The following is a 144,179-nucleotide window of genomic DNA, read 5'->3' on the forward strand; positions in this document are numbered from 1 at the left end:
GACTCACCAGTGACGTCTCTAGGTGAAGTCCTTCATCTTTCATCCAGCACAGACCGCCATCATTAAATCCAGCCAGGACTTCTCTCTGCAGGAAATAACACAGTTATCTCGAGCTCCGCTTGTAGAATACATTACTTAATTTTTCCCACCTTCTACATTACACCACATGAAGAAAAAGAGGCGACATAGTGTCACTCTACACAGTAACAGGACCGCCCCCCCATTTAAAACCGTGTCCTCAAAAAATAAAATAAATACATCACTGCAGTAATAATATCCCTAAATTAGCCCCTATGGTAATAATATTCCCCATCCTGGCCACCGTGTGTCTCATTCCTGGCGTCAGCCACATGTTCTCCCATCCTGCCCTCATGAGTATCCATTCTGCCCCATATGATCTCCCCATCCTGCCCCATATGATCGCCCCATGTGATCTCTCCATCCTGCCCCATCTTTCTCCATCATATCCATCCTGCCCCATGATCCTGCACAATCTGTCTCCAATCATGCCCCATGTCTCCATTCTGCCCCCTATGTCTCCAACCATGCCCCCATGTCTGAAATCCAGCCACTTGTCTCCAATCATGCCCCCTGTGTCTCTATTCTGCCCCATCTGTCTCCAATCCTCCCCCATCTGTCTCCAGTCATGCCCCCATGTCTTTCATCCTGCCCCGTGTCTCCAATCATGCCCTGTATCTCCATTCTGCCCCGTGTCTCGCATTCTGCCCCAATTTCCAGCATTCTGCCCCAATGTCCAGCATTCTGCCAGCGGGTCTCACAGTCTGCCCCTGTGTCCAGCATTCTGCCCCTGTCACTGTGTCCAGCATTCTGCCCCTGTCACTGTGTCCAGCATTCTGCCCCAGTGTGTCCAGCATTCTGCTCCACTGTGTCCATAGCATTTCTGCCCCACTGTGTCCAGCATTTCTGCCCCACTGTGTCCAGCATTTCTGCCCCACTGTGTCCAGCATTTATGCCCCACTGTGTCCAGCATTTATGCCCCACTGTGTCCATAGCATTTTTGCCCCACTGTGTCCAGCATTTCTGCCCCACTGAGTCCATAGCATTCTGCCCCAGTGTCTATAGCATTCTGCCCCACTGTGTCCATAGCATTCTGCCCCACTGTGTCCATAGCATTCTGCCCCACTGTGTCCAGCATTTCTGCCCCACTGTGTCCAGCATTTCTGCCCCACTGAGTCCATAGCATTCTGCCCCAGTGTCTATAGCATTCTGCCCCACTGTGTCCATAGCATTCTGCCCCACTGTGTCCAGCATTTATGCCCCACTGTGTCCAGCATTTATGCCCCACTGTGTCCAGCATTTATGCCCCACTGTGTCCAGCATTTATGCCCCACTGTGTCCAGCATTTCTGCCCCACTGTGTCCAGCATTTATGCCCCACTGAGTCCAGCATTTCTGCCCCACTGTGTCCAGCATTTCTGCCCCACTGTGTCCAGCATTTCTGCCCCACTGTGTCCAGCATTCTGTCCCACTGTGTCCAGCATTCTGCCCCACTGTGTGTCCAGCATTTCTGCCCCACTGTGTCCAGCATTTCTGCCCCACTGTGTCCAGCATTTCTGCCCCACTGTGTCCACTGTCCAGCATTTCTGCCCCACTGAGTCCAGCATTTCTGCCCCACTGAGTCCAGCATTTCTGCCCCACTGTGTCCAGCATTTCTGCCGCACTGTGTGTCCAGCATTTTTGCCCCCCCTCTCCCCCCCCGGGCCCCCCTGGATCGCAGCTCGCAAAGAAAAAAAAAAAACAAGAGTTCTTACCTGGCCAAGCTCCTGCGCCGGGTGAAGCTCCCTCCAGGCTCCACACAGACGCACTCGCCGGGCCCGGCAGCTGACAATGACGTCAGACGCCGGCGAGTGCGCACTGCGTCCCTATTCAGCCGCCAGCCTCAGACTGGCTGGCGGCTGTTAACTATTGACGTGCGGGCCCGGGCCCGCACGTCAATAGTGTGCCGCAGCGCCTGCAGGGGGGGCCCGGTGAGCAGATGAGCCCCCTCCGCTCACCGGGCCCCATACGCCAGTCACGGCTGTAATGCCCTGATGGCGGTCCTGCACCCAGTAGTTAGGCTTCAATAATTCGTAAGTGCCTACTTAATATTTAGGAGTCCCCCTATGTACAGTAATAATGGCCCCAGCATCGCTGATGAGAGCAGGAGGTCATGTGACTATTTTCTTCTATTGAGAGAAGTCAAACTTGTCTAGTCAACACATGCAAATAGCAAACGTGGTCGCATGACCGCATGATCACACCAGTGGTCTTGGGGGTCTCATGACGGCAGGTGCACCCCATCATGACTTGGCAGTCTGTAGAGTGACTGCAGACAATTATCCCAAGCCTTTAATAACTTAAAGGGAACCTGTCACCCCCCCAGGGCCTATTAAGGTAAAATAGCCACCATCTTCAGCACTAAGGCTGCATTCTGTGAAGGTGGCTCTTATGTTTTTTATCCCTAATAACGCTGAAATATTCACTTTTGTAAATTGTGCGCCATACCTGTATTGAGTCTAGGGGGTACGTTTTCTCCCCCTGACTCAGCCGCCTCGCAGCCGTTCATCATCCCACCGAGCACCGCCTCCACTCTGTCTTGTGCCGTCACCGGCGCTCTGCAATTGTTTCTCGGGCATGCGCAATGCGCGCTGCCCTGGAACTTATATCAAGTGATGTAAGTAGATCGCACCTGCGCATAGCACCAGATTCCCAGCCCCGCAGTGTGAATAAATCATAACACACTGCGGGGCGGGATCTCGGTCCTCCGCTACACGCAGGCGCGATATCAGTACATCAGCTGATGGGCGTTCCAGGGCAGCGCACACGGCGCATGCCCGAAAAATGAGAGCCCAGGCATCGGTGCCCGGTGGGATGATGGACGGCTGGGAGGCGGTTGTTTCCGGGGACAAAAGACGTACAACCCAGACTCAATACAGGTATGGGGCGCAATTTATAAAAGTGAATATTTCAATGTTATTAGGGAACAAAAACAGAAGAGCCGCCTTCACAGAATGCAGCCTTAGTGCTACTGAAGGGGGCTGGCTGTATTAACTTAATATGCCTGGGGGGGGTGACAGGTTCCCTTTAATAATTTAATTATAAGCAATTTATTCTTATAACATAGAATGCAGCCCGTGGTTACTGTATTGTTATACTTGTTAGGGGGCAGACAGACGGACGTATTTCTCATGTGAGGATCGCATTGCAATCCTCGGACTGACCGTCGGCTCTCCTGACCTGAGGCTGACAGTTACATAGTAATTTATCACGCTGTCAGGAGAGGTGTCAGGGCCAGTCCGAGGATTGCAATGCGCTCGTCACATGAGTTATACAGTGTCTGTCTGCGCCCTTATGTTAATACTTATCCTTGTTATAGTAATATTAACCTTCTTTGCTATGCTTGTTTTACTAACACTTATAAAAGACCCAGCTGTCAATAATAAAAAGCCCCCGACCTCCCCATCTCCAGCCCCCAAGACAGCAACTATTAGGGTATGTTTCCAAGGGGCGTATTGCTTGGGGTTTTGCTGGGGATTGGACGCTGTGTACTAGGGTTGAGCGACCTTGACCTTTTTAGAGTCGAGCCGTGTTTCGCGAAACCCGACTATCTTAAAAGTCGAGTCGAGTGGAATCGGCTGATTATCGCGAAGAGTCGGGGATCGACCGAAACACGAAACCCAATGCAAGTCAATGGGGGAGCATAGCCGGCAGTGAGTGGAGGCCAGGAAAACACCTACACTGCCCATTTTAATGGCAAAAACATCCATTCTTGTTACAGAAGCTTGTCAATCGTAATTTAGCTTATAATAATTGGAAGGCATTTCAAATTGGGGGTCATTTGGCTAAAGTTGTGGGGGGTAGGGCTGGTTCAAGTAATTAGTGGGCCCAGTAAATCTGGACCACGTCACGGCACTGGAGCAGGGAGAGGTATTTCAACTTTGCAAGTGCTGTGATCCTGAGCAAGCAGGGGGGGCCCACTCGTTGGCATTGGCACTGGCACAGGGCCCCTCAAAGTACAGCGGTGTGTTTGCACGGCGGGGGCGCCTCCCACCGGCAGCAACACTTTTGCGTACTATGAGGGGCCCTGTGCCAGTGACGTCGCCAGCAACGAGTATTCCTCCCCCCACCTGATGAAGGAACCTGCACCTTCATCTGCACTTTCCTCTTTGTCCCCGTGTAAGGTGGTATGGTATGCGGGAAGGGGGACCTGACTTTCAGCAGGGTCACAATCTTGCAGTGTAGCGTGCACGGGGAATGTTGCGTTATGGGTCAATGTACCAGCAGACTCATCTATCACTGGCTGGGCAATGGGCAGGATGAGGAGGAAACACAGATATAGGCCCAAAGAATAAAGTGGGCTAAATGCAGTTCAAAATTGGTGACAGGACTAACCAGGGGGCATTGTTTTGTTCAGTGGAGGACAACTGGAATGAGAGGCTGACACAGAGAGTAGGCCCAAATCTTTAAGTAGTCTAAATGCAGTTCAAAATTGGCAAGAGTAGTAAACAGGCGGCACAGCTTTGTTCACTGTAGGAGAACAGCAAGGAGCGGCAGACACAGATAGAAGGCCCCAACCCAACCAGTAGGCCCACTGCAGTTTTAAAATTCCGATAGGCTGAAAACCAGATAATTGTAGGTCATTTTTTGTAAAGAGGACAGCTGTATTGAGTGGCGCAGCCAGACACTACAAGTAGGCCTTAAACCACAAAGTTGGCTCGACGCTGGTTTAAAAAAGGTTACATGGGTACACGTTCTGCATTGTTGTGCTCAGTGGAGGACAATTGGAAGGAGGGACCGCAGAAAGACTTTGTAGGTGTAAAATTACTAAATAGGCTCTATGCAGCTTCAATTATGTGGCAACCTGGAGAACACCTTGGAGTGGAACACACCGTCTCTACGACCCAGACCCAACTTGTATGTTATGAACAGGTAATTCAGAACCACAATGGACCTTGAAGTTCAGAGCACACAAAGTGACCTGACAATTACCAAAAACATAGGACAAGCTCTGAGACGTGGGAACTCTGCTGACCGCAATCCCTAATCCTATCCAACCACACTAGAGGTAGCCGTGGAGCACTCCTGACCAGACCTATGCGCCTCGAGCACAGCCTGAGAAACTAGCTAGCCCTAAGAAAGAAAAATAAGCCTAGCTTGCCTCAGAGAAATACCCCAAAGGAAAAGGCAGCCCCCCACATATAATGACTGTGAGTTGAGATGAAAATACAAACGCAGAGATGAAATAGATTTAGCAAAGTGAGGCCCAACTTACTGAACAGACCGAAGATAGGAAAGATTGCTTTGCGGTCAACTCAAAACCCTACAAACAACCACGCAGAGGGGGCAAAAAGACCCTCCGCACCGACTAACGGTACGGAGGTGCTCCCTCTGCGTCCCAGAGCTTCCAGCAAGCAAGAAAAACCAATATAGCAAGCTGGACAGAAAAAATAGCAAACAAAAAATAACACAAGCAAAACTTAGCTTATGCAGGATAGACAGGCCACAGGAACGATCCAGGAGAAAGCAAGACCAATACTAGAACATTGACTGGAGGCCAGGATCAAAGCACTAGGTGGAGTTAAATAGAGCAGCACCTAACGACTTAACCTCATCACCTGAGGAAGGAAACTCAGAAGCCGCAGTACCACTCTCATCCACCAAAGGAAGCTCATAGACAGAACCAGCTGAAATACCACTCACGACCACAGGAGGGAGCTTGGCCACAGAATTCACAACACTTGTAGGCCTAATGTAGTGTTGTTTCAACAACTACTTAAGACGAGCATGAAGATTGAAGCAATGGAGAGGAAACCTGGAGAACACCTTGGAGTGGAAGACACCGTCTCTACAACCCAGACCCAACTTGTAGGCCGAATGCAGTGTTGTTTTCAACAACTACTAAACAAGAGCTTTAAGATTGAAGCAATGGAGAGGAAACCTGGAGAACACCTTGGAGCGGAAGACACCGTCTCTACACCCCATACCGAATTTGTAGGCCTAATGCAGTGTAGTATTCAACAACTACTAAACGAGAGTCGGAAGACCCAAGCAATAGAGAGGAAACCTGGGGAACACCTTGGAGTGTAACACACCGTCTCTCTACACCCCATACCCAATTTGTAGGCCTAATGCAGTATAGTTTTCAACAACTACTAAACGAGAGTAGGAAGATCGAAGCAATGTGGACGAAACCTGGGGAACACCTTGGAGTGTAACACACCGTCTCTCTTCACCCCATACCCAATTTGTAGGCCTAATCATTGTAGTTTTCAACAACTACTAAACGAGAGTAGGAAGATCGAAGCAATGTGGACGAAACCTGGGGAACACCTTGGAGTGTAACACACCGTCTCTCTACACCCCATACCCAATTTGTAGGCCTAATGCAGTGTAGTTTTCAACAACTACTAAACGAGAGTCGGAAGACCCAAGCAATGGAGAGGAAACCTGGGGAACACCTTGGAGTGTAACACACCGTCTCTCTACACCCCATACCCAATTTGTATGCCTAATGCAGTGTAGTTTTCAACAACTACTAAACGAGAGTAGGAAGATTGAAGCAATGTGGACGAAACCTGGGGAAGACCTTGTAGTGTAACACACCGTCTCTCTACACCCCATACCCAATTTGTATGCCTAATGCAGTGTAGTTTTCAACAACTACTAAACGAGAGTAGGAAGATCGAAGCAATGTGGACGAAACCTGGGGAACACCTTGGAGTGTAACACACCGTCTCTCTACACCCCATACCCAATTTGTAGGCTTAATGCAGTGTAGTTTTCAACAACTACTAAACGAGAGTAGGAAGATCGAAGCAATGTGGACGAAACCTGGGGAACACCTTGGAGTGTAACACACCGTCTCTCTACACCCCATACCCAATTTGTAGGCCTTATGCAGTGTAGTTTTCAACAACTACTAAACGAGAGTAGGAAGATCGAAGCAATGTGGACGAAACCTGGGGAACACCTTGTAGTGTAACACACCGTCTCTCTACACCCCATACCCAATTTGTATGCCTAATGCAGTGTAGTTTTCAACAACTACTAAACGAGAGTAGGAAGATCGAAGCAATGTGGACGAAACCTGGGGAACACCTTGGAGTGTAACACACCGTCTCTCTACACCCCATACCCAATTTGTAGGCCTAATGCAGTGTAGTTTTCAACAACTACTAAACGAGAGTAGGAAGATCGAAGCAATGTGGACGAAACCTGGGGAACACCTTGGAGTTTAACACACCGTCTCTCTACACCCCATACCCAATTTGTAGGCCTAATGCAGTGTAGTTTTCAACAACTATTAAACGAGAGTCGGAAGATCGAAGCAATGGAGAGGAAACCTGGGGCACACCTTGGAGCGGCAGACACCGTTAGTAGGCCCTACCAAAGTAGTAGCCCCAATGCAGTTTTAAAATTCCTAGAGGCTGAAAACAAGACTATTGACGCTCTGCTTTTTTCAAAGGAGGACAGCTGTATTGAGTGGCGCAGACAGACACAGGTAGTAGGCCTTAAACCAAAAATGTGGCTCACTGCAGTTTAAAAAAGGTTACAGGGGTACACAGGCAGCATTACTCTGGTCAGTGGAGGACAATTTCAATAGTGGACCGCAGACAGACTTTGTAAGCCTACTATTAAAAAAAGGATGCTCTATGCAATTAAAAATAGGTTCCAGGGGTCCACGGGCAGCAGTGGTGTGGTCAGTGGACGAGTATTGGAAGGCGGGACCGCAGACAGGTGTAGTAGGCCTAACATAACAAAATTAGGTTGTAGGCACTTTAAAATTGGTTCCAGGGGTACACGTGCAGCAGTGGTGTGGTCAGCGGAGGACAATTTGAATTAAGGACTGCAGACAGACTTTGTAGGCTGTCCCCTGTGGACCATGCATCCAACACATTAACCCAATGCGCCGTAATGGACACGTAACTTTTTGTGGACATGCCTACTGGTCCATGCGTCTCTTGTCAGGTGCACCTTTCTACTGTTTGATTGCCTGAGTGCTATGATAATGCAGACTTTTTTATGCCGGTGGAGGGCTGGGATGGGTTTTCTTGCAAAAGAAATGTCGACTGGGTAGCTTTAACTGTGGTACAGCGTAGTTCATCTGGGCTTTCTAAATATAAAACAAAGAAAAAAAGGAGGCTCCATGCACTTTCAGCTGGGTTCCAGGGGTACACGGCCAGCATTGGTCTGGTCAGTGGAGAACTATTGGAAGGAGGGACCGCAGACAGGCTTCGAAGGCCTAACATAATAAATTAGGGCTGTAGGCAATTTAAAATTGGTTCCAGGGGAACACGGGCAGCAGTAGACAGGTCAGTGGAGGCCTAGTGGAAGGAGGGACCGCAGACAGGCTTCAAAGGCCTAACATAATACATTTGGGCTGTAGGCACTTTAACATTGGTTCCAGGGGAACACGGGCAGCAGTAGACAGGTCAGTGGAGGCCTAGTGGAAGGAGGGACCACAGACAGGCTTCGAAGGCCTGACATAATAAATTAGTGCTGTAGGCACTTTAACATTGGTTCCAGGGGTACACGGCCAGCATTGGTCTGGTCAGTGGAGGCCTAGTGGAAGGAGGGACCGCAGACAGGCTTCGAAGGCCTAACATAATAAATTAGGGCTGTAGGCACTTTAACATTGGTTCCAGGGGTACACGGGCAGCAGTAGACTGGTCAGTGGAGGCCTAGTGGAAGGAGGAACCGCAGACAGGCTTCGAAGGCCTAACATAATAAATTAGGGCTGTAGGCACTTTAACCCCTTTCTGACATCGGACGTACTATCCCGTCCATGTGGGGTGGGCCCCTATGACCATGGACGGGATAGTACGTCCAGCGAGATCGGCGGCGCTCACGGGGGGAGCGCCGCCGATCGCGGCCGGGTGTCAGCTGCCTATCGCAGCTGACATCCGGCACTATGTGCCAGGAGCGGTCACGGACCGCCCCCGGCGCATTAACCCCTGGCACACCGCGATCAAAGATGATCGCGATGTGCCGGCGGTGCAGGGAAGCACCGCGCAGGGAGGGGGCTCCCTGCGGGCTTCCCTGAGCCCCCCGCAGCAACGCGATGTGATCGCGTTGCTGCGAGGGTCTTACCTCCCTCCCTCCCTGCTCGAGCCCCGGATCCAAGATGGCCGCGGATCCGGGTCCTGCAGGGAGGGAGGTGGCTTCACAGAGCCTGCTTAGAGCAGGCACTGTGAAGGCTGCAGCGCTGCATGTCAGATCAGTGATCTGACAGAGTGCTGTGCAAACTGTCAGATCACTGATCTGTGATGTCCCCCCCTGGGACAAAGTAAAAAAGTAAAAAAAAAAATTTTCAAATGTGTAAAAAAAAAAAAAATAAAATATTCCAAAATAATGAAAAAAAATATATATTATTCCCATAAATACATTTCTTTATCTAAATAAAAAAAAAAAAACAATAAAAGTACACATATTTAGTATTGCCGCGTCCGTAACAGCCCGACCTATAAAACTGGCCCACTAGTTAACCCCTTCAGTAAACACCGTAAGAAAAAAAAAAAAAACGAGGCAAAAAACAACGCTTTATTATCATACCGCCGAATAAAAAGTGGAATAACACGCGATCAAAAAGACAGATATAAATAACCATGGTACCGCTGAAAACGTCATCTTGTCCCGCAAAAAATGAGCCACGATACAGCATCATCAGCAAAAAAATAAAAAAGTTATAGTCCTGAGAATAAAGCGATGCAAAAATAATTATTTTTTCTATAAAATAGTTTTTATCGTATAAAAGCGCCAAAACATAAAAAAATGATATAAATGAGGTGTCGCTGTAATCGTACTGACCCGAAGAATAAAACTGCTTTATCAATTTTACCAAACGCGGAACGGTATAAACGCCTCCCCCAAAAGAAATTCATGAATAGCTGGTTTTTGGTCATTCTGCCTCACAAAAATCGGAATAAAAAGCGATCAAAAAATGTCACGTGCCCGAAAATGTTACCAATAAAAATGTCAACTCGTCCCGCAAAAAACAAGTCCTCACATGACTCTGTGGACCAAAATATAGAAAAATTATAGCTCTCAAAATGTGGTAACGCAAAAAATATTTTTTGCAATAAAAAGCGTCTTTCAGTGTGTGACGGCTGCCAATCATAAAAATCCGCTAAAAAACCCGCTATAAAAGAAAATCAAACCCCCCTTCATCACCCCCTTAGTTAGGGAAAAATTAAAAAAATGTATTTATTTCCATTTTCCCATTAGGGCTAGGGTTAGAGTTAGGGCTAGGGTTAGGGCTAGGGTTAGGGCTAGGGTTAGGGCTAGGGTTAGGGCTAGGGTTAGGGCTAGGGCTAGGGTTAGGGTTAGGGTTAGGGTTAGGGCTAGGGTTAGGGAAAGGGTTAGGGCTAGGGTTAGGGTTAGGGTTAGGGCTAGGGTTAGGGCTAGGGTTAGGGTTGGGGCTACAGTTTGGGTTGGGGCTAAAGTTACAGTTAGGGTTTAGATTACATTTACGGTTGGGAATAGGGTTGGGATTAGGGTTAGGGGTGTGTCTGGGTTAGAGGTGTGGTTAGGGTTACTGTTGGGATTAGGGTTAGGGATGTGTTTGGATTAGGGTTTCAGTTATAATTGTGGGGTTTCCACTGTTTAGGCACATCAGGGGCTCTCCAAACGCGACATGGCGTCCGATCTCAATTCCAGCCAATTCTGCGTTGAAAAAGTAAAACAGTGCTTCTTCCCTTCCGAGCTCTCCCGTGTGCCCAAACAGGGGTTTACCCCAACATATGGGGTATCAGCGTACTCAGGACAAATAGGACAACAACTTTTGGGGTCCAATTTCTCCTGTTACCCTTGGGAAAATACAAAACTCGGGGCTAAAACATATTTTATGTGCGAAAAAAAAGGATTTTTTATTTTCACGGCTCTGCGTTATAAACTGTAGTGAAACACTTGGGGGTTCAAAGTTCTCACAACACATCTAGATTAGTTCCCTGGGGGGTCTAGTTTCCAATATGGGGTCACTTGTGGGGGGTTTCTACTGTTTAGGTACATTAGGGGTTCTGCAAACGCAATGTGACGTCTGCAGACCATTCCATCTAAGTCTGCATTCCAAATGGCGCTCCTTCCCTTCTGAGCCCTCCCATGCGCTCAAACGGTGGTTTCCCCCAACATACGGGGTATCAGCGTACTCAGGACAAATTGGACAACAACTTTTGGGGTCGAATTTCTCCTCTTACCCTCGGGAAAATACAAAACTGGGGGCTAAAAAATAATTTTGGGGGGAAAGATTTTTTTTTACATTTTCACGGCTCTGCGTTACAAACTGTAGTGAAACACTTGGGGGTTCAAAGCTATCACAACACATCTAGATGAGTTCCTTAGGGGGTCTAGTTTCCAAAATGGTGTCACTTGTGGGAGGTTTCTACTGTTTAGGTACATTAGGGGCTCTGCAAATGCAATGTGACACCTGCAGACCATTCCATCTAAGTCCTCATTCCAAATGGAGCTCCTTCCCTTCCGAGCCCTCCCATGCGCCCAAACAGTGGTTCCCCCCCACATATGGGGTATCAGCGCACTCAGGACAAATTGGACAACAAATTGTGGTGTCGAATTTCTCCTGTTACCCTCGGGAAAATACAAAACTGGGGGCTAAAAAATAATTTTTGTGGGAAAAAATTTTTGTTTTATTTTTACGGCTCTCCATTATAAACTTCTGTGAAGCCCTTGGTGAGTCAAAGCGCTCAGCACACATCGAGATAAGTTCCTAAGGGGGTCTACTTTCCAAAATGGTGTCACTGGTGGGGGGTTTCTACTGTTTAGGTACATTAGGGGCTTTGCAAACGCAATGTGACACCTGCAGACCATTCCATCTAAGTCTGCATTCAAATGGCACTCCTTCCCTTCTGAGCCCTCCCATGTGCCCAAACAGTGGTTCCCCCCACATATGGTGTATCATCGCACTCAGGACAAATTGGGCAACAAATTTTGGGGTCCAATTTCTCCTGTTACCCTCAGGAAAATACAAAACTGGGGGCTAAAAAAATAATTTTTGTGGGAAAAAAATTTTGTTTTATTTTTACGGCTCTGCATTATAAACTTCTGTGAAGCACTTGGTGGGTCAAAGTGCTCACCACACCTCTAGATAAGTTCCTTAGGGGGTCTACTTTCCAAAATGGTGTCATTTGTGGGGGGTTTCAATGTTTAGGCACATCAGTGGCTCTTCAAACGCAACATGGCGTTCTATCTCAATTCCTGTCAATTTTGCTTTGAAAAGTCAATCGGCGCTCCTTCCCTTCCGAGCTCTCCCATCCGCCCAAACAGTGGTTTACCCCCACATATGGGGTATCAGCGTATTCAGGACAAATTGTACAACAACTTTTGGGGTCCAATTTCTTCTCTTACCCTTGGGAAAATAAAAAATTGGGGGCGAAAAGATAATTTTTGTGAAAAAATATGATTTTTTATTTTTACGGTTCTACATTATAAACTTCTGTGAAGCACTTGGTGGGTCAAAGTGCTCACCACACCTCTAGATAAGTTCCTTAGGGGGTCTACTTTCCAAAATGGTATCACTTGTGGGGGGTTTCAATGTTTAGGCACATCAGTGGCTCTTCAAACGCAACATGGCGTCCCATCTCAATTCCTGTCAATTTTGCATTGAAAAGTCAAACGGCGCTCCTTCCCTTCCGAGCTCTCCCATCCGCCCAAACAGTGGTTTACCCCCACATATGGGCTATCAGCGTACTCAGGACAAATTGTACAACAACTTTTGGGGTCCAATTTCTTCTCTTACCCTTGGGAAAATAAAAAATTGGGGGCGAAAAGATAATTTTTGTGAAAAAATATGATTTTTTATTTTTACGGTTCTACATTATAAACTTCTGTGAAGCACTTGGTGGGTCAAAGTGCTCACCACACCTCTAGATAAGTTCCTTAGGGGGTCTACTTTCAAAAATAGTGTCAATTGTGGGGGGTTTCAATGTTTAGCCACATCAGGGGCTCTCCAAACGAAATATGGCGTCCCATCTCAATTCCAGTCAATTTTGCATTGAAAAGTCAAATGGCACTCCTTCGCTTCCGAGCTCTGCCATGCGCCCAAACAGTGGTTTACCCCCACATGTGGGGTATTGGCATACTCAGGACAAATTGTACAACAATGTTTGGGGTCCATTTTCTCCTGTTACCCTTGGTAAAATAAAACAAATTGGAGCTGAATTAAACTTTTTGTGAAAAAAAGTTAAATGTTCATTTTTATTTAAACATTCAAAAAATTCCTGTGAAGCACCAGAAGGGTTAATAAACTTATTGAATATGGTTTTGAGCACCTTGAGGGGTGTAGTTTTTAGAATGGTGTCACACTTGAGTATTTTCTATCATATAGACCCCTCAAAATGACTTCAAATGAGATGTGGTCCCTAAAATAAAATGGTGTTGTAGAAATGAGAAATTGCTGGTCAACTTTTAACCCTTATAACTCCCTAACAAAAAAAAATTTTGGTTCCAAAATTGTGCTGATGTAAAGTAGACATGTGGGAAATGTTACTTATTAAGTATTTTGTGTGACATATCTCTGTGATTTAATTGCATAAAAATTCAAAGTTGGAAAATTGCGAAATTTTCATAATTTTCGCCAAATTTCCGTTTTTTTCACAAATAAACCCAGGTACTATCAAAGAATTTTTACCATTGTCATGAAGTACAATATGTCACGAGAAAACAATGTCAGAATCACCAGGATCCATTAAAGCGTTCCAGAGTTATAACCTCATAAAGGGACAGTGGTCAGAATTGTAAAAATTGGCCCGGTCATTAACGTGCAAACCACCCTTGGGGGTAAAGGGGTTAACATTGGTTCCAGGGGTACACGGCCAGCATTGGTCTGGTCAGTGGAGGCCTAGTGGAAGGAGGGACCGCAGACAGGCTTTGAAGGCCTAACATAAAAAATTAGGGCTGTAGGCACTTTAACATTGGTTCCAGGGGTACACGGGCAGCAGTAGACAGGTCAGTGGAGGCCTAGTGGAAGGAGGGACCGCAGACAGGCTTCGAAGGCCTAACATAATAAATTAGGGCTGTAGGCACTTTAACATTGGTTCCAGGGGTACACGGGCAGCAGTAGACTGGTCAGTGGAGGCCTAGTGGAAGGACGGACCGCAGACAGGCTTCGAAGGCCTAACATAAAAAATTAGGGCTGTAGGCACTTTAACATTGGTTCCAGGGGTACACGGGCAGCAGTAGACAGGTCAGTGGAGGCCTAGTGGAAGGAGGGACCGCAGACAGGCTTTGAAGGCCTAACATAATGAATTAGGGCTGTAGGCACTTTAACATTGGTTCCAGGGGTACACGGGCAGCAGTAGACTGGTCAGTGGAGGCCTAGTGGAAGGAGGGACCGCAGACAGGCTTCGAGGGCCTAACATAATAAATTAGGGCTGTAGGCACTTTAACATTGGTTCCAGGGGTACACGGGCAGCAGTAGACTGGTCAGTGGAGGCCTAGTGGAAGGAGGGACCGCAGACAGGCTTCGAGGGCCTAACATAAAAAATTAGGGCTGTAGGCACTTTAACATTGGTTCCAGGGGTACACGGGCAGCAGTAGACTGGTCAGTGGAGGCCTTGTGGAAGGAGGGACCGCAGACAGGCTTCGAAGGCCTAACATAATAAATTAGGGCTGTAGGCACTTTAACATTGGTTCCAGGGGTACACGGGCAGCAGTAGACAGGTCAGTGGAGGCCTAGTGGAAGGAGGGACCGCAGACAGGCTTCGAAGGCCTAAAATAATAAATTAGGGCTGTAGGCACTTTAACATTGGTTCCAGGGGTACACGGGCAGCAGTAGACTGGTCAGTGGAGGCCTAGTGGAAGGAGGGACCGCAGACAGGCTTCGAAGGCCTAACATAAAAAATTAGGGCTGTAGGGACTTTAACATTGGTTCCAGGGGTACACGGGCAGCAGTAGACAGGTCAGTGGAGGCCTAGTGGAAGGAGGGACCGCAGACAGGCTTTGAAGGCCTAACATAATGAATTAGGGCTGTAGGCACTTTAACATTGGTTCCAGGGGTACACGGGCAGCAGTAGACTGGTCAGTGGAGGCCTAGTGGAAGGAGGGACCGCAGACAGGCTTCGAGGGCCTAACATAATAAATTAGGGCTGTAGGCACTTTAACATTGGTTCCAGGGGTACACGGCCAGCATTGGTCTGGTCAGTGGAGGCCTAGTGGAAGGAGGGACCGCAGACAGGCTTCGAGGGCCTAACATTATAAATTAGGGCTGTAGGCACTTTAACATTGGTTCCAGGGGTACACGGGCAGCAGTAGACAGGTCAGTGGAGGCCTAGTGGAAGGAGGGACCACAGACAGGCCTCGAAGGCCTAAAATAATAAAATTGGGCTGTAGGCACTTTGAATTCTCTTGCAGGGGTACACAGGCAGTGGGCACCATTGGTGTTGTCAGCGGCGGCCGATTGTAATGAGTGTCTGCCAGTTAGTAGTCCCAAAAAATCAATACATTTTAATGTCTCGCATTACAACAAAAAGAAAAACCAAAAGGGTGCAATCATTAGGTACAGGGTTGGGCTCCTCTGCGTAGTTTCAGACCTAGTAATTTGGCACAAAGTATTTACTTGGGTAAATATAGGACACTGCCCCTGACTATGTTAAGTACCATCATACATGTCAACACAATGGTATTGTCAGTGGCAGTAATTTACGGATGTCAGCGCATAGACTAAACATAGGTGTAACTGTGAGAGATAATTGTGCACGTGGTAGAGCAATGTTTGAGCTGGGGGTGGGTGAACTCTCTTGTGGCCGGCGGTACATGCCCAGGGCCCCTCATGTTACAACAGTGTGTCTGACATTGGGTGCGCACCACCACCGCCAGAGACACTTTATTGTACTATGAGGGACCCAGTGGCAGTGCCGTAGACCAAAAGTGGGCACACCCACCTCTTCAGACAAACAGCACTCTCACGGGTGCTTGCGCCAAGTGGCGATATCACGGCCCCGTGTGGGGAGTTTGGCCATTTAGGGAGGTGTAAACATGTCGTATGCTGGACAATCAGCTGCTGCAAATTACGAGATTGGTAAAGTCATTCAGAGTAGTCCACAGGCAATACCTTTTCATAGGAAAGCTAGGTGTCGGCCGGGCAAGGTGGGGCAAAAGAATTCGAAATCCAGTTGTGGTTCATTTTAATGAAGGTTAGATCATCAACATTTTGGGTGGCCAGATGAGTCCTTTTTTCGGTTAATATTGAACCTGCAGCACTGAATACTCTTTCTGATAGGACACTAGCTGCCGGGCAAGCAAGATCCTGCAATGCATATTCTGCCAATTCTGGTCACGTGTCTAATTTGGATGCCCAGTAATCAAATGGGAATGATGGTTGAGGTAGAACATCGATAAGGGATGAAAAATAGTTAGTAACCATACTGGACAAATGTTGTCTCCTGTCACTTTGAATTGATGCAGCAGTACCTGTCCTGCTTGCGGTCATAGCAAAATCACTCCACAACCTGGTCAGAAAACCCCTCTGTCCAACGCCACTTCGGATTTCTGCACCTCTAACACTTCTGTTCTGCTGCCCCCTGCTGCTCGTGTGAGAACGATCACGGGCGCTGTGTGCTGGGAATGCCTGAAGCAAACGGTCAACAAGAGTTGATTGTTTGGTTGCTAATATTAGTTCCAAGTTGTCATGTGGCATAATATTTTGCAATTTGCCTTTATAGCGAGGATCAAGGAGGCAGGCCAACCAGTAATCGTCATCGTTCATCATTTTAGTAATGCGTGTGTCCCTTTTGAGGATAAGTAAGGCATAATCCGCCATGTGGGCCAAAGTTCCAGTTGTCAAATCTGCGGTTGTGCTTGATTGAGGGGCAGTTTCAGGCAAATCTATGTCACTTGTGTCCCTCAAAAAACCAGAACCTGGTCTTGCCACGCCACCAATTTCCAGTGGCCCCGGAAAAGCTTCCTCATTAAAAATATACTCGTCCCCATCATCCTCCTCGTCCTCCTCCTCTTCGCCCGCTACCTCGTCCTGTACACTGCCCTGACCAGACAATGGCTGACTGTAATCAAGGCTTTCCTCTTCCTCTGCTGCAGACGCCTGATTTTTTATGTGCGTCAAACTTTGCATCAGCAGACGCATTAGGGGGATGCTCATGCCTATTATGGCGTTGTCTGCACTAACCAGCCGTGTGCATTCCTCAAAACACTGAAGGACTTGACACATGTCTTGTATCTTTGACCACTGCACACCTGACAACTCCATGTCTGCCATCCTACTGCCTGCCCGTGTATGTGTATCCTCCCACAAAAACATAACAGCCCGCCTCTGTTCGCACAGTCTCTGAAGCATGTGCAGTGTTGAGTTCCACCTTGTTGCAACGTCTATGATTAGGCGATGCTGGGGAAGGTTCAAAGACTGCTGATAGGTCTGCATACGGCTGGAGTGTACGGGCGAACGTCGGATATGTGAGCAAAGTCCGCACACTTTGAAGAGCAGGTCGGATAACCCCGGATAAGTTTTCAGGAAGCACTGCACCACTAGGTTTAAGGTGTGAGCCAGGCAAGGAATGTGTTTCAGTTGGGAAAGGGAGATGGCAGCCATGAAATTCCTTCCGTTATCACTCACTAGCTTGCCTGCCTCAAGATCTACTGTGCCCAGCCACGACTGCGTTTCTTTCTGCAAGAACTCGGACAGAACGTCCGCGGTGTGTCTGTTGTCGCCCAAACACTTCATAGCCAATACAGCCTGCTGACGCTTGCCAGTAGCTGCCCCATAATGGGACAACTGGTGTGCAACAGTGGCAGCTGCGGATGGAGTGGTTGGGCGACTGCGATCTGTGGACGAGCTCTCGCTTCTGCAGGAGGACAAGGAGGAGGAGGAGGGGGTGCGAACGCCTACAGCCAACTGTTTACTAGACCGTGGGCTAGGCAGAACTGTCCCGAAATTGATGTCCCCTGTGGACCCTGCATCCACCACATTCACCCAGTGTGCCGTGATGGACACGTAACATCCCTGGCCATGCCTACTGGTCCATGCATCTGTTGTCAGGTGCACCTTTGTACTCACAAATTGCCTGAGTGCATGGACGATGCGCTCTTTAACATGCTGGTGGAGGGCTGGGATGGCTTTTCTCGAAAAGAAGTGTCGACTGGGTAGCTCATAGCGTGGTACAGCGTAGTCCATCAGGGCTTTGAAAGCTTCACTTTCAACTAACCGGTAGGGCATCATCTCTATCGAGATTAGTCTAGCTATGTGGGCGTTCAAACCCTGTGTACGCGGATGCGAGGATAAGTACTTCCTTTTTCTAACCAGAGTCTCATGTAGGGTGAGCTGGACTGGAGAGCTGGAGATCGTGGAACTAACGGGTGTGCCGGTGGACATGGCAGACTGAGAGACGGTTGGAGACGGTATTGTTTCCGCCTGTGCCCTAGATGCAGTGTTTCCTACTACGAAACTGGTGATTCCCTGACCCTGACTGCTTTGGCCTGGCAAAGAAACCTGCACAGATACTGCAGGTGGTGCGGAAAATGGTGGCCTTACAGTGACGGCAGGGATGTAGCGTTGGTGACTAGCTTCATTGGCCGAGGGTGCTACAACCTTAAGGGACGTTTGGTAGTTAGTCCAGGCTTGCAAATGCATGGTGGTTAAATGTCTATGCATGCAACTTGTATTGAGACTTTTCAGATTCTGACCTCTGCTTAAGGTAGTTGAACATTTTTGACAGATGACTTTGTGCGGATCAATTGGATGTTGTTTAAAAAAATGCCAGACTGCACTCTTTCGAGCCTCGGATCCCTTTTCAGGCATTGCAGACTGAGCTTTAACCGGATGGCCACGCTGTCCTCCAACAGTTTTTGGCTTTGCCACGCGTTTTGTCCTATCTACGGACCCGGCAGATGGAACCTGTTGCGATGTTGATGCCTGCTGCAGCCCCTCCTCCTCCGCTTCAGAACTACTGCCGCCTGCACCCTGTTCCCCCAATGGCTGCCAATCGGGGTCAACAACTGTGTCATCTATAACCTCCTCTTCTAGCTCGTGCGCAACTTCGTCTGTGTCACCGTGTAAGTCGGTGGTAGAGCGTTCATGACGGGGCAACATAGTCTCATCAGGGTCTGATTCTGGATCAGTACCCTGCGAGGGCAATGTTGTGGTCTGAGTCAAAGGACCAGCATAGTAGTCTGTCTGTGGCTGTGCATCTGTGCACTCCATGTCAGATTCAACTTGTAATGGGCATGGCCTGTTAACTGCTTCACTTTCTAAGCCAGGGACGGTATGTGTAAAGAGCTCCATGGAGTAACCTGTTGTGTCGCCTGCTGCATCCTTCTCTGTTGTTGTTTTTGCTGAAGAGGACAAGGAAGCGACTTGTCCCTGACCGTGAACATCCACTAACGATGCGCTGTTTTTACATTTACCAGTTTCAAAAGAGGAGGCAAAAGAGCTAGAGGCTGAGTCAGCAAGGTAAGCCAAACCTTGCTCTTGCTGCTCCGGCTTTAAAAGCGGTTTTCCTACTCCCAGAAAAGGGAGCGTTCGAGGCCTTCTGTAGCCAGACGACGAACCTGGCTCCACAGCTCCAGACTTAGGTGCAATATTTTTTTTACCACGACCACCTGATGCTCCACTACCACTACCATCAATACCAGCTGACAATGAACGCCCACGGCCACGACCTCTTCCACCAGACTTCCTCATTGTTTTAAAAACGTAACCAAAGTAACGGTATTTGTTGCTGTCAAACAACTTACACGGTGAGCTATAACTTCAGTATGATTTAGATATCCCTTTACAGGTGGGTGAGACCGCAAGGAAAATCAGGCACAATGTTACACACTCTGTTTTCGGTGGCACCAAATGAGAGAGATGCCACACACGCAGGACTGTCACTCAAGCAGAAATGTCAATATTGATCTCCCACTTTTTTTTTTTTTTTTTTTCAGGGAGACTTTAGAAACAAAATTTAAAAAAATGATTTTTTCAGGAAGAATTTAGAAACCAAATTAAAAAAAATGATTTTTTCAGGGAGAATTTAGAAACCCAATAAAAAAAAAGAAAATGGCTTTCTATGGCCCACTATTTGAGAGAGAGAGAGAGATGGCACACCCAGGAGTCAAGACTGGCACACAAGCAGAAAGGGCAATATTAATCTCCCACTGATTTTTTTTTATTTTTTCAGGGAGACATTAGAAACAAAATTTAAAAAAAATGATTTTTTTCAGGAAGAATTTAGAAACCAAATAAAAAAAAATGATTTTTTCAGGGAGAATTTAGAAACCAAATAAAAAACAAAAAATAGGCTTTCTATGGCCCACTATTTGAGAGAGAGAGATGGCACACCCTGGAGTCAAGACTGGCACACAAGCAGAAAGGGCAATATTAATCTCCCACTGATATTTTTTTATTTTTTCAGGGAGAATTTAGAAACCCAATAAAAAAAAAAAATAGGCTTTCTATGGCCCACTATTTGAGAGAGAGAGATGGCACACCCAGGAGTCAAGACTGGCACACAAGCAGAAAGGTGTTATGATTAGGTAATTCAGAACCACAATGGACCTTGAAGTTCAGAGCACACAAAGTGACCTGACAATAACCAAAAGACATAGGACGAGCTCTGAGACGTGGGAACTCTGCTGACCGCAATCCCTAATCCTATCCAACCACACTAGAGGCAGCCGTGGATTGCGCCTAACGCTCCCTATGCAACTCGGCACAGCCTGAGAAACTAGCTAGGCCTAAGATAGAAAAATAAGCCTACCTTGCCTCAGAGAAATACCCCAAAGGAAAAGGCAGCCCCCCACATATAATGACTGTGAGTAGAGATGAAAATACAAACGCAGAGATGAAATAGATTTAGCAAAGTGAGGCCCAACTTACTGAACAGAACAAAGATAGGAAAGATAACTTTGCGGTCAACACAAAACCCTACAAACAACCACGCAGAGGGGGCAAAAAGACCCTCCGCACCGACTAACGGTATGGAGGTGCTCCCTCTGCGTCCAAGAGCTTCCAGCAAGCCAGAAAAACCAATTAAGCAAGCTGGACAGAAAAAATAGCAAACAAAAATAACACAAGCAAAGCTTAGCTTATGCAGAGCAGACAGGCCACAGGAACGATCCAGGAGGAAGCAAGACCAATACTAGAACATTGACTGGAGGCCAGGAGCAAAGCACTAGGTTCAGTTAAATAGAGCAGCACCTAACGACTTCACCACATCACCTGAGGAAGGAAACTCAGAAGCCGCAGTACCACTCACCTCCACCAACGGAAGCTCATAGACAGAATCAGCCGAAGTACCACTTGTGACCACAGGAGGGAGCTCTGCCACAGAATTCACAACAGTACCCCCCCCCTTGAGGAGTTTTCACCGAACCCTCACCAGAGCCCCCAGGCCGACCAGGATGAGCCATATGAAAGGCACGAACAAGATCGGTAGCATGGACATCAGAGGCAAAGACCCAGGAATTATCTTCCTGACCATAACCCTTCCACTTAACCAGATACTGGAGTTTCCGTCTCGAAACACGAGAATCCAAAATCTTCTCCACAATATACTCCAACTCCCCCTCCACCAAAACCGGGGCAGGAGGATCAACAGATGGAACCATAGGTGCCACGTATCTCCGCAACAATGACCTATGGAATACGTTATGGATGGAAAAAGAATCTGGAAGGGTCAAACAAAAAGACACAGGATTAAGAACCTCAGAAATCCTATACGGACCAATGAAACGAGGCTTAAACTTAGGAGAGGAAACCTTCATAGGAATATGACGAGATGACAACCAAACCAAATCCCCAACACGAAGTCGGGGACCCACACAGCGTCTGCGATTAGCGAAACGTTGAGCCTTCTCCTGGGACAAGGTCAAATTGTCCACTACATGAGTCCAAATCTGCTGTAACCTGTCCACCACCGTATCCACACCAGGACAGTCCGAAGACTCAACCTGCCCTGAAGAGAAACGAGGATGGAACCCAGAGTTGCAGAAAAACGGCGAAACCAAGGTAGCCGAGCTGGCCCGATTATTAAGGGCGAACTCAGCCAAAGGCAAGAAGGACACCCAATCATCCTGATCAGCAGAAACAAAGCATCTCAGATATGTTTCCAAGGTCTGATTGGTTCGTTCGGTCTGGCCATTAGTCTGAGGATGGAAAGCCGAGGAAAAAGACAAATCAATGCCCATCCTAGCACACAAAGCTCGCCAAAACCTCGAAACAAACTGGGAACCTCTGTCAGAAACGATGTTCTCTGGAATGCCATGTAAACGAACCACATGCTGGAAGAACAATGGCACCAAATCAGAGGAGGAAGGTAATTTAGACAAGGGTACCAAATGGATCATCTTAGAGAAGCGATCACAAACCACCCAAATGACCGACATTTTTTGAGAGACGGGGAGATCCGAAATAAAATCCATAGAGATATGTGTCCAAGGCCTCTTCGGGACCGGCAAGGGCAAAAGCAACCCACTGGCACGAGAACAGCAGGGCTTAGCCCGAGCACAAATCCCACAGGACTGCACAAAAGAACGCACATCCCGCGACAGAGATGGCCACCAAAAGGATCTAGCCACTAAATCTCTGGTACCAAAGATTCCAGGATGACCAGCCAACACCGAACAATGAACCTCAGAGATAATTTTATTCGTCCACCTTTCAGGGACAAACAGTTTCTCCGCTGGGCAACGATCAGGTTTATTAGCCTGAAATTTTTGCAGCACTCGCCGCAAATCAGGGGAGATGGCAGACAAAATTACTCCCTCTTTGAGAATACCCGCCGGCTCAGACAAACCCGGGGAGTCGGGCACAAAACTCCTAGACAGGGCATCCGCCTTCACATTTTTAGAGCCCGGAAGGTACGAAACTACAAAGTCAAAACGGGAGAAAAACAGCGACCAACGAGCCTGTCTAGGATTCAACCATTTGGCAGACTCGAGATAAGTCAAGTTCTTGTGATCAGTCAAGACCACCACGCGATGCTTAGCTCCTTCAAGCCAATGATGCCACTCCTCGAATGCCCACTTCATGGCCAGCAACTCTCGATTGCCAACATCATAATTTCGCTCAGCAGGCGAAAACTTCCTGGAAAAGAAGGTGCATGGTTTCATCACCGAGCAATCAGAACTTCTCTGCGACAAAACAGCCCCCGCTCCAATTTCAGAAGCATCAACCTCGACCTGGAATGGAAGCGAAACATCTGGTTGACACAACACAGGGGCAGAAGAAAAACGACGCTTTAACTCTTGAAAAGCTTCCACAGCAGCAGAAGACCAATTGACCACATCAGCACCCTTCTTGGTCAAATCGGTCAATGGTTTAGCAATACTAGAAAAATTACAGATGAAGCGACGATAAAAATTAGCAAAGCCCAGGAACTTTTGCAGACTCTTCAGAGATGTCGGCTGAGTCCAATCATAGATGGCCTGGACCTTAACAGGGTCCATCTCAATAGTAGAAGGGGAAAAGATGAACCCCAAAAATGAAACCTTCTGGACACCAAAGAGACACTTTGATCCCTTCACAAACAAAGAACCTCACATATGTGAAGTACCCTCACATATGATGGAGTGAATACCTCATAACATTAAACAGTATAATAATAATCAGCCCCCCAGTGCCCCCTCACCTACGTCAGCCCTCATAATACCCTCAAACTCTCCCATTCACCCCCACAGAGCCCTGTCTCCCTCCCACTATACCACCACCCTCTCTCATTTACCCCCACAGTGCCCTGTCCCCCTGCACACCCACAATAACCCCCATCGTTTCACATTTACCCCATAGTGCCATGTCCTCCTCTCCCACTTCCGCCCCTACAATACCACAATCCTCTCACATTCACCCCCACAGTGACCATGATATGCCTAAACCGAATTACTCTAATAAACTCCATCCTCACTTACTGATGAGTTTTCAGGCAGACAGTGAGGAGAACCAGGAAGTGTCCAGATAGATGCACGGAGGGCACTAGGACCCAGCGTGCCTCAGCCAAACCAAGCGTGCACAGCCAGAAAGTAACTGCATCTGCTGCTGCTGCCAGGTAGAGACTCCTCGGGTGAGACCACATCGCACTCTGCACGGAGGGGGGCTCTGCAGCCGGCATTGTGCTACTCTCTCCCTGACACCTCAGACTCGGCAGTGGATCTCCTGGTGGGCCCCTTCAGGTGACTGGGCCCGGGGCAATGGCCCCCTCTGCCCCCCCAGTAGCTACGCTACTGCAGGACGCCATTTTCTATTAATCAGTGCTGCAGCACCAGTCATTGGCTGTGGAAATAGCTAAGTACAGTGCAACTGGAGCGCCCACACCAGGGCAGGGGTACTCCCGGGTCCGGTCTTAAAGGGGATGTCACGGTGGCTGCGACCCGGTCCATTGCCCAGGGTGTCCAATTAAAAGGGAAGGTTTTTAGAGGGTTAATGAATAGAGTTTGTGATACCACCTGTGGTGTTCAGTCAGTAGGGACCGACGCTGCTTAAAGGGGTCCTCTGGGGTGATGGTATGCAGCTAGATGGTATAACTTCCCACAGGTGAAGTATGTCCCCAGGGCTCTCGGTGTAGAGGTGAAGATGGTGGATGGTGTGATGAAGAACGAGGACACAGGTTTGCAGTCTTTACCTGGTTTACTGTAGCTTCAGACAACTGCAGTCCAGGGCATCAGACCACGGGGCAGCCAGAGTCCGGCCAGCTTGGAAGCAAATCCAGAGTCTCCTTCAACAGATGGAGATCAAAGCCTTTCTCCAAGTGCGGTGGTGATGTGCTCCCTTACTGTCTAAGGCTTCACATAAGGTCCTCACAGTTTCTCTCTGTCCCCCATAAAGTTTAGGACACAACCCATATGACAGGTGAACTGGGTCTTTTTACATGGTCTCTTGGATCACCCGGGCCCTATAATTATCACTGTGTTGCCTTGGTATAAATGCAGACAGATGATGTACAATCCAGCTGTCCTGCCGGTTTCAGCTATGCCACTTGAGAGTTCAGCACGGCCTCGGTCTTCTGGCTACCGGAATCTGCACTAGCCAGGGAGGTAGCCTTTTCTCAGCTCTGCTTCCTGGTATTTCTCCTCCTTCAGACTTTCCGTCCCTTCAGGTCCATCTGCTCTCTTTCACTGTCTCTCCCAGACTGCCTTCTTCAGCTGTCTGGTCGAAAAAAGGGGGTGGACAAAAAGTATTGGCACTGTTCGAAAAATCATGTGATGCTTCTCCTAACAGGTGTGGCAATAACTAAATCACGCTTGCAGCCAGTTGACATGGATTAAAACCAAATTGTGAGGAACCATGAGCAATCTCAAAGCTACAAGTCCATCTCCAAAGACCTGAATGTTCCTGTGTCTACCGTGCGCAGTGTCATCAAGAAGTTTAAAGCCCATGGCACTGTGGCTAACCTCCCTAGATGTGGACGGAAAAGAAAAATTGACAAGAGATTTCAACGCAAGATTGTGCGGATGTTGGATAAAGAACCTCGACTAACATCCAAACAAGTTCAAGCTGCCCTGCAGTCTGAGGGTACAACAGTGTCTACCCGTACTATCCGTCGGCATCTGAATGAAAAGGGACTGTATGGTAGGAGACCCAGGAAGACCTCACTTCTTACCCCAAGACATAAAAAAGCCAGGCTGGAGTTTGCCAAAACTTACCAGAAAGAGCCTAAACTGTTTTGGAAGAATGTTCTCTGGTCAGATGACACAAAAGTAGAGCTTTTTGGGCAAAGGCATCAACATAGAGTTTACAGGAGAAAGAAAGAGGCATTCAAAGAAAAGAACAAGGTCCCTACAGTCAAACATGGGGGAGGTTCCCTGATGTTTTGGGGTTGCTTAGCTGCCTCTGGCACTGGACTGCTTGACCGTATGCATGGCATTATGAAGTCTGAAGACTACCAACAAATTTTGCAGCATAATGTAGGGCCCAGTGTGAGAAAGCTGGGTCTCCCTCAGAGGTCATGGGTCTTCCAGCAGGACAATGACCCAAAACACACTTCAAAAAGCACTAGAAAATGGTTTGAGAGAAAGCACTGGAGACTTCTAAGGTGGCCAGCAATGAGTCCAGACCTGAATCCCATAGAACACCTGTGGAGAGATCTAAAAATGGCAGTTGGGAGAAGGCACCCTTCAAATATCAGGGACCTGGAGCAGTTTGCCAAAGAAGAATGGTCTAAAATTCCAGCAGAGCATTGTAAGAAACTTATTGATGGTTACCGGAAGCGGTTGGTCGCAGTTATTTGGGCTAAAGGTTGTGCAACCAAGTATTAGGCTGAGGGTGCCAATACTTTTGTCTGGCCCATTTTTGGAGTTTTGTGTGAAATGATCAATGTTTTGCTTTTTGCTTCATTCACTTTTGTGTTTTTTCATTTAAGACAAATTAAATGAAGATAATAATACCAAAGAATTTGTGATTGCAATCATTTTCAGGAAGAAACTGAGTATTATCTGACAGAATTGCAGGGGTGTCAATACTTTTGGCCACAACTGTATATTATTTATTTGTTATCTTTGTTAATCAAGTTCTATATAATAATTAGGGTATATGGATTGTTAATAGATTGTGGGTGCACTATTTCTACCTTATATTAATTCCACTTGGTATTTATTTTGCATTTTAGCACTTATATAGTGTGTGCACTTCCATTTTTATATTGTTATATTTATAATTCATTCTTCACATAATTTTGGTTTTGAGTAGTCTTTACATATATATTACACATATGAACTTGACCAGCAAAGGTTTTTTTCACGTGCCTTTATGGTTTGTCTGGCTTATTCTGTCCCTTGCCACATATTTAATTTAACCTTTTAGGTTTAATATTTTAATAAAGATTCTTTGATGTCAATTTGTCTGTAGTTAATTATTTTGTTTTAAAAAATTACTTTGTGTATAATCATGTATTATTAATCTTTTAATAAAAAAAAATAGATATTTTATTTTGCTTGTCTGTATTCATAGCCTTTTTACGGTATATATTACATATTTATGGTATTTCTTTTCTATATAGTTTTTTGCGTTCTTCAGCTCTCTGGGACGAACTGTCTGCTTCTCTGTCCTATGACAGACTGCTCTCTAACTACCCTCCAGCCAGAATATAAGGAAGTTCCCCTTAATCCGGGTTCAGAGCTCCCTCTTCTGGCCTGGAGTGTGAACGTATTGTATGTGAGATTTACCTGGTGAAAGATATCCTTCATCGCTTCCAAGCGTGACATCACTCTCACAAAGGAGAAAGTAATGCCATTGTGACGACCCTGGGGGCGCCACACAACCACCGATCAATTCTGATGGCGCACTTCAGTGTCCTGTTCTCATGATTGGTGGGGAGGCCCAGCAGATGTGGATAGATATTAACTCACAATATTGTGAATAACCCTTTAAATGGAATCTGTCAGCAGGTTTTTTTTATCATGTAATCTGAGAGCATCATGATGCAGGGGCAGAGAGCCTGATTCCAGCAATGTATGATTTACTGGACTGGTTGGTACAGATTTGATAACATTCCTATTCCATTGCTTTAGATGTAGCAGTGTTATACTGAGCTCTGTGTAACCCCATCATGTGTATACTGTGCATTGTCAGCAAGCTGCCAATCAGTGATGATTATCTGGACTGCATGACATGTTAGACCTAGTCCTGAAGTGATAATCTCCTGCTGATAAAACACAGCACACAGCCTAATAAGTGACACATGACTGGAATCAGGTTTTCTAACCCTACTATATGCTGCTATCAGACTACATAGCCAAATTTTGCTGAACGATTCATTTTAACCCCTTTACCCCCAAGGGTGGTTTGCACGTTATGGACCGGGCCAATTTTTACAATTCTGACCACTGTCCCTTTATGAGGTTATAACTCTGGAATGCTTCAACGGATCCCGGTGATTCTGACACTGTTTTCTCGTAACATATTGTACCTCACGATAGTGGTAAAATTTCTTTGATATTACCTGCATTTATTTGTAAAAAAAATGGAAATATGGCGAAAATTTTGAATATTTCGCAATTTTCCAACTTTGAATTTTTATGCAATTAAATCACAGAGATATGTCACACAAAATACTTAAAAAGTAACATTTCCCACATGTCTACTTTACATCAACACAATTTTGGAACCAAAATTTTTTTTTGTTAGGGAGTTATAAGGGTTAAAAGTTGACCAGCAATTTCTCATTTTTACAACACCATTTTATTTTAGGGACCACATCTCATTTGAAGTCATTTTGAGGGGTCTATATGATAGAAAATACCCAAGTGTGACACCATTCTAAAAACTGCACCCCTCAAGGTTCTCAAAACCACAATCAAGAAGTTTATTAACCCTTCAGGTGTTTCACAGGAATTTTTGGAATGTTTAAATAAAAATTAACATTTAACTTTTTTTCACAAAAAATTTACTTCAGCTCCAATTTGTTTTATTTTACCAAGGGTTACAGGAGAAAATGGACCCCAAACCTTGTTGTACAATTTGTCCTGAGTACGCCAATACCCCATAAGTTGAGGTAAACCACTGTTTGGGCGCATGACAGAGCTTGGAAGCGAAGGAACGCCATTTGACTTTTTAATGCAAAATTGAATGGAATTGAGATGGGACGCCATGTTGCGTTTGGAGAGCCACTGATGTGCCTAAACATTGAAACCCCCCACAAAGTGACACCATTTTGGAAAGTAGACCCCCTAAGGAACTTATCTAGAGGTGTGGTGAGCACTTTGACCCACCAAGTGTTTCACAGAAGTTTATAATGCAGAACCGTAAAAATAAAAATCATTTTTTTTTCACAAAAATTATTTTTTAGCTCCCAGTTTTGTATTTTCCCGAGGGTAACAGGAGAAATTGGACCCCAAAAGTTGTTGTGTAATTTGTCCTGAGTACGCTGATACCCCATATGTGGGGGGGGGGAACCACCGTTTGGGCGCATGGGAGGGCTCGGAAAGGAAGGAGCGCCATTTGGAATACAGACTTAGATGGAATGGTCTGTAGGCGTCACATTGCGTTTGCAGAGCCCCTAATGTACCTAAACAGTAGAAACCCCCCACAAGTAACCCCATATTGGAAACTAGACCCCCCCACAAACTTATCTAGATGTGTTGTGAGAACTTTGAACCCCAAAGTGTTTCACTACAGTCATGGCCAAAAGTTTTGAGAATGACACCAAAATTATATTTTCACATGATCTGCTGCCCTCTGGTTTTTATTAGTGTTTGTCTGATGTTTATATCACATACAGAAATATAATTGCAATCATATTATGAGTACCAATAGGTTATATTGACAGTAAGAATGAGTTAATGCAGCAAGTCAATATTTGCAGTGTTGACCCTTCTTCTTCAAGACCTCTGCAATTCTCCCTGGCATGCTCTCAACCAACTTCTGGACCAAATCCTGACTGATAGCAGTCCATTCTTGCATAATCAATGCTTGCATTTTGCCAGAATTTGTTGGTTTTTGTTTGTCCACCCGTCTCTTGATGATTGACCACAAGTTCTCAATGGGATTAAGATCTGCGGAGTTTCCAGGCCATGGACCCAAAATCTCTATGTTTTGTTCCATGAGCCATTTAGTTATCACCTTTGCTTTATGGCAAGGTGCTCCATCACGCTGGAAAAGGCATTGTTGGGCGCCAAACTGCTCTTGGATGGTTGGGAGAAGTTGCTCTTGGAGGACATTCTGGTACCATTCTTTATTCATGGCTGTGTTTTTAGGCAAGACTGTGAGTGAGCCGATTCCCTTGGCTGAGAAGCAACCCCACACATGAATGGTTTCAGGATGCTTTACAGTTGGCATGAGACAAGACTGGTGGTATCGCTCACCTCTTCTTCTCCGAATAAGCTGTTTTCCAGATGTCCCAAACAATCGAAAATGGGATTCATCAGAGAAAATGACTTTGCCCCAGTCCTCAGCAGTCCACTCCCTGTACCTTTTGCAGAATATCAGTCGGTCCCTGATGTTTTTTCTGGAGAGAAGTGGCTTCTTCATTGCCCTCCTTGAAACCAGGCCTTGCTCAAAGAGTCTTCGCCTCACAGTGCGTGCAGAAGCACACACACCAGCCTGTTGCCATTCCTGAGCAAGCTCGGCACTGCTGGTAGTCCAATCCCGCAGCTGAAACAGTTTTAAGATACGGTCCTGGCACTTGCTGGTCTTTCTTGGGCGCCCTGGAGCCTTTTTGACAACAATGGAAGCTCTCTCCTTGAAGTTCTTGATGATGCGATAGATTGTTGACTGAGGTGCAATCTTTGTAGCTGCGATACTCTTCCCTGTTAGGCCATTTTTGTGCAGTGCAATAATGGCTGCACGTGTTTCTTTAGAGATAACCATGGTTAACTGAAGAGAAACAATGATACCAAGCACCAGCCTCCTTTTAAAGTGTCCAGTGATGTCATTCTTACTTAATCATGACTGATCGCCAGCCCTGTCCTCATCAACACACACACCTGTGTTAATGGATCAATCACTAAAACGATGTTAGCTGCTCCTTTTAAGGCAGGACTGCAATGATGTTGAAATGTGTTTTGGGGGTTAAAGTTCATTTTCTGGGCAAATATTGACTTTGCAAGTACAGTAATTGCTGTTAAGCTGATCACTCTGACATTCAGGAGTATATGCAAATTGCCATTAGAAAAAATGAAGCAGTAGACTTTGGACAAATTAATATTTGTCTCATTCTCAAAATTTTTGTCCATGACTGTACAGTTTATAACGCAGAGCCGTGAAAATAAAAAATCTATTTTTTCCCCACAAAAATTATTTTTTAGCCTTCAGTTTTGTATTTTCCCAAGGGTAACAGGAGAAATTGGACCCCAAATTGTTGTCCAATTTGTCCTGAGTACGCTGATACCCCATATGTTGGGGTAAACTCCTGTTTGGGCACACGGGAGAGCTCGGAAGGGAAGGAGCACTGTTTTACTTTTTCAACGCAGAATTGGCTGGAATTGAGATCGGACGCCATGTTGCGTTTGGAGAGCCCCTGATGTGTCTAAACAGTGGAAACCCCCCAATTATAACTGAAATGCTAATCCAAACACACCCCTAACCCTAATTCCACCGGTAACCCTAACCACACCTCTAACCCAGACACACCCCTAACCCTAATCCCAACCCTATTCCCAACCGCAAATGTAATCCAAACCCTAACCCTAACTTTAGTCCCAACCCTAACTGTAGCCTTAACCCTAACTGTAGCCTTAACCCTAGCCCTAACCTTAACCATAACTCTAACCCTAACCCTAACTCTAGCCCTAACCCTAGCCCTAACCCTAGCCCTAACCCTAGCCCTAACCCTAGCCTAACCCTAGCCCTAACCCTAGCCCTAACGGGAAAATGGAAATAAATACATTTTTTTAATTTTTTGATTTTTCCCTAACTAAGGGGGTGATGAAGGGGGGTTTTATTTACTATTTATAGCTTTTTTTAGCGGATTTTTATGATTGGCAGCCGTCACACACTGAAAGACGCTTTTTGTTGCAAAAAATATTTTTTGCGTTACCACATTTTGAGAGCTATAGTTTTCCATATTTGAGGCCACAGAGTCATGTGAGGTCTTGTTTTTTGCGGGACGAGTTGTCGCTTTTATTGGTAATATTTTCGGGCACGTGACATTTTTTGATCGCTTTTTATTCCGATTTTTGTGAGGCAGAATTACCAAAAACCAGCTATTCATGAATTTCTTTTGGGGGGGCGTTTATACCGTTCCGCGTTTGGTAAAATTGATAAAGCAGTTTTATTCTTCGGGTCAGTACGATTACAGCGACACCTCATTTATATCATTTTTTTATGTTTTGGCGCTTTTATACAATAAAAACTATTTTATAGAAAAAATAATTATTTTTGCATCGCTTTATTCTGAGGACTATAACTTTTTTATTTTTTTGCTGATGTTGCTGTATGGTGGCTCTTTTTTTGCGGGACAAGATGACGCTTTCAACGGTACCATTGTTATTTATATCCGTCTTTCTGATCGCGTGTTATTCCACTTTTTGTAGGGCGGTATGATAATAAAGCGTTGTTATTTGTCTCGTTTTTTTTTTTTTTCTTACGGTGTTTACTGAAGGGGTTAACTAGTGGGACAGTTTTATAGGTCGGGTCGTTACGGACGCGGCGATACTAAATATGTGTACTTTTATTGTTTTTCTTTTTTATTTAGATTAAGAAATGTATTTATGGGAATAATATTTTTTTTTTTTTTCATTATTTAGGATTTTTTTTTTTTACACACTTGTAAAAAAATTTTTGAACTTTTTTACTTTGTCCCAGGGGGGACAATACAGATCGGTGATCTGCCAGTTTGCACAGCACTCTGACAGATCACCGATCTGTCTCAGAGCACTGCAGCGTTACCAAGTGCCTGCTCTGAGCAGGCACTTGGTAAGCCACCTCCCTCCCTGCAGGACCCGGATCCGCGGCCATCTTGGATCCGGGGCTTGCTGCAGGGGGGAAGGTAGGAGACCCCCGGAGCAACGCGATCACATCGCGTTGCTGCGGGGGGCTCAGGGAAGCCCGCAGGGAGCCCCCTCCCTGCGCGATGCTTCCCTGCACCGCCGGCACATCGCGATCATGTTTGATCGCGGTGTGCCGGGGGTTAATGTGCCGGGGGCGGTCCGTGACTGCTCCTGGCACATAGTGCTGGATGTCAGCTGCGATAAGGAGCTGACACCCGGCTGCGATCGGTCGCGCTCCCCCCGTGAGTGCGGCCGATCGCCTATGACGTACTATTCCGTCCTTGGAAAGTAAAGCACACCCCACATGGACAGAATAGTACGTCTAATGGCAGAAAGGGGTTAAGGGCATAATCAGTCCTAAGTGATGTATAATCAGTTGAAAATACAGTAGTTACAACAGGTCCACAAGCCAACAAATTTGATGTCAGCCATGACGCACGCTGTTCATGTAAATGTACTCATTGGCTTAAATACTGTCTGCTAAGCCACAAGTGATAAAACTATAGAGCTGCTGTGGAAGTGCCATAAATAACGTGTGCTTACTGAGAAGCTGCTGTTATACCAGATAGTAAGATTGTGGTGCTGAGCTTCCTGTACGTGTCCTTCAGCAGATGTGCCTGCCATATCTCTGTACGCGGCGCGGGGCACAGGAACAGGCGGTAAGTTCTGTCACGGAAGATTTTCCTAAACAATTTGCACAGAGACGTGAACGTTAATTGCTATTAATTAGTATTTCACTAATGACAAAGTGTTAAACATTGCGCCTGATGGGTGAATGTGCAGATTGATTCCACAGTATGTCACATAAAGCTTCTGTATGAGGGCATGACATGTGGATATCCCTGAATAGCTCTTTCCAAATTCACTTACGTGATAGTGATAGCAACTAATAACTGCTCATCATGTCAATCTTCAAGTGAGGTTATCGCCAAATTGCAGTCCTGTGTTCTTCATGTTGGGAGTATGTGCAGTATGTGTCCTGATCTGAACCCAAGTGGACACCTATGGGGAATTCTGAAGAGACACGTTGCTATCACTCTCCATCACGCTCCATCCAGCATCCAGGCTCTAAAAGGGCTCGTTCTTGAAGAATGGAAAAAGACAGAGGTTGCAATATGTCTCCAACTTGTTCATTTCATGCCTAGAAGACCTGGTGCCGGCCTTAATAATCATAGCGGACATACAAAATATTAGAGGTAATAGTTTTGGATGTGAGGTTTATTCATTTTCTCATCAAGTCATTTGAGTAAAACTGAAAATTTTGTAATGAACGTTATATGATTAACTTTAATGTCATGTTATGGGTTAACAATGTTCTATGAAACTCAGTCTTGTCAACATTATGGAAATTGTTCTTGAACATCCAAAATAATGAAGAAAGTATAAGGATCCTTTAGTCATCCACACCGGCTATGTATCAGCTCACTTCATGGAGTCTTTGTCAAGCTGGCTCCATAGTAGAGAGGGCTGGGCTGAAGTGTGGATGATGTTGATGAGTAAAGGATCCCTACACTTTCTTCACTATTTCTAATGTGCCGCTACATTTTTAAGATCTATATATATATATATATATATATATATATATATATATATATATTTAGTATAGTTTTAATGGCTGTCTTATATCAATTGTTTTCAGCAGTCACAAATTCTACGACCCATGAAAATGAGCATCCTCTCATCAACCAGGCGTTTAGCCTGGTCAAGGTCACTTAATGTGAACGACAGCATGGAAGTGAATAACTCGCCAGCAATAATAATGTCAATGTCAGAATTCACTTTCCAGGATGTGGATGATGCTTTTTTTGAAGGTGAGTATGGGACACTCAATTAACTTCCGATTTTTCATACACTTTTTGCTTTTCTGGCATATATGTGGAGCGCCCCCAGACGCAGGGCTGCGGGTTACTCGCTACCGGTCCTCTCTGGCTCAGTTCTGGGGATGTCACGGTGGCTGGACCTGGTCCGTGACCCTGCTAAGGGGCGTCCAATAAAAGAGATGATAAAAGTCAGCTAAGGCTTCGTGACGCCACCTGTGGTATTCGGTCAGGGTGACCGATGCTGCTTGGGGTACACTGGGGTGATGAGATGGCAGCTAGATGGTATACCTTCCCACAGGTGAAGTATGTCCCCAAGGTTTCCCAGTGTGTAGGTGGCTATGGTGTGAGGCGCAGTCAATAACGAGGACACAGGATTGCAGTCTCTTTACCTTGTACTGAAGGCTTCAGGATCCTCAATCCAGAGCACTGTCAACAGGGCTGTCTGAGACCGGCCGGTCCGAAGGCACATCCAGAGTTCCCTTTGCAGGTGGAAATCGTTGCCCACCACTAGCGCCTGTGTGTTGTAGTGCTTCCCTGCTGAGCATTCGGGATACTCCTCACAACTTCTGTTCTCGTTCTTTCTAGTTCTTTCTATTCTCCGTCCCCCAAGTTTGTTATGGCTAGGACGCACCCGTTTGACGGGAAGGCTCGAAGCTATTCTGGGACCCTAGAGACGCCCCTCTCCACGGTTGCCCCCTAGGTCTGCTTAGGTGATGTAAGGTAGACAACCAACCTATAATTAACTGTCCTGCGGCATTTGAAGTAAGGCATAGAGTCAGTTACTTCCTCGGTGTTCCGGTCACCGGCTACGCGCCTCAGTAGGATGTTGCCGTTCTCGGGGCACGACTCCTACTGGCTCTCCTTTGTGCTTGATCTCGTTTCTTACTGTCCACAATATCCTTCGCTTCGTGTCCTTTCTTTAGATGCCGCCGCAAGGTAGTGCAGGCACGGCTCTGTAACAATCTGTCCTTGTCGCTAAGTCTCTGCCAGGTTCCCACGCCTGACAGGGACTCCCCTGAAGTCTCCCCCGCAGCACCCCCTGCCACGGGATGTTGCCTGGGCAAAACCCAGTCAGCTTCTCTCTAACTTCCTATCCAACCCCTAGTTTTACCAGTGTGAGGAGTGGCCTAATAAATAAAACCTTTTGCTCCCCCTAGTGGCCGGAGTGTGAAGTATAATGTGTGCTTGTGATACCTGGTCAGATGAACTCCTTTAGTGCCATCAGACGTACCATCACTCCCCTTAGTGGCAGAGCAACACCACTGCAACGACCAGGTCTCTGGGGCGCTGCATATGAAATGTTGTAAAAATGTAGTCGATTTTGACATTTTAAGCCCGACCTCCTTCACAAATGTTTTGAAAGTGAACATGGCTTGAGCAAGATGAAAATTTGCTAATCGCACCCAACAAATTCATCGTAACTTATATGTGCCGCAACTTACGCCAGAATTTTACGCCAGCCTATATTTCTGTCCCTGGCCTAAGGCAGCTGAGAAAAGTGGCAAATTTAAGAAGTGCACGCCTGTTAATCAATTTAGTGCCCCTTACTCCAGTGCACTGTTCATTGTTAATACCGCCAGTTTTCATGAGACGGAGCCAAAGTATTGGTGTTTTTTTTACATGTTACAGATTTGCTTCCATTCTGATGCTGCACTGATTTTGAGAAGCTTCAACATTCGCATAGTTCATATGAACAATTCCTGTATAAAATTGACTATTTAAAGTGTGCTTTCAGTAAAGTTGGACAACCATGTGCTGTGTTTGGAGGCCTGCTGACGTTCCCCTGTGAGATCATGTTGGGGTATATAACGAGAAGCTTGAATTTACACTCCTAATTAGATATGAGCAATCCTCAACTGTAAAGTTTGAGGTTCGTACTGGACACGGTGCTAAATTCTGAACATGGACTTCTCAAAGAAGCCTATTTTACAGGTTGGGAGTTCGGAGGAGGAAAGGGAGAGAGAGATTTTCCAGCTCCAAAGTTCAGGTCATTGGTTTTTGTATGGTTCGGTTTCAGGTTCAAGTTCGGGTACAATTCTGGTACCCAAACCAAACTTTGGACTAAAGTTTGGTCGAACCCGAACTTCAACAGGTCCACTCAACCATATTACAGATACCTTTCTTCTCCTTTAGATGCTATCAGAGGTGTTTGGAAGTGACTTACTCCACCTTTTAGAGGTGTAATTATAGTAGGCGTAAGTACTGCAGTCGCATCCAGGCCCTGCAGCCTGAGAAACCCAAACTTTCCCTTTGATTCATATTAAAAGATCAATGCTATAACAGATCCATGATAGTTAGGGGCACTGTTAGAGATTTTCCATTGGTGCCTGCAAGCTTTGAGTTACACCTTTAGGCCGGCTTCACACTCAGCGTATGAAAATACGGTCCGTTTTTTACGGCCGTAATACGCTGAAAAGTCCCGAAAATAGTGGTTCGTAGCTCCTCCGTAGGAAGGGTGTTTCAGCGTTTTTTGCGCATGGCATCCTCCGTATGTAATCCGTATGGCATCCGTACTGCGTGTTTTTCTCGCAGGCTTGCAAAACTGACATACGGCTATACAAGGGATCCATGTGTTAAAAAAAAAAAACATATATACTGTCTATATATATATATATATATATATATGTCAGTAGACACATATATGTATATATATTAATATTTCATCCAGCGCGATATAGCAGAAAGCCGGTAATTCAATTACCGGCTTTTGCTTTCTACTTCCTAAACCCGACATGATATGAGACCTGGTTTACATATAGTAAACCATCTCATATCCCCATTTTTTTTTTTGCATATTCCACACTACTAATGTTAGTAGTGCGTCTATGCAAAATTTGGCCGTTCTAGCTAGTAAATTAAAGGGTTAAATTGCGGAAAAAATTGACGTGGGCTCCCGCACAATTTTCTCCACCAGAGTAGTAAAGCCAGTGACTGAGGGCAGATATTAATAGCCTGGAGAGGGTCCATGGTTATTGGCCCCCCCTGGCTAAAAACATCTGCCCCCAGCCACCCCAGAAAAGGCACATCTGGAAGATGCGCCTATTCTGGCACTTGGCCACTCTCTTCCCATTCCCGTGTAGTGGTGGGATATGGGGTAATGAAGGGTTTATGTCATCTTGCTATTGTAAGGTGACATTAAGCCAAATTAATAATGGAGAGGCGTCAATTCTGACACCTATCCATTATTAATCCAATACTAGTAAAGGGTTAAAAAAAAACACACACACATTATTAAAAATTAATTTAATGAAAAAATCACAAAGGTTGTTGTATTAATTTATTATACTCTCAATCCACTCACTGAAGACCCTCGATCTGTAAATTAAAAAAAAATAATAAACCAACAATATACATACCTTCCGAGGATCTGTCACGTCCAACGATGTAAATCCATCTGAAGGGGTTAAAATATTTTGCAGCCACGAGCTTTGCTAATGCAAGGTTGCTCATGTCTGCAAAACCCCGGAGAATGAAGGTAAAGTAGGTCATTGACCTATATTTACCTGCATTTGCGGTGAGGCGCCCTCTGCTGTCTGTTCCTAGATCGTGGGAACTTTCCTAGAAAGCTCCCTGGCTCGAGTTCATATGAGGACAACCAGCAGAGGGCGCCCTCTTATGATCTCGAGCCTGGGACTACACGGGAATGGGAAGAGAGTGGCCAAGTGCCAGAATAGGCACATCTTCCAGATGTGCCTTTTCTGGGGTGGCTGGGGGAAGGTGTTTTTAGCCGGAGGGGGGGGGGGGGGGCAATAACCATGGACCCTCTCCAGGCTATTAATATCTGCCCTCAGTCACTGGCTTTACTACTCTGGCGGAGAAAATTGTGCGGGAGCCCACGCCAATTTTTTCCGCCATTTAACCCTTTAATTTACTAGCTAGAACGGCCAAATTTTGCATAGACACACTACTGACATTAGTAGTGTGGAATATGCAAAAAAAAAATGGTGATATGAGATGGTTTACTGTATGTAAACCATGTCTCATATCATGTCGGGTTTAGGAAGGAGAAAGCAAAAGCCGGTAATTGAATTACTGGCTTTCTGCTATATCGCGCTGGATGAAATATTAATATATATACATATACAGTGGGGCAAAAAAGTATTTAGTCAGTCAGCAATAGTGCAAGTTCCACCACTTAAAAAGATGAGAGGCGTCTGTATTTTACATCATAGGTAGACCTCAACTATGGAAGACAAACTGAGAAAAAAAAATCCAGAAAATCACATTGTCTGTTTTTTTATCATTTTATTTGCATATTATGGTGGAAAATAAGTATTTGGTCAGAAACAAAATTTCATCTCAATACTTTGTAATATATCCTTTGTTGGCAATGACAGAGGTCAAACGTTTTCTGTAAGTCTTCACAAGGTTGCCACACACTGTTGTTGGTATGTTGGCCCATTCCTCCATGCAGATCTCCTCTAGAGCAGTGATGTTTTTGGCTTTTCGCTTGGCAACACGGACTTTCAACTCCCTCCAAAGGTTTTCTATAGGGTTGAGATCTGGAGACTGGCTAAGCCACTCCAGGACCTTGAAATGCTTCTTACGAAGCCACTCCTTCGTTGCCCTGGCGGTGTGCTTTGGATCATTGTCATGTTGAAAGACCCAGCCACGTTTCATCTTCAATGCCCTTGCTCATGGAAGGAGGTTTGCACTCAAAATCTCATGATACATGGCCCCATTCATTCTTTCATGTACCCGGATCAGTCGTCCTGGCCCCTTTGCAGAGAAACAGCCCCAAAGCATGATGTTTCCACCACCATGCTTTACAGTAGGTATGGTGTTTGATGGATGCAACTCAGTATTCTTTTTCCTCCAAACGCGATAAGTTGTGTTTCTACCAAACAGTTCCAGTTTGGTTTCATCAGACCATAGGACATTCTCCCAAAACTCCTCTGGATCATCCAAATGCTCTCTAGCAAACTTCAGACGGGCCCAGACATGTACTGGCTTAAGCAGTGGGACACGTCTGGCACTGCAGGATCTGAGTCCATGGTGGCGTAGTGTGTTACTTATGGTAGGCCTTGTTAGATTGGTCCCAGCTCTCTGCAGTTCATTCACTAGGTCCCCCCGCGTGGTTCTGGGATTTTTGCTCACCGTTCTTGTGATCATTCTGACCCCACGGGGTGGGATTTTGCATGGAGCCCCAGATCGAGGGAGATTATCAGTGGTCTTGTATGTCTTCCATTTTCTAATTATTGCTCCCACTGTTGATTTCTTCACTCCAAGCTGGTTGGCTATTGCAGATTCAGTCTTCCCAGCCTGGTGCAGGGCTACAATTTTGTTTCTGGTGTCCTTTGACAGCTCTTTGGTCTTCACCATAGTGGAGTTTGGAGTCAGACTGTTTGAGGGTGTGCACAGGTGTCTTTTTATACTGATAACAAGTTTAAACAGGTGCCATTACTACAGGTAATGAGTGAAGGAAAGAGGAGACTCTTAAAGAAGAAGTTACAGGTCTGTGAGAGCCAGAAATCTGGATTGTTTGTTTCTGACCAAATACTTATTTTCCACCATAATATGCAAAAAAAATGATAAAAAAACAGACAATGTGATTTTCTGGATTTTTTTTTCTCAGTTTGTCTCCCATAGTTGAGGTCTACCTATGATGTAAATTACAGACGCCTCTCATCTTTTTAAGTGGTGGAACTAGCACTATTGCTGACTGACTAAATACTTTTTTGCCCCACTGTATATGTATAATCATCTATGGGGCACTTCTGTCTGTTTGTCGGTCTGTCTGTTTGTCTGTCTGTCACAGAAATCTCGCACAGTCCGGCCGCAAATTCGCCCCTTCCTACTCTCTCAGTGCCCCCATTAGTCAGCGCTCACACAGGATTAATGACTGCGTTACACGGCGTTATGCCACGGTGTAACGCAGTCCGTTAACGCTGCTATTAACCCTGTGTGACCAATGTTTTACTACTGATGCTGCCTATGCAGCATCAATAGTAAAAAGATCTAATGTTAAAAGTAATAAACAAAATAAAAAATCATTATATTCTCACCTTCCGTCTCCTTTCCCGCTGCTCCTCGCGACGCTCTGGTCCATGCATTGTGGTCTCGCGAGATGATGACGTAGCGGTCTTGCGTCGTGAGGAGCATCAGTAAACGCCTGGGCTGGATCCGGGGGCAGACGGAAGGTGAATATATAACTAATTTTTATTTTAATTCTTTTTTTTTTAACAGGGATATGGTGCCCACATTGCTATATACTACGTGGGCTGTGTTATACACTACGTGTGCTGTGTTATATACTGCATGGGCTGTGTTATATACTGCGTGGCCTGTATTATATACTACGTCTCTGTGCTATATACTACATGGTTGTGGTATATATTACGTGGCTGGGCAATGTACTACATCGCTGTGCTCTATACTACATGGCCTGTGTTATATACTGCATGGGCTGTGTTATATACTACGTCTCTGTGCTATATACTACATGGCTTTGCTATATACTACGTGGCTGTGCAATATATTACGTGGCTGTGCAATATATTACATGGCTGTGCAATATATTACGTGGCTGGGCAATATACTAAGTGGGCTGTGTTATGTACTGAATGGGCTGTGTTATATAATGCGTGGGCTGTGTTATATTCTACATCTCTGTGCTATATACTACTTGGCTGTGGTATATATTACGTGGCTGGGCAATATACTACATCGCTGTGCTCTATACTACGTGGCCTTTGTTATATACTGCATGGGCTGTGTTTTATACTACGTCTCTGTGCTATATACTACGTGGCTGTGCTATATACTACGTGGCTGTGCAATATATTACGTGGCTGGGCAATATACTATGTGTCTGTGCTATATACTATGGGGGCTGTGCTATATACTACGTGGCTGGGCAATATACTACGTGGGCTGTGTTATATACTACGTGGGCTGTGTTATATACTATGTGGGCTGTATGCTACTTGGCTGTGCTATATTCCTCTGCTGTATCTGTGCATCATGAATCGTGGTATGCGTTAAAGAGGGGGGGCCCACTGAGACTCTTTCGCCCCGGACCCTCAAAAACCTGGAGCAGGCCCTGGCTTCACTGATTGTTCGCGGCCGGGCGTGACCAATCAGCGACAGGCGCAGTCCGGCCGCGAATTGGCGCGGAATTTGAACCACGCTTCGCTAATTGGTCACGCCCGGCCGGCTGAATCCTGTGTATAAATTGCATTATTCTGAAATCTTTATAAATAAACTACATACATATTCTAGAATACCCGATGCATTTGAATCGGGCCACCATCTAGTAAAGCATAATGGCTATCAGTCAAGCAGATGAAGGCAGCACTGGGCTAGGAATATAGCTGGAGTGGCAGAGGCGTCAGATTTACAAATATATCTTCAGCTTATGTGCAGAGTTATTAAAATGTTGATTTCACAGTAAAGAAGGAATGGACTGGAGCTTCATGTATGACTAAATAGTTTGTTATTGTAAATGATCGTAAAAAGTTCCAAAGACAGAGAAAAAAATTTGAAGAAAAGTATTATATAATTAATATATAATAATTGCTTTGGGGAAAACATAATGTAGACCTGCATAAGCCAAAACAAAATTCTAGACTGAGTCAAGAGAGCAAAGATACAAATCACTGAAAAGAGAACCATGTCATGTGCTTCCTCTGGATCCCAAGACTAATTCACTGGAAAATGTAATTCAGATTAATTGTATTAATACAACCTCAAAATTCTCTCAGCAAATTATTTAGAAATCTTTAGTATAATCAAAACCACATCTGGTTTGGCATCCTCTAGAAGTTGAGTGTTGGGCTACGTTCCCACAATTAGTTTTGGTGAGTTTTTTTGTCCACTGCGTATTTTCTAAAAAATGCAAGTAATCTATTTTATTGAATGGGTACAGAAATGGTGCAGAAAATCTACAACATCAAAAACCCACTAAAAACTCATTGTGGGACTATAGCCTTAGAGATTTCACCTTCTTTACTAACTAGAGTAGTCACAGCTGAAGAACAAGTAGAGTTACTAAGATAATCAATTTGGGAAGGACGGAGGAGACAAGAAAGGCAACGGCACCAAGACATGATAATGGGCAGGATGAAGCAAACAAAAAGCCTGACAATAGCAGCCAAACAGACGTATACATTACAAGTAAAGGATTGTTACCAGGAATTCAGAGTAGACAAAGTCAAAGTGAAGAACCTGGAGCTAAGATATTAATGGAAAATAGCGTTTTAGAAACTTTCTGCAATTTCGTCTTGTCTTTTACAATCATATTGGTCAATATCTTCGAATGGGAATTGCCAAGGAGAATCACAGAGGAGTTAGAACCCCATAAACATAACTATTGAAAATTGTGTCTCTCATAAATTGTTACTGTTGTCAGACATGGAATATCCACCTGTCATTGAAAAGAAAATAACATCTATTTGTATTGTCCTGCAGTTCATGTTCTGAAAACTCTTCTGAAGATATTCCATTAAATCCTAAAGGTAAATACACTCAATGTTTGTCTGTAAAACTATCACTCTGCACATTATCACTCAATCTGTATTACTTACATCTCTATCCATCTGTTTACAATATTTTCTGTATTCATTTATCATTAACCCCTTTTCGATTGGACAATTTTCTATTGTTTTCTCCTTCCCATCTTCCAAGAGCTAGGATTTTTTTTATGTTTTTTTACACTGAGTGCTTTTTATGACACCATTCAATATAGCATTAAATGTAGAGGAAAAGATTCTAAGGTCAGTAAATTAACACTATAACTTTAAGATGGGTTTGTAACCTCGGGTTAGTGGAAAAACATGGCAGAACTTCTCACGTTACAGGTTGTGCAGGGTGCTATCACAACACTTGGGGTGAGTCTGGGCATACATGCAAAATACCTGAAATAAAGTACCGTATATACTCGAGTATAAGCCGACCCGAGTATAAGCCGACCCCCCTAATTTTGCAACATAAAACTGGGAAAACTTATTGACTCGAGTATAAGCCTTGTTAGGGCTAGCGGAACGCACCAAATAATAAGATAGATTAAGGTGCGTTCGCAGCCCGGGATCCACTGTGCAGAGATGGAACCTGCTGCCAAGTAATGACGGACTATATGGCGGTACAATGTGAATACACACACGGGTTAACTTCACCCTGTGTGAAGGAAGCGAACCCTGTTAAGTCACAGGGCCACGGTACTGCACACAAGAGCGCAAGCAAGGAGTCACCAAGCTTAGTCCCAAGACTTGGGATCCGAGTCCGACTAGACTACTTGCGCTCGACACCGCTAATGGGGTGTCGGCGTAACCAAAGTAATAATATAAGATGCACGACAGTGCATGTGGTGCCACACTGGCGGACGCCACTAACCACCCAGGCTTGGGTCAGAAAAGCGCTGTGAAAGCGCACAGCGCCGCACTGGCGGTCACAGCAATTAGACGCTGTAAGGTGTGTAACGTGCTGGTAGCTAAGTCGGGCACTAGATAGCAATCACCCACCTTCCGCGAACAGTCATCCAATAGGGACGTTTACAAATGTACACTAGCGCATGGCCGTGCGGTCATGCGCAGCTTATATAGCTGCAGCACGTTCAGGACCTTCCAATAAAGGACCAATGGGAACCGCTGCAGCATCTGAGTATGTGACCCTCGATCTCCAATGGGAGATCTCACCCTGGGCATGCTCAGAAGGGAAAAAGCAGGACTTAGATCCCAAAAGCGTCTGCTCGCCGCTGCCCAGCACTGGCTTCAATGGCAGAAGCTATGCACAGAGTGAGACTGAGCAAGATGCTGGGAACGACGTCTCCGCTGAGCAGACTCCACTGCGGCTGGAGAAGAATGGAGACCGCAGCAGAGATGGTTCGAGATTCCCCCTGTGTAGAGGCGGGAACTCAACACCTAACATTACCCCCCCTCCTAGGGCCCCCCTCCTTGGTCCTCGCTACGCTCAAAGGCAGCAATGAGCTGTGGAGCTTGAATGTGTTCAGCAGGCTCCCAGGACCTGTCCTCTGGGCCATAACCCTTCCAATCCACCAAATAAAATTTTTTGCCACGTACCACCTTGCACCCCAAAATAGCGTTCACCTCGTAATCATCCGTAGACGAACCCGATGTCCCGGCAGATGACTCGGAAAACCGGGACATGTATACGGGTTTCAAGAGAGACACATGAAAGGTGTCGGTGATACCCAAGCGTGGAGGAAGGGCCAGACGGTAGACCACAGGGTTAACCTGTTCAAGGACCTTGAAGGGACCCAAGTAGCGAGGTGCAAACTTAGTGGACTCAACACGCAACCTGATGTTACGGGCGGAGAGCCACACTAAGTCGCCAGGAGCAAAGGTCGGAGCAGGGCGTCGATGAGCATCGGCGGAGGATCTCATTCTCTCCTTGGAGGCCAGAATGGCATCCTGAGTGCGGTCCCAAATGTCCCGTGCCTCCACAGCCCAGTCTGCCACCCTGGAATCGGCGGAAGACACAGGCATGGGCACAGGGACACGCGGATGCTGGCCGTAATTTAGGAGGAATGGAGTCTGACCGGTGGAGTCGGCTGCGGCGTTGTTAAGCACAAACTCTGCCCACGGTAGCAAGGATGCCCAGTCATCCTGCCTGGCAGAGACAAAATGTCGTAAATATGTGACCAAGGTCTGGTTGGCCCTCTATACCAAGCCATTCGTCTTGGGATGATATGCCGAAGAGAGATTCAACTCAATACTGAGTAGACGACAAAGCTCTCTCCAGAATCGAGACTCAAACTGGGGACCCCGGTCACTAACAATTTTGTCTGGCATACCGTGTAGGCAAAAGATGTATTTGATGAACAACACAGCCAGAGCCCATGCAGAAGGTATCCGTGGAAGAGGCACCAAGTGCACCATTTTGGAAAAATGGTCGGTGATCACCCAGATAATGGTGCAGTTACGAGACTTTGGTAAGTCCACTACAAAGTCCATCCCGACCATCTCCCAGGGCCTGTCCGCCACCGGCAGAGGGTAAAGCAAACCAGCTGGCCGTTGCCTAGGGGACTTGTTCTTGGCGCAAGAGACACACGCCCGAACATACTCTGCGACATCACGAGCCATATGCAGCCACCAGTATGTCCTCGCCAGTAACTCAGATGTCCTTTTGGAACCAAAACGTCCACCCACCCTGGACGAGTGTGCCCAAGAAAGAACTTCCAGTTGCAAACTGGATGGTACAAAAGTCTTGCCCGGAGGCACAGACTCTAGCGAAACTGGGGCCACAGTTCTCAAGCTCTCGGTGGCGACAATAAGCCGAGGCTCCTCATCCTCCTCCACAGATGACACAACGGAGCGAGAGAGAGCGTTGGCCCGAATGTTCTTCTGCTCAGAAAGAAAATGGAGGGTGAAATGAAACCGGGAGAAGAACAAGGACCATCTGGCCTGGCGAAAATTTAACCGCTGGGCTGTCTGCAGGTACACCAAGTTCTTGTGGTCAGTGAACACTTGGAAGGGAAAGCGAGCTCCCTCCAAGAGATGTCTCCACTCTGAAAAGCTAACTTCATGGCTAGCAACTCCCTGTTCCCGATGGAATAATTCCTCTCCGCTGGTGTGAAGGTCTTGGAGATTAAGAAGCAAGGATGTTTCCGACCTTGAGCATCTTTTTGGAAAAGGACTGCTCCAGCACCAACGGTAGAGGCATCCACCTCCATGACAAATGGCTTATCTACATCGGGGCAATGTAGGATGGGAGCGCTAACGAAGTGTGACTTAATCGAGAGAAAGACCTTGGAGACCTCCTCTGACCACAACTTGGGATTTGCTCCTTTCTTGGTGAGGGCAACCAAGGGAGCTACCAAAGTTGAGAAGTGTGGGATGAACTGACGATAGTAGTTAATGAACCCCATAAAGCGCTGCACCGCTTTAAGTGAACGGGGTTCCTGCCTGTCCATCACAGCCTGTAGTTTGGCAGGATCCATAGCCAATCCCTGGGCGGAGATGATATAGCCCAGGAAAGGTAAGGACTCCTGCTCGAACATACACTTCTCCAACTTGGCATAGAGGGAGTTTGCCCGTAGGAGGTCGAAGACTTTGCAAACATCTCTCCGGTGGGAGTCAATATCTGGAGAGTAGATGAGAATATCATCCAGATAGACTACAACCGAGGTGGAGAGCATATCCCGGAAGATGTCGTTCACAAAGTCTTGGAAGATGGCTGGGGCATTACAGAGTCCGAAGGGCATCACCAGATATTCATAGTGCCCATCCCTGGTGTTAAAAGCCGTCTTCCATTCGTCCCCCCATGGATGCAAATCAGGTTGTAAGCACCCCGCAGATCTAATTTAGTAAATACCCTTGCTCCCCGAAGCCTATCGAAGAGCTCAGATATCAAGGGCAAAGGACACTTATTCTTAACGGTGATGGCGTTAAGACCCCTGTAGTCTACGCATGGACGCAATTCCCCATTCTTCTTCTGCACGAAGAAGAACCCTGCCCCAGCAGGTGACACTGACTTCCTAATGAATCCTCTTGCCAGATTTTTCTGGATGTACTGTGACATTGCCTCCATCTCCGGGAGAGATAACGGATAGACTCGACCCCGGGGAGGCTCAGCACCAGGCAAGAGATCAATAGGACAGTCATAGGGGCGATGGGGCGGAAGGGTCTCTGCCACCTTTTTGGAGAACACGTCTGCATAAGACCAGTATTGCTTGGGGAGAGAGGAAAGATCTGTGGGTACCTCTGTAGTAGCAACCTGAACGCACTCCCTCTGACACCTACCCCAACAAGATTCACCCCATCCCAGAATTCTGCCTGAGGACCACTCGATATGAGGAGAGTTGTTGTGAATTCAGCTTTTGGGCTCCCTCCGGTGGTTGTAGAGGGTAATGCAGTTGGGCCTGGATTGCAGGAGTGGACATGTGTATCTACTAATTGCAGGACTGACTGGGGTATATAGCTTTGCAGGATCCTTTAGTCAGTGCCAGTTGTCCATTGTTCTTGAAGGATTCACTTCCCTGCTGGTCTCTCCAGTTTGCTGTGTTTTTCTACAAAGATAAGTCCTGGCTTTGTTTTTGCTGTCCACCTGCAGTGGACCTTATAGTTCTGTGCATTTTCATGTTTTTGTCCTGTCCAGCTTGGTCTGTGAAGGATTTTTTGCAGTCTAGCTATTTCTCTGGAGATGCAGATATACCCCCCCATGTCTTTAGTCAGATGTGGTGATCCGTATTTTCTGCGGTGGATATTTTTCTAGTGTTTTTATACTGACCGCATAGTACTCTGTTCTATTCTTTCTTTTTAGCTAGTATGGCCTCCTATGCTAAAATCTGATTTCATATCTGCGTATGATTTTTCCTCTCCTCTCACAGTCAATATTTGTGGGGGGCTATCTATCCTTTGGGGATTTTCTCTGAGGCAAGATAGGTTTCCTGTTTCTGTCTTTAGGGGTAGTTAGATCTTAGGCTGTGTTGAGGGGTCTAGGGAGTGTTAGCAATGGTTTGGGTGTGTCAGTTTGGAGTTTGCAACTTGCGGAGCAGTCAGCTCTGCAGAAACTCAGCCTGTATGAGTTAACACAGAGCCAGCAGAGCGAACTCCTGGCACCCCGCAGCATGTTACGGTGGTTCCGTCGCCCTCGGCAACCAGACTCCCGCGAACTGCTTTGTTTCCCGGCTGCGATCTGGGAGGATATCGTATGCTGTACACTGTGTGAGTGTGGATATTAAAATGTGTTTGCTGTGACCTTTTCCTGTGGTCACTGTCTGTCACACTGAATCAACCCCACTGCACAGTGTAAACTGAGTTTTTTTTTCAGGTGGTAAAATGAAAACTATGAGTTTTCTATAGGCGAATGCTACTGGAATCTCCTTCTCTGTGGAGTTTTTTGTTGCGTTTATCTCTTCCTGAAGCATTTCCTGAAGTGGTTTTAAAGAGTTTTTCAAATATTTGTGCAGTTTTTTCTGAAGCATTTTTTCAGTGTTTTGATTGAACAATTTGGAGGTTTACAGAGTGGAACCACTCCAAAAGACTCTTCAAAAAGTTAGTGTACACATAAACTAAAAAAGGCAGCTCTTAGTAATGAATGAAAACATACACTGAATATTCTCACATTTGGAATACTGTGCACAATGTTGGTCTCCGGTGTACGGGAAGGTTGAACTTGATGGACTCAAGTCTGCAGTTAACCTTAAAACTATAAAACTATGAATTGTAATAATGTCTTCATTCATTATCTGCTCAACCTTGGTTGCTGCCTACCTCGTCTGTTGCGCTCTGCATTAGAAGTTCTGGTTGGGCTCTCTCTCTGCTGGCACCAATCACTTGACATTGACGGAGGTGTGGAGGAAGGGAGCACCTCCATAGACTTCGGCACCTCGGCGGACCACTCCCCTGCCCCCACTATGCTGTTTCACTGGTACACACACATGCACTTATTAGTTGCACTCACATCACTCATATACAGTACAGATTGCAGACGCCATTACATATATTGTACATAATAGAACTCACATGTCTGCCTATAGCTATGGCACAGGATGACTTTAATAATGCAAAGTCTGCAATATCACATTGCAACCATGACATAATTGTTTCAATTTTCTGGATTTTTGGTCACAAACTTCAATGCAATTTGCTTTTGACTGTGATTCATTTGTCTCGTGAATAATTGCCATTGAGTGACTATTGGGTGTCTCAGATCCTAAACTGCAGATAACAAAAAAATTATAATTTTTTTTATTTTATCGTGCAACTTGCATGCAACTTATAGTCATTATCTGCAGTTCTGGCTTTCATATGTGGTCCCCTCCCAGTTTTCCCTGCACAATAATACTTCTAACCACTGGGCAGAGAATTGCAGCATAACCTCCATCTTCTACATGGAACTGGTTATAATTGCAGCAGCAGAGAAAACTGCAACTCCATCAATCTCAGAATTGGATTATTGTTTGCATCATATTGGTTAAATGACACATTTTACTGTTATTTATCGATTGTAGACTTACATCGTCATTATATAAAATCTCTTTGGTTGATGGAAACTGATAAAAATAACCCAAAACAGGAAATCCTTTCTACTTCTTGCAACTGAAAATATTTATAGAGATAACCACTTGTCAAAATAGTTCTGCTGAGCGCTTCTTTTTCTGGGTAGTTACCGTATTTTCTCATATACTGTACTTTAGAAAATTCTGCAAAAAAATTGATAATCTGTTTTAGAAATATACAGTGGGGCAAAAAAGTATTTAGTCAGTCAGCAATAGTGCAAGTTCCACCACTTAAAAAGATGAGAGGCGTCTGTAATTTACATCATAGGTAGACCTCAACTATGGGAGACAAACTGAGAAAAAAAAATCCAGAAAATCACATTGTCTGTTTTTTTTAACATTTTATTTGCATATTATGGTGGAAAATAAGTATTTGGTCAGAAACAAAATTTCATCTCAATACTTTGTAATATATCCTTTGTTGGCAATGACAGAGGTCAAACGTTTTCTGTAAGTCTTCACAAGGTTGCCACACACTGTTGTTGGTATGTTGGCCCATTCCTCCATGCAGATCTCCTCTAGAGCAGTGATGTTTTTGGCTTTTCGCTTGGCAACACGGACTTTCAACTCCCTCCAAAGGTTTTCTATAGGGTTGAGATCTGGAGACTGGCTAGGCCACTCCAGGACCTTGAAATGCTTCTTACGAAGCCACTCCTTTGTTGCCCTGGCGGTGTGCTTTGGATCATTGTCATGTTGAAAGACCCAGCCACGTTACATCTTCAATGCCCTTGCTGATGGAAGGAGGTTTGCACTCAAAATCTCACGATACATGGCCCCATTCATTCTTTCATGTACCCGGATCAGTCGTCCTGGCCCCTTTGCAGAGAAACAGCCCCAAAGCATGATGTTTCCACCACCATGCTTTACAGTAGGTATGGTGTTTGATGGATGCAGCTCAGTATTCTTTTTCCTCCAAACACGACAAGTTGTGTTTCTACCAAACAGTTCCAGTTTGGTTTCATCAGACCATAGGACATTCTCCCAAAACTCCTCTGGATCATCCAAATGCTCTCTAGCAAACTTCAGACGGGCCCGGACATGTACTGGCTTAAGCAGTGGGACACGTCTGGCACTGCAGGATCTGAGTCCATGGTGGCATAGTGTGTTACTTATGGTAGGCCTTGTTACATTGGTCCCAGCTCTCTGCAGTTCTTTCACTAGGTCCCCCCGCGTGGTTCTGGGATTTTTGCTCACCGTTCTTGTGATCATTCTGACCCGACGGGGTGGGATTTTGCGTGGAGCCCCAGATCGAGGGAGATTATCAGTGGTCTTGTATGTCTTCTATTTTCTAATTATTGCTCCCACTGTTGATTTCTTCACTCCAAGCTGGTTGGCTATTGCAGATTCAGTCTTCCCAGCCTGGTGCAGGGCTACAATTTTGTTTCTGGTGTCCTTTGACAGCTCTTTGGTCTTCACCATAGTGGAGTTTGGAGTCAGACTGTTTGAGGGTGTGCACAGGTGTCTTTTTATACTGATAACAAGTTTAACCAGGTGCCATTACTACAGGTAATGAGTGGAGGAAAGAGGAGACTCTTAAAGAAGAAGTTACAGGTCTGTGAGAGCCAGAAATCTTGATTGTTTGTTTCTGACCAAATACTTATTTTCCACCATAATATGCAAATAAAATGTTAAAAAAACAGACAATGTGATTTTCTGGATTTTTTTTTCTCAGTTTGTCTCCCATAGTTGAGGTTTACCTATGATGTAAAGTACAGACGCCTCTCATCTTTTTAAGTGGTGGAACTTGCACTATTGCTGACTGACTAAATACTTTTTTGCCCCACTGTATATACATTTATAACACTGATGCTGGAAAGGATAACACACCTTATATGCCGCTGTTGGAGATTGACTGTGGCATTATTAATACATATTACACTAATATTGATAACACTAGTATTAGTACATTATTACTTTGTAATGTAACATTATTTATTTCTATCTATGGATATCAATGACACATCTAATGATAGTTTATTTGAAGAGGACAACAAAATAGCAACATTATTTTAAAATCATGTGCCCCAGTAATCAATTACCGTATATACTCGAGTATAAGCCGAGATTTTCAGCCCACTTTTTTGGGCTGAAAGTTCCCCTCTCGGCTTATACTCGAGTCATATACCGGGAGGTCGGCAGGGGAGGGGGAGCAGGGGCTGTGTAATCATACTTACCTGCTGCGGCGCGGTCCCTGCAGTCCCTGGCTTCCCCGGCGCTGCAGATTCTTCCTGCACTGAGCGGTCACATGGCACCGCTCATTACAGAAATGAATAGGCGGCTCCACCTCCCATAGGGGTGGAGCCGCATATTCATTGCTGTAAATGATCGGTAACTGTTGACCGCTCAATTACAGGAAGAAGCTGCAGCGCCGGGGAAGCCAGGGACTGCAGGGACCGCGCCAGGAGCAGGTAAGTATACGGCGAGCGCAGCGCTGCGCTATATTTACTTGCTCCTCGCTCCGGTGCGGCTCCGTCTGCAGCGTCCTCTAGCAGTGACGCTCAGGTTAGAGGGCGCAGTGACATAGTCAGTGCGCGCCCTCTGCTGAGCGTCAGTGCTGGAGACGGAGCCGCACGAGGAGCAGGTAATTATTGAAAGCGCCGGCGTCCTGAGCAAGAGAGGTGAGTATGTGATTTTTTTTTTTTATGGCAGCACCAGCAGCATTCTATAAGGAGCATCTATGGGGCCATAAAGAACGGTGCAGAGCATTATATATGGCACAGCATTATATAAGGAGCGTCTATGGGGCCAAAAAGTACGGTGCAGAGCATTATATATGGCACAGCTTTATAAGGAGCATCTATGGGGCCATAATTAATGGTGCAGAGCAATATACCGTATATGGGGCACAGCTTTATAAGGAGCATCTATGGGGCCATAATCAACGGTGCAGAGCAATATATATGGGGCACAACTTTATAAGGAGCATCTATGGGGCCATAATCAACGGTGCAGAGCATTATATGTGGGGCACAGCTTTATGTGGAGCATCTATGGGGCAATAACGAACGGTATAGAGCATTCTATATAGCACAGTTGTATATGGAGCATCTATGGGGCAATAATGAACGGTATGGAGCATCTATTTTTATTTTTGAAATTTACGAGTAGCTACTGCATTTCCCACCCTAGGCTTATACTCGAGTCAATAAGTTTTCCCAGTTTTTTGTGGCAAAATTAGGGGGGTCGGCTTATACTTGGGTCGGCTTATACTCGAGTATATACGGTACATGTTATTCATTACTCATTTTGGTAAAATGATTGATCCATACAAATATAGTTATACATTAATGTACTCCCTTGTCAAAATTTCCCTTCAAGTATAATCTCATCTTACATGTTGAATCTGGTCCTGTGTGTATATCTGATGTTCGGTTAATGCCTATATGCAGAGGATGTGGCTTTTGCGCAGACTTCAAAGATCCAGATAAAAAAAGACAAACTGTAATGTAAATGAGACCTATAAAACTGGAACACTATAATAACTAGATGGGTATTTCCTGAAGGAACTACAGATAGTGCTTTGGAATGGTGCCCGGGCTGCCCCTGCAAGACTTTCACACTTGGGTGCCCTTCAGGGTCCGATTTGGTAAGTGGGGCCCCTCAGGGTCCGATTTGGTAAGTGGGGCCCCTCAGGGTCCGATTTGGTAAGTGGGGCCCCTCAGGGTCCGATTTGGTGGTCGGGGCCCCTCAGGGTCCGATTTGGAGGTCGGGGCCCCTCAGGGTCCGATTTGGTGGTCGGGGCCCCTCAGGGTCCGATTTGGTGGTCGGGGCCCCTCAGGGTCCGATTTGGTGGTCGGGGCCCCTCAGGGTCCGATTTGGAGGTCGGGGCCCCTCAGGGTCCGATTTGGAGGTCGGGACCCCTCAGGGTCCGATTTGGAGGTCGGGGCCCCTCAGGGTCCGATCTGGAGGTCGGGGCCCCTCAGGGTCCGATTTGGAGGTCGGGGCCCCTCAGGGTCCGATTTGGTGGTCGGGGCCCCTCAGGGTCCGATTTGGAGGTCGGGGCCCCTCAGGGTCCGATTTGGAGGTCGGGGCCCCTCAGGGTCCGATTTGGAGGTCGGGGCCCCTCAGGGTCCGATTTGGAGGTCGGGGCCCCTCAGGGTCCGATTTGGAGGTCGGGGCCCCTCAGGGTCCGATTTGGAGGTCGGGGCCCCTCAGGGTCCGATTTGGAGGTCGGGGCCCCTCGGCCTCCGATTTGGAGGTCGGGGCCCCTCGGCCTCCGATTTGGAGGTCGGGGCCCCTCGGCCTCCGATTTGGAGGTCGGGGCCCCTCGGCCTCCGATTTGGAGGTCGGGGCCCCTCGGCCTCCGATTTGGTGGTCGGGGCCCCTCGGCCTCCGATTTGGTGGTCGGGCCCCCTCGGCCTCCGATTTGGAGGTCGGGGCCCCTCAGCCTCCGATTTGGAGGTCGGGGCCCCTCGGCCTCCGATGTGGTGGTTGGGGCCCCTCGGCCTCCTATTTGGTGGGCTGGACACCTCAGGTAACAATTTGGTGGGTTGGTCACTTTAAGAGCTGATATTATCTGGCAAAACTGTGTCCTGGTGGGGTCATGTAGAGTTCGTAGGCGTTGTCATAGTAACTGGGTCTGACTGCACATAGCAATGAGCTAATCAGCCAGGTGGCAGTTGGCAGTTATTTCTAAATTGCCTCAGAAAACAGCCATTATAAGCTTATGGCAAAATTTCCCTATTGAAATGCATTGGAGGCAATGCTTTCCAATGAGTGGAAAACAATTTTCAAACGCTAATTGCGCCAAAACTACAAATCTGATCGACACGAAAAATACTTAGCACACCTCTCATGGACGCTGGCTTCGAAATGACACCTCACTGGAGTCTGTGCGTGTAGCGGTTCGGGCCGCATTAATTGCGGAAAAAAGCCTAATAATAATAAGAAGAACTAGATGGGTATTTCCTGAAGGAACTACAGATAGTGCTTTGTAATGGTGGCCGGGCTGCCCCTGCAAGACTTTCACACTTGGGTGCCCCTCAGGCGCTGGTTTGGTGGGCGGGGCCCCTCAGGGGATGATTTGGTGGGCGGGGCCACTCTGTGTCCGATTTGGTAGACGGGACCACTCTGGGTCCGATTTGGTGGGAGGGGCCACTCTGGGTCAGATTTGGTGGGCGGGGCCACTCTGGGTCAGATTTGGTGGGCAGAGCACCTCTGGGTCAGATTTGGTGGGCAGGGCACCTCGGTCAGATTTGGTGGGTGGGGCACCTCTGGGTCAGATTTGGTGGGCGGGGCACCTCTGGGTCAGATTTGGTGGGCGGGGCACCTCTGGGTCACATTTGTTGGGCGGGGTCACTCTGGGTCACATTTGGTGGGCGGGGTCACTTTGGGTCACATTTGGTGGGCGGGGTCACTCTGGGTCACATTTGGTTGGCGGAGTCACTCTGGGTCCGATTTGGTGGGCGGGGTCACTCTGGGTCCGATTTGGTGGGCGGAGTCACTCTGGGTCACATTTGGTGGGCGGGGTCACTCTGGGTCACATTTGGTGGGCGGGGTCACTCTGGGTCACATTTGGTGGGCGGGGTCACTCTGGGTCACATTTGGTGGGCGGGGTCACTCTGGGTCACATTTGGTGGGCGGGGTCACTCTGGGTCACATTTGGTGGGCGGGGTCACTCTGGGTCACATTTGGTGGGCGGGGTCACTCTGGGTCACATTTGGTGGGCGGGGTCACTCTGGGTCCGATTTGGTGGGCGGGGTCACTCTGGGTCCGATTTGATGGGCGGGGTCACTCTGGGTCACATTTGGTGGGCGGGGTCACTCTGGGTCACATTTGGTGGGCGGGGTCACTCTGGGTCACATTTGGTGGGCGGGGTCACTCTGGGTCACATTTGGTGGGCGGGGTCACTCTGGGTCACATTTGGTGGGCGGGGTCACTCTGGGTCACATTTGGTGGGCGGGGTCACTCTGGGTCACATTTGGTGGGCGGGGTCACTCTGGGTCACATTTGGTGGGCGGGGTCACTCTGGGTCACATTTGGTGGGTGGGGTCACTCTGGGTCACATTTGGTGGGCGTGGTCACTCTGGGTCCGATTTGGTGGGCGGGGTCACTCTGGGTCCGATTTGATGGGCGGGGTCACTCTGGGTCACATTTGGTGGGCGGGGTCACTCTGGGTCACATTTGGTGGGCGGGGTCACTCTGGGTCACATTTGGTGGGCGGGGTCACTCTGGGTCACATTTGGTGGGCGGGGTCACTGAGTCACATTTGGTGGGCGGGGTCACTCTGGGTCCGATTTGGTGGGCGGGGTCACTCTGGGTCACATTTGGTGGGCGTGGTCACTCTGGGTCCGATTTGGTGGGCGGGGTCACTCTGGGTCACATTTGGTGGGCGGGGTCACTCTGGGTCACATTTGGTGGGCGGGGTCACTCTGGGTCCGATTTGGTGGGCGGGGTCACTCTGGGTCCGATTTGGTGGGCGGGGTCACTCTGGGTCACATTTGGTGGGCGGGGTCACTCTGGGTCACATTTGGTGGGCGGGGTCACTCTGGGTCACATTTGGTGGGTGGGGTCACTCTGGGTCACATTTGGTGGGTGGGGTCACTCTGGGTCACATTTGGTGGGCGGGGTCACTCTGGGTCACATTTGATGGGCGGGGTCTCTCTGGGTCACATTTGGAGGGCGGGGTCACTCTGGGTCCGATTTGGTGGCCGGGGTCACTCTGGGTCGGATTTGGTGTGCGGGTCACTTTAAGAGCTGATATTATCTGGCAAAACTGTGTCCTGGTGGGGTCACTCGGGGCCCAGTTAGTTTTGCACACCCGGGGCGCACTTAGTTTTGCACACCCGGGGCGCACTTACTTTTGCACACCCGGGGCGCACTTACTTTTGCACACCCGGGGCACACTTACTTTTGCACACCCGGGGCCGGGGCGCACTTACTTTTGCACACATGGGGTCGGGGCGCTCTTACTTTTGCACACCCGGGGCACACTTACTTTTGCACACCCGGGGCGCACTTACTTTTGCACACCCGGGGCACACTTTTGCACACCCGGGGCCGGGGCGCTCTTACTTTTGCATACCCGGGACCGGGGTTGCACTTACTTTTAACTCACGGGACCGGGGGTGCACTTACTTTTCACCCACGGGACCGAGGGTGCACTTCCTTTTCACCCATGGGAGCGGTGGTGCACTTACTTTTCACCCACAGAATTGGGGGTGCACTTACTTTTCACACCCGGGACCGGGGGTGCACTTACTTTTCACACCCGGGGCCGGGGGCGCACTTAATTTTGCACACCCGGGGCCGGGGGCGCACTTACTTTTGCACACATGGGGTCGGGGGCGCTCTTACTTTTGCACACCCGGGGCGCACTTACTTTTGCACAGCCGGGGCCCACTTACTTTTGCACACCCGGGGCGCACTTACTTTTGCACACCCGGGGCGCACTTACTTTTGCATACCCGGGGCCGGGGGCGCACTTACTTTTGCACATCCTGGGCTGGGGGCGCACTTACTTCTCACACACGGGGCAGGGTGCCCTTACTTTTGCACACACGGGGGCGGGGGTGTACTTAGTTTTGCACACACGGGGGCAGGGGCGCACTTACTTTTGCACACCTGGGACCGGGGGTGCACTTACTTTTGCACATCCGGGGCCGGGGGCGCACTTAATTTTGCACACCCGGGGCCGGGGGCGCACTTAATTTTGCACACCCGGGGCCGGGGGCGCACTTACTTTTGCACACATGGGGTCGGGGCGCTCTTACTTTTGCACACCCGGGGCACACTTACTTTTGCACACACGGGGCGCACTTACTTTTGCACACCCGGGGCACACTTTTGCACACCCGGGGCCGGGGCGCTCTTACTTTTGCATACCCGGGGCCGGGGGCGCACTTACTTTTGCACATCCTGGGCCGGGGGCGCACTTACTTTTGCACACACGGGGGTGGGGGCGTACTTACTTTTGCACACACGGGGGCGGGGGCGCACTTACTTTTGCACAACTGGGACCGGGGGTGCACTTACTTTTGCACATCCGGGGCCGGGGGCGCACTTACTTTTCACACACGGGGTCGGGGGTGCACTTACTTTTGCACATCCAGGGCCGGGGGCGCACTTACTTTTCACACACGGGGGCGGGGGTGCACTTACTTTTGCACACACGGGGGCGGGGGTGCAGTTACTTTTGCACACACAGGGCGGGGGTGCACTTACTTTTATACACTTGGGGTGGGGGTGAACTTAGTTTTGCATACACAAGGGGTGCACTTACTTTTGCACACACGGGGCGGGGGTGCACTTACCCTCTGGGTCCAATTTGGTGGGCGGGGTCACTCGGTCCGATTTGGTGGGCTGACACCTCAGGTAACAATTTGGTGGGTAGGTCACTTTAAGAGCTGATATTATCTGGCAAAACTGTGTCCTGGTGGGGTCATGTAGAGTTTGTACGCGTTGGCATAGTAACTTGGTCTGACTTCGCATATCAATGAGCTGATCAGCCAGGTGGCAGTTGGCAGTTATTTTTTAAATTGCCTCAGATATCAGCCATTATAGCTTATGGCAAAATTTCCCTATTGAAATGCATTGACAATGCTTTCCAATGAGGGAAAAACAATTTTCAATCGCACATTGCGCCAAAACTACAAATCCGATCGACACGAAAAATACTTAGCACACCTCTCATGGACGCTGGCTTCGAAATGACACCTCACTGGAGTCTGTGCGTGCAGCGGTTCGGGCCGCATTAATTGCGGAAAAAAGCCTAATAATAAGAACTAGATGGGTATTTCCTGAAGGAACTACAGATAGTGCTTTGGAATGGTGCCCGGGCTACCCCTGCAAGACTTTCACACTTGGGTGCCCTTCAGGTGCTGATTTGGTGGGCGGGGCCCCTCAGGGTCCAATTTGGTGGGTGGGACCCCTCAGGGTCCGATTTGGTGGACGGTGCCCCTCAGGGTCCGATTTGGTGGACGGGGTCCCTCAGGGTCCAATTTGGTGGACGGGGTCCCTCAGGGTCCGATTTGGTAGAAGGGGTCCCTCAGGGTCCGATTTGGTGGACGGGGCCCCACAGGGTCCGATTTGGTGGGCGGGGTCACTCTGGGTCCGATTTGGTGGGCGGGGTCACTCTGGGTCCGATTTGGTGGGCGGGGTCACTCTGGGTCCGATTTGGTGGGCGGGGTCACTCTGGGTCCGATTTGGTGGGCGGGGTCACTCTGGGTCCGATTTGGTGGGCGGGGTCACTCTGGGTCTGATTTGGTGGGCGGGGTCACTCTGGGTCCGATTTGGTGGACGGGGGGTCCCTCAGGGTCCGATTTGGTGGACGGGGTCCCTCAGGGTCCGATTTGGTAGAAGGGGTCCCTCAGGGTCCGATTTGGTGGACGGGGCCCCACAGGGTCCGATTTGGTGGGCGGGGTCACTCTGGGTCCGATTTGGTGGGCGGGGTCACTCTGGGTCCGATTTGGTGGGCGGGGTCACTCTGGGTCCGATTTGGTGGGCGGGGTCACTCTGGGTCCGATTTGGTGGGCGGGGTCACTCTGGGTCCGATTTGGTGGGCGGGGTCACTCTGGGTCCGATTTGGTGGGCGGGGTCACTCTGGGTCCGATTTGGTGGGCGGGGTCACTCTGGGTCAGATTTGGTGGGCGGGGCCACTCTGGGTCAGATTTGGTGGGCGGGGCCACTCTGGGTCAGATTTGGTGGGCGGGGCCACTCTGGGTCAGATTTGGTGGGCGGGGTTACTCTGGGTCAGATTTGGTGGGCGGGGTCACTCTGGGTCCAATTTGGGGGGCGGGGCCACTCGCGGTCCGATTCGGGGGTCCGGGTCACTCGGGGTCCGATTCGGGGGCGGGGTCACGCAGGGTCCGATTTGGGGGGCGGGGGCACACTTACTTTTTCACACACGGGACCTGGGTGCACTTACTTTTCACCCACGGGACCAGGGGTGCACTTACTTTTCACAAACGGGATCGGGGTGCACTTACTTTTCACACACATGGGACCGGGGTGCACTTACTTTTCACACAAGGGACCGGGGGTGCACTTACTTTTCACACCAGGAACGGGGGTGCACTTACTTTTCACACACGGGACCAGGGGTGCACTTACTTTTCACTCACGGGACCGGGGGTGCACTTACTTTTCACCCACGGGACCGGGGGTGCACTTACTTTTCAACCACGGGACCGGGGGTGCACTTACTTTTCACACCCGGGACCAGGGATGCACTTACTTTTCACACACGGGACCGGGGTGCACTTACTTTTCACCCACGGGACCGAGGGTGCACTTACTTTTCACTTACGGGACCTGGGGTGCGCTTACTTTTCACACTCAGGACCGGGGGTGCACTTACTTTTCACACACGGGACTGGGGTGCACTTAATTTTCACCCACGGGACTGGGGGTGCACTTACTTTTCACAAACGGGATCGGGGTGCACTTACTTTTCACACAAGGGACCGGGGGTGCACTTACTTTTCACACACATGGGACCGGGGTGCACTTACTTTTCACACCAGGAACGGGGGTGCACTTACTTTTCACACACGGGACCGGGGGTGCACTGGGCACCTCAGGGTCAGATTTGGTGTGCGGGTCACTTTAAGAGCTGATATTATCTGGCAAAACTGTGTCCTGGTGGGGTCATGTAGAGTTCGTAGGCGTTGTCATAGTAACTGCATCTGACTGCACATAGCAGTGAGCTAATCAGCCAGGTGGCAGTTGGCAGTTAGTTTGAAATTGCCTCAGAAATCAGCCCATTATAAGCTTATAGGAAAATTTACCCATAGAGAAATTGCATTCCAAACAGGGGAAAAACGCAAATTGCGCCAAAACTACAAATCCGATCGACACGAAAAATACTTAGCACACCTCTTGGGAACGCTGGCTTCGAAATGACACCTCACTGGAGTCTGTGCGTGCAGCGGTTCGGGCCGCATTAATCGCGGACTGAATAATAATAATAATAATAATAATAAGTTGTCTACGGGGGAATAACAATATAGTGCTTTTTACAAAAGCACTATAATAACTAGATGGGTATTTCCTGAAGGAACTACAGATAGTGCTTTGGAATGGTGCCCGGGCTGCCCCTGCAAGACTTTCACACTTGGGTGCCCTTCAGGCGCTGATTTGGTGGGTGGGGCCCCTCAGTGTCCGATTTGGTGGGCGGGGCCCCTCAGGGTCCGATTTGGTGGGCGGGGCCCCTCAGGGTCCGATTTGGTGGACGGTGCCCCTCAGGGTCCGATTTGGTGGGCGGGGCCCCTCAGGGTCCGATTTGGTGGGCGTGGTCACTCTGGGTCCGATTTGGTGGGCGGGATCACTCTGGGTCCGATTTGGTGGGCGGGGTCACTCTGGGTCCGATTTGGTGGGCGGGGTCACTCTGGGTCCGATTTGGTGGACGGGGTCACTCTGGGTCCGATTTGGTGGGCGGGGTCACTCTGGGTCTGATTTGGTGGGCGGGGTCACTCTGGGTCCGATTTGGTGGGCGGGGTCACTCTGGGTCCGATTTGGTGGGCGGGGTCACTCTGGGTCCGATTTGGTGGGCGGGGTCACTCTGGGTCCGATTTGGTGGGCGGTCACTCCGGGTCCGATTTGGTGGGCGGGGCCACTCCGGGTCCGATTTGGTGGGCGGGGCCACTCCGGGTCCGATTTGGTGGGCGGGGTCACTCCGGGTCCGATTTGGTGGGCGGGGCCACTCCGGGTCTGATTTGGTGGGCGGGGTCACTCCGGGTCCGATTTGGTGGGCGGGGTCACTCCGGGTCCGATTTGGTGGGCGGGGTCACTCTGGGTCCTATTTGGTGGGCGGGGTCACTCTGGGTCCGATTTGGTGGGCGGGGTCACTCTGGGTCCGATTTGGTGGGCGGGGTCTCTCTGGGTCCGATTTGGTGGGCGGGGTCACTCTGGGTCCGATTTGGTGGGCGGGGTCACTCTGGGTCCGATTTGGTGGGCGGGGCCACTCTGGGTCAGATTTGGTGGGCGGGGCCACTCTGGGTCAGTTTTGGTGGGCGGGGCCACTCTGGGTCAGATTTGGTGGGCGGGGCCACTCTGGGTCAGATTTGGTGGGCGGGGTTACTCTGGGTCAGATTTGGTGGGCGGGGTCACTCTGGGTCCAATTTGGGGGGCGGGGCCACTCGGGGTCCGATTCGGGGGTCCGGGTCACTCGGGGTCCGATTCGGGGGCGGGGTCACTCAGGGTCCGATTTGGGGGGCGGGGGCGCACTTACTTTTTCACACACGGGACCAGGGTGCACTTACTTTTCACCCACGGGACCAGGGGTGCACTTACTTTTCACCCACGGGATCGGGGGTGCACTTACTTTTCACCCACGGGATCGGGGGTGCACTTAATTTTCACCCATAGGACCGGGGGTGCACTTACTTTTCACCCACGGGACCGGGGGTGCACTTACTTTTCACCCACGGGACCGGGGGTGCACTTACTTTTCACCCACAGGACCGGGGGTGCACTTACTTTTCACCCACGGGACCGGGGGTGCACTTACTTTTCACCCACGGGATCGGGGGTGCACTTACTTTTCACCCATAGGACCGGGGGTGCACTTACTTTTCACCCACGGGACCGGGGGTGCACTTACTTTTCACCCACGGGACCGGGGGTGCACTTACTTTTCACCCACAGGACCGGGGGTGCACTTACTTTTCACCCACGGGACCGGGGGTGCACTTACTTTTCACCCACGGGACCGGGTGTGCACTTACTTTTCACCCACGGGACCGGGGGTGCACTTACTTTTCACCCACGGGACCGGGGGTGCACTTACTTTTCACCCACGGGACCGGGGGTGCACTTACTTTTCACCCACGGGTACGGGGGTGCACTTACTTTTCACCCACGAGTCCGGGGGTGCACTTACTTTTCACACACGGGATCGGGGTGCAATACTTTTCACCCACGGGAGCGGGGGTGCACTTACTTTTCACCCATGGGACTGGGGGTGCACTTACTTTTCACCCACGGGACCTGGGGTGCACTTACTTTTCACACCCGGGATCGGGGGTGCACTTACTTTTCACACACGGGAACGGGGGTGCACTTACTTTTCTCTCACGGGAACGGGGGTGCACTTACTTTTCACCCACGGGACCGGGGGTGCACTTACTTTTCACCCACGGGACCGGGGGTGCAATTACTTTTCACCCACGGGACCAGGGGTGCACTTACTTTTCACTCACGGGACCGGAGGTGCACTTACTTTTCACCCACGGGACCGGGGGTGCACTTACTTTTCACCCATGGACCGGGAGTGCACTTACTTTTCACACATGGGGGGGTGCACTTACTTTTCACCCACGGGACAGGGGGTGCACTTACTTTTCACCCATGGGACTGGGGTGCACTTATTTTTCACACACCGGACCGGGGGTGCACTTACTTTTCACCCACGGGACCGGGGGTGCACTTACTTTTCACACCCGGGACCAGGGATGCACTTACTTTTCACACACGGGATCGGGGTGCACTTACTTTTCACCCACGGGACCGAGGGTGCCCTTATTTTTCACACACGGGACCGGGGGTGCACTTACTTTTCAACCACGGGACCGGGGGTGCACTTACTTTTCACACCCGGGACCAGGGATGCACTTACTTTTCACACACGGGACCGGGGTGCACTTACTTTTCACCCACGGGACCGAGGGTGCACTTACTTTTCACTTACGGGACCTGGGGTGCGCTTACTTTTCACACTCAGGACCGGGGGTGCACTTACTTTTCACACACGGGACTGGGGTGCACTTAATTTTCACCCACGGGACTGGGGGTGCACTTACTTTTCACAAACGGGATCGGGGTGCACTTACTTTTCACACAAGGGACCGGGGGTGCACTTACTTTTCACACACATGGGACCGGGGTGCACTTACTTTTCACACCAGGAACGGGGGTGCACTTACTTTTCACACACGGGACTGGGGGTGCACTTACTTTTCACAGACGGGATCGGGGGTGCACTGGGCACCTCAGGGTCAGATTTGGTGTGCGGGTCACTTTAAGAGCTGATATTATCTGGCAAAACTGTGTCCTGGTGGGGTCATGTAGAGTTCGTAGGCGTTGTCATAGTAACTGGGTCTGGCTTCGCATATCAATGAGCTGATCAGCCAGGTGGCAGTTGGCAGTTATTTTTTAAATTGCCTCAGTAATCAGCCATTATACCTTATGGCTAAATTTCCCTATTGAAATGCATTGGCAATGCATTCCAATGAGAGAAAAACAATTTTCAAACGTTAATTGCGCCAAAACTACACATCCGATCGACACGAAAAATACTTAGCACACCTCTCATGGACGCTGGCTTCGAAATGACACCTCACTGGAGTCTGTGCGTGCAGCGGTTCGGGCCGCATTAATTGCGGAAAAAAGCCTAATAATAATAAGAATAAGAAGAAGAACTAGATGTGTATTTCCTGAAGGAACTACAGATAGTGCTTTTGAATAGTGCCCGGGCTGCCCCTGCAAGACTTTCACACTTGGATGCCCCTCAGGTGCTGATTTGGTGGGCGGGGCCACTCTGGGTCCGATTTGGTGGGTGGGGCCACTCTGGGTCCGATTTGGTGGGCGGGGTCACTCTGGGTCGATTTGGTGGGCGGGGTCACTCTGGGTCCGATTTGGTGGGCAGGGCCCCTCAGGGTCCGATTTGGTGGGCGGGGTCATTCTGGGTCCGATTTGGTGGGCGGGGCCTCTCAGGGTCCGATTTGGTGGGCGGGGTCACTCTGGGTCGATTTGGTGGGTGGGGTCACTCTGGGTCTGATTTGGTGGATGGGGCCCCTCAGGGTCCGATTTGGTGGGCGGGGTCACTCTGGGTCCGATTAGGTGGGCGGGGTCACTCTGGGTCGGATTTGGTGGGCGGGGTCACTCTGGGTCCGATTTGGTAGGCGGGGTCACTCTGGGTCACATTTGGTGAGCGGGGTCACTCTGGGTCACATTTGGTGGGCGGGGTCACTCTGGGTCACATTTGGTGGGCGGGGTCACTCTGGGTCACATTTGGTGGGCGGGGTCACTCTGGGTCACATTTGGTGGGCGGGGTCACTCTGGGTCCGATTTGGTGGGCGGGGTCACTCTGGGTCCGATTTGGTGGGCGGGGTCACTCTGGGTCCGATTTGGTGGGCGGGGTCACTCTGGGTCCGATTTGGTGGGCGGGGTCACTCTGGGTCAGATTTGGTGGGCGGGGCCACTCTGGGTCAGATTTGGTGGGCGGGGCCACTCTGGGTCAGATTTGGTGGGCGGGGCCACTCTGGGTCAGATTTGGTGGGCGGGGCCACTCTGGGTCAGATTTGGTGGGCGGGGTTACTCTGGGTCAGATTTGGTGGGCGGGGTCACTCTGGGTCCAATTTGGGGGGCGGGGCCACTCGGGGTCCGATTCGGGGGTCCGGGTCACTCGGGGTCCGATTTGGGGGGCGGGGGCACACTTACTTTTTCACACACGGGACCTGGGTGCACTTACTTTTCACCCACGGGACCAGGGGTGCACTTACTTTTCACACACGGGACCGGGGTGCACTTACTTTTCACCCACGGGACCGAGGGTGCACTTATTTTTCACACACGGGACCGGGGGTGCACTTACTTTTCAACCACGGGACCGGGGGTGCACTTACTTTTCACTCCCGGGACCAGGGATGCACTTACTTTTCACACACGGGACCGGGGTGCACTTACTTTTCACCCACGGGACCGAGGGTGCACTTACTTTTCACTTACGGGACCTGGGGTGCGCTTACTTTTCACACTCAGGACCGGGGGTGCACTTACTTTTCACACACGGGACTGGGGTGCACTTAATTTTCACCCACGGGACTGGGGGTGCACTTAATTTTCACCCACGGGACCGGGGGTGCACTTACTTTTCACAAACGGGATCGGGGTGCACTTACTTTTCACACACATGGGACCGGGGTGCACTTACTTTTCACACAAGGGAACGGGGGTGCACTTACTTTTCACACCAGGAACGGGGGTGCACTTACTTTTCACACACGGGACCAGGGGTGCACTTACTTTTAACTCACGGGACCGGGGGTGCACTTACTTTTCACCCACGGGACCGGGGGTGCACTTACTTTTCAACCACGGGACCGGGGGTGCACTTACTTTTCACACCCGGGACCAGGGATGCACTTACTTTTCACACACGGGATGGGGTGCACTTACTTTTCACCCACGGGACCGAGGGTGCACTTATTTTTCACACACGGGACCGGGGGTGCACTTACTTTTCACACCCGGGACCAGGGATGCACTTACTTTTCACACACGGGACCGGGGTGCACTTACTTTTCACCCACGGGACCGAGGGTGCACTTACTTTTCACTTACGGGACCTGGGGTGCGCTTACTTTTCACACTCAGGACCGGGGGTGCACTTACTTTTCACACACGGGACTGGGGTGCACTTAATTTTCACCCACGGGACTGGGGGTGCACTTACTTTTCACAAACGGGATCGGGGTGCACTTACTTTTCACACACATGGGACCGGGGTGCACTTACTTTTCACACAAGGGACCGGGGGTGCACTTACTTTTCACACACATGGGACCAGGGTGCACTTACTTTTCACACCAGGAACGGGGGTGCACTTACTTTTCACACACGGGACCGGGGGTGCACTGGGCACCTCAGGGTCAGATTTGGTGTGCGGGTCACTTTAAGAGCTGATATTATCTGGCAAAACTGTGTCCTGGTGGGGTCATGTAGAGTTCGTAGGCGTTGTCATAGTAACTGGGTCTGACTGCACATAGCAGTGAGCTAATCAGCCAGGTGGCAGTTGGCAGTTAGTTTGAAATTGCCTCAGAAATCAGCCATTATAAGCTTATAGGAAAATTTACCCATAGAGAAATTGCATTCCAATCAGGGGAAAAACGCAAATTGCGCCAAAACTACAAATCCGATCGACACGAAAAATACTTAGCACACCTCTTGGGAACGCTGGCTTCGAAATGACACCTCACTGGAGTCTGTGCGTGCAGCGGTTCGGGCCGCATTAATCGCGGACTGAATAATAATAATAATAATAATAATAAGTTGTCTACGGGGGAATAACAATATAGTGCTTTTTACAAAAGCACTATAACTAGATGGGTATTTCCTGAAGGAACTACAGATAGTGCTTTGGAATGGTGCCCGGGCTACCCCTGCAAGACTTTCACACTTGGGTGCCCTTCAGGTGCTGATTTGGTGGGCGGGGCCCCTCAGGGTCCAATTTGGTGGGCGGGACCCCTCAGGGTCCGATTTGGTGGACGGTGCCCCTCAGGGTCCGATTTGGTGGACGGGGTCCCTCAGGGTCCAATTTGGTGGACGGGGTCCCTCAGGGTCCGATTTGGTAGAAGGGGTCCCTCAGGGTCCGATTTGGTGGACGGGGCCCCACAGGGTCCGATTTGGTGGGCGGGGTCACTCTGGGTCCGATTTGGTGGGCGGGGTCACTCTGGGTCCGATTTGGTGGGCGGGGTCACTCTGGGTCCGATTTGGTGGGCGGGGTCACTCTGGGTCCGATTTGGTGGGCGTGGTCACTCTGGGTCTGATTTGGTGGGCGGGGTCACTCTGGGTCAGATTTGGTGGACGGGGGGTCCCTCAGGGTCCGATTTGGTGGACGGGGTCCCTCAGGGTCCGATTTGGTAGAAGGGGTCCCTCAGGGTCCGATTTGGTGGACGGGGCCCCACAGGGTCCGATTTGGTGGGCGGGGTCACTCTGGGTCCGATTTGGTGGGCGGGGTCACTCTGGGTCCGATTTGGTGGGCGGGGTCACTCTGGGTCCGATTTGGTGGGCGGGGTCACTCTGGGTCCGATTTGGTGGGCGGGGTCACTCTGGGTCCGTTTTGGTGGGCGGGGTCACTCTGGGTCCGATTTGGTGGGCGGGGGCACACTTACTTTTTCACACACGGGACCTGGGTGCACTTACTTTTCACCCACGGGACCAGGGGTGCACTTACTTTTCACAAACGGGATCGGGGTGCACTTACTTTTCACACACATGGGACCGGGGTGCACTTACTTTTCACACAAGGGACCGGGGGTGCACTTACTTTTCACACCAGGAACGGGGGTGCACTTACTTTTCACACACGGGACCAGGGGTGCACTTACTTTTCACTCACGGGACCGGGGGTGCACTTACTTTTCACCCACGGGACCGGGGGTGCACTTACTTTTCAACCACGGGACCGGGGGTGCACTTACTTTTCACACCCGGGACCAGGGATGCACTTACTTTTCACCCACGGGACCGAGGGTGCACTTACTTTTCACTTACGGGACCTGGGGTGCGCTTACTTTTCACACTCAGGACCGGGGGTGCACTTACTTTTCACACACGGGACTGGGGTGCACTTAATTTTCACCCACGGGACTGGGGGTGCACTTACTTTTCACAAACGGGATCGGGGTGCACTTACTTTTCACACAAGGGACTGGGGGTGCACTTACTTTTCACACACATGGGACCGGGGTGCACTTACTTTTCACACCAGGAACGGGGGTGCACTTACTTTTCACACACGGGACCGGGGGTGCACTGGGCACCTCAGGGTCAGATTTGGTGTGCGGGTCACTTTAAGAGCTGATATTATCTGGCAAAACTGTGTCCTGGTGGGGTCATGTAGAGTTCGTAGGCGTTGTCATAGTAACTGCATCTGACTGCACATAGCAGTGAGCTAATCAGCCAGGTGGCAGTTGGCAGTTAGTTTGAAATTGCCTCAGAAATCAGCCCATTATAAGCTTATAGGAAAATTTACCCATAGAGAAATTGCATTCCAAACAGGGGAAAAACGCAAATTGCGCCAAAACTACAAATCCGATCGACACGAAAAATACTTAGCACACCTCTTGGGAACGCTGGCTTCGAAATGACACCTCACTGGAGTCTGTGCGTGCAGCGGTTCGGGCCGCATTAATCGCGGACTGAATAATAATAATAATAATAATAATAAGTTGTCTACGGGGGAATAACAATATAGTGCTTTTTACAAAAGCACTATAATAAGAAGTTGTCTACGGGGGAATAACAATATAGTGCTTTTTACAAAAGCACTATAATAATAAGAACTAGATGGGTATTTCCTGAAGGAACTACAGATAGTGCTTTGGAATGGTGCCCGGGCTGCCCCTGCAAGACTTTCACACTTGGGTGCCCCTCAGGGTCCGATTTGGTGGGCGGAGCACCTCAGGGTCTGATTTGGTGGGCGGGGCACCTCAGGGTCCGATTTGGTGGGCGGGGCCCCTCAGGGTCCGATTTGGTGGGCGGGGCCCCTCAGGGTCCGATTTGGTGGGCGGGGCCCCTTAGGGTCCGATTTGGTGGGCGGGGCTACTCAGGGTCCGATTTGGTGGGCGGGGCCCCTCAGGGTCCGATTTGGTGGGCGGGGCCCCTCAGGGTCCGATTTGGTGGAATGGGCACCTCAGGATCCGATTTGGTGGGCGGGGCCCCTCAGGGTCCGATTTGGTGGGCGGGGCCTCTCAGGGTCCGATTTGGTGGGCTGGGCACCTCAGGGTCCGATTTGGTGGGCAAGGCACCTCAGGGTCCGATTTGGTGGGTGGGGCCCCTCAGGGTCCGATTTGGTGGGCGGGGCCCCTCAGGGTCCGATTTGGTGGGCTGGGCACCTCAGGGTCTGATTTGGTGGGTGGGGCACCTCAGGGTCCGATTTGGTGGGCGGGGCACCTCAGGGTCCGATTTGGTGGGCGGGGACCCTCAGGGTCTGATTTGGTGGGCGGGGCCCCTCAGGGTCCGATTTGGTGGGCGGGGCCCCTCAGGGTCCAATTTGGTGGGCTGGGCACCTCAGGGTCCGATTTGGTGGGCGGGGCACCTCAGGGTCCGATTTGGTGGGCTGGGCACCTCAGGGTCCGATTTGGTGGGCGGGGCCCCTCAGGGTCCGATTTGGTGGGTGGGGCCCCTCAGGGTCCGATTTGGTGGGCAGGGCACCTCAGGGTCCGATTTGGTGGGCTGGGCACCTCAGGGTCCGATTTGGTGGGCGGGGCCCCTCAGGGTCCGATTTGGTGGGCGGGGCCCCTCAGGGTCCGATTTGGTGGGCGGGGCACCTCAGGGTCCGATTTGGTGGGCGGGGCACCTCAGGGTCCGATTTGGTGGGCGGGGCACCTCAGGGTCCGATTTGGTGGGCGGGGCCCCTCAGGGTCCGATTTGGTGGGCGGGCACCTCAGGGTCCGATTTGGTGGGCGGGGCACCTCCGGGTCCGATTTGGTGGGCGGGGCCCCTCAGGGTCCGATTTGGTGGGCGGGGCCCCGCAGGGTTTGATTTGGTGGGTGGGGACCCTCAGGGTCCGATTTGGTGGGCGGGGCCCCTCAGGGTTTGATTTGGTGGGTGGGGAACCTCAGGGTCCGATTTGGTGGGCGGGGCACCTCAGGGTCCGATTTGGTGGGCGGGGCCCCTCAGGGTTCGATTTGGTGGGTGGGGCACCTCAGGGTCAGATTTGATGTGCGGGTCACTTTAAGAGCTGATATTATCTGGCAAAACTGTGTCCTGGTGGGGTCATGTAGAGTTCGTAGGCGTTGGCATAGTAACTGGGTCTGACTGCGCATATCAATGAGCTAATCAGCCAGGTGGCAGTTATTTTGAAATTGCCTCAGAAATCAGCCATTATACCCTATTGGAACAATTTCCCCATTGAAATGCATTGAGACAAAATTTTCAAATGCCAATTGCGCCAAAACTACAAATCCAATTGACACGAAAAATACTTAGCACACCTCTCAGGAACGCTGGCTTCGAAATGACGCCTCACTGGAGTCTGTGTGTGCAGCGGTTCGGGCCGCATTAATTGCGGAAAAAAACTGAATAATTTTACCACGATCGGATTACAATAATAATACTAGATGGGTATTTCCTGAAGGAACTACAGATAGTGCTTTGGAATGGTGCCCGGGCTGCCCTGCAAGACTTTCACACTTGGGTGTCCTTCAGGTGACGATTTGGTAAGTGGGGCCCCTCAGGGTCCGATTTGGTAAGTGGGGCCCCTCAGGGTCCGATTTGGTAAGTGGGGCCCCTCAGGGTCCGATTTGGTAAGTGGGGCCCCTCAGGGTCCGATTTGGTAAGTGGGGCCCCTCAGGGTCCGATTTGGTAAGTGGGGCCCCTCAGGGTCCGATTTGGTGGTCGGGGCCCCTCAGGGTCCGATTTGGTGGTCGGGGCCCCTCATGGTCCGATTTGGTGGTCGGGGCCCCTCAGGGTCCGATTTGGTGGTCGGGGCCCCTCAGGGTCCGATTTGGTGGTCGGGGCCCCTCAGGGTCCGATTTGGTGGTCGGGGTCCCTCAGGGTCCGATTTGGTGGTCGGGGCCCCTCAGGGTCCGATTTGGTGGTCGGGGCCCCTCAGGGTCCGATTTGGTGGTCGGGGCCCCTCAGGGTCCGATTTGGTGGTCGGGGCCCCTCAGGGTCCGATTTGGTGGTCGGGACCCCTCAGGGTCCGATTTTGTGGTCGGGGCCCCTCAGGGTCCGATTTTGTGGTCGGGGCCCCTCAGGGTCCGATTTTGTGGTCGGGGCCCCTCAGGGTCCGATTTTGTGGTCGGGGCCCCTCAGGGTCCGATTTTGTGGTCGGGGCCCCTCAGGGTCCGATTTGGTGGTCGGGGCCCCTCAGGGTCCGATTTGGTGGTCGGGGCCCCTCAGGGTCCGATTTGGAGGTCGGGGCCCCTCAGGGTCCGATTTGGTGGTCGGGGCCCCTCAGGGTCCGATTTGGTGGTCGGGGCCCCTCAGGGTCCGATTTGGGGGTCGGGGCCCCTCAGGGTCCGATTTGGGGGTCGGGGCCCCTCAGGGTCCGATTTGGGGGTCGGGGCCCCTCAGGGTCCGATTTGGGGGTCGGGGCCCTTCAGGGTCCGATTTGGGGGTCGGGGCCCCTCAGGGTCCGATTTGGGGTCGGGGCCCCTCAGGGTCCGATTTGGGGGTCGGGGCCCCTCAGGGTCCGATTTGGAGGTCGGGGCCCGTCGGGGCCCCTCAGGGTCCGATTTGGAGGTCGGGGCCCCTCAGGGTCCGATTTGGTGGTCGGGGCCCCTCAGGGTCCGATTTGGTGGTCGGGGCCCCTCAGGGTCCGATTTGGTGGTCGGGGCCCCTCAGGGTCCGATTTGGTGGTCGGGGCCCCTCAGGGTCCGATTTGGTGGTCGGGGCCCCTCAGGGTCCGATTTGGTGGTCGGGGCCCCTCAGGGTCCGATTTGGTGGTCGGGGCCCCTCAGGGTCCGATTTGGAGGTCGGGGCCCCTCAGGGCCCGATTTGGTGGTCGGGGCCCCTCAGGGTCCGATTTGGTGGTCGGGGCCCCTCAGGGTCCGATTTGGGGGTCGGGGCCCCTCAGGGTCCGATTTGGGGGTCGGGGCCCCTCAGGGTCCGATTTGGGGGTCGGGGCCCCTCAGGGTCCGATTTGGTGGTCGGGGCCCCTCAGGATCCGATTTGGTGGTCGGGGCCCCTCAGGGTCCGATTTGGTGGTCGGGGCCCCTCAGGGTCCGATTTGGTGGTCGGGGCCCCTCAGGGTCCGATTTGGTGGTCGGGGCCCCTCAGGGTCCGATTTGGTGGTCGGGGCCCCTCAGGGTCCGATTTGGTGGTCGGGGCCCCTCAGGGTCCGATTTGGTGGTCGGGGCCCCTCAGGGTCCGATTTGGTGGTCGGGGCCCCTCAGGGTCCGATTTGGAGGTCGGGGCCCCTCAGGGTCCGATTTGGTGGTCGGGGCCCCTCAGGGTCCGATTTGGAGGTCGGGGCCCCTCAGGGTCCGATTTGGTGGTCGGGGCCCCTCAGGGTCCGATTTGGTGGTCGGGGCCCCTCAGGGTCCGATTTGGTGGTCGGGGCCCCTCATGGTCCGATTTGGTGGTCGGGGCCCCTCAGGGTCCGATTTGGTGGTCGGGGCCCCTCAGGGTCCGATTTGGTGGTCGGTGCCCCTCAGGGTCCGATTTGGTGGTCGGGGCCCCTCAGGGTCCGATTTGGTGGTCGGGGCCCCTCAGGGTCCGATTTGGTGGTCGGGGCCCCTCAGGGTCCGATTTGGTGGTCGGGGCCCCTCAGGGTCCGATTTGGTGGTCGGGGCCCCTCAGGGTCCGATTTGGTGGGCTGGGCACCTCAGTCCAATTTGGTGTGCGGGTCACTTTAAGAGTTGATATTATCTGGCAAAACTGTGTCCTGGTGGGGTCATGTAGAGTTCGTAGGCGTTGGCATGGTAACTGGGTGTGACTGCACATAGCACTGAGCTAATCAGCCAGGTGGCAGTTGGCAGTTATTTTTAAATTGCCTCAGAAATCAGAAATACCTTATTGGAACAATTTACCCATTGAAATGCATTGAGACAAAATTTTCAAACGCCAATTGCGCCAAAACTACAAATCCGATCGACACGAAAAATACTTAGCACACCTGCCAGGAACGCTGGCTTCGAAATGACACCTCACTGGAGTCTGTGCGTGCAGCGGTTCGGGCCGCATTAATTGCGGACTGAATAATAATAAGAAGAAGAATAAGTTGACGACGGTGGAATAACAATACAGTGCTTTTTCAAAGCACTATAACTAGATGTGTATTTCCTGAAGGAACTACAGATAGTGCTTTTGAATAGTGCCCGGGCTGCCCCTGCAAGACTTTCACACTTGGATGCCCCTCAGGTGCTGATTTGGTGGGCGGGGCCACTCTGGGTCCGATTTGGTGGGTGGGGCCACTCTGGGTCCGATTTGGTGGGCGGGGTCACTCTGGGTCGATTTGGTGGGCGGGGTCACTCTGGGTCCGATTTGGTGGGCAGGGCCCCTCAGGGTCCGATTTGGTGGGCGGGGTCATTCTGGGTCCGATTTGGTGGGCGGGGCCTCTCAGGGTCCGATTTGGTGGGCGGGGTCACTCTGGGTCGATTTGGTGGGTGGGGTCACTCTGGGTCTGATTTGGTGGATGGGGCCCCTCAGGGTCCGATTTGGTGGGCGGGGTCACTCTGGGTCCGATTAGGTGGGCGGGGTCACTCTGGGTCGGATTTGGTGGGCGGGGTCACTCTGGGTCCGATTTGGTAGGCGGGGTCACTCTGGGTCACATTTGGTGAGCGGGGTCACTCTGGGTCACATTTGGTGGGCGGGGTCACTCTGGGTCACATTTGGTGGGCGGGGTCACTCTGGGTCACATTTGGTGGGCGGGGTCACTCTGGGTCACATTTGGTGGGCGGGGTCACTCTGGGTCCGATTTGGTGGGCGGGGTCACTCTGGGTCCGATTTGGTGGGCGGGGTCACTCTGGGTCCGATTTGGTGGGCGGGGTCACTCTGGGTCCGATTTGGTGGGCGGGGTCACTCTGGGTCAGATTTGGTGGGCGGGGCCACTCTGGGTCAGATTTGGTGGGCGGGGCCACTCTGGGTCAGATTTGGTGGGCGGGGCCACTCTGGGTCAGATTTGGTGGGCGGGGTTACTCTGGGTCAGATTTGGTGGGCGGGGTCACTCTGGGTCCAATTTGGGGGGCGGGGCCACTCGGGGTCCGATTCGGGGGTCCGGGTCACTCGGGGTCCGATTTGGGGGGCGGGGGCACACTTACTTTTTCACACACGGGACCTGGGTGCACTTACTTTTCACCCACGGGACCAGGGGTGCACTTACTTTTCACACACGGGACCGGGGTGCACTTACTTTTCACCCACGGGACCGAGGGTGCACTTATTTTTCACACACGGGACCGGGGGTGCACTTACTTTTCAACCACGGGACCGGGGGTGCACTTACTTTTCACTCCCGGGACCAGGGATGCACTTACTTTTCACACACGGGACCGGGGTGCACTTACTTTTCACCCACGGGACCGAGGGTGCACTTACTTTTCACTTACGGGACCTGGGGTGCGCTTACTTTTCACACTCAGGACCGGGGGTGCACTTACTTTTCACACACGGGACTGGGGTGCACTTAATTTTCACCCACGGGACTGGGGGTGCACTTAATTTTCACCCACGGGACCGGGGGTGCACTTACTTTTCACAAACGGGATCGGGGTGCACTTACTTTTCACACACATGGGACCGGGGTGCACTTACTTTTCACACAAGGGAACGGGGGTGCACTTACTTTTCACACCAGGAACGGGGGTGCACTTACTTTTCACACACGGGACCAGGGGTGCACTTACTTTTAACTCACGGGACCGGGGGTGCACTTACTTTTCACCCACGGGACCGGGGGTGCACTTACTTTTCAACCACGGGACCGGGGGTGCACTTACTTTTCACACCCGGGACCAGGGATGCACTTACTTTTCACACACGGGATGGGGTGCACTTACTTTTCACCCACGGGACCGAGGGTGCACTTATTTTTCACACACGGGACCGGGGGTGCACTTACTTTTCACACCCGGGACCAGGGATGCACTTACTTTTCACACACGGGACCGGGGTGCACTTACTTTTCACCCACGGGACCGAGGGTGCACTTACTTTTCACTTACGGGACCTGGGGTGCGCTTACTTTTCACACTCAGGACCGGGGGTGCACTTACTTTTCACACACGGGACTGGGGTGCACTTAATTTTCACCCACGGGACTGGGGGTGCACTTACTTTTCACAAACGGGATCGGGGTGCACTTACTTTTCACACACATGGGACCGGGGTGCACTTACTTTTCACACAAGGGACCGGGGGTGCACTTAGTTTTCACACACATGGGACCAGGGTGCACTTACTTTTCACACCAGGAACGGGGGTGCACTTACTTTTCACACACGGGACCGGGGGTGCACTGGGCACCTCAGGGTCAGATTTGGTGTGCGGGTCACTTTAAGAGCTGATATTATCTGGCAAAACTGTGTCCTGGTGGGGTCATGTAGAGTTCGTAGGCGTTGTCATAGTAACTGGGTCTGACTGCACATAGCAGTGAGCTAATCAGCCAGGTGGCAGTTGGCAGTTAGTTTGAAATTGCCTCAGAAATCAGCCATTATAAGCTTATAGGAAAATTTACCCATAGAGAAATTGCATTCCAATCAGGGGAAAAACGCAAATTGCGCCAAAACTACAAATCCGATCGACACGAAAAATACTTAGCACACCTCTTGGGAACGCTGGCTTCGAAATGACACCTCACTGGAGTCTGTGCGTGCAGCGGTTCGGGCCGCATTAATCGCGGACTGAATAATAATAATAACTAGATGGGTATTTCCTGAAGGAACTACAGATAGTGCTTTGGAATGGTGCCCGGGCTGCCCTGCAAGACTTTCACACTTGAGTGCCCCTCAGGCGCAGGTTTGGTGGGCGGGGTCACTCAGGGTCTGATTTGGTGGGCAGGGTCACTCAGGGTCCGATTTGGTGGGCAATGTCACTCAGGGTCCGATTTGGTGGGTGGGACACCTCTGGGTCCGATTTGGTGGTCGGGGCCCCTCAGGGTCCGATTTGGTGGGCGGGGCCCCTCAGGGTCCGATTTGGTGGGCGGGGTCACTCTGGGTCCGATTTGGTGGGCGGGGTCACTCTGGGTCACATTTGGTGGGCGGGGTCACTCTGGGTCACATTTGGTGGGCGGGGTCACTCTGGGTCACATTTGGTGGGCGGGGTCACTCTGGGTCACATTTGGTGGGCGGGGTCACTGGGTCACATTTGGTGGGCGGGGTCACTCTGGGTCACATTTGGTGGGCGGGGTCACCCTGGGTCACATTTGGTGGGCGGGGTCACTCTGGGTCACATTTGGTGGGCGGGGTCACTCTGGGTCACATTTGGTGGGCGGGGTCACTCTGGGTCACATTTGGTGGGCGGGGTCACTCTGGGTCACATTTGGTGGGCGGGGTCACTCTGGGTCACATTTGGTGGGCGGGGTCACTCTGGGTCACATTTGGTGGGCGGGGTCACTCTGGGTCACATTTGGTGGGCGGGGTCACTCTGGGTCACATTTGGTGGGCGGGGTCACTCTGGGTCACATTTGGTGGGCGGGGTCACTCTGGGTCACATTTGGTGGGCGGGGTCACTCTGGGTCACATTTGGTGGGCGGGGTCACTCTGGGTCACATTTGGTGGGCGGGGTCACTCTGGGTCACATTTGGTGGGCGGGGTCACTCTGGGTCACATTTGGTGGGCGGGGTCACTCTGGGTCACATTTGGTGGGCGGGGTCACTCTGGGTCACATTTGGTGGGCGAGGTCACTCTGGGTCACATTTGGTGGGCGAGGTCACTCTGGGTCACATTTGGTGGGCGGGGTCTCTCTGGGTCACATTTGGAGGGCGGGAACACTCTGGGTCCGATTTGGTGGCCGGGGTCACTCTGGGTACGATTTGGTGGCCGGGGTCACTCTGGGTCTGATTTGGTGGCCGGGGTCACTCTGGGTCTGATTTGGTGGGCGGAGTCACTCTGGGTCACATTTGGTGGGCGGGGTCACTCTGGGTCACATTTGGTGGGCGGGGTCACTCTGGGTCACATTTGGTGGGCGGGGTCACTCTGGGTCACATTTGGTGGGCGGGGTCACTCTGGGTCACATTTGGTGGGCGGGGTCACTCTGGGTCACATTTGGTGGGCGGGGTCACTCTGGGTCACATTTGGTGGGCGGGGTCACATTTGGTGGGCGGGGTCACTCTGGGTCACATTTGGTGGGCGGGGTCACTCTGGGTCACATTTGGTGGGCGGGGTCACTCTGGGTCACATTTGGTGGGCGGGGTCACTCTGGTCACATTTGGTGGGCGGGGTCACTCTGGGTCACATTTGGTGGGCGGGGTCACTCTGGGTCACATTTGGTGGGCGGGGTCACTCTGGGTCACATTTGGTGGGCGGGGTCACTCTGGGTCACATTTGGTGGGCGGGGTCACTCTGGGTCACATTTGGTGGGCGGGGTCACTCTGGGTCACATTTGGTGGGCGGGGTCACTCTGGGTCCGATTTGGCGGGCGGGGTCACTCGGGGTCCGATTTGGCGGGCGGGGCCACTCGGGGTCCGATTTGGTGGGCGGGGCCACTCGGGTCCGATTTGGTGGGCTGCGCACCTCAGGTGCCAATTTGGTGCGCGGGTCACTTTAAGAGCTGATATTATCTGGCAAAACTGTGTCCTGGTGGGGTCATGTAGAGTTCGTAGGCGTTGGCATAGTAACTGGGTCTGACTGCACATCGCAATGAGCTAATCAGCCAGGTGGCAGTTGGCAGTTATTTTGAAATTGCCTCAGAAATCAGCCATTATCCCTTATTGTTGGAACAATTTCCCATTGAAATGCATTGAGACGAAATTTTCAAACGCCAATTGCGCCAAAACTACAAATCCGATCGACACGAAAAATACTTAGCACACCTGCCAGGAACGCTGGCTTCGAAATGACACCTCACTGGAGTCTGTGCGTGCAGCGGTTCGGGCCGCATTAATTGCGGACTGAATAATAATAAGAAGAATAAGTTGACTACGGTGGAATAACAATATAGTGCTTTGTCCCAAAGCACTATAATAATAATAATAAGTTGTCTACGGGGGAATAACAATATAGTGCTTTTTACAAAAGCACTATAACTAGATGGGTATTTCCTGAAGGAACTACAGATAGTGCTTTGGAATGGTGCTCGGGCTGCCCCTGCAAGACTTTCACACTTGGGTGCCCTTCAAGCGCTGGTTTGGTGGGCGGGGCCCCTCAGGGGCCGATTTGGTGGGCGGGGCACCTGAGGGGCCTATTTGGTGGATGGGGCCACTCTGGGTCTGATTTGGTGGGCGGGGCACCATAGTTACCGATTTGGTGGGCGGGGCCACTCTGGGTCCAATTGGGTGGGCGGGGTCACTCTGGGTCACATTTGGTGGGCGGGGTCACTCTGGGTCCGATTTGATGGGCGGGGTCACTCTGGGTCACATTTGGTGGGCGGGGTCACTCTGGGTCACATTTGGTGGGCGGGGTCACTCTGGGTCACATTTGGTGGGCGGGGTCACTCTGGGTCACATTTGGTGGGCGGGGTCACTCTGGGTCACATTTGGTGGGCGGGGTCACTCTGGGTCACATTTGGTGGGCGGGGTCACTGAGTCACATTTGGTGGGCGGGGTCACTCTGGGTCACATTTGGTGGGCGGGGTCACTCTGGGTCACATTTGGTGGGCGGGGTCACTCTGGGTCACATTTGGTGGGCGGGGTCACTCTGGGTCACATTTGGTGGGCGGGGTCACTCTGGGTCACATTTGGTGGGCGGGGTCACTCTGGGTCACATTTGGTGGGCGGGGTCACTCTGGGTCACATTTGGTGGGCGGGGTCACTCTGGGTCACATTTGGTGGGCGGGGTCACTCTGAGTCACATTTGGTGGGCGGGGTCACTCTGGGTCACATTTGGTGGGCGGGGTCACTCTGGGTCCGATTTGGTGGGCGGGGTCACTCTGGGTCCGATTTGGTGGGCGGGGTCACTCTGGGTCCGATTTGGTGGGCGGGGCACCTCTGGGTCCGATTTGGTGGGCGGGGCCACTCGCGGTCCCATTTGGTGGGCGGGGCCACTCGGGGTCACATTTGGTGGGCGGGGTCACATTTGGTGGGCGGGGTCACTCTGGGTCACATTTGGTGGTCGGGGCCCCTCAGGGTCCGATTTGGTGGTCGGGGCCCCTCAGGGTCCGATTTGGAGGTCGGGGCCCCTCAGGTTCCGATTTGGTGGTCGGGGCCCCTCAGGGTCCGATTTGGTGGTCGGGGCCCCTCAGGGTCCGATTTGGTGGTCGGGGCCCCTCAGGGTCCGATTTGGAGGTCGGGGCCCCTCAGGGTCCGATTTGGTGGTCGGGGCCCCTCAGGGTCCGATTTGGTGGTCGGGGCCCCTCAGGGTCCGATTTGGTGGTCGGGGCCCCTCAGGGTCCGATTTGGTGGTCGGGGCCCCTCAGGGTCCGATTTGGTGGTCGGGGCCCCTCAGGGTCCGATTTGGTGGTCGGGGCCCCTCAGGGTCCGATTTGGTGGTCGGGGCCCCTCAGGGTCCGATTTGGTGGTCGGGGCCCCTCAGGGTCCGATTTGGAGGTCGGGGCCCCTCAGGGTCCGATTTGGTGGTCGGGGCCCCTCAGGGTCCGATTTGGAGGTCGGGGCACCTCAGGGTCCGATTTGGTGGTCGGGGCCCCTCAGGGTCCGATTTGGTGGTCGGGGCCCCTCAGGGTCCGATTTGGTGGTCGGGGCCCCTCAGGGTCCGATTTGGTGGTCGGGGCCCCTCAGGGTCCGATTTGGTGGTCGGGGCCCCTCAGGGTCCGATTTGGTGGTCGGGGCCCCTCAGGGTCCGATTTGGTGGTCGGGGCCCCTCAGGGTCCGATTTGGTGGTCGGGGCCCCTCAGGGTCCGATTTGGTGGTCGGGGCCCCTCAGGGTCCGATTTGGAGGTCGGGGCCCCTCAGGGTCCGATTTGGTGGTCGGGGCCCCTCAGGGTCCGATTTGGAGGTCGGGGCACCTCAGGGTCCGATTTGGTGGTCGGGGCCCCTCAGGGTCCGATTTGGAGGTCGGGGCCCCTCAGGGTCCGATTTGGAGGTCGGGGCCCCTCAGGGTCCGATTTGGAGGTCGGGGCCGCTCAGGGTCCGATTTGGAGGTCGGGGCCCCTCAGGGTCCGATTTGGTGGTCGGGGCCCCTCAGGGTCCGATTTGGTGGTCGGGGCCCCTCAGGGTCCGATTTGGTGGTCGGGGCCCCTCAGGGTCCGATTTGGTGGTCGGGGCCCCTCAGGGTCCGATTTGGTGGTCGGGGCCCCTCAGGGTCCGATTTGGTGGTCGGAGCCCCTCAGGGTCCGATTTGGTGGTCGGGGCCCCTCAGGGTCCGATTTGGAGGTCGGGGCCCCTCAGGGTCCGATTTGGTGGTCGGGGCCCCTCAGGGTCCGATTTGGAGGTCGGGGCCCCTCAGGGTCCACTTTGGTGGTCGGGGCCCCTCAGGGTCCGATTTGGAGGTCGGGGCCCCTCAGGGTCCGATTTGGAGGCCGGGGTCCCTCGGCCTCCGATTTGGAGGCCGGGGCCCCTCGGCCTCCGATTTGGAGGCCGGGGCCCCTCGGCCTCCGATTTGGAGGCCGGGGCCCCTCGGCCTCCGAGTTGGAGGCCGGGGCCCCTCAGCCTCCGATTTGGAGGCCGGGGCCCCTCGGCCTCCGATTTGGAGGCCGGGGCCCCTCGGCCTCCGATTTGGAGGCCGGGGGGCCTCGGCCTCCGAATTGGAGGCCGGGGCCCCTCGGCCTCCGATTTGGAGGCCGGGGCGCCTCGGCCTCCGATTTGGAGGCCGGGGCCCCTCGGCCTCCGATTTGGAGGCCGGGGCCCCTCGGCCTCCGATTTGGAGGTCGGGGCCCCTCGGCCTCCGATTTGGAGGCCGGGGCCCCTCGGCCTCCGATTTGGAGGCCGGGGCCCCTCGGCCTCCGATTTGGAGGTCGGGGCCCCTCGGCCTCCGATTTGGAGGCCGGGGCCCCTCGGCCTCCGATTTGGAGGCCGGGGCCCCTCGGCCTCCGATTTGGAGGCCGGGGCCCCTCGGCCTCCGATTTGGAGGCCGGGGCGCCTCGGCCTCCGATTTGGAGGCCGGGGCCCCTCGGCCTCCGATTTGGAGGCCGGGGCCCCTCGGCCTCCGACATGGAGGCCGGGGCCCCTCGGCCTCCGATATGGAGATCGGGGCCCCTAGGCCTCCGATATGGAGGTCGGGACCCCTCGGCCTCCGATATGGAGGCCGGGGCCCCTCGGCCTCCGATATGGAGACCGGGGCCCCTTGGCCTCCGATATGGAGGTCGGGGCCCCTCGGCCTCCGATATGGGGGCCGGGGCCCCTCGGCCTCCGATATGGAGGTCGGGGCCCCTCGGCCTTCGATTTGGAGGTCGGGGCCCCTCGGCCTCCGATATGGAGGCCGGGGCCCCTCGGCCTCCGATTTGGAAGTCGGGGCCCCTCGGCCTCCGATATGGAGGTCGGGGCCCCTCGGCCTCCGATTTGGAGGTCGGGGCCCCTCGGCCTCCGATATGGAGGTCGGGGCCCCTCGGCCTCCGATTTGGAGGTCGGGGCCCCTCGGCCTCCGATGTGGTGGTCGGGGCCCCTCGGCCTCCTATTTGGTGGGCTGGACACCTCAGGTAACAATTTGGTGGGTTGGTCACTTTAAGAGCTGATATTATCTGGCAAAACTGTGTCCTGGTGGGGTCATGTAGAGTTCGTAGGCGTTGTCATAGTAACTGGGTGTGACTGCACATATCAATGAGCTGATCAGCCAGGTGGCAGTTGGCAGTTATTTTTTAAATTGCCTCAGTAATCAGCCATTATACCTTATGGCTAAATTTCCCTATTGAAATGCATTGGCAATGCATTCCAATGAGAGAAAAACAATTTTCAAACGTTAATTGCGCCAAAACTACAAATCCGATCGACACGAAAAATACTTAGCACACCTCTTGGGGACGCTGGCTTCGAAATGACACCTCACTGGAGTCTGTGCGTGTAGCGGTTCGGGCCGCATTAATTGCGGAAAAAAGCCTAATAATAATAAGAAGAATAAGAATAAGAAGTTGTCTACGGTGGAATAACAATACAGTGCTTTTTACAAAGCACTATAACTAGATGTGTATTTCCTGAAGGAACTACAGATAGTGCTTTGGAATGGTGCCCGGGCTACCCCTGCAAGACTTTCACACTTGGGTGCCCTTCAGGTGCTGATTTGGTGGGCGGGGCCCCTCAGGGTCCGATTTGGTGGGCGGGGTCACACTGGGTCCGATTTGGTGGGCGGGGTCACTCTGGGTCCGATTTGGTAGTCGGGGCCGCTCAGGGTCCGATTTGGTGGTCGGGGCCCCTCAGGGTCCGATGTGGTGGTCGGGGCCCCTCAGGGTCCGATTTGGTGGTCGGGGCCCCTCAGGGTCCGATTTGGAGGTCGGGGCCCCTCAGGGTCCGATTTGGAGGTCGGGGCCCCTCAGGGTCCGATTTGGAGGTCGGGGCCCCTCAGGGTCCGATTTGGTGGTCGGGGCCCCACAGGGTCCGATTTGGTGGTCGGGGCCCCTCAGGGTCCGATTTGGTGGTCGGGGCCCCTCAGGGTCCGATTTGGTGGTCGGGGCCCCTCAGGGTCCGATTTGGTGGTCGGGGCCCCTCAGGGCCCGATTTGGTGGTCGGGGCCCCTCAGGGTCCGATTTGGTGGTCGGGGCCCCTCAGGGTCCGATTTGGTGGTCGGGGCCCCTCAGGGTCCGATTTGGTGGTCGGGGCCCCTCAGGGTCCGATTTGGTGGTCGGGGCCCCTCAGGGTCCGATTTGGTGGTCGGGGCCCCTCAGGGTCCGATTTGGTGGTCGGTGCCCCTCAGGGTCCGATTTGGTGGTCGGGGCCCCTCAGGGTCCTATTTGGAGGTCGGGGACCCTCAGGGTCCGATTTGGAGGTCGGGGACCCTCAGGGTCCGATTTGGTGGTCGGGGCCCCTCAGGGTCCGATTTGGTGGTCGGGGCCCCTCAGGGTCCGATTTGGTAAGTGGGGCCCCTCAGGGTCCGATTTGGTGGTCGGGGCCCCTCAGGGTCCGATTTGGTGGTCGGGGCCCCTCAGGGTCCGATTTGGTGGGCGGGGTCACACTGGGTCCGATTTGGTGGTCGGGGCCCTTCAGGTGCTGATTTGGTGGGCGGGGCCCCTCAGGGTCCGATTTGGTGGGCGGGGTCACACTGGGTCCGATTTGGTGGGCGGGGTCACTCTGGGTCCGATTTGGTAGTCGGGGCCGCTCAGGGTCCGATTTGGTGGTCGGGGCCCCTCAGGGTCCGATGTGGTGGTCGGGGCCCCTCAGGGTCCGATTTGGTGGTCGGGGCCCCTCAGGGTCCGATTTGGAGGTCGGGGCCCCTCAGGGTCCGATTTGGAGGTCGGGGCCCCTCAGGGTCCGATTTGGAGGTCGGGGCCCCTCAGGGTCCGATTTGGTGGTCGGGGCCCCACAGGGTCCGATTTGGTGGTCGGGGCCCCTCAGGGTCCGATTTGGTGGTCGGGGCCCCTCAGGGTCCGATTTGGTTGTCGGGGCCCCTCAGGGTCCGATTTGGTGGTCGGGGCCCCTCAGGGCCCGATTTGGTGGTCGGGGCCCCTCAGGGTCCGATTTGGTGGTCGGGGCCCCTCAGGGTCCGATTTGGTGGTCGGGGCCCCTCAGGGTCCGATTTGGTGGTCGGGGCCCCTCAGGGTCCGATTTGGTGGTCGGGGCCCCTCAGGGTCCGATTTGGTGGTCGGGGCCCCTCAGGGTCCGATTTGGTGGTCGGTGCCCCTCAGGGTCCGATTTGGTGGTCGGGGCCCCTCAGGGTCCTATTTGGAGGTCGGGGACCCTCAGGGTCCGATTTGGAGGTCGGGGACCCTCAGGGTCCGATTTGGTGGTCGGGGCCCCTCAGGGTCCGATTTGGTGGTCGGGGCCCCTCAGGGTCCGATTTGGTAAGTGGGGCCCCTCAGGGTCCGATTTGGTGGTCGGGGCCCCTCAGGGTCCGATTTGGTGGTCGGGGCCCCTCAGGGTCCGATTTGGTGGTCGGGGCCCCTCAGGGTCCGATTTGGTGGTCGGGGCCCCTCAGGGTCCGATTTGGTGGTCGGGGCCCCTCAGGGTCCGATTTGGTGGTCGGGGCCCCTCAGGGTCCGATTTGGAGGTCGGGGCCCCTCAGGGTCCGATTTGGAGGTCGGGGCCCCTCAGGGTCCGATTTGGAGGTCGGGGCCCCTCAGGGTCCGATTTGGTGGTCGGTGCCCCTCAGGGTCCGATTTGGTGGTCGGGGCCCCTCAGGGTAATATTTGGAGGTCGGGGACCCTCAGGGTCCGATTTGGAGGTCGGGGCCCCTCAGGGTCCGATTTGGTGGTCGGGGCCCCTCAGGGTCCGATTTGGAGGTCGGGGCCCCTCTGGGTCCGATTTGGTGGTCGGGGCCCCTCAGGGTCCGATTTGGTGGTCGGGGCCCCTCAGGGTCCGATTTGGAGGTCGGGGCCCCTCAGGGTCCGATTTGGTGGTCGGGGCCCCTCAGGGTCCGATTTGGTGGTCGGGGCCCCTCAGGGTCCGATTTGGTGGTCGGGGCCCCTCAGGGTCCAATTTGGTGGTCGGGGCCCCTCAGGGTCCGATTTGGTGGTCGGGGCCCCTCAGGGTCCGATTTGGTGGTCGGGGCCCCTCAGGGTCCGATTTGGTGGTCGGGGCCCCTCAGGGTCCGATTTGGTGGTCGGGGCCCCTCAGGGTCCGATTTGGTGGTCGGGGCCCCTCAGGGTCCGATTTGGAGGTCGGGGCCCCTCAGGGTCCGATTTGGTGGTCGGGGCCCCTCAGGGTCCGATTTGGAGGTCGGGGCACCTCAGGGTCCGATTTGGTGGTCGGGGCCCCTCAGGGTCCGATTTGGAGGTCGGGGCCCCTCAGGGTCCGATTTGGAGGTCGGGGCCCCTCAGGGTCCGATTTGGAGGTCGGGGCCGCTCAGGGTCCGATTTGGAGGTCGGGGCCCCTCAGGGTCCGATTTGGTGGTCGGGGCCCCTCAGGGTCCGATTTGGTGGTCGGGGCCCCTCAGGGTCCGATTTGGTGGTCGGGGCCCCTCAGGGTCCGATTTGGTGGTCGGGGCCCCTCAGGGTCCGATTTGGTGGTCGGGGCCCCTCAGGGTCCGATTTGGTGGTCGGGGCCCCTCAGGGTCCGATTTGGTGGTCGGGGCCCCTCAGGGTCCGATTTGGTGGTCGGGGCCCCTCAGGGTCCGATTTGGTGGTCGGGGCCCCTCAGGGTCCGATTTGGTGGTCGGGGCCCCTCAGGGTCCGATTTGGAGGTCGGGGCCCCTCAGGGTCCGATTTGGTGGTCGGGGCCCCTCAGGGTCCGATTTGGAGGTCGGGGCCCCTCAGGGTCCACTTTGGTGGTCGGGGCCCCTCAGGGTCCGATTTGGAGGTCGGGGCCCCTCAGGGTCCGATTTGGAGGCCGGGGTCCGGGGCCCCTCGGCCTCCGATTTGGAGGCCGGGGCCCCTCGGCCTCCGATTTGGAGGCCGGGGGGCCTCGGCCTCCGAATTGGAGGCCGGGGCCCCTCGGCCTCCGATTTGGAGGCCGGGGCGCCTCGGCCTCCGATTTGGAGGCCGGGGCCCCTCGGCCTCCGATTTGGAGGCCTGGGCCCCTCGGCCTCCGATTTGGAGGCCGGGGCCCCTCGGCCTCCGATTTGGAGGCCGGGGGGCCTCGGCCTCCGAATTGGAGGCCGGGGCCCCTCGGCCTCCGATTTGGAGGCCGGGGCGCCTCGGCCTCCGATTTGGAGGCCGGGGCCCCTCGGCCTCCGACATGGAGGCCGGGGCCCCTCGGCCTCCGATATGGAGATCGGGGCCCCTAGGCCTCCGATATGGAGGTCGGGACCCCTCGGCCTCCGATATGGAGGCCGGGGCCCCTCGGCCTCCGATATGGAGACCGGGGCCCCTCGGCCTTCGATATGGAGGTCGGGGCCCCTCGGCCTCCGATATGGAGGCCGGGGCCCCTCGGCCTCCGATATGGAGTTCGGGGCCCCTCGGCCTTCGATTTGGAGGTCGGGGCCCCTCGGCCTCCGATATGGAGGCCGGGGCCCCTCGGCCTCCGATATGGAGGTGGGGGCCCCTCGGCCTCCGATTTGGAGGTCGGGGCCCCTCGGCCTCCGATATGGAGGTCGGGGCCCCTCGGCCTCCGATTTGGAGGTCGGGGCCCCTCGGCCTCCGATGTGGTGGTCGGGGCCCCTCGGCCTCCTATTTGGTGGGCTGGACACCTCAGGTAACAATTTGGTGGGTTGGTCACTTTAAGAGCTGATATTATCTGGCAAAACTGTGTCCTGGTGGGGTCATGTAGAGTTCGTAGGCGTTGTCATAGTAACTGGGTGTGACTGCACATATCAATGAGCTGATCAGCCAGGTGGCAGTTGGCAGTTATTTTTTAAATTGCCTCAGTAATCAGCCATTATACCTTATGGCTAAATTTCCCTATTGAAATGCATTGGCAATGCATTCCAATGAGAGAAAAACAATTTTCAAACGTTAATTGCGCCAAAACTACAAATCCGATCGACACGAAAAATACTTAGCACACCTCTTGGGGACGCTGGCTTCGAAATGACACCTCACTGGAGTCTGTGCGTGTAGCGGTTCGGGCCGCATTAATTGCGGAAAAAAGCCTAATAATAATAAGAAGAATAAGAATAAGAAGTTGTCTACGGTGGAATAACAATACAGTGCTTTTTACAAAGCACTATAACTAGATGGGTATTTCCTGAAGGAACTACAGATAGTGCTTTGGAATGGTGCCCGGGCTGCCCCTGCAAGACTTTCACACTTGGGTGCCCCTCAGGCGCCGATTTGGTGGGCGGGGCCGCTCTGGGTCCGATTTGGTGGGCGGGGCCGCTCTGGGTCAAATTTGGTGGGCGGAGTCACTCTGGGTCAGATTTGGTGGGCGGAGTCACTCTGGGTCACATTTGGTGGGCGGGGTCACTCTGGGTCACATTTGGTGGGCGGGGTCACTCTGGGTCACATTTGGTGGGCGGGGTCACTCTGAGTCACATTTGGTGGGCGGGGTCACTCTGGGTCACATTTGGTGGGCGGGGTCACTCTGGGTCACATTTGGTGGGCGGGGTCACTGAGTCACATTTGGTGGGCGGGGTCACTCTGGGTCCGATTTGGTGGGCGGGGTCACTCTGGGTCCGATTTGGTGGGCGGGGTCACTCTGGGTCCGATTTGGTGGGCGGGGTCACTCTGGGTCCAATTTGGTGGGCGGGGTCACTCTGGGTCCGATTTGGTGGGCGGGGTCACTTTGGGTCCGATTTGGTGGGCGGGGTCACTCTGGGTCCGATTTGGTGGGCGGGGTCACTCTGGGTCCGATTTGGTGGGCGGGGCCCCTCAGGGGCCGATTTGGTGGGCGGGGCCCCTCAGGGGCCGATTTGGTGGGCGGGGCCCCTCAGGGGCCGATTTGGTGGGCGGGGCCCCTCAGGGGCCGATTTGGTGGTCGGGTCACTTTAAGAGCTGATATTATCTGGCAAAACTGTGTCCTGGTGGGGTCACTCGGGGCCCAGTTAGTTTTGCACACCCGGGGCGCACTTAGTTTTGCACACCCGGGGCGCACTTACTTTTGCACACCCGGGGCGCACTTACTTTTGCACACCCGGGGCACACTTACTTTTGCACACCCGGGGCCGGGGCGCACTTACTTTTAACTCACGGGACCGGGGGTGCACTTACTTTTCACCCACGGGACCGAGGGTGCACTTCCTTTTCACCCATGGGAGCGGTGGTGCACTTACTTTTCACCCACAGAATTGGGGGTGCACTTACTTTTCACACCCGGGACCGGGGGTGCACTTACTTTTCACACCCGGGGCCGGGGGCGCACTTAATTTTGCACACCCGGGGCCGGGGGCGCACTTACTTTTGCACACATGGGGTCGGGGGCGCTGTTACTTTTGCACACCCGGGGCGCACTTACTTTTGCACAGCCGGGGCCCACTTACTTTTGCACACCCGGGGCGCACTTACTTTTGCACACCCGGGGCACACTTACTTTTGCACACCCGGGGCCGGGGCGCACTTACTTTTGCATACCCGGGGCCGGGGGCGCACTTACTTTTGCACATCCTGGGCTGGGGGCGCACTTACTTCTCACACACGGGGCAGGGTGCCCTTACTTTTGCACACACGGGGGCGGGGGTGTACTTACTTTTGCACACACGGGGGCAGGGGCGCACTTACTTTTGCACACCTGGGACCGGGGGTGCACTTACTTTTGCACATCCGGGGCCGGGGGCGCACTTAATTTTGCACACCCGGGGCCGGGGGCGCACTTACTTTTGCACACATGGGGTCGGGGCGCTCTTACTTTTGCACACCCGGGGCACACTTACTTTTGCACACCCGGGGCGCACTTACTTTTGCACACCCGGGGCACACTTTTGCACACCCGGGGCCGGGGCGCTCTTACTTTTGCATACCCGGGGCCGGGGGCGCACTTACTTTTGCACATCCTGGGCCGGGGGCGCACTTACTTCTCACACACGGGGCAGGGTGCACTTACTTTTGCACACACGGGGGTGGGGGCGTACTTACTTTTGCACACACGGGGGCGGGGGCGCACTTACTTTTGCACAACTGGGACCGGGGGTGCACTTACTTTTGCACATCCGGGGCCGGGGGCGCACTTACTTTTCACACACGGGGTCGGGGGTGCACTTACTTTTGCACATCCAGGGCCGGGGGCGCACTTACTTTTCACACACGGGGGCGGGGGTGCACTTACTTTTGCACACACGGGGGCGGGGGTGCAGTTACTTTTGCACACACAGGGCGGGGGTGCACTTACTTTTATACACTTGGGGTGGGGGTGAACTTAGTTTTGCATACACAAGGGGTGCACTTACTTTTGCACACACGGGGCGGGGGTGCACTTACCCTCTGGGTCCAATTTGGTGGGCGGGGTCACTCGGTCCGATTTGGTGGGCTGACACCTCAGGTAACAATTTGGTGGGTAGGTCACTTTAAGAGCTGATATTATCTGGCAAAACTGTGTCCTGGTGGGGTCATGTAGTTTGTACGCGTTGGCATAGTAACTTGGTCTGACTTCGCATATCAATGAGCTGATCAGCCAGGTGGCAGTTGGCAGTTATTTTTTAAATTGCCTCAGATATCAGCCATTATAGCTTATGGCAAAATTTCCCTATTGAAATGCATTGACAATGCTTTCCAATGAGGGAAAAACAATTTTCAATCGCACATTGCGCCAAAACTACAAATCCGATCGACACGAAAAATACTTAGCACACCTCTCATGGACGCTGGCTTCGAAATGACACCTCACTGGAGTCTGTGCGTGCAGCGGTTCGGGCCGCATTAATTGCGGAAAAAAGCCTAATAATAAGAATAATAACTAGATGGGTATTTCCTGAAGGAACTACAGATAGTGCTTTGTAATGGTGCCCGGGCTGCCCCTGCAAGACTTTCACACTTGGGTGCCCTTCAGGCGCTGGTTTGGTGGGCGGGGCCCTTCAGGGGATGATTTGGTGGGCGGGGCCACTCTGTGTCCGATTTGGTAGACGGGACCACTCTGGGTCCGATTTGGTGGGCGGGGCCACTCTGGGTCAGATTTGGTGGGCGGGGCCACTCTGGGTCAGATTTGGTGGGCAGAGCACCTCTGGGTCAGATTTGGTGGGCGGGGCACCTCGGTCAGATTTGGTGGGCGGGGCACCTCTGGGTCACATTTGGTGGGCAGGGTCACTCTGGGTCACATTTGGTGGGCGGGGTCACTCTGGGTCACATTTGGTGGGCGGGGTCACTCTGGGTCACATTTGGTGGGCGGGGTCACTCTGGGTCACATTTGGTGGGCGGGGTCACTCTGGGTCACATTTGGTGGGCGGGGTCACTCTGGGTCACATTTGGTGGGCGGGGTCACTCTGGGTCACATTTGGTGGGCGGGGTCACTCTGGGTCACATTTGGTGGGCGGGGTCACTCTGGGTCACATTTGGTGGGCGGGGTCACTCTGGGTCACATTTGGTGGGCGGGGTCACTCTGGGTCACATTTGGTGGGCGGGGTCACTCTGGGTCACATTTGGTGGGCGGGGTCACTCTGGGTCACATTTGGTGGGCGGGGTCACTCTGGGTCACATTTGGTGGGCGGGGTCACTCTGAGTCACATTTGGTGGGCGGGGTCACTCTGGGTCACATTTGGTGGGCGGGGTCACTCTGGGTCCGATTTGGTGGGCGGGGTCACTCTGGGTCCGATTTGGTGGGCGGGGTCACTCTGGGTCCGATTTGGTGGGCGGGGCACCTCTGGGTCCGATTTGGTGGGCGGGGCCACTCGCGGTCCCATTTGGTGGGCGGGGCCACTCGGGGTCACATTTGGTGGGCGGGGTCACATTTGGTGGGCGGGGTCACTCTGGGTCACATTTGGTGGTCGGGGCCCCTCAGGGTCCGATTTGGAGGTCGGGGCCCCTCTGGGTCCGATTTGGTGGTCGGGGCCCCTCAGGGTCCGATTTGGTGGTCGGGGCCCCTCAGGGTCCGATTTGGAGGTCGGGGCCCCTCAGGGTCCGATTTGGTGGTCGGGGCCCCTCAGGGTCCGATTTGGTGGTCGGGGCCCCTCAGGGTCCGATTTGGTGGTCGGGGCCCCTCAGGGTCCCATTTGGTGGTCGGGGCCCCTCAGGGTCCGATTTGGTGGTCGGGGCCCCTCAGGGTCCGATTTGGTGGTCGGGGCCCCTCAGGGTCCGATTTGGTGGTCGGGGCCCCTCAGGGTCCGATTTGGTGGTCGGGGCCCCTCAGGGTCCGATTTGGTGGTCGGGGCCCCTCAGGGTCCGATTTGGTGGTCGGGGCCCCTCAGGGTCCGATTTGGTGGTCGGGGCCCCTCAGGGTCCGATTTGGAGGTCGGGGCCCCTCAGGGTCCGATTTGGTGGTCGGGGCCCCTCAGGGTCCGATTTGGAGGTCGGGGCACCTCAGGGTCCGATTTGGTGGTCGGGGCCCCTCAGGGTCCGATTTGGAGGTCGGGGCCCCTCAGGGTCCGATTTGGAGGTCGGGGCCCCTCAGGGTCCGATTTGGAGGTCGGGGCCGCTCAGGGTCCGATTTGGAGGTCGGGGCCCCTCAGGGTCCGATTTGGTGGTCGGGGCCCCTCAGGGTCCGATTTGGTGGTCGGGGCCCCTCAGGGTCCGATTTGGTGGTCGGGGCCCCTCAGGGTCCGATTTGGTGGTCGGGGCCCCTCAGGGTCCGATTTGGTGGTCGGGGCCCCTCAGGGTCCGATTTGGTGGTCGGGGCCCCTCAGGGTCCGATTTGGTGGTCGGGGCCCCTCAGGGTCCGATTTGGTGGTCGGGGCCCCTCAGGGTCCGATTTGGTGGTCGGGGCCCCTCAGGGTCCGATTTGGAGGTCGGGGCCCCTCAGGGTCCGATTTGGTGGTCGGGGCCCCTCAGGGTCCGATTTGGAGGTCGGGGCCCCTCAGGGTCCACTTTGGTGGTCGGGGCCCCTCAGGGTCCGATTTGGAGGTCGGGGCCCCTCAGGGTCCGATTTGGAGGCCGGGGTCCGGGGCCCCTCGGCCTCCGATTTGGAGGCTGGGGCCCCTCGGCCTCCGATTTGGAGGCCGGGGGGCCTCGGCCTCCGAATTGGAGGCCGGGGCCCCTCGGCCTCCGATTTGGAGGCCGGGGCGCCTCGGCCTCCGATTTGGAGGCCGGGGCCCCTCGGCCTCCGATTTGGAGGCCTGGGCCCCTCGGCCTCCGATTTGGAGGCCGGGGCCCCTCGGCCTCCGATTTGGAGGCCGGGGGGCCTCGGCCTCCGAATTGGAGGCCGGGGCCCCTCGGCCTCCGATTTGGAGGCCGGGGCGCCTCGGCCTCCGATTTGGAGGCCGGGGCCCCTCGGCCTCCGATTTGGAGGCCGGGGCCCCTCGGCCTCCGACATGGAGGCCGGGGCCCCTCGGCCTCCGATATGGAGATCGGGGCCCCTAGGCCTCCGATATGGAGGTCGGGACCCCTCGGCCTCCGATATGGAGGCCGGGGCCCCTCGGCCTCCGATATGGAGACCGGGGCCCCTCGGCCTCCGATATGGAGGTCGGGGCCCCTCGGCCTCCGATATGGAGGCCGGGGCCCCTCGGCCTCCGATATGGAGGTCGGGGCCCCTCGGCCTTCGATTTGGAGGTCGGGGCCCCTCGGCCTCCGATATGGAGGCCGGGGCCCCTCGGCCTCCGATATGGAGGTGGGGGCCCCTCGGCCTCCGATTTGGAGGTCGGGGCCCCTCGGCCTCCGATATGGAGGTCGGGGCCCCTCGGCCTCCGATTTGGAGGTCGGGGCCCCTCGGCCTCCGATGTGGTGGTCGGGGCCCCTCGGCCTCCTATTTGGTGGGCTGGACACCTCAGGTAACAATTTGGTGGGTTGGTCACTTTAAGAGCTGATATTATCTGGCAAAACTGTGTCCTGGTGGGGTCATGTAGAGTTCGTAGGCGTTGTCATAGTAACTGGGTGTGACTGCACATATCAATGAGCTGATCAGCCAGGTGGCAGTTGGCAGTTATTTTTTAAATTGCCTCAGTAATCAGCCATTATACCTTATGGCTAAATTTCCCTATTGAAATGCATTGGCAATGCATTCCAATGAGAGAAAAACAATTTTCAAACGTTAATTGCGCCAAAACTACAAATCCGATCGACACGAAAAATACTTAGCACACCTCTTGGGGACGCTGGCTTCGAAATGACACCTCACTGGAGTCTGTGCGTGTAGCGGTTCGGGCCGCATTAATTGCGGAAAAAAGCCTAATAATAATAAGAAGAATAAGAATAAGAAGTTGTCTACGGTGGAATAACAATACAGTGCTTTGTTCCAAAGCACTATAATAAGTGACCGTACTCTTTTTTTTTTCCTTTCAGACCAGTATAGTAAAGGAAACAGCTTGGACGATGACTTTACTCTTGGAGCTGAAGGTAAGATCAGATAAGTTTGCATTTAAACAGGACATGAAGAATTAAAATAAGTTATTGTTGTTTTCCGGAAATATACCGATACTTGTTCATGGATAACGCCTGGTATTTCAGCTAACCCCTGACTTAGTGTATAGTTACCTACCTGACACAGACCATGTACAAGAGTGGTGCTGTTTCTGATAAACCAAGCAGGATCTAACGTCATGCAACTCGATTACTGTCAAAGGGAATTTGTCAACAGTCATAGACCTCTCCTTATTACATCAACCATAATCTGCATTATTAAGACAGAAGTAATGGGCCATATTACGTTATATCCTTTGAATGTGGCTGTATACGTAGTGCAATGGGTGGTCCTGAGCACTTTCAGGGGCTATGCAACATTCTCACACTTTTAACCACCCATAGCAAGAGGTGCCTGTACCCTATCTCATTACACCTTCTATGAGGCCACATTACTGATCTGATTATGACCCCCATTAGAGTGTGGTTGAGATTAATCTTAAATAGCTTTCCTGTCACTGGGGTCCTCAAACCTGTTACATAGGGCACCTGAATGGTGCATTCTCCAAAAATACTAGGGAGCAATATATGAGATTACGTTTTTACTCCTCCTCGACTATGGGGAAAGGTATTATGTGGTCTTCCAATAAGAACAGGTTATCCCCCTATACAAAATAGATGATAACTGCTAGATCAGTGAGGGTCTGACTGCTGCGATCCCCACCAATCAGCAGACCAGAGGACTTGTGTCGACCATAAAGATGGGGTGGTGGTATAGCATATGTGCTACCACTCCATTCATTCTCTATAGGACTACTGGAGAAAGCTGAGATTTGTATTTAGATATCTCCTTCAGTCTAATAGGAACATAATGGAAGAGCAGCACATATGCACGACCACTGGTCCATTTAAATGAGGGATACAATTGTTTTGGTGAAAAGTGGGGGCTTCAATGAGAATACTGACAAATCTCTCCATTTCGAAGATAATAGCTTGCAAAATTTAGGTTTTAATTTATGTAAAGTTCTCCTGGGTATTGAAATAGATCTGTGTCTGGGAGTATATACTTCTTCCCCTGCATGAAGATGACCAATTATAAGCAGGCAGCGTCATGCAGAGGACAAAAGAACATGACCTTCTCTCTTTGCTGATCTATACGGTGTAGACATGCAGCAGAGCTAAATTATGTATCATTAAACACTTCCAAATCTCATTTCATGGCAGTTAATGTCAGGGGACGGTGAGAGCTAACAGCGTCAGGACATGAGATCTGGAAGTGTTTGTAATGATACCTAACTCTGCAGCTACTGTGTAGAGCTACAGCTGAACTGAGCTATGTATGATTAGAAAAATTCCAGTTCTCATTTCATAGTAGTCAGTGTGGGGGAGGGGGAGAGCTTGCTGCACGGTGAGGTGAGATCTGGAAGTGTTTGTATTGATACATAACTCAGTTTTGCTGTATCTCTACAGAGTAGCTGCAGAGATCAGTAAAGATAGGAATTCAAGTTCTTTTGTCAACTGTATGTTGCTGCTGGCTTATGATTGGTCAACCTTGTTCAGGGGGAAAAGGTACACACCCACAGAGGCAAATCTCTGGTAATGTTTGCCCCCCCACGCAGACATATGAAATACAGCGGGGGTCTCATGTCCACATAGACCTTAGTTACCTCATGTGGTGGTAAATAAGGGTCATGGGAAGGTCAAGTTCTGTTCTATTTTTAATGTAAAGTGGCTTAAACCGGCTTTTGCTGGTTTTTGTTCCCTCATTTTTCCAGCAATGTGATTGGCCTTTTGGCGGTCTTTTTTCTGATTTATAAGCCCGGTCCCTGTCAGTATCTGTCACTCCGCTGGCGCTTGAAGAAAGAAGAGCTCACCCTCCCTCCCGCTATGTTAGCATTTTTATTTGTCGTTCGGTTTTATTTGTGGGGTAAAAATCACCCTACCATGGGTGGATTTGGCTACTGGATGATTTGAAATATGGACTTATAACTTATGAAGTTTATTTATTGGTATTTATTCAAGTTGTATGTAACCCAAAATAAAACCTCACGGCCAATTTTTATTCCATCAATAAATGTGTCTTGCTATTTTATTTGGTAATGGGTCTTATGGGGACATGCCCATTTGAACTTAATGAAAATTATAATCTAAGCTAATATCATCACAATGGAGAGGAGAAATTACAAAATCAAAACTACATCTTACTCATCTCTGTAGCCACTATCCCTTGATGTGGTCAGTTTGACATGCTAAAGCTGATGAAAGGTCCTCTTTAATCTTGGGTAGATAAAATTATTTTCTGATATATCTTTTCTGTTTTAGCAACTCTTTTATCTAATCACCAAAGGAGCAGTATAAGGTAATGAACATTCCATATACATGATGGCACATTGTCTATGTTCTTGACCCTCTGTATGGTGCATGTCGCTCATGTGTAGAGTCTACTGGATGAGGGTATGTAGTGTGCACTCAGGGCTGTGTTAGACAGTCATCACCTATAGCTAATAGCGGTGACAGGAGCTAGTGACAGGCTGGATGTGCGGCCGAAACGTTGCTATTTTATCATGGCTGGAATAAAGACTCTCTCTATTGGATAATAACACCCGGTTGGAGCGCTGTTCTTTCTACTTTTTGATACACGTTTCCCCAGAAGGGTTCCCTGGATTTGGAACGAGCGCCCCCAAAAAGTTAGTGCTGTTGGTCACCTGTATACTGTAGGAGCGAGTTCTGATCTCTGGTGTTTAACTCCTTTTATGCCATTCTTAATTTTTGACAGTGGCATTTAAAGGGAACCTGTCACCCTGTCACAAAGTACTGCAGTGCGCAGGCGCCGGAAAGGTCAGAGAGGCCCGGCGCCTGCGCACTGCAGTACTTTGCTCTGCCCTCAACAGGGTAGACAAAGTACACCGGAGCCGTGGCTGAAGATCAGAAGAGGACGTCTTGGAATGAAGATGGGAGGCGCCGCAGCTGACCAGAGACGCCCATCCGACCGGACCAGCAGTGGGACCGCCCCTGGGTGAGTATAATCTAACGTCTTTTTCTCCTCTTTCAGTTAACATCGGGGGCTTATCTACAGCATTACAGAATGCTATAGATAAGCCCCTGATGCCGGTGGGCTTACCTCACCCGCGATTTTCAGGGTGACAGGTTCCCTTTAAGTGACACGATTAGAGTTGAGCACTGATTCAGGTGCCCATTGCTTCCTCCACGACATTAATGCGGAGTGCTAATGTGTTTGCCATAAATGATGTCTCAATACAATCTGTAGAATAAGTAAAGCAAAGGTAAGTGGGCTCCGTTTGCAAGCGGAGTGGTGCCTAGACACTTATTGGACTGCTTGGCACAGATCTGCAATCTCAGCAGAGGTGTGCATACAATACACAATATAATATAAAACAATATTATAAATAAAGTTATGCTTCTCTATTGCTGGAATATAATGGAGCTGTAGGGACATACATTATGATGCATATTTGGTGATAGAAGCAGTATACAAAGGGACAAACTGCTGACAAGTTTCCTTTAGGCTATGTGCACACATTCAGGATTTCTTGCAGAAATTTCCCGAGCAAAACCGGACATTTTCTGCAAGAAATCAGCATGCGTTTTTCTTGCGTTTTTACCACGTTTTTGGTGCGTTTTTTTTTTTACGGATTTTTCCGGAGGTTCTCAATGCAATAATATAGTGGGAAATCCGCAAAATTAATAAACATGCTGCGTTTTTTTACCGCAATGCGTTTTTTTTGTGGAAAAAAGCGCATCATGTGCACAAAAATTGCAGAATGCATTCTAAATGATGGGATGCATAATGTATGCACTTTTTTCGTGTTTTTATAGCATTTTTATAGCAAAGAAATGCGAAAAATCTGCAACGTGTGCACACAGCCTAAAAGGGTTGTCCACTTTTGGGGCTATTTTTTAAATTAAGTGCATGTATTTTGGTTTAAAAAATGTTGGTGCACTCTTTACGCTTTTACAGATTTTATGTGAAAGAGTACGTAGGGATATTGGTTGCAGACTAGGAGATAATGAGACATATGTGATGTGCTCTAGAAAATAATGCTCCTATAAAACTCATATAGAAATGTAAATCTATGTTCACACTGAATTTTTTAAAGAGTTAAAATAAACTTGAGTTCTTCAAGAGGAAAGCTTTTTAGGATATTTGCCTGTTTGGGGGAGTTTTTGGAGAAGTTTCTTTCTTCTTAAAGTGTTTGCTAAAACAGTTTTGAAGAGGCTTTCAAAAGTTTTGAAATGGATTTTTTTTCCTGAAGAATTCTTTGCAGCCATTTGATTGGATAGTGCCTAGTTTGAAGAGGTTTTAAAGGGGTACTAGCACTTTTCTTCTACCAGGCAATTTTCAAACTCACTTAGGCCTGTTTCACACGTCAGTGTCTCCGGTACGTGAGGTGACAGTTTCCTCACGTACCGGGGCCACTGACACACGTAGACACATTAAAATCAATGCATCTGTGCAGATGTCATTGATTTTTTGCGGACCGTGTCTCCATGTGCCAAACACAGAGACATGTCAGTGTTCGTGGGAGCGCACGGATTACACGGACCCATTACTCATCTCACAAAAGTCGCTACATGCATGTCGCCACACACAACTCAACACACACAACTTGACAAACGAAACTCGCCCTAAAACACACACAAGTCTGGTATTGGCCTTCAAAAATAAAAATCTGATTAATAAGCAGACAAACTACAAGAGCAACAAATGTACCATATAGGAAATACAGCAGCTGTCAGTCACATGACCTGTCTATTATGTGTATGTGTGAGCTAATATATACTGCCAGGGGGAGGGCTTCCTGTTGGCTGGGGATTTATCAGGCTGCCAATTTATCTTACAAATACTGAGGTAAAAATACTGAGCAAATAACGTGTTAACGAGGTCTAATACAGGAGATCACACAGGTATATACTATATACAGGGGAGATGACACACAGATATATACTATATACAGGAGAGATAACACACAGGTACAGTGTGGCAAAAAAGTATTTAGTCAGTCAGCAATAGTGCAAGTTCCACCACTTAAAAAGATGAGAGGCGTCTGTAATTTACATCATAGGTAGACCTCAACTATGGGAGACAAACTGAGAAAAAAAAATCCAGAAAATCACATTGTCTGTTTTTTAAACATTTTTTTTGCATATTATGGTGGAAAATAAGTATTTGGTCAGAAACAAACAATCAAGATTTCTGGCTCTCACAGACCTGTAACTTCTTCTTTAAGAGTCTCCTCTTTCCTCCACTCATTACCTGTAGTAATGGCACCTGTTTAAACTTGTTATCAGTATAAAAAGACACCTGTGCACACCCTCAAACAGTCTGACTCCAAACTCCACTATGGTGAAGACCAAAGAGCTGTCAAAGGACACCAGAAACAAAATTGTAGCCCTGCACCAGGCTGGGAAGACTGAATCTGCAATAGCCAACCAGCTTGGAGTGAAGAAATCAACAGTGGGAGCAATAATTAGAAAATGGAAGACATACAAGACCACTGATAATCTCCCTCGATCTGGTGCTCCACGCAAAATCCCACCCCGTGGGGTCAGAATGATCACAAGAACGGTGAGCAAAAATCCCAGAACCACACGGGGGGACCTAGTGAATGAACTGCAGAGAGCTGGGACCAATGTAACAAGGCCTACCATAAGTAACACACTACGCCACCATGGACTCAGATCCTGCAGTGGCAGACGTGTCCCACTGCTTAAGCCAGTACATGTCCGGGCCCGTCTGAAGTTTGCTAGAGAGCATTTGGATAATCCAGAGGAGTTTTGGGAGAATGTCCTATGGTCTGATGAAACCAAACTGGAACTGTTTGGTAGAAACACAACTTGTCATGTTTGGAGGAAAAAGAATACTGAGTTGCATCCATCAAACACCATACCTACTGTAAAGCATGGTGGTGGAAACATCATGCTTTGGGGCTGTTTCTCTGCAAAGGGGCCAGGACGACTGATCCGGGTACATGAAAGAATGAATGGGGCCATGTATCGTGAGATTTTGAGTGCAAACCTCCTTCCATCAGCAAGGGCATTGAAGATGAAACGTGGCTGGGTCTTTCAACATGACAATGATCCAAAGCATACCGCCAAGGCAACAAAGGAGTGGCTTCGTAAGAAGCATTTCAAGGTCCTGGAGTGGCCTAGCCAGTCTCCAGATCTCAACCCTATAGAAAACCTTTGGAGGGAGTTGAAAGTCCATGTTGCCAAGCGAAAAGCCAAAAACATCACTGCTCTAGAGGAGATCTGCATGGAGGAAAGGGCCAACATACCAACAACAGTGTGTGGCAACCTTGTGAAGACTTACAGAAAACGTTTGACCTCTGTCATTGCCAACAAAGGATATATTACAAAGTATTGAGATTAAATTTTGTTTCTGACCAAATACTTATTTTCCACCATAATATGCAAATAAAATGTTAAAAAAACAGACAATGTGATTTTCTGGATTTTTTTTTCTCAGTTTGTCTCCCATAGTTGAGGTCTACCTATGATGTAAATTACAGACACCTCTCATCTTTTTAAGTGGTGGAACTTGCACTATTGCTGACTGACTAAATACTTTTTTGCCCCACTGTATATATTATATAGAGGAGGAGATGACATACAGGTACAGTGGGGCAAAAAAGTATTTAGTCAGTCAGCAATAGTGCTAGTTCCACCACTTAAAAAGATGAGAGGCGTCTGAGAGGGAGAAAATGAGAGATGTGAGGGGGAAAATGAGAGGCGTGATGGGAAAATAAGAGAAGTGACGTGCTATAACTAACCACAGATATGTACTATGCCCAGGCAACGCCGGGCTCTTCAGCTAGTCAAAAATAAAATCCAGAAAATCACATTGCATAAATTATATAAATTTATTTGCATTTTGCAGTGAGAAATACGTATTTGATCCCACTGGCAAACAAGACTTAAAACTTGGTGGCAAAACCCTTGTTGGCAAGCACAGCAGTCAGACATTTTTAGTAGTTGATGAAGATTGCACGCATGTCAGAAGGAATTTTGGTTCACTCCTCTTTGCAGATCTTCTCTAAATCATTATGATTTTGAGGCTGTCACTTGGCAACTCGGAGCTTCAACTCCCTCCATACGTTTTCTATGGGATTAAGGTCTGGAGACTGGCTAGGCCACTCCATGACCTTAATGTGCTTCTTTTTGAGCCACTCCTTTGTTGGATTGGCTATATGTTTTGGGTCATTGTCTTGCTGGAAGACCCAGCCACGACCCATTTTTAATGTCCTGGTAGAGAGAAGGAGGTTGTCACTCAGGATTTTACGGTACATGGCTCCATCCATTCTCCCATTGATGCGGTGAAGTAGTCCTGTGCCCTTCGCAGAGAAACACCCCCAAAACATAATGTTTCCACCTCCATGCTGGGCAGTGGGGATGGTGTTCTTTGGGTTATAGGCAGCATTTCTCTCTGTCTAAACACGTCGAGTTGAGTTAATGCCAAAGACCTCAATTTTTGTCTCATCTGACCACTGCACCTTTTGCCAATCACTCACAGAATCATCCAGGTATTCATTGGCAAACTTCAGACAGGTGCCTTCTTGAGCAGAGGGAACTGGTGGGCACTGCAGGATTTTAAACCTTTACTGCATACTGTGTTACCAATGGTTTTCTTGGTGACTATGGTCCCAGCTGCCTTGAGATCATTAACAAGTTCCCCCCGTGTAGTTTTTTTTAACTGTTAATTTTTATTGGTGCTACATCAGTTATTAACAAATATAGAACAGTCACAAACATCTTTTACAATCAAAGACAGAATAAGTTAGAAGAGAGTCAATACATTGAGAAGAGAAAAAAACTAAAATCTAAAGCAGTTTGTCAAAATTATAACCTTAATATGAACAGACAAAAAGACAAGGGACACACCTTTGGGGAGAAGGGGGAAGGAAAAGGAAGGGGGAAAAGCAAGCACCTGAAGGAGGGGAGGACAATGGTCAAATATTGATCTATTCTGATCAAAAAAGAAGTCCCAAGTAGCCCAGGCCGACTCAAATCACTCCACCCTTGCATTGAGTATTGCGGTCATACAGTACAGACCAAAAGTTTGGACAAAAGATGTTTCTGTATTTTCATGACTGTAATTATGGCCACTCGTTTTTCTTTTCAGAATTTCAGTTGTTTCACACTTTTTTGTTAAGTATATAATTCCACATGTGTTAATTCATAGTTTTGGTGCCTTCAGTGGGAATGTACTATTTTCATAGTCATGAAAATACAGAAAAATCTTTAAATGAGATGTGTTCAAACTTTTGGTCTGTACTGTATACTCCATCCGTCTAATGTCATTAATTCTGTAAAGTAGTTGGAAGAAAGACGGTGAAGAAACCTACCTCCAATTAAGAGCAATTAAAAATCTTGCCGTAATAAGAATTTGAAGTAACAGTTTTGCGGCCTTCTTCCCCATCCCCTAGGGGTAAAATTCAGCAGATATATAGTCAGATCTAGTCCAACTTCCGCATAAAGCACCCTGGAAATAAGTGAACCCACTTCCCTCCAAAAATTCAGAATCTCTGAACACGTCCAGAAAATATGATACAGTGTACCCACATCTAGACCGCAACGCCAACACACATTTGGAATCGCATGGTTCAGTCTATTCAGAAGATTGGGAGTATGGTACCAAAACATTAATATCTTATACTGATTTGTTTTATAGAGGGTACACATAGATAGCTTAGCTGCCTTTTCCCAAATGATATGCCATTTATGGGGCGAGAGTTTCTTTCCCAGAATGGATTTCCTTCTGCTCATGTAAGGATGCCTTGGTTGACGACCATCTTGAGGGGACCAGAGAATGTTATAGATTTCTGAAATCAAACCTTTAGTCCCCCTCCTGCCGAGCCTCTCAAAATCAGTTGGCAGAGAGATTCCTGAGGAATCAAAGAGGGAGGAGGCAAAATGCTTGATTGTAAGTATTGGTAAAATTTATTAGTTATTCTCCATTATTAGTAATGGAGAATTTAGATTTAAGTTCATCAAATGAAAGCAGCCAAAGTGTGTCCAGGTCCACCACATCCGGGAATCTAAATAGACCTGCAGAGGATCAAGGATGGGCCATTGCATGCTCCAGACTGCTTGGTAACAGGGGTTGGAATATGAAGGAAATCATAGGCGAATTTTGAGAGGCTAAATCGAACTTCTTCATACATGAGTGCCAAATTTCCCTTGTAAATCGAATCGGGCCCAAAAGGGGCTCCAGGACTATCGCAGCTCTCTTAGACCATAGCAGAGAATTACGATGGATTAGGGCCAACCATAACTTCTCTATCTCTGTCAATTTATTGTATGCCCAAAACAAGGCCCATAAATGGATTCTACGAAAATGAGCAGTCCAATAATATTTAGTTATGTCTGGAACCGATAGTCCTCCCTGTGACTTAGGGGAGACGAGGACACGCTTAGAGATCCGATGACGACCAACTTTCCCAAGGAACCTCATCATAGCCGCCTGGAGGGACTTGAGCTCACTCATAGAAACCTTGACCAGCAAGGTCTCAAAATAATAGAGTAGTTTGGGGAGGAGGGACATCTTGAGTGAGGAAATCCTACCCAAAAATGATAACAGAAGCAGCTTCCATTTATCTAACAATCTATTCAACTCAGTCAGGAGTGGCAGAAAATTGGAACTACGGTATATAGGTTGTCATAAGAGGAGGAAAGTTTGACCCCCAAGTATTGAATATTCTCAACTTTCCTCCTAAATTTAATCTTTCAACTTCAGATGATCCAGTACATCTGGGGGGATGTTCAATGGGAGGGCCTCAGTTTTTGATGTGTTCAACCCATACCCCGACAAATAGCCATATTTTTTAAGATCATCCATCAGATTAGGCAACGTACATGGAGATTAGTCAGAGACAAAAGAACATCATCAGCAAATAGGGAGATCTTAAACACCTTATCTCGAACCTCTATCCCCGAAATGTTTGGGCTTTGCCTGATCATAGACGCTAACGGCTCAATGGATAAGGCATATAATAGAGGTGAGAGTGGGCAATCCTGATGGGTCCCATTAGATATTTTAAATGGGGAAGACGAATGGAAGCAGAGCTTGATTGAGGCAGTGGGAGCATTGTACAGTACTCTTATAGCTGCTAGGCCTTTAAGGTTTCCAACATGAAGGACCAATTAAGGCAATCACATGCCTTTCCCGCATCTAGTCTCAATATCAGAGACTGTAGTTTATTTTTGTTAGCAACATCAATTAAGTCTATTGCCCTTGTAGTGTTGTCTCCCCCCTGCCGGTTAGGGACAAAACCCACCTGATCCTTGTTAATAAGCTGAGAGAGCCAAAAGCTCAACCTACTAGCCAGCAAGTGAGTAAATACCTTAAAATCAGAGTTCAACAGCGCTATTGGCCGGTAGTTCGAACATTCCAGAGGATCCTTCCCCGCCTTTGGGACAAGGACCAAGTAGGATTGAGCCAATGCTTCTGGCATGGGGGAGCGCTCCAAGAAAGAGTTAAAGAGGTTGACCATGTAGGAGGAAAGCACCTCTGCAAAGATTTTGTAGTACAAGTAAGTCAGTCCGTCAGGACCGGGAAACTTGCCCAAAGGGAGGTCAGCTAGAATGTTGAGGATCTCCTCCCGCATTACACTCTGGTTAAGAGAAACCAAGGCTTCCATGGGGAGAATTGAGAGATTTAGGCCTGAGAGAAATTGAGTAGCAATTTCCTTCTATCAGATTTGTTTGGGTATATACTGTTAGGGCTAGCGGAACGCACCGAGTAAATAGAGATGTTTATTGATATTGGTGCGGTCGCAGCCCGGGGTCCACCGTGCAGGAGTACCTGCTGCTAGCAAACGGCGGAGCTATATGGCGGTATAGACTAACTCAGTTAATTCACTGAGTAGCCGTGAAAGGAAAGCACTGTGCCCTGTTAGACTCCACAGAGGCACAGGCTAACTGCCCAAACAGAGAGCAGTCAGTGGTCACACAAACACACAAAACTCCTCGCCGGAGGAGCCAGCATTCTAGGGGCTTATTTCAGCCGGGTCCCTGAATGCACTCAGACTCAATCTCCTCGCCGGAGGAGCCAGCATTCTAGGGGCTTATTTCAGCCGGGTCCCTGAACACACATACATGTGACCACACTGGCGCAAAGCACCTAACATAAGACAATACTAGCGCATGGCCGTGCGGTCATGCGCAGTTTATATAGTTGCAGCACAGGAAGCTGCTACTGAAGTTTTTGCCCTTTCAGGACCTTCCAAAAGGACCAATGGAAAGTGCTGCAGTACCTGAGCATGTTTTGCCCTTTCAGGACCTTCCAGAAGGACCAATGGAATGTACTGCAGCACCTGAGCATGTGACCGAACATGTGGCCCTCGACCTCCAATGGGAGACCCTGCCCTGGGCATGCTCAGTGTGAGTAAACAAGGACTTAGTCCCAGAGAGGCTCGCTCGCCGCAGATCAGTGCAGGGTACCATAGGAAAGCCAGAAAAGGAAGTAGTGACCCTATGCACCGAATCAGCCCCAGCGAGACGCTGGGAGCGACGTCTCCGCTGAGCAGAGCCCACTGCGGCCGATACCGAATGGGAGACCGCAGCAGACACGGATCGAGATTCCCCCTGTGCAGCAGAGGAAACTCGACTCCTAACATATAGTATCTTGTAAGTTGTATAATTTGCTATAGAAATTAAAGAACAAATCCGAAATTACAGCAGGGTCATAGTGGATCATACCATCAGAACCCCTCAAAGCCTGAAGATAGGAATTTAAGGCCCTATCTTTTAACATCCTGACCAGAAGAGTGTGGGCTTTGTTAACTTTTTCATAATACTTTTGTTTAGAGTAGAGAAGGAGTTTTTTGATCCTACGTGATGTTATATCTTTCAGTTTATCTGTAAACGCCACAACTCTATTCAAGGCCCCAACTGATGGCAAGGCTACCACCATACACACATCAGCTGCCAACTGAGAGGTCAATTTAGCATATTCCACTCTAACATTTCTTTTTAATTTAGAACCTTCCTTTATGCAGTACCCCCTCATAACTGCCTTATAAGCTTCCCATAACACTGCCGGGGATGAAACCGAACCCTCATTCAGACGGAAAAAGTCAGAGAGATGGTTCAACAGCGTCCTCCGAATAGTCAGGTCCTTAATTAAAAACTTATTCAACCACCAGTGACATTTCCTGGAAATTAGACGAGAAGACTTAAGGTCCAAATACACAGGAGCATGATCGGACCAGGTAATGTGACCCATTTCTGCCTTTACCATCATCCTAAGGATTGGAGTATTCACAAAAAAATAATCTATTCTAGAGTGGTTGCAATGGGCGGGGAATAAAAAGAGAAGGTTCTGTCCCTGGGGTGATCTATTCTCCATAAGTCAAACAGAGAACCCGTCCTGATTAGCTTTCTGAATTCTCTCTTTAAATTGATCAAATTAGATAGAGAATCTGTCAAATTGTTCCGAAAAAGGGACGTTAAAGTCTCCCCTGATCAACAAAACAACTGACAAAAATTTTGGGAAAGGACTTTTCTCAAAAATTTAATCTGTCCTGAACTTGGAGCATAGACATTGCACAAGATGATGGGATTGCCTCTTAATGAGGCCTCCAAAATGATGTATCTACCCCCGGGGTCTAAATGTGCTTTATGTACCTGCAGAGGACAACCTGAAGAGATCAAAATAGCTACTCGTCCTTTCTTATTAGAGAATGCAGAGTATGACACGGGAAAGGAGCCAGAAGCTAATCTAAAGGAACCCGTACTGTCAAAACGTGTTTCCTGAAGAAAGGCAATATCTGCTTTTTGGGATCTCAACTCCCATACGGCAAGCCCCCTCTTTCTAGGGGAGTTAAGTCCCTTGACATTCAAAGATAATAAGCGTACCATTTTGGGGAAGTAATGAAACTCATGTGCCAATGATCAATTAAATACAGAGCCATATTTACCCTCCTCAAGAGGCGGAACCCGGCCCTCTCCTCCAGAATGAGCCGAAAACCATATTCAGGTACAGGTACTTTCCGACAGCTGATTGGGGAGGGGAAAAACAGATGGGAATGGGAAAGACAGAGACAACAGAGAACACTAAAAGAAAAAAACAAGCAATTAAAGAAAATATAACATCCTTTTTCCCAGGAGCTAGAAAACAACCTGGACTGTGGCTGGCCCTGTGGGAAAACAAGAAAACAAACCTACAGGATTGGTAACCCCCAGCAGCCACAATAAAAATAGTCAGGGAGTCATAGCCCACCTCCAAAACTACTAAAATGAGAGTGCAAATTCAATTGAAGGTCTCACAGACACCAAACATTATCTAGATACACGACCCCCTTATAAATGGGGTAAAATGAGAAACGCCTATTAAGCTAATATAGGATAATAGAGATATGAGCCTCCACCGGCAAATGCAACTAAAGAGTCATATTCACTAATCAGAACCACATTATGCCTCTTTCCCCCTTTTATGCAAGGAGGGTGGGGAAGAAAAGAGTTCTGTCCGCAAAGTCAGCGGAGACCCGATATTCCCTTCTCCTCTCCACCGCTTTTCTGTTGGCTAATTCTTTCTCTTCTGGGTCCGAACTGGGGGTAGAGGCTGTCCTGGCGGGTCCGGGGCATCCCAATCAGGAATTTTGGGGATCCTGAGGTCCAGTTTCTCGCAGAAAGAAGGCAAATCAGCAAGGGAACGCAGAGTCGCTGACACTCCCTCTTTCTGGGCAGTCAAGGCGAAGGGGAACCCCCACCTGTAGGGGATGTTGAGGTTCTTAAGAATAGACAAAAAGGGCCAGAGGAGTCTCCTCTTTTGTAGCGTTATACGAGAGAGGTCAGGGAATGGCGGTGTCTTCATATAAAATCTCCTTTATGGACCTGGCCTTTTTCATGATCCGTTCTTTAATTTCAAAATCATGGAGGCAGCAAATAATGTCTCTTGGAAAGGGGGAAGATCCTTTAGGCTGTAGGACCTGATGTGCTCTATCTAGCTTAAAGGGGATCGCAGCTGGGTCATCCAGGACAGAAGTAAATATTTCCTGAAGAATTGATTTAACATTTTCCTGACCGTCTGACTCAAGATCCCCCCTTACTCTAATGCCGACCACTGACGTCCCAGATGTGCTCTATGTGTGACAAACCTGAAAACACTCCAGACCATGGTAGCATGGTTAAGCTATGTACAGTCATGGCCAAAATTTTTGAGAATGACACCAAAATTATATTTTCACATGATCTGCTGCCCTCTGGTTTTAATTAGTGTTTGTCTGATGTTTATATCACATACAGAAATATAATTGCAATCATATTATGAGTACCAATAGGTTATATTGACAGTTAGAATGAGTTAATGCAGCAAGTCAATATTTGCAGTGTTGACCCTTCTTCTTCAAGACCTCTGCAATTCTCCCTGGCATGCTCTCAATCAACTTCTGGACCAAATCCTGACTGATAGCAGTCCATTCTTGCATAATCAATGCTTGCATTTTGCCAGAATTTGTTGGTTTTTGTTTGTCCACCCGTCTCTTGATGATTGACCACAAGTTCTCAATGGGATTAAGATCTGGGGAGTTTCCAGGCCATGGACCTAAAATCTCTATGTTTTGTTCCATGAGCCATTTAGTTATCACCTCTGCTTTATGGCAAGGTGCTCCATCATGCTGGAAAAGGCATTGTTGGGCGCCAAACTGCTCTTGGATGGTTGGGAGAAGTTGCTCTTGGAGGACATTATGGTACCATTCTTTATTCATGGCTGTGTTTTTAGGCAAGACTGTGAGTGAGCCGATTCCCTTGGCTGAGAAGCAACCCCACACATGAATGGGTTCAGGATGCTTTACAGTTGGCATGAGACAAGACTGGTGGTATCGCTCACCTCTTCTTCTCCGAATAAGCTGTTTTCCAGATGTCCCAAACAATCGAAAATGGGATTCATCAGAGAAAATGACTTTGCCCCAGTCCTCAGCAGTCCACTCCCTGTACCTTTTGCAGAATATCAGTCGGTCCCTGATGTTTTTTCTGGAGAGAAGTGGCTTCTTTGCTGCCCTCTTTGAAACCAGGCCTTGCTCAAAGATTCTCCGCCTCACAGTGCGTGCAGAAGCACTCACACCAGCCTGCTGCCATTCATGAGCAAGCTCGGCACTGCTGGTAGTCCGATCCCGCAGCTGAAACAGTTTTAAGATACGGTCCTGGCGCTTGCTGGTCTTTCTTGGGCGCCCTGGAGCCTTTTTGACAACAATGGAAGCTCTCTCCTTGAAGTTCTTGATGATGCGATAGATTGTTGACTGAGGTGCAATCTTTGTAGCTGCGATACTCTTCCCTGTTAGGCCATTTTTGTGCAGTCCAATGATGGCTGCACGTGTTTCTTTAGAGATAACCATGGTTAACTGAAGAGAAACAATGATACCAAGCACCAGCCTCCTTTTAAAGTGTCCAGTGATGTCATTCTTACTTAATCATGACTCATTGATCGCCAGCCCTGTCCTCATCAACACCCACACCTGTGTTAATGGATCAATCACTAAAACGATGTTAGCTGCTCCTTTTAAGGCAGGACTGCAATGATGTTGAAATGTGTTTTGGGGGTTAAAGTTCATTTTCTGTGCAAATATTGACTTTGCAAGTACAGTAATTGCTGTTAAGCTGATCACTCTGGCATTCAGGAGTATATGCAAATTGCCATTAGAAAAAATGAAGCAGTAGACTTTGGACAAATTAATATTTGTCTCATTCTCAACATTTTTGTCCATGACTGTAGGCTGCTCATTGTAGCACAATCAACATGCAGCCTGGAATTATTATTTTGAAAAAAAAAAAGGGCTCTGGGATTTGTTAGAGAAATGGTAGTACCACTGATTCTGTGGCCAAATCAATGTTACACCTACAATGCTAACATACATTAAATGACCTGACATGATAATACTGGGAATAGTACCTGTGCGGTGTTCCCTCGTGAATGGCCTCTTCCCTTAATTTCTTGCAACAAGTCTGAAAGTGTTTTTCAAACATTTCTGTACAGTTTTTTTTTACTGATGCAATTTTTACTGTCTTTTGATTGGATAGTACCTGGCTTGGATAAGTTTCCATTAAGATCCTTTTCAAGTAAGTGACGTGCAACTTTTTCCATAAGGCATTTTTCACAACCTCTTCAGGAAAAATAAATAAATAAAAATAAAACCTCATCATGTTGATTTCCCATAGAAATTAATTGGAAGAATTTTCCAAGAGTTTATGAAGCGCTTTATGAGAAAGATTTTGGTGGGAATCTGCTTCAAAAATGAATATACCCTTAAACTTATGCTACAAAAAATTATGTTCAGTATTATGTTACGCTACAGTTCATGTTATCACTTTTCACAGTGTTATATCAGATTTTCCATATCTCACAACCATGAACTTGGATAACAGTATAACCTCCAACACTACAACTAAAACCAGTTCCAGGTAAGGCCTGTTATTTTTTACTGTGTATAAAAAGTAAAGCTATGATACATGTGCAGTGCTCAGCATAAATGAGTACACCCCGACAGACTTGTCAGAAAATCTTTACTTGCTTTTCTGAATACATATTCTTGCCTAAAAGACTTGTTGCTGTCTTTAAAGGTAAACTGACAGCAGGATTGTGCTCTGTGACCTACACAAACTGTCAGGTCAGCGCCGTTATACTGATTAAAATGATACCTGGGTGTTGAAATCCGTCTTGTGGTTGTTGTTTAATCATTATTTTTAGTTTTCAGTTAATAAGATACTCGCGCTTTGGGGCGGGCCTGTGGGTGGGGCTGTGAGTGGGGCTTTATGTGGTGTTCTGCTTACATGTGCATCTATTATACTGAATATGTGATTTTTTTTTCAAAACATATTATTCAGCAGGCAGGCGCCGATGGCGGTGCCTGTGCTGCAGCATAATCACATCTATAATATGCAAATAATTATTTTATTTAGTGATATACATTTATTCAGAAAAAATATTCTTTATCAAAATGGCGCTGGCTGCGCCAGCTCAATAGCATCTATCGGCGATCCGATAGATGCTACCACCCGGGTGCCGCCAGTGCCATCTTGGCGGAGACAATTTTTTTCCCTTAGCAAAATGGCGCCGGCGTCGCCGGCGCAGTAGCATCGATAGGCGTAGCCCACGCTATTTTGAGAGAGAATTTATTTGTATATCACTAAATAAAACAAATGCATGTAATAGATGCGATCATGCTGCAGCCGCAGGCGGCGCCGGGCTGCTGTATGTGATTTTTTTTTTTCAAAACATATTATATTCAGTATGTAAAATATGGGGCAGGTCAATGAGGGATCAGTGACCTGTCATAAGCCCATACAGATGAATATGTAAGCAGTGCACCACATGAAGACGTCCCCACAAGCCGCCCTGGAGAGCGAGAATATCATTAGCTGAAAACTGAAAATAAAGATTAGACAGCAACCACAAGATGGATTTTATCAGCCAAGGTATCATTGTAATCAGTATGAGAACGCTGACCTAACACTGTCTGTAGGTTACTGTGCACATTCCTGCTGACAGGTTCACTTTAAAAATCATTGAAGTCATACAATTTTCACACATTTTCATACACATTCATTTTTGCATCAACTACTTAAATAAAACGCAAGCTTTTCTTACAAAAATAATATTATTAATAGTGATGAGCACAAGTGATCGTTACTTGAGTTTGCCAAGTGTACTCGAGTGACATGTTCGTGTCCCCTGTTAGACAGCCACAAAACATGCATCGATTGCCTGACAAACATGGGCAATCCCCTCATGTTTTGTGGCTGTCTAGCAGCTGTGAAACATGTGAACATGCCACTCGAGTACCCACGAAACTTGGTGAATACCCAATCACCCTTGGCAAACTCCAAGTAGCGAACACTTGCGCTCATCCTATTCTTACTTTCATATTATGGATTAAAATAGTTCTCTGAAATTCAGACTTGTCAAAATTCTGGAAATTGCTCTTGTATTCAGTGAAATATTAATTACAATCTTACTTTTCAAAGAGGAAGTACTCATTTGTGCTGAGCACTGTAGATTATACTGTATGGCAAAGATATACACTGCTCAAAAAAATAAAGGGAACACTAAAATCCCACATCCTAGATATCACTGAATGAAATATTCCAGTCGTAAATCTTTATTCATTACATAGTGGAATAAAACCTAAAAATGATCAATGTAAATCACAACTAATATCCCACGGAGGTCTGGAGTTGGAATGATGCTCAAAATCAAAGTGTAAAATGAAGTTACAGGCTGATCCAACTTCAGTGAAAATACCTCACGACAAGGAAATGATGCTCAGTAGTGTGTGTGGCTTCCACGTGCCTGTATGACCAGTGCTCCTCCTGCTCCTCCTTGCACAAAGGCTGGTGTTCTGGTCTGTCTCCTGGTTGCATCTCCAGCCTCTGGAAACTACGCTGACAGACACAGCAAACCTTCTTGCCACAGCTCGCATTGATTTGCCATCCTGGATGAGCTGCACTACCTGAGCCCCTTGTGTGGGTTGTAGAGTCTGTCTCATGCTACCAAGAGTGTGAAAGCACAACCAACATTCAAAAGTGATCACAACATCAGCCAGAAAGCATTGATACTGAGATGTCTGTGGTCCCCACCTGCAGAACCACTCCTTTATTGAATGTGTCTTAATAATTGCCAATAATTTCCATCTGTTGTCTATTCCATTTGCACAACAGCATGTGATATTGATTGTCAAACAGTGTTGCTTCCTAAGTGGACAGTTTGATTTCACAGAAGTTTGATTTACTTGGAGTTATATTCTGTTGTTGAAGTGTTTCCTTTATTTTTTTCAGCAGTGTATGACACCACATAGTGGATAAAGGCATACGATATTATAATCCAAAATAAGGATCAAACAGAATTGCCTGGATCGAAATATGGCAGACAAATGTGGTGCGGAATGCCCTGACGAAGGACACCAATGCAAAATGGGGCGCATTCCGCACCACATTTGTCTGCCATATTTTGATCTAGGTAATTGTGTTTGATCAGGTTTCCTGCTCATGGTTATTTTATTCACCCAGTTTAGGCTCATGTGTTTGCCTTGTGATTATTGATCTACATTATATTCATTCTTATTATTTTTTAGCATCATTGTAAGCCTTTTACTTTTTATCTCTACCTTCTAGGCTGTGCTTATTCCTTTCACCTGGTCTATTCACCATTATATTTATATAGCCACCTCTGGATCTATTATCCTTATTTTGGATTACATTATCGTATGCCTTTATCCACTAGGTGGTGCCATATTATACTCTACATATTAAGATAATTTATATACTAGTTTATTAGATTTATTAGATTTTATTATATTTATTCACATGGGTTTTTGATTTTTGTGTTGGCGGCTTTTTGTGGGTTATTTATTATTTGACATATTTTTTTATTACATGTTATTATTTTTAATTGTGTGCAGGCAATCTCTTATCTCCATGTGCCAAACTTTTTAATAAAGGCATTTTTTAAAAATATTTATTCTCTTTTCATTTATTTCATGTTTTATATTTTTTTGCTTGTTCCCTCCATTTGACCTCTCTTCCATACTGGGTGGTTTTTTCCATTTTTCTTTTTGTTCCTGAGTGGTCAGCCATTCAATTTTTGGACGTTAGTCTACTATTTAATTTTTTACTAAATTTGTGATGTACGTCTCATTTGTTTAGTGCTTAACGTCCATTTGCATTTAACCTTAATGTCTTTTCTACCAGTATCTCCGATGTCCTCGCCTTTTGTCAGCCGGATGCAGAGACCGTCCTCTATAACCTGGGATTTGCCTGTGAGAAAGCCTGCTCTACTTATAAAATCCCTTCAAGATTTTTCTTCATCCCATCTAAAGCAGAGGGCATCGATTTCACAATGTATTTTGAATCACTTTTGCACAGAATGAAGAGAGGAGACTCCAGCTACATACCAGCAGGTGACCTAAATATGAAGAATAATTACCTTAGCCGTAGGTATGTAGCTACTGGAGTCTTGGCGATATCAGCTGTTTAATAGACTCTTCAACACAATGCACAAATGAGAATTTAATTGAAAAGCTAAATGACAAGCTCAGCTCTTGATAACTGTAACTTGTATATTTATGGTGGTTTTAAGAACGGGATGTGTGGGCAGCTGGCTTGCTGTGACTACTACTGCATGCATTTTATTCTGGTTAGGCTAATTGTCTCCATTTTTCCTTCACCATAGTTTTCTGCATGTCTTTTTAGATTGCGAATTCCAGAATGATAGGCTACATCCGCTTCATAATTCATACCCTTACATAAGGACACCAGGGAAAAAGAAAAGCAACCAAAGGCATAGGACTCACTTTACATGAGTACTCGTTTGTAAAGTGAAAGAAATTCAGTCCTACTGAACTGAGAAGCGAGAGTCCAAATGCATCTTCTGGCTGACTGAGCACTACAGAGTCCCACAGCTTACACACGGATTGTAAAGGACAAGTAGAACCATAAACTACTTAGAAACACTGCAAGCACTGCACTTATTTATAAGGAATATATTCTACACCCTTTAAAAGAATGAAAGGCACCATGTAATGATGAATAGAGAAGAATGACGAGGAGAAGCAACAGAGACATGAAAATCTCTTCACTGTATAAATTATTGATAATAATTTTATTTCTATAGCACCAACATATTCCGCTTTATTTTATCTTTACTGATAATGATTAACAAAGAATATTGGTTTCAGTTTTATACAAAAATGGAAACAACATACGGGTGCTTCTCACAAAATTAGAATGTCATCAATAAGTTAATTTATTTCAGTTTTACAATACAAAAAGTGAATCTTGTATATTATATAGAGTCATTACAAACAGAGTGATCTACAGTTATATGAGAAAAGTTTGGGCACCCCTATTAATCTTAAGCTTAATATTTTATAAAAATTGTTTTTTTTTTTGCAACAGCTATTTCAGTTTCATATATCTAATAACTGTTGGACACAGTAATGTTTCTGCCTTGAAATGAGGTTTATTGTACTAACAGAAAATGTGCAATCTGCATTCAAACTAAATTTAACAGGTGCATAAGTATGGCCACCCCACCAGAAAAGTGACATTAATATTTAGTAGATCCTCCTTTTGTAAAAATAACAGCCTCTAGTCGCTTCCTGTAGCTTTTAATGAGTTCCTGGATCCTGGATGAAGGTATTTTTGACCATTCCTCTTTACAAAACAATTCCAGTTCAGTTAAGTTTGATGGTCGCCGAGCATGGACAGCCCTCTTCAAATGATCCCACAGATGTTCAATATTCAGGTCTGGGGACTGGGATGGCCATTCCAGAACAGTGTAATTGTTCCTCTGCATGAATGCCTGAGTAGATTTGGAGCGGTGTTTTGGATCATTGTCTTGCTGAAAGATCCATCCCCTGCGTAACTTCAACTTTGTCACTGATTCATGAACATTATTGTCAAGAATCTGCTGATACTGAGAGGAATCAATGCGTCCCTCAACTTTAACAAGATTCCCGGTGCCGGCATTGGCCACACAGCCCCAAAGCATGATGGAACCTCCACCAAATTTTACTGTTGGTAGCAAGTGTTTTTCTTGGAATGCTGTGTTTTTTGGCCGCCATGCATAACACCTTTTTGTATGACCAAACAACTCAATCTTGGTTTCATCAGTCCACAGGACCTTCTTCCAAAAAGAAATTGGCTTCTCCAAATGTGCTTTTGCATACCTCAGCCGACTCTGTTTGTGGTGTGCTTGCAGAAACGGCTTCTTTCGCATCACTCTCCCATACAGCTTCTCCTTGTGCAAAGTGCGTTGTATAGTTGACCGATGCACAGTGACACCATCTGCAGCAAGTTGATGCTGCAGCTCTCTGGAGGTGGTCTGAGGATTGTCCTTGACTGATCTCACCATTCTTCTTCTCTGCCTTTCTGATGTTTTTCTTGGCCTTCCACTTCTGGCCTTAACAAGAACTATACCTGTGTTGTTCCATTTCCTTACTATGTTCCTCACAGTGGAAATTGACAGGTTAAATCTCTGAGACAGCTTTTGTATCCTTCCTCTGAACAACTATGTGGAATAATGTTTGTTTTCAGATCATTAGACAGTTGTTTTGAGGAGCCCATGATGCCACTCTTCAGAGGAGATTCAAACAGGAGAACAACTTGCAAGTGGCCACTTTAAGTAGCTTTTCTCATGATTGCATACACCTGGCTATGAAGTTCAAAGCTCAATGAGGTTAGAAAACAAAAAAAAAGTGCTTTAGTAAGTCAGTAAAAAGTAGGTAGGAGTATTTAAAACAAGAAAATGATAAGGGTGCCCATACTTATGCACCTGTCAAATTTTATTTGAATGCAGATAGCACATTTTCTGTTAGTACAATAAACCTCATTTCAAGGCAGAAACATTACTGTGTCCAACAGTTATTAGATATATGAAACTGAAATAGCTGTTGCAAAAAAAACAATTTTTATAAAACATTAAGCTTAAGATTAATAGGGGTGCCCAAACTTTTTCATATAACTGTGTTTCAAGTATTTATTTCTGTTATTATTGATGATTATGGCTTACATCCAAAGAAAACCCAAAAGTCAATATCTCAGTAAATTAGAATACTTTATAACACCAGCTTGAAAAATGATTTTAAAATCCAAAATGTTGGCCCACTGAAATGTATGTTCAGTAAATGCACTCAATCCTTTGTCAGGGCTCCTTTTGCATCATTTACTGCATCAATGCGGCGTGGCATGGAGGCGATCAGCCTGGGGAACTGCTGAGGTGTTTTGGAAGCCCAGGTGGCTTTGATTGCAGCCTTCAGATCGTCTGCATTGTTGGATCTGGTGTCTCCCATCTTCCTCTTGACAATGCCCCACAGATTCTTCATGAGGTTAAAGTCAGGCAGTTTGCTGGCCAATCAAGCACAGTGATACTGTTGTATTTAAACCAGGTATTGGTACTTTTGGGAGTGTGGACAGGTGCAAAGTCCTGCTGCAAAATTAAACTTCCATCTCCAAAAAGCTTGCTGGCAGAGAGAAACATGAAGTGCTCTAAAATTTCCTGGAAAATGGCTGTGCTGTCTTTGGTCTTGAATGAAATGGATCCCCAAACCATCAATGATTGTGGAAACTTCACACTAGACCTCAAGCAGCTTGGATTGTGTGCCTCTCCACTCTTCCTCCAGACTCTGGGACCTTGATTTCCAAATAAGTGGCTCTTCACCAGGTCATGAGTGGCTCTTCATAAGGAATGCAACACTTGTAGCCCATGTCCTGGATACGACTGTATTGTGTCTACAATAAACTAAACTATAAATAAACTATGTCATGTGTAGCAGACTACAAAGAGTTAAACGTTCCTACCAGGACGAAACACTAACCATCCTCTCCTCCTCATGATGCCTTGCCTCCTCCTCTTCAGGCCATCCATGATGGACAGGCATGAAGCTGGGATTGGGAGTCACTTCTATAGCACAGACCAAAAACTCCTGTTCCTCCTTCTCCTCCTGTTCCTTGTCATCATCCAATGTGGCCTGAGAATATTGTGTGAGGCTGGGCTGTGTGGTATCAGCCACTGTAAAATCTTGCTCCATAGCCACCTGCTTGGCATTCAAAGCTCCCTCTTTGAGATTCTGCAGCAAACATTTTTATAGACAGAGCAGCGAGATGGTTACGCTGATAATAGCGTCATCAGTGCTCACCATCTTGGTGCAGTACTCAAAGATTTGAAGAACCTCACATATGTTAGCGATCCACACCCATTTGGCAGTTGAAATGTGTGGGGGTTGAGTGTTATTCTGATGAGCATTGAGAAGCTGGAATTCAGACAGTGCCCTCTGCTGCTCACTAAGCTTTGCCAACATATGAAAGGTCAAATTCCAGTGTGTGGGCAGGTCACAAATCAGTCAGTGACAAGGCAAATTAAAATGCTGCTGCAGCGAAGCCAGACCAGCGAAAGCCTGAGATGACTTTTGGAAATGGGTGCTGACACGGCATACCTTGGCAAGTAGGTATGGCAAGTCAGGGTGTGATTTTAAAAACCGCTGTACAACCAGTTACGCTCATTATCACACATAACCAGACCTGTTTGGAGGTTCAGCGGGGAGAGCAACTGATCGGTCTGGTCTTTTATCCCTTTCAATAGCTTTGCTGCATTTGAGATTTATCACCTAAACAGATGAGCTTCAGCAAAGCATGCTGCCGCTTCGAAAAGGCAGTGCTGCAGACCACCCAGCTGGGGAGAAATGGGAATGCTAGTTCCGCCGAGGATGAGGAGGAGAGACAGAAATTGGAATATGAGGAGACTGAAACCATGATGGAAGTTGGGTCCGCTACTCTTGGTGTGGGTAAGATGTGTGATGTCCCAGCCTCTGACGCTGTCCCAGACTCCATCAGGTTCACCCAGTGTGCCGTCAGGGAAATGTAGCATCCCTGTCCACGTGTCTGTGGTTAGGTGGACCTTCCCTGTGACTGCATTGGCCAGAGCATGGCTGATATCGTGTAACACGTGCTTATATAATGCGGGGACGGCACCCCAGGAAAGATAGTGGTGGCTAGGAATTGAGTAAAATGGGGCTGCCACCGCCAAGCGGTCGCAGAAAGACTGAGTTCCCACAAGCCAAAAAAGCAACATTTCCAAGGCTAGCAATCTGACAAGTATGTGAGTATTTAGCATTTGGGCCTGTGGGTGAGTTGGTTGATATTTTTGCTTCCTGTGAAACATTTGGAGCAGGGACAACTGAACGCTGTGCTGGGACAACAAACAACATGGTTGTTGACTGTTGTGTCAGGGCAACTGCAGGTTGTGAGCAGAAGGCATCAGCGCCTGCTTCCTGGACAGCAGATTGAGAATGCCATAACACAGGGGAAGGGGCAGTGGTTTCACCTTAGATACAGATTTTGTACCTAGGCATTCCGCCAACCTACTGGAGTCCTTGGCTGCTATGTGCTTCTGCATGCTGGTGGTGCTCAGGTTGGCAGTGTTCTTGCCTCTTCTCAGCTTGGTATGGCAGATGCTGCAAATTACAGTTGTTTTGTCTGAAGGATTGTCAGAAAAAACTATCATACAGGGGAACAACGCACCTTGGCCTGTTATCTATCCTAATGGGGGACTCTGTGGAACAGTTGACGGAGTTCTCCCTCTGGTCAAACTACCTCTTCTTGCCTGTTTTTGTTCTACGGATCAATTCATCTCTGCACTGTTGTGCTCGCTAGGCATGCCACCGTGCCAGGTTGGATCAGTGGCCTTATCATCGACCACATTGTCTCCCGATTCATCAATCTGATCCTACTTCTGAGTTGCGATTTTAGGCTGACCTTATGGCAACTGTGCCTAGTGATAATCCTCCACCTCTTCAGACATCAATTGACTTTCCCCTACGTGGCTTTCTCCTGTCTGTGGGTGTTCAAGTGTTTGTTCATCAGTGCATTCCACCTCCTCATGACCCTCTTGAATGGTGAACATTGACAGGACAGCATAATTACAAGGTAACGTAAAGAGTTCCTTGGAGTGGCCAATGTTAGGGTCATATGTCTCCTGGTACTCTTGATGGGGTAGGAAGGAGGACCAGGTTGAGGACTGTGAGGCCCAGCCTCTTGGCTACTGAGACTGGACTGTATGGAAGACTTTATGGTGCTGCTTTTCAACATACTGGAGCCTTTTTCTGCCATCCAACCCACAAAATCCTCGCACTTGTCTGGGTTCGACAGTGGTGTAGCAAACTGACCAAATTTTGACAGGAAGCTAGAACAGGATAGTCACCTTCAGATCTGTCAAAGGGCCTTGGCAGGCACCACCACAGCCACGTCTACATTCCTTAATATCACCATTTCCCATATTGAATGCATTATGAAAAAAAAATTCCTGGCCTTATTTTTTACAAATACCCTCGCAGAAGTGTTATGGACAAATTCCCTGTATCTAGCAATGTGTGGGTATATTTTTTCAGATATCAGCAACAGCAGACTCCCAAAAACTACAGGTAAATAGTGACGTTTGCGTATCTCAGCAGGTTTTGCACCAGTCGTACAACAGCTAGATAAAGATACGCTATTTATTTAACCAATAGAAATTAGTATTTTTTTATATGGCCTTTCTGACACATGCCAACAGCAGAGTAAGGAAAATTATTGTCACTGGTAAATTGTGATGTTTGCTTATCTCTGCAGGCTTACGCCAGTCGCACAGCTGCTAGATAAAGATACGCTATTTATTGAACCAATATGAATTTTTTTGTTTTTTTTATATTGCCTTTATGACACACGCCAACAGCAGATTCAGGGAAATTACTTGTAAATAGTGACATTTGCATAGCTCAGCAGGTTTTGCGCCATTCGCATAACTGCTAAAAAAATTAGCTTCTCAGCAATAGGTGAGGAATATTATTTAGCAATTAGCTTTTAAAAAAGATGTTTGCTAAATGCTGGCACTGAGGAATATTATTTAGCTGTAAAAAAAAGTTTTTTATATGCTGGTACGCAGGAATATTATGTAGCTCCAAAAAATGTTGTAATATATGCTGGTACTGAGTAATATTATTTGGCTCTAAAAAGAGCTGCTTTGTATATTATGGTATTGGATGAAACCCTGCCTATCTCCCTAATCCCACAGTCTGTTCCTGCACTATACAAGAAAATGCAAACTTGCGGTGATTTGCAGCATGTACTTGCAATGATATCACTCAGGTGCCTGCCTTTCTCTCAGATTGAATCTCTTCCTATGCTCTCTCCACCTAACAGTGAACTATTTTTCACTCTCAGTAGCTCTTAAAAAGCTTTTTGTAATCAACAACTCTCACTATATGCAGCTTTCACTCTCCCTACACTCACAATACTCTCACACTACGCTGTTTCTGGCTGTAATGTGCACAAGATGGCGTCGGCAGGGATAAAATATCCCCTATAATGCTGTAAGGCCAGCTAATCACAGTAATGCCACACCAAAGATGGCGTCGGCATTACTGTGATTGGCAAGCAAGCCAAGCATGTTCATTGGCTGCAAATAAAGCGTCAACCATGGTGGGCAGGCCACTCAAATATACTAAGGCGAATAGCAAACTACTCGCCTAGAAACGAATAGCCCGATAACGTACTATTCGTGCGAGTAACAAATAGTGACGAATGTATTCACTCATCACTAGTAAGCACCTGTACACACCTGATTTCTGTTTAGAAATGACGGTCAATCTTTTGATATACAGTTGAACCCAGAAGTTTACATACACTACCTAAAAAGACACATATGCATGTTTTTCTCAATGTTTGACGTTTTAGATCAATTAGGATTACCATAATTATCAATATTTGCTAAATGCCAGAATAATGAGACAGAGAGAATGTTTTAAAGCGTTTTTAATACTTATTGCAAAGTCAAAAGTTTACATACATTTAATTAGAATTAGTTACCATTGCTCTTAAACTGATTGACTTGGGTCTAACGTTTGGGATATCCTTCCACAAGTTTCTCACAATAGTTGGTAGGAATTTGGGCCCATCCCTCCTGAAAAACTGGTGCAACTGATCCAGGTTTGTAGGTCGCATTGCTCGCACCCGCCTTTTCAGCTTTGCCCATAAATTTTCAATAGGATTGAGATCAGGGCTTTGTGATGGCTGCTTCAAAACTTTGACTTTGTTATCCTTGAGCCACTTTTTCACATACCAGTGGTGAGTACTATGCTCATTCAGTTTTTCATGCTGTTTTTGCTCACATTACAAAGGAGTGTATTATATACCAAGGGATAGCGCTATACATAATAAGTGAGTACAATATATACTTAGTGTGCTGTCTGATTGTTTTCTTGGATAGCACACAGACCCATTGAGTATCTCATATTCTAATCCTCAAAATCATATCAGAATAGGACATGCTCTGAGTCTCCTGGATCTTATTCTAGGATCCATGCTTTTCACAAATGTGTGCATTGATCTATGAAATCTTAGTCCGTGCACCATTAGATAAAAAAAATCTGGCTCCACACAGAATTGTCACATAAATGTGTGAATGTAAACTAAGATACGTTGTTTTACAAACAAAAGTATTATGGTTTGCGCACATCGACGTATTACAAATCTCTACACAAATGGAAACCTGAAAAACATAAAAATAGAGAAATAAGAACAAGACAATGTCCCTAGTTCATCAATTTATTAGAAAGCAAAGTTCCCCCGCAGGTGCTACATAATCCAGTGCTTATCATGACATTCCTTGATTCCATAAGTCAAAGGCTATGGAGCCTCGTTCTGAAGCTCCATAGATTTTGAGCAGCAGCCACTCACGGCTGACGCTGAGCTTTACGAGTCCCAGCGGCTCTGAAGAGCGGTGACGTCAGTAATGTTACCCACTCTTCAGATTTGGCAAGTTGCTCTGCCCTCTGTGTGACCCAATGACTCTGATGAGCGGTAGTACAGCGCCCCAGGGTCCTGGTCACTGCAGTAATGTAATTTTCCATTACGTCCCTCAGGCCAGCACCCTGGAGGACGTCCTTCCTTGACCTATAGCGGGACAGGATCATAGAGAGGTTAAAAGGACCCTCCCACCTCCACCCTCCAGTGTTTTTCCTGTCCCTACAGGGACGGTTGTATGAGAGGTTGCTCCTAGAACGAAGATAGCCTGTGGATTCTCTTCCCCCTGTCAAGTGGTCCGTGGCTGACACCTCACTGGGTAGAGGTCCCTCAGCTATCAGTGCTGTACCAGATGGACTCAGAGTTCGGGGGTCTCAGCCTTCCCTTTTCCTGGTCAGACAGACCATGGCTGACTCCTCTTTGAGAGGTTCCTCAGCCAACAGCCTGTGTAATGGGCTTAGGGGGATCGTGCGGCAGGTCCAATCCTTCCCCCTGTCAAGTAGCCCAGGGTGGAAACTCCCCGGTGGGGAGTCCCTCAGCCCCAGAGACCAAACACCGCTACTTCCGAAAGTCATGTGGTGGAGAAGGCCATTGCGCTTCCAGTGACCGACGTCAGAGAGGAGCGCCGGCACTTAGGATCGGCGTGCGTTCCATGATGGAACACGGAAGGGGGCACAGGCAGTAATGCAGCATTTCTGATGGGACGCCGCTTCCTTCCACGCTAGGCTCTCGGCGTTACCAGCTCCCCCTGTCTTCTAGCAGGTATGGAGCCAGCACAGGTGAGTGCATGGTTTAATGTTGCATTGATGGCCTGGGCCTCTGGGCTGACTCTAGTCTCAGGCCTTGGTGCCAAAGCTGTACCTGGAGCTAGGCCTTGGACCTCTAGGCTGTGGTGAGGCCATACGTCCAGGCTACATCTCATGACTGGACTTCAGTTTGTTGCAGGTCTTGTCTGCACAGAGCCTTATGATTGGGCTTCAGAATGACTTTTTGGAAGCATGCTTTCCATTTTCTGGTTCAATAAGCAAGCGTTTCACTTTTCTTTGCAACTTAACTACTCCATCCATAGGAGGACACAGGGTGTTAAATTGGCACATTGTCTCCATGAAGACTGCCCTCCAGCTGCTGCTCATTAATTAGCTCCTTCGGGTGGAGTCAGTCTGACAAATGAGATGTACTGTTCAGAGTGGAGATTTATCTGGAACTCTGATAGATTGCTCTTTTGCTTAAAAGTGTAATTCTGGTCTCTTGTTTGGCACCTTCAGGCATGGCCTAGTCATACTGCTTCTATGCATCGTATTGAGTGCCTCCGTGCATAATACTGCATCATAGTGCCCTCTATGCATCATATTGAGTGCCTCCGTGCATAATACTGCATAATAGTGCCTCTATGCATTATATTGAGTGCCTCTGTGCATAATACTGCATCATAGTGCCTCTATGCATCATATTGAGTGCCTCCGTGCATAATACTGCATCATAGTGCCTCTATGCATTATATTGAGTGCCTCTGTGCATAATACTGCATCATAGTGCCTCTATGCATTATATTGAGTGCCTCTGTGCATAATACTGCTTCTATGCATCATATTGAGTGCCTCCGTGCATAATACTGCATCATAGTGCCTCTATGCATCATATTGACTGCCTCTGTGCATGATTCTGCATCATAGCACATCTATGCATCATATTGAGTGCCTCTGTGACATCATACGGCATCATACTGTTTCATTGTCACTTCATGTATCATATTACATCGTATTTCTTCATTGTTCCTATATGCATCATAGCACTTCATAGTTACTTCATGCATCATATTGCATTATATTGCTTCATGGTTCCTATATCCATCATGGTGCTTCATTGTTCCTATATGCATCATAGCGCTTCATAGTTACTTCATGTATCATATTGCATCATATTGCTTCATGGTTCCTATATGCATCATGGTGCTTCATTGCTCCTATATGCATCATAGCGCTTCATAGTTACAGTTAGGGCCAGAAATATTTGGACAGTGACACAATTTCCGCGAGTTGGGCTCTGCATGCCACCACACTGGATTTGAAATGAAACCTCTACAACAGAATTCAAGTGCAGATTGTAACGTTTAATTTGAAGGGTTGAACAAAAATATCTGATAGAAAATGTAGGAATTGTACACATTTCTTTACAAACACTCCACATTTTAGGAGGTCAAAAGTAATTGGACAAATAAACATAACCCAAACAAAATATTTTTATTTTCAATATTTTGTTGCAAATCCTTTGGAGGCAATCACTGCCTTAAGTCTGGAACCCATGGACATCACCAAACGCTGGGTTTCCTCCTTCTTAATGCTTTGCCAGGCCTTTACAGCCGCAGCCTTCAGGTCTTGCTTGTTTGTGGGTCTTTCCGTCTTAAGTCTGGATTTGAGCAAGTGAAATGCATGCTCAATTGGGTTTAGATCTGGAGATTGACTTGGCCATTGCAGAATGTTCCACTTTTTGGCACTCATGAACTCCTGGGTAGCTTTGGCTGTATGCTTGGGGTCATTGTCCATCTGTACTATGAAGCGCCGTCCAATCAACTTTGCAGCATTTGGCTGAATCTGGGCTGAAAGTATATCCCGGTACACTTCAGAATTCATCCGGCTACTCTTGTCTGCTCTTATGTCATCAATAAACACAAGTGACCCAGTGCCATTGAAAGCCATGCATGCAGTGGCGTATCCAGGGGGGGGCAGCCGGGGCATGTGCCCCGGGCGCAGCCGACAGGGGGGCGCCAGCGGGCCGCCTGATGATGCGGCGGTCCAAGGAGGCTCGGGTGGGACTGCACTTGTCCCGCAGCTGAGCAGAGCCCCTCCACCGCAGAGAGCCGCACACCACAGCTATTGCTTGTGCAGCTCTGTGCTCACAGGACCTGTGATGAGGTCACGGGGGGGAGGAGTCAGGAGTCACATGATGAAGGGCTTCTGTGTAGTGCAGGACTCTGCTGATTGTCATGGTGCTCGGTGCTGGACGAGGGTAAGGGTCAGGAGTGGTTTGTGTGGATGTAGCAGAGCCATGTGTGTACTAGGTGTACAGAGCGGAAGCCGTGTCTGCAAGGTGTACGGAGCGGAGCCGTGTCTGTGTACAGAGCGGAGCCGTGTGTGTACGGAGCGGAGCCGTGTGTGTGTACGGAGCGGAGTTGTGTGTGTGTGTACGGAGCGGAGCCGTGTGTGTACGGAGCGGAGCCATGTGTGTACGGAGCGGAGCCGTGTGTGTTTACGGAGCGGAGCCGTGTGTGTGTACGGAGCGGAGCCGTGTGTGTGTACGGAGCGGAGCCGTGTGTGTGTACGGAGCGGAGCCATGTGTGTACGGAGCGGGGCCATGTGTGTACGGAGCAGAGCTGTGTGTGTGTACGGAGCAGAGCCGTGTGTGTGTGTACGGAGCGGAGCCATGTGTGTACGGAGCGGAGCCATGTGTGTACGGAGCGGAGCCATATGTGTACGGAGCAGAGCTGTGTGTGTGTACGGAGCGGAGCCGTGTGTGTGTGTACGGAGCGGAGCCGTGTGTGTACAGAGCGGAGCCGTGTGTGTGTGTACGGAGCGGAGCCGTGTGTGTGTGTACGGAGCGGAGCCGTGTGTGTGTGTACGGAGCGGAGCCGTGTGTGTGTGTACGGAGCGGAGCCGTGTGTGTGTACGGAGCGGAGCCATGTGTGTACGGAGCGGAGCCATGTGTGTACGGAGCGGAGCCATATGTGTACGGAGCAGAGCTGTGTGTGTGTACGGAGCGGAGCCGTGTGTGTGTGTACGGAGCGGAGCCGTGTGTGTACAGAGCGGAGCCGTGTGTGTGTGTACGGAGCGGAGCCGTGTGTGTGTGTACGGAGCGGAGCCGTGTGTGTGTGTACGGAGCGGAGCCGTGTGTGTGTGTACGGAGCGGAGCCGTGTGTGTGTGTGTACGGAGCGGAGCCGTGTGTGTGTGTACGGAGCGGAGCCGTGTGTGTGTGTACGAGGTGTACAGAGCTGAACTGCGTGTGTGCAAGGTGTACATAGCGGAGCCGTGTGTGTACGAGGTGTACATAGCGGAGTCGTGTGTGTACGAGGTGTACGGAGCGGAGCCGTGTGTGCAAGGTGTACGGAGCTGAGCCGTGTGTATACGAGGTGTATGGAGTGGAGCCACGTGTGTACGGAGCGGAGCCGTGTGTGCAAGGTGTACGGAGCTCAGCCACGTGTGTAGGAGTAACTAGGTGTGGCCATTACATTACTGTACTCAGTGTGTGTGTGTGTGTTTGTGCGTGCATGCGTAGCGCTGCGGGTGAATGTGCAGAGACGTAAATGGTTTTGTGTGTGTACGGAGAGGAGAGGCGAGGGCAATGATGGGACTGACGGGGAGAGGGCAATAATTGGGATGGAGGGGGAGGAGGAAATGATGGATGTGGTGGAATGGGCAATAATGAGGGGGGGAAGAAATGATGGAGGTGGTAGAATGGACAAGGATGGTGGTGGTGGAAAGCACACTGATGATATTGGAGGGGGAGAAAATGATGGAGGTGGTGGAATGGGCAAGTATGGTGATGGTGGAAAGGACAATGATGATGGTGGTGGAAAGGGCAAAGATGGAGATGGTGGGGGAAAAGAAAATGATGGATATGGTAGAAAAGGCAAAGGAGGAAATGATGGAGGTGGTGGAATGGGAAATTATGGGGTGGTGGGGGAGAAAGCAATTATAGTGGTGGTGGAGAAAGTAAAGATGGAGGTGGTGAAGAGAGCAATGATGGGGTGGGGTAGAGGAAAATAATGGGCATATATGAGGAAACAGTTCAGGAGAATGGGGGGCATATCTGAGGAAACAGTATGGGGGATGGGTGCAGACAGTATGAGGAGCGAACGGGGGAATGTATGTGGACACAGTATGAGTAGCAATGTGAAAAATGAATGTGGACAGAGTACGGGGAGTGAGGGTGATGGGATGTGTGCAGACACAATATAGGGAGTCAGGTGAGCAGGCAGTATAGAAAGCGAGGGGGTAAATATATGAGGAGACAGTTTGGTGAACAGGAGGGATGTGAGAGGAGACAGTATGAGGAGGGAAGGGAATAGTGTGAGGAGACAGTATGCGGGAGAAAAGTGAGTGGGCACAGAATAGAAACTGAGCAGTAGGGGTGTAGAATGAGGGGACAGTGTAAGGGCACAGCCAGCAGAGGACGGTATACCAAGGAGGGGGGAGTGTAATCAGAGTACAGTACAAATACTGGGCCCTATAGAGGGGGACACAGTGTGAGAGGACAGTGTGAAGAGGGGACCGGTATGGAAAGGAGAGGTTAGAGTGAAGAGTATGTACCATAAGAGGGACAGTGTGGGGGTCATATTTTGGGCAGACAATATAGTGAGGGGCAATTTTTTATTCAGGAGCATTATAATGACACTTGTATCTTTAAGGGCGTCATGTGGAGATTTTCTGCAAAAGAGCGGACAAGATGGAAGTCTGCAGAGACGGCTGTGGATGAGAAAACTCATCATGGGGTCTGGACAAGATGAAGAAAAGAAGTAGAACGACTCCAGAGATGACGACATCTATAAGGTACCTGGATGTAAATGTTATTTGTGTGTTGTGAATTCTGTGGCAGAGCTCCCTCCTGTGGTCACAAGTGGTACTGCGGCTTCTGAGTTTCCTTCCTCAGGTGATGTGGTGAAGTCGTAAGGTGTTGCTCTATTTAACTCCACCTAGTGCTTTGCTCCTGGCCTCCAGTCAATGTTCTAGTGTTGGTCTTGCTTCCTCCTGGATCTTTCCTGTGGCCTGTCTGCTCAGCATAAGCTAAGTCTGCTTGTGTTTATTTTGTTGCTATATTTTCTGTCCAGCTTGCTTTTTGGGTTTTGCTTGCTTGCTGGAAGCTCTGAGACGCAGAGGGAGCACCTCCGTACCGTTAGTCGGTGCGGAGGGTCTTTTTGCCCCTCTGCGTGGTTGTTTGCAGGTTTTTGTGTTGACCGCAAAGCTATCTTTCCTGTCCTCGATCTATTCAGTAAGTCGGGCCTCACTTTGCTAAACCTATTTCATCTCTGTGTTTGTATTTTCATCTTACTCACAGTCATTATATGTGGGGGGCTGCCTTTTCCTTTGGGGAATTTCTCTGAGGCATGGTAGGCTTATTTTTCTACCTTCAGGGCTAGCTAGTTTCTCAGGCTGTGCCCGAGGCGCCTAGGTCTGTCAGGAGCGCTCCACGGCTACCTTTAGTGTGGTATTATAGGATTAGGGATTGCGGTCAGCAGAGTTCCCACGTCTCAGAGCTCGTCCTATGTTTTGTGGGTTTTGTCAGGTCACTTGTGTGCTCTGAACTTCAAGGTCCATTGTGGTTCTGAATTACCTAATCATAACATTGTGATACTGACTAACTCATGTTTTTATTTATGTTAGGAGCATTAAAGGGGTTGTCCAGGTTTGTAATGAGTCTGCAGTCATTCTTTGTGACTGCAGACTTCTGAATTCTCACAGTGCGCCCTGCACGCTGTCAGGATTCTCTCGTGCTGGTGATTTACATACATGCGGTCACGTGCTGACTAGACATGTGTGGCCTCACTCAATGAAAATGAACTGAGCGAGGCCGGCACGTCTAGTCGGAATGTGGTCAGAAGTATACTAATCACATGCTTTTGCTGACATGACCGTCCACCGGCAAGGGAGAATCCTAAAAGAATTCAGAAGCTGCGATGTCAGGATTCAGCTCTGCAGGTTCCAGTAGTCGTCACATGGACACTTCACTCATATGCGACTTTCAGACTTGTGGTCCTGTGACAACGAGCTTCTCTTCTGCTTCTCTCAGTTTTTCACTGAATATTGAGAGCATTAGGGAGAGGAGCTCGTGGGTACATGACTAAGTGTGAAAATCACATATGTCCTGGGGGGGGCGCCGAAATGAATTCTTGCCCCGGGTGCCAGAAACCCTAGATACGCCTCTGCATGCATGCCCATGCCATCACGTTGCCTCCACCATGTTTTACACAGGATGTGGTGTGCCTTGGATCATGTGCCGTTCCCTTTCTTCTCCAAACTTTTTTCTTCCCATCATTCTGGTACAGGTTGATCTTTGTCTCATCTGTCCATAGAATACTTTTCCAGAACTAAGCTGGCTTCTTGAGGTGTTTTTCTGCAAATTTAACTCTGGCCTGTCTATTTTTGGTATTGATGAATGGTTTGCATCTAGATGTGAACCCTTTGTATTTACTGTCATGGAGTTTTCTCTTTACTGTTGACTTAGAGACAGATACACCTACTTCACTGAGAGTGTTCTGGACTTCAGTTGATGTTGTGAACGGGTTCTTCTTCACCAAATTAAGTATGAGGCGATCATCCACCACTGTTGTCATCCGTGGACGCCCAGGCCTTTTTGAGTTCCAAAGCTCACCAGTCAATTCCTTTTTTCTCAGAATGTACCCAACTGTTGATTTTGCTACTCCAAGCATGTCTGCTATCTCTCTGATGGATTTTTTCTTTTTTTTCAGCCTCAGGATGTTCTGCTTCACCTCAATTGAGAGTTCCTTTGACCGCATGTTGTCTGCTCACAGCAACAGCTTCCAAATGCAAAACCACACACCTGGAATCCACCCCTGACCTTTTAACTACTTCATTGATTACAGGTTAACGAGGGAGACGCCTTCAGAGTTAATTGCAGCCCTTAGAGTCCATTGTCCAATTACTTTTGGTCCCTTGAAAAAGAGGACGCTATGCATTACAGAGCTATGATTCCTAAACCCTTTCTCCGATTTGGATGTGGAAACTATCATATTGCAGCTGGGAGTGTGCACTTTCAGCCCATATTACATATATAATTTTATTTCTGAACATGTTTTTGTAAACAGCTAAAATAACAAAACTTGTGTCACTGTCCAAATATTTCTGGCCCTAACTGTACTTCATGTATCATATTGCATCATATTGCTTCATGGTTCCTATATGCATCATGGTGCTTCATTGCTCCTATATGCATCATAGCGCTTCATAGTTACTTCATGTATCATATTGCATCATATTGCTTCATGGTTCCTATATGCATCATGGTGCTTCATTGTTCCTATATGCATCATATTGCTTTATATTGCCTTTCTGCATCATATTGCTTCATGGTTCCTATGTGCATCATAGCGCTTCATAGTGACTCTGTGCATCATTTTGCATCACTGTTCCTATATGCATCATAGTGCTTCATATTGCCTTTCTGCATCATATTGCATCATATTGCTTCATGGTTCCTATGTGAATCATTACGCTTCATAGTGACTCTGTGCATCATTTTGCATCACTGTTCCTATATGCATCATAGTGCTTCCGATTGCCTTTGTGCACTAAATTACAGCATATTGCTTCATGGTTTCTATACGCATCATAGCGCTTCATATTGCCTTTGTGCTTCATGGTTCCTATATGCATCATAGCGCTTCATATTACCTTTGTGCATTATTTTTCAGCAGATTGCTTCATGGTTTCTACATGCATCATATTGCTTCTTTGTTCCTATATGCATCATAGTGCTTCAAGTTGCCTTTGTGCATCATATTTCTCCATAGTTGCTATATGCATCATAGCACTTCTTAGTAACTTTGTGCATCATATTGCTTCATTGCCTCATAGTTCCTATGCATCATTTTGCATCATAGGGTTTCGGTGCCCTTTGCAGAGCAGGGGATATCATTAGTGTGCCGGACTTGGTGCCTTTTTCGCCTCTGGCTGTGAGCCAATGGGTCAGACCTTCTGTCTGGTGCCTTTTTGTGTGGCCGCACATTGTATCTTCGGCCTACAACTTCACATTAGTGTCTTGGGCCTCAACTCCGGATATGGAGTCCTTGTGTTTTTGGACCCAGATCCAGCTTCTGTTACTTCTTTCTTTACAACAGGGCTTAGTCAAGCAAACAGATATGCTTGAATTGGCTTAGTAAAATTTGCATTTCTTCTGTTTGGAACAGATCTCTCAGGTAGGTTCTACCTTGAGTGCTAAAGGCAAATCTATTACATAATTAGCTTTATAAGATGACATATGTCATTTTGGTACATCCTATAAAAGGACATACTTCTGTCCTGGGAGTGGAAGATCCCACGAGTTGGAAGTAAGGATTCCTTCCGCCTCAGAATGCTTTGCCCTAAGATATTAGGACCATCTACAATTTGCATAGTTTTAGGCGCTCCCTTAAGACACATTTGTTCAGAGCGGCCTATCACGTTCCCTAATAAGTCATTTTATGTTTGTGTGTGTAGCCCATTCACTATCTCCATCTATCCCCCACCCCCTGAAGATGGCTGGCCATCATTGTAAATAAAATATTGTTGATACACACCTGTACTTTGTATCTTCCCCGCCTCATTGTAGATTGTCAGCTTTCACGAGCAGGGTCGTTTTATTTTGCTTTAATTATTATGTGGTTGTTACTTATGACTGTGTTTGAAACTGTCAAACTGTAAAGCACTGCGATATATATTGACACTATATAAATAAAGTTTATTATTGTTGTTATTATTAATCCTTCCCAAACTCCATATTTGGCAATCGGACAGATTCTTGTCCCATAAGTCTGTTGTGTTATGTTTACCAGGGACATCAGCACTGCCTTCTGTACCTTGTGGTGAAGCAGCAGCACTGTGTCCTGTGGCAGAGGATCCCAATCTCGAGGCTCTTACAGCAGTCACGGCTCCTAAGATAAATGAATCTGTATCCAGGGCTCTTACAGTTAAGACCCCATAGTCTCACTGCCTCACAGTAGATAATCTCCCTCTGTGATGAGGAAGAAACCTACTTTTCTCTAGCCATGGATTATGGTTACTCCCACAATGGCAGTCTGAGTGTATAAAGATCCCTGAGAAGATTGCCTCTTGGGATATGTATGTGCGTATATGCAGATATGGACAAATAAGTTGACATACTTATAATGTCTGGACCAATGACTCGTATAAATGCAGTTTCGAATAATTTCAAGTGTCGGAAGATTTTACTAGCACCACCTTCACCACCACCTTCATCGATTCAGAGTCCAGACTCCCTGTGTCTAACATCAGTAAAACAGGAGTAATGATCTACGTTTCTTTCAGCGCTTCTAAAGAGAAGCCCGACGTTGGTAATGGCAGGAGATATTACCTGCCGGATGGTGTATTCCTTAGTTTCAACAATATATAACCCTTACTTGGGGTTAGACATCTAAGGATTTGGAATAGACGTGATCTCCTGGATGAGTAATGTGCGTACATCCCAATGCTCTGCCATTATCCATGTACTAACTGTTATTGGTTTGATCTTCCCGCAGTCCAGGGCCTCTGTCCTGCAGGTCTCCTTGTAGTATGGTAAGCTGGTCTGTAACCAAGGTTTAACCTGAGCCCAGAAGGACCGATGAAGGAACAGTCCTGTTATAAGCACATGGAGCTTATTATTGGTCGGTACAGTCCTCATGGTGTGGTGGCTGGGACTTTCACCATATTTTGCTGGGCAATAAAGTTTTCTAACCCTATTCTGGGGCTGTGATGTCTATAAGTATCTATCACAATAAATAACTTGCTGTGGTTCATTATTGGCATTGGAGTACAATGGGTGTATTTCACTCTCTACTTCTGATGCTTATTTCGTTTACCACATTTCATACTGAAATTGGCCATTATAGATGTATATCAGACACTACGGTGATTCTCTTTGCGGATCTCTTTAGATATCTATGGTTTTTCTGATCGTTCAGATCATTTATTTATCATCTAGTCCGGTTTTTGCCTTGGACTTTGATTCCTGGCTTCTGTACCCACCCTTGGAGAGTTGCTTTGGTATTCTCCAGGGTGCTGGCCTGAGGGACGTAATGGAAAAAGGGAATTACACTTACCGGTAATTCGGTTTCCAGGTAGTCCCTCAGGACAGCACCCATAGTTCCCTCCCTTATGTTCCCTTTTTAGGCTTGCACGGGATTAAGCTACCGGCAGATCGTTCATCCTTTGGGTCACCATGGCTCGAAATTAAGATGGAGGCGTTAAAGGGTTTACTACACACGTATTTGTAAGGGCATGTATAGACCATTTATTTCCATCCTTCGGTGGTACTTTGAAACAACACTGGAGGGTGGAGGTGGGAGGGTCCTTTTAACCTCTCTATGATCCTGTCCCGCTATAGGTCAAGGAAGGACGTCCTCCAGGGTGCTGTCCTGAGGGACTACCTGGAAACCGAATTACCGGTAAGTGTAATTCCCTTTTTCCTCTAGGGGAGTGATATTACATTTGGAGGCAAAGAAGGACAACTGAATCCAGGTATCACAAACATGCAACACATTTTGCACTCTGCTCCTATTTATTAGGGCACTCCTCACACTTAGGTAAAACTGGTTGCCTGGGGAGGAAGTTAGTTAGTTGGTGGCTGAGCTCTGCTCAGTTAGTTGGTCCCTGACAGGGGTGGGATCCTGTCAGAGGTCAAGACAGAAGGACACGGAGCTGTGCCTGCCCTAAGTGCGGCAGCTTCTAGAAAGAGACACTGAAGGAGAACTGTATTGTAGAGAGGGTGAAGAAGTCATAGCAAAGGAGTGGATATCAGAGGAGTTCTGCCCTACACAGGCTGCCTCCTTCTGAGGCGCAGGATCCAGGTAGCCGGAACACCGAGTGAGCAACGATCCATTATGCCTTGCTCCAGAGACTGGCAAGACAGCTAATTTCACGTTACCTGTCCACCCCTACACCCAAGAGGCAAGGTGGCACCCCTTAGAGGCTGGGGCATGATAGAGTCCCTGTAAAACGCCTCAAGCCACCGGTCATACGGGTTTGTCCTATCCATCTGGGGGACAGAGAGAGAGACATAACATCTACAACATCTGTGAGGACCTTATGAGAAGCTTAGCAGTAAGGTACTACAACACCACGTCGCTAGAGGAAGGCTACTGATTTCTACCTGGATAAGGGGACTTTGGACTTGCCTCCAAACCAGCCGGACTCTGTCTGCCCTGTGATCTGGTGCCCTGGAGTGGGGATGCTGAAGTCTTCAGTAAAGGTAAAGAGACTGCAACCTTATGTCCTCGTTATTCACTGCGCCTCTCACCATCCACCATCTACACACTGGGAAGCCCTGGGGACATACTTCACCTTTGGGAAGGTATACCATCTAGCTGCCATAACATTACCCCAGCGGACCCCTTAAAGCAGCGTTGGTCACCCTGACCGAATACCACAGGTGGCGTCACAAACATTTCCCCTTTATAGACCTCTCCCTTTTACACGGACGTCCCAGGGCCACGGACCGGGTCAGCCACCATGACATCCCCCTGTGAACCGCAGGACCCGGTACCGAGTGCCCCATGGGGGCGATCCAGTAACGTTACTGATGCTACCACTCTTCACAGTCGCCGAGTCTCGTGGAGTGTAGCATGAGCTGGGAATCGCTGCCGCTCAAAGTCTATGGAGCCTCAGAATGATGCTTGATGGGCATTGATCAACGGAAACAGGGAATATCATGGGAAGTACTGGGACCTATTTTTATAATAACTTGGTGAACGAGGGACAGTGTCTTGTTTCTATTTTTCTCTTTTTATATTTTTTAGGTTTCCATTTTTGGCTACGTAGGATAGTATTTTCTGGACTATGTCGGACCTGCCTGGGTTTTTTTTTTTGTGTGAGTGTTTTTTACTTTTTATTACTGGTTTAGTAATTTGGATGTCTGATAGACACTTGTCCATTACTCCATATCTGTTTTATCTATCCTGAGGGTTCTTGCTGTGAATTTCCTGTGCTTGGCTGATGAAATTTACTGGTTCCTTTGAGATGTGTGCATAAGAATTGGTAGACATACAGATGGTCTGTGTGACATCAATTTTTTAATTATGCAAATTGTCTCTTCAGAGAGAAAGAGAGCTAGAACTCTAGTGCCACCTATTGGAAGGTAGCAATCCTACAAGTCAATGTTGACCCTTTAACAAGCCTTGTCACGTGACTTAGGATAATAGTCAAACCAGAATCTCGATCAATTTTTTGCCTCGCGCTCATTCACTTGCATTAGCAAGTCTGGTATAACAAACTCAGCCATACACAACATGCTGCAGTTTTTTCCTCATCCCGATTACAGCTGAGGAAAAACTCCCAGATCAGCACTGACTCAGTGAATAACAATTGTGCAAGTGCAATGTGATATTTTTCTCACATTGCACTGGTCCTATTTATACTTTTGAGTGAGTGAACCCTTAATCCCATGATCTTTCTGATTAGGCAGTTTAGAGATACAATAAATATTTACATCCAGTGACTTACAGCTGATGTTTCTTCTGATTAGTCATATTTTCAGTTTCTTCTCCATCTTATCTGACCTTCATGTCAACATCTTCCAACCATGGCTCATCTTACTACACTGATCACTGGCCATGAAAGCATCAAATTCACATATACTGTAAATATACATTTTGCTCTTGACTAAAAAGTCCTCCATATTGTGCCCCTAAATACAAATATGTACCGCACCATTAATACATAATTAGGCACGTGCCATTCAAAATATAAATTGATAAGCCAGGACTGTACCCTCCATTAACTATAATTTTTTCCAACTAATAAATATAAATTATTCAGTCACATGTCCTGTGTCCCTCTCCTTCCAATTCATGTTAATTCCCTATATGTAGTCCCCCCGCAATTAATTATAAGTCCCCCTAAAGAATTCTCCCCCACTGTGTGGCCTGCCGGGGGTCTGTGTGGCCTGCCGGGGGTCTGTGCGGGCCTGCCGGGGGTATGTGCAGCCTGTCGGGGGGTCTGTACGGGCCTCTCGGGGGGGTCTGTGCGGCCTGCCGGGGGTCTGTGCGGCCTGCCGGAGGTCTGTATGGGCCTCTCTGGGGTCTGTGCGGCCTGCCAGGGGTCTGTGCGAGCCTGCCGGGGGTCTCTGCGGCCTGCCAGGGGTCTGTATGGGCCTCTCGGGGGTGTCTGTGTGGCCTGCCGGGAGTCTGTGCGGGTGTGCAGGCATCGTCCGATGGGACTACAAGTCCCATCAGCCTATGCCTGCTACAATGGCAGTGATTGACACATTAGCCAATGATGGGACAGTAGTAGTCCCATCATCAGGCTGATGTGTTGAATGTATAAAAAAAATACTACATACAACATACATGCAACATACATACATATAACATACATTCAACATACATTCAACATACATACTACTTACATACTACACACATACTACACACATACTACACACATACATACATACTACATACATACATAGATACTACATACATACAACATACAAAAACATGCATACTACATGCATACTACTTACAACTACATACATACTACATACATACATACAACATGCTACATACATACTACATACCTGCTACTTTCATGCTACATACATACATACTACATACATACAACATGCATACTACATGCATACTACTTACATCTATATACATACTACATACATGCTACATACATACAACATACTACATACATACTACATGCTACATACATGCTACATTCATGCTACATTCATGCTACATGCATACATACTACGTACATACTACATACAATACATTCATACGTTACATACAACGAGCTGATGTGACTGCTCTCCAGGGGCTCCAGGAATACAATTACCGGAGGAAGGTATCCTTCCGCACTGTATTCCTCCGCCGCTGTAAAAAAATAGTCCCTAGTCTCACTTTTGGCATTGCTGTGTGAGAAATTTTCCCACGCAGCAATTGCCATAATGTGAGATTTTGAACTCTAGTAACCTCTCAGTGATGCACTGCAGGAGCCATTGTCTCCTGTCAGTGTGTCACTGAGGGTCCTATAGAGCAGTGACATCACCCGGGTTAATAACGGAGAGGCGTCAATAAGACGCCTACCATTATTAATCCAATAGCAATAAAGGGTTAATAAAACACACACATATTAGGAAAAAAGTATTTTAATATTCTTCATTTAACCATACTTACCATACTTCAGCACCTGCAAAAAACGTAAAATAATAAACCGTATACTACCTGTCCACCGTAGTCCAATTAATAACGAGTGTCCCACGACGATCTCCCCTATAGAACAGTGACATCGGGTGATGTCACTGCTCTATAGGACCCTCAGTGACATACTGACAGGAGACAATGGCTCCTGCAGTGCATCACTGAAAGGTTACTAAAGTTCAAAGTCTCACTTTATGGCAATTGCTGCGTGGGAAAATTTCACAACGTGCGTCGGTACGTCAGCTAGACACATAGCGACGGACCTGTACCGACGCACCGACGCACGTTGTGAAATTTGTGCCCCGACGTGGGCAGCAGATGCAGATATTCATAGCCTAGAGAGGGGCCATGAATATTGGCCCCCCTGTTATGAACTGGTGGTTTAGGAGCAACATGGGACGAGCTCTGAAGGAAGTGGTACCTGACCGCAGTCCCTAAGCTCAACACAACACTAGAAGTAGCCTTGGGATGCTCCTGACACTCCCTAGGCACCACGTCACAGCCTGAGAACTAACTACCCCTAAAGATAGAAACAGGAAAACTATCTTGCCTCAGAGAAAATCCCCAAGGGATAGATAGCCCCCCCACAAGTAATGACTGTGAGTGGAGAGGGAAAAGACATACACAGAATGAAACCAGGATGTAGCACAGGAGGCCAGTCTAGCTAGATAGATAGGACAGGATGGAATACTGTGCGGTCAGTATAAAACACTACAAAAAATCCACACAGAGTTTACAAAAATCTCCACACCTGACTAAAGGTGTGGAGGGTAAATCTGCTTCCCAGAGCTTCCAGCTACACTGAATTAATTCATACTGACAAGCTGGACAAAACATAGAAAGCACAGAACGGATAAATCCACAACCTGTGGACAGAAAAGAGCAAGCAAGGACTTAACTTTGCTAAACTGGTCAGGATAACAGGGAAATCCAAAGAGATGTGAATCCAACCAGGAACCATTGACAAGTGGCACTGGCTGAAGGGAAGAGCCAGGCAAAAATAGCCGAGCAGAAAGAATCAGTGGAAGCAGCTGCAGACTGCTAAATCCAAGGAGCAGCCATACCACTTAAAACCACCGGAGGGAGCCCAAGAGCAGAACTCACAAAAGTGCCACTTACAACCACCGGAGGGAGCCCCAGAGCGGAATTCACAACACCCCCCCGGCTACAAATACCAGTCCGTAGCTGCCCCAGAAATGGCACATCTGTAAGATGCGCCAATTCCGGCACTTAGCCCCTCTCTTCCCACTCCTGTGTAGCGGTGGGATATGGGGTAATAAGGGGTTAATGTCACCTTGCTATTGTAAGGTGACATTAAGCCCGGTTAATAACGGAGAGGCGTCAATAAGACGCCTATCCATTATTAATCCAATACTAGTAAAGGGCTAATAAAACACACCCACATTAGGAAAAAAGTATTTTAATATTCTTCATTTAACCATACTTACCATACTTCAGCACCTGCAAAAAACGTAAAATAATAAACCATATACTACCTGTCCACCGTAGAACAATTAATAACGAGTGTCCCACAACGATCTCCCCTGTAGAACAGTGACATCGGGTGATGTCACTGCTCTATAGGACCTTTAGTGACACACTGACAGGAGACAATGGCTCCTGCAGTGCATCACTGAGAGGTTACTAGAGTTCAAAGTCTCACTTTATGGCAATTGCTGCGTGGGAAAATTTCTCATACAGCAATGCCAAAAGTGAGACTAGGGACTATTTTTTCAACAGCGGCAGCGGAATACAGTGCAGAAGGATTGTGTTCCTGGAGCTCCTAGAGAGCGGTCGCATCAGCTGATGCTGCCGTTCTCCACGGGAGATCGTCGTGGGACACTCGTGGATTTCTGCGGATCAGGGAGTATATTGGTTGTTTGTTATTTTAATATTTTTTACATATGAAACTGGCTTCGGGGGATCAAAATGACAAGTGATGGTGAGTATGTACTCTGTTATATGTACTGTATGTACTTTATGTATTATATGTAATGTATGAATGTATTGTATGTAGTATGTATGTAGCATGTATGTAGTATGTATGTTGTATGCATGTTGTATGTATGTTGTATGTATGTATTGTAAGATTGCACTTACTAACGGGTAGGGGATTACTCGCTTGGCACGGGATTGACGTAGTCAAGCACGATCTTTGAACAAACAGTCCATTTGGTTTATTAAAGTATCATAAACCACAACATGAGCAGTCCATTTACACACTGGACCAGGACATCACATCAAGTCTCAGATCCTTAGTCTGTGGTAACTAAACACGCTGGTCCACCTTTGACCACTTGCCATGGGTTACCACACAGTTCATATCACAATTAGCACCAACAGACTATGGTACCTTCTGGGAGCTCCTGCCCCACCTGCTGACTCCTTGTCAGTCCTCTCTCTTGGGGAAGGCTGCCTCACGGGGATCACCAACTTGCCTGGTCGGCACACATTAGTCAGTCCAGACCCACCGAAGGACTGTAGCTTCCCCACAAAGTAGCTGCCACTGGCTCTGCAGATCCCTGTCCTCACCTCGTGCTGTTCAGGGATCCGGTCCTACTCCCAGGACCTCCCAACACCCAGGTTACTCAGGATCACACAGGTGGCCTGTCCGAGTACTATTCAGGACGTCCATCCCCAGCCGGGACCATCCAATACCCAGGCCACCAGTAGCAATGCCCCACCATGTGCTCTTCAGGAAGCCTCCTCCCAGGTCTTCCAACACAGACTCACACAGGTCACTCACAGCGAACATACACAGGACCATGTGACCCACACCCTGGTCACATTATATACCTTGAACCACTCCCCTGGGTGGGAGTGTGGGTGTGTGGCTAGCTTGTCCCGCCCATCTCACATAACTTGCTCTGCCAAACCTCCCATGACTATTATACAACATGCATCATACTTGTGAGACTATAGGTCCCAGAACACCACATCACTTCAGGCTGGCAGTGCAGAGTCTTCTCCTCTGCGACACACATATTGTCCATTCATCACAATGCTGGACTTTGTCTTATGACCACAGCCATGCATGCAACTGCCATGGACTCTCATGGCCTCAATACACCTCTGTGTGCATACTGGGGAGACCATGCAGCACCCCCTACCTGTTACATGGGTTACTGCATCACATACCCCCCCCCTCTGTTCAAACTTGTGGGGTTGAACATTTGTCTTAATCCAGGGGCCTCGAGACCGGGTACCCAAGTCACCTTGGCCTACTAGTCGAGAGGGCCCTCTCAGTCGGGTTTGGGCATCATGGTCAATCTGGCGTCGCAAACCCCCTTGCACCCATATGACCTGTCTGGACTGACTCTTTGTCAACACATCCGCTACCGGGTCTTCCTCCTAAGTCACTCAGCCCTGAGCTATCTGAGGAGACACTGCATCTTTAACCCAACTGGGTACTCCCACCCCTTTGTTTGACCACATTTCGGATGGAAAATGGCCGCCATCTTCCATCAAATGGGCGCAGCAGTCCTGTAAGGCGCCGTCCTTCAACCCTTAACTGCTCCATTTCCTTCAGATATACCATGCGATATTCCAGCAGAGTCCGCATTTTGCTAAGACTCTCCACTGTACCTACAATGAAGAAGGGAACCATACCATTTTCCCGGGGTAACTGGTCTTCATGGACACCAGGTATTCCCAACCTCACCACTCCAGATTTGTCCACCATCTCTTGCATGGCTTGACCACTCCTTCCAATGACCTTCTTCACCATAAAGACGGGTACCTGTATTACCCCTTCCTGTAGACTCCGAGCTTTCCTCATAAGCTCCAGCCGCCTAGCAGCGTCTTCATTCCTCAATTGGGCCATCCACTTTGTGCGCACATATCTTAAGTGCATGTCACTCAGGGTGGCTACTCTTTTCGCTATGACCTCAGTTGTGGACAGTATCACTAACTGACTTGTTTCCGGGGTCCAGTTCACCTTACAGGCCCCCACAGCTCTCTTAAACCCCTCATGCATAGACTCCCTGGCACATGCCTCTCCCAGGTCTTCAGGTACATCTATCATGCACTTGAACAAGGAAGTCTCCTTCTCTTCTGCTGTCAGACACCCATCTTGTTCTCTAAGGCCCCCACACGGCGCTCAGCAGCCCATCTCCGAAACTCCTCTTGCTTCAACCGGGTATCCACTTCAGGCCCCACTCCTTTGGTGGCCTCCTCCCCATCTTCCCAAGGTGCAACTGGTACCACCTCTTTGCACCCTTTACGTCTCCGGCGACCAAAGGATTTGCCCTTCTTGTGAGGCTCTTCTTTACTGTGCTCTCCTACTTCCTCAGAGTCACAGTCACCCAGTCGGCACACATTAGTCAGTCCAGACCCACTGAAGGACTGTAGCTTCCCCACACAATAGCTGTCACTGGCTCTGCAGATCCCTGTCCTCACCTCGTGCTGTTCAGGGATCCAGTCCTAGTCCCAGGACCTCCCAACACCCAGGTTAATCAGGATCACACAGGTGGCCTGTCCGGGTACTATTCAGGATGTCCATCCCCGGCCAGGACCGTCCAATACCCAGGCCACTAGTAGCAAAGGCCCACCATGTGCTCTTCAGGAAGCCTCCTCCCAGGTTTTCCAACACAGGCTCACACAGGTCACTCACAGCGAACATACACAGGACCATGTGACCCACACCCTGGTCACATTATATACCTTGAACCACTCCCCTGGGTGGGAGTGTGGGTGTGTTCCTAGTTTGTCCCGCCCATCTCACATAACTAGCCCTGCCAAACCTCCCATGACTATTATACAACATGCATCATACTTGTGGGACTATAGGTCCCAGAACACCACATCACTTCAGGCTGGCAGCGCAGAGTCTTCTCCTCTGCGACACACATATCGTCCATTCATCACAATGCCGGACTTTGTCTTATTACCACAGTCATGCATGTAACTGCCATGCACTCTCATGGCCTCAATGCACCTCTGTGTGCATACTGGGGAGACTATGCAGCACCCCCTACCTGTTACATGGGTCACTGCATCACAGTATGTACGTATGTAGTATGTATGTATGTAGTATATATGTAGTATGTATGTATGTAGTATGTATGTATGTATGTAGTATGTATGTAGTATGTATGTTGTATGGATGTATGTAGTATGTTGTATGTATAAGCCAAAGTAGATACACAATACACAGTGTGTTATAAGCAATACACCTGTGCCTATACAGGGGATTACTATCACAGGAATCCCATGCAATTATAACAGATAAACCTACATAGAAATACTGCACTGAAAGGGATCATTATCAAAAACATCTTTATTGAATACACACAATATTATTAAAAGTACACAGACACCAGATGGGAAACTCTGAAGGGTGACAACTACACCAGGGGCCGCAGGTAAGAGGATAATGAATTGCTCAGATCAAAAATACAATCCTTATAGCAAACATTGGTGTGCTAGTGATCCAAATGTATTGGAGTAAATAACACTACGCCGGTAAAAAACGTCCAGCAACCACATCCAAGCTAACATACAGGACAATAAATACAATTTAGTACAGCATAATTACCTCAGACCTGCAGCGCCACCACCTCTACGCGCGTTTCGGCATGCGTGCCTTTTCCCCCGGAAGATTAATCAGAATCTAATTTATACTTTGAATATCTGATTGCTAATCAATATTCCTTCTTGTGTAATAAAAAAAGTTGGTTTATGAGCCCTATACTCTATTCTTAACTCAGATCAGATTCTCACAGGCCAGAATCAGCATTGAAATAGACTGCAGATCTATTTATACGGATCCTAGACCTATCAAGTAGTAGGATCTGTTAGAGGAGCTACCTTGGACAAACTTGGAGCAAGCAAGCTATTCCACTTAGCAGGTCCCATGCACCCTGGAATTTCACCCTTTATCCACAGTCAATAAAGTAACCTGGATTAATAGTACAACATGGCTCCTGGGTTGCATCCTAGAAATAGCTGCTGTCTTGAGCAATGAGACAGAGGCAGGAGTGGTCAACCAGCTGGGTCAATAGCTGGGGGGATGGAAATAGGAACAGACACAAGTGACAAAACTGTATTTAGCGTAAACAAGCTGGGGTTACGATTAGGGGGTTTCTGATGACAGATTCAGTCATGGTCATATGTTGGGTCAGGATCACAATCAGAACTATATACCCATCCTGCCCAGTGTTACCAAGTCGCCGACATCACAGTTTCCTTCATTACCGGATCCACTCACAGAGTCAGTGTGGTGGCACCTCATGACAGAGGGAGATGATGTCAATTGACCAAGGTCCAGCCAGCATGTTCCAACCAGCACTTCATATAGACCCCAGACCATATTTACAGGTTCTCTATCTTTTTCCATCCCTCTTCATTCTTGAAAGTCACTTAGGATTAAATTGGAAGTAATAAAGAGTTTTAGTTTAAAAAGACACACTCAAGGAGATTTTCACAATCTTCCATGAAGCCAACAAATCTTGGTTTTTTATGCCAGGGGAAAGTTGGCAGCCTGGCAGGTATGATCAATAAACATATTGCAAGTATTGTAAGGTTTGCCACTAGGTGGCATAATTCTGCAACAAATACTTTACATTGTTTCCTAGAAGTGTTTAGCTGCCTCATTGCAGGAAGGATTCTGAGAGCTAACTTTTTTCATATTTTAAGTAAAAACAAAGTTTTATAATCATACAGATGTTAGCTCAAAATTTGTTTTACAAATATATTATAAATAAATCAGAAAATTATTATTAGTGCCGTAGGCAGTAGAGGGTGAGACGTAGGTCGGGGTCACACTACCGTAGAATACGGACAAATGATATGAAAAAATCGCATAGCACTCGGACCACTGTTAATCTATGGGGCAGCTTACATCACCATATTTTTTCTCAGGTGCATTCTATGTGCATGTAAAATCGCAGCATGCGATTATTATTATATCCTCTGATTTCGCGAATGCAAGTCTATGGATGCATCATCGTATTGCAAATGCATTATACACGGATCCGACCATACGGAGAACACTTGTGCGACTCTCGACAGGGAGACTCGGACCAATTTTCCATAAGGTTAGTGTGACACCTGCCTTAGATCATCTCTTGTCGGCCGGGGTCACACTTAACGTATAAAAAATCGGTCCGACTTTCTCAGCCGAGAGTTGTACAAGTGTTCTCCGTATGGTCATCTGTGTGTAATGTGTTTTCAATGTGATGATGCGATTTTCTCGCACCTATGTATCTGTATGACATCCGTATGACATGCGTATCGCTTTACATTTCTCACTGATTTTCCCCACTGAATTTAATGGCTCATTGGGCTGAAATGAGGAAAATGCGTGCGTATTTCTCACAAGTCACACAGAGGGACCGATTTTTTTCTCGCAGCCATAGACTTGCATTAGCGAGACTCGGGCGATATAAGCGTACAATCGTAGCATGCTGAAATTTCACTCGCACGCAGAATACGCCCGAGAAAAAAAACGGTGATATGAGCTGCCCTATAGATTAACACTGGTCTAAGTGCTATGCAATGTTTTCTTGCATAGCACTGGTCCGTATTCTACAGTAGTGTGACCCTGGCCGTACAGAGTCAATTTCAACATATTGTCTACTGATAGCACATGTATTTACTAAGGGAAAAAAACAGCTTCCAGTACTATATGATCTTTACAAAGGGGAGAAAAGTTACATATGATGTAAATAAGGTGCAGCAGAATGTAGTGAATCTCGATATACAGTACAATCATGTATACTGACGGGTGTAGTTATCACTCAGTAGGCAGAAGTGGTAGTCGCACATACCACATAATACGCCCACATGTGAGAACAGAAGCAACTTTAACTCTTTCACTATCCTATATAATCATGGAAACAAGCATTAATGTCTTTACTAATACAAAACATTACCATTACTTTAGACCACCCTTCAAGTAGGCATTAACCCCCTTATCACTTTACACAGCCAGCTAAATTGGGACCAGTCACTTCACATCCCATTTCGCCAGTCACCGTTCACATGTTGATATTAAACAATATACTCTTGTATATATACTGGTATGTACACCGAGAGCAGAGTTAACAGGCAAGTGAGTATTTTGACCATATCATCATTTTTATGCAGATTTTCCAACTCCAGACCGTATAACCTTGAATGCTTATTGGATGAAGCAGATCAGGTGATGTGTTGTGAGGGGCAGAGCCAGAGCCGTAGTCGTGGCAGAGTACATCTGGTTAAGCGTGCTCTGGACTCCCGTCACATATAAGCAATGTTCCTTTCTTTGCATACCTTCTGCTGCACCCTCTGCACCATCAGGGTCCCATCGGGGCTGCTGAAGTTCAGCTGCTGGTGTTGTTGAGCACAAAGAGACAGAGTACATTTCAAACTGTAAACGAAGAACTTTACTTGGTTTCAATTGCAGCACATCCACATCAGTTACAGCATCAACACAGAGTACGGCATCTTTCACTTCCCCGGGTCGTATGAACTGTTCGGTACTGTAGCGTCCTCCCTGTCCAGCATGACTACTCTTAGGGGTTCCCTCGTCTGTTTCGCACCAGACAGAAGGGCTTCTGCCCATGTAGATAGCTACCACATTTTCAGAGCGACCTTCATCTTTATCTTGCTGCAGTTCTTAGGCTGTAACTATCTAACTCACTGGCACTGGATGGCTGGGCCCTTTCCTGCACACGTTGCGGTGCTGCTGCACTGTCCCAGGCTCTTAAGCCCTTCGGGACGCCTGGGGCTCCCTGTCCCTCTGAGCTGTACCAGCTCCCTATCTTCACTGAAC

At 49.1% G+C, this 144,179-nt stretch overlaps 1 protein-coding gene across 2 annotated transcripts; it reads left to right on the forward strand.

The window, feature by feature from the left end:
• The first annotated feature begins 42,527 nt into the window (after nt 1–42,527).
• Nucleotides 42,528–114,879, forward strand: TESPA1 (thymocyte expressed, positive selection associated 1). 2 transcript variants are annotated; one of them, XM_069758697.1, is made up of 6 exons: nt 42,528–42,633; nt 92,172–92,225; nt 94,551–94,587; nt 108,561–108,644; nt 111,930–112,138; nt 112,431–114,879. In XM_069758697.1, exons 4-6 carry the CDS (start codon nt 108,592–108,594, stop codon nt 112,538–112,540), a joined length of 372 nt encoding a protein of 123 aa, XP_069614798.1. In that variant the 5' UTR covers nt 42,528–42,633; nt 92,172–92,225; nt 94,551–94,587; nt 108,561–108,591; the 3' UTR covers nt 112,541–114,879. The 2 variants fall into 2 exon arrangements, with proteins under 2 accessions (XP_069614798.1, XP_069614797.1); XM_069758696.1 differs by lacking the exons at nt 42,528–42,633; nt 92,172–92,225; nt 94,551–94,587 and having other exon boundaries at nt 108,345–108,644; nt 111,930–112,175; nt 112,431–112,520.
• Nucleotides 114,880–144,179: the final 29,300 nt, after the last annotated feature.

The sequence above is a fragment of the Ranitomeya imitator genome, chromosome 3 (assembly GCF_032444005.1).
Source record: "Ranitomeya imitator isolate aRanImi1 chromosome 3, aRanImi1.pri, whole genome shotgun sequence".
Classification (NCBI taxonomy): domain Eukaryota; kingdom Metazoa; phylum Chordata; class Amphibia; order Anura; family Dendrobatidae; genus Ranitomeya; species Ranitomeya imitator.

Bases quoted from the DNA above. Each gene is read 5' to 3' on its own strand.
- TESPA1 (XM_069758696.1), top strand. From the start codon at position 108,478: ATGAATATACCCTTAAACTTATGCTACAAAAAATTATGTTCAGTATTA. The intron at 108,645-111,929 runs GTAAGGCCTGTT...CTTTTCTACCAG, and splicing joins ACAACTAAAACCAGTTCCAG to TATCTCCGATGTCCTCGCCT.